At 43.3% G+C, this 144179-nt stretch overlaps 6 protein-coding genes across 7 annotated transcripts; 4 read left to right on the top strand and 2 right to left on the bottom strand.

Moving 5' to 3' along the window:
* Nucleotides 1-14748: 14748 nt before the first annotated feature.
* LOC310965038 (uridylate-specific endoribonuclease-like) lies at nucleotides 14749-18636 on the bottom strand (the record flags this gene model as incomplete). Its single annotated transcript, XM_083938422.1, has 9 exons — nucleotides 14749-14863; nucleotides 14955-15097; nucleotides 15196-15302; nucleotides 15387-15500; nucleotides 16611-16816; nucleotides 16922-17108; nucleotides 18155-18277; nucleotides 18364-18486; nucleotides 18579-18636. 9 exons carry the CDS (start codon nucleotides 18634-18636, stop codon nucleotides 14749-14751), a joined length of 1176 nt encoding a protein of 391 aa, XP_083794548.1.
* Nucleotides 18637-46878: 28242 nt separating this feature from the next.
* On the bottom strand, nucleotides 46879-51947 carry tsfm (Ts translation elongation factor, mitochondrial). Its single transcript, XM_083939021.1, has 6 exons — nucleotides 51816-51947; nucleotides 51425-51577; nucleotides 51172-51300; nucleotides 50924-51046; nucleotides 49605-49686; nucleotides 46879-47533 (listed from the first exon to the last, which is right to left on the bottom strand). The coding sequence occupies exons 1-6, from the start codon at nucleotides 51861-51863 to the stop codon at nucleotides 47139-47141; spliced, it is 930 nt and encodes a 309-aa protein (XP_083795147.1). The 5' UTR covers nucleotides 51864-51947; the 3' UTR covers nucleotides 46879-47138.
* Nucleotides 51948-53896: 1949 nt separating this feature from the next.
* LOC310965837 (uridylate-specific endoribonuclease-like) lies at nucleotides 53897-57288 on the top strand (the record flags this gene model as incomplete). Its single annotated transcript, XM_083939590.1, has 8 exons — nucleotides 53897-53900; nucleotides 55282-55477; nucleotides 55583-55687; nucleotides 55888-55904; nucleotides 56538-56651; nucleotides 56736-56842; nucleotides 56941-57083; nucleotides 57174-57288. 8 exons carry the CDS (start codon nucleotides 53897-53899, stop codon nucleotides 57286-57288), a joined length of 801 nt encoding a protein of 266 aa, XP_083795716.1.
* A 7058-nt stretch (nucleotides 57289-64346) lies between these two features.
* LOC310966062 (neurogenic differentiation factor 4-like) lies at nucleotides 64347-65345 on the top strand (the record flags this gene model as incomplete). Its single annotated transcript, XM_083939861.1, has 1 exon — nucleotides 64347-65345. The coding sequence occupies one exon, from the start codon at nucleotides 64347-64349 to the stop codon at nucleotides 65343-65345; it is 999 nt and encodes a 332-aa protein (XP_083795987.1).
* Nucleotides 65346-74988: 9643 nt separating this feature from the next.
* LOC310965243 (zinc finger protein 385A-like) lies at nucleotides 74989-104376 on the top strand. Of its 2 annotated transcripts, none has more exons than XM_083938742.1 (8): nucleotides 74989-75125; nucleotides 90886-91031; nucleotides 95896-96006; nucleotides 101435-101609; nucleotides 102113-102430; nucleotides 103091-103278; nucleotides 103380-103466; nucleotides 103591-104376. In XM_083938742.1, the coding sequence occupies exons 1-8, from the start codon at nucleotides 75113-75115 to the stop codon at nucleotides 103816-103818; spliced, it is 1266 nt and encodes a 421-aa protein (XP_083794868.1). In that variant the 5' UTR covers nucleotides 74989-75112; the 3' UTR covers nucleotides 103819-104376. The 2 variants fall into 2 exon arrangements, with proteins under 2 accessions (XP_083794868.1, XP_083794869.1); XM_083938743.1 differs by lacking the exon at nucleotides 74989-75125 and adding an exon at nucleotides 79413-79635.
* A 1936-nt stretch (nucleotides 104377-106312) lies between these two features.
* Nucleotides 106313-107557, top strand: LOC310965836 (G-protein coupled receptor 84-like; the record flags this gene model as incomplete). The annotated part of the gene is made up of 1 exon (XM_083939589.1): nucleotides 106313-107557. The coding sequence occupies one exon, from the start codon at nucleotides 106313-106315 to the stop codon at nucleotides 107555-107557; it is 1245 nt and encodes a 414-aa protein (XP_083795715.1).
* Nucleotides 107558-144179: the final 36622 nt, after the last annotated feature.

The raw sequence follows: 144179 nt of genomic DNA, 5'->3' as shown, positions 1-144179 counted from the left end.
GCAGCCAACATGCAAACACTCAATGAGACTGACAAGCAGCATGCTTGCAGCATTATCTGTGACGATTGCCGGCATTTTCTCCACTAACCCCCATTTGTTTATTGCCTCCTTCAACAGGTTCACTATATTGCTCCCGGTGTGGCTTTCGTGCAGGGCTCTAGTCTGAAGGACATTTGACACTAATGCCCACTCGTTAGAAATTAAGTGAGAGTAGGAGTCCGTCGCTCTCGACGTCCAACCATCACATGTAAGAGCCACTCTCTCTGTCAATTTCAACAACTCCAAAACCACGGACTTTTTCTCTTCGTACAGCTTCGGGATGGCGACTTCTGTCATGTGTTTGCGTGTTGGTATGGCGTATCGTGGTTCGAGCGTGTGTACCATCTTCTTAAAACCCTCGTTTACAGCTGCAGGTCCTTGCATATGAAGACAGCCACCAACTCTGTTTATCTTCTGTGCCCGGACAGAACCACATAAGGGATCTGTCGAGTTGCGTTTGTTTTGAATCCGCGGATTTAGCCATTGGTTGCTGCAGAACGTCTGCATGATGACGGCTTGGGTGGTTTCACAGGTTTTATTGTGGCTACAGTATTTAAGAACCGCCTGGCAAAGTTTGCACAACACCTTACTTTTATCTCTTTTCCTGTGTTCCAGGTTTAAATGGGAATACAAAATGAATCCACACGTCTGCTCCAACATCTTCATTAGGTGTAAAGTGAGTGCCACCGGTCAGAAGTCATTCAGCTCGCTGGGGCTGATCTTCTTGGGAACCGGAACAATGCAGGATGTCTTCCAGAGAGTAAGCACTCTCCCTAGCTGCAGGCTAAGGTTGAAGATCCATTGTAGTGGTTCCCCCAGTTCTGCAGCACAGGTCTTCAGTAGTCTCGGACACACTTTATCCGGGCCTGCTGCCTGGTCTGTGGTGATGTGAGGTGGGGATTGTGTTGAGGTTGAGGAGGAGGAGTGGGGTGTTGTCGTGTCAGGGGGGAGCTGTGTAGAGGGAAGAAGGAGAGATGGCTGCAGTGAGGGTGGGGCTGGGGCGGACAAAGGCTGGTTAAACCTGTTAAAGGAGTCATTCAGCTCGTTCGCCCTCTCCATTGTCCCCCCTATAGCTCTGGTCTTTGTGTTGTGACCTGTGATGGTCCTCACACCTTGCCAGACATCCCTTGTGTTGTTCTCCCTCAGCTTCTGCTCCACCTTTCTCCTGTAGCTGTTCTTAGCTTCCCTCATAGCAGGAGGAGTTTCACCCCCTGCTGTGCTGCCTTCACAGCCTCCCTGTCCTTGCTCCTGAAGGCAGCCTTCTTCTTGAGGACAGCCTTAACTTCCTGCGTCGTTACCCTTGGCTTGTTATTAGGGTAACAGCGGACAGTCTTGAAAGTCTGTAAACCTGTTGCTTTAAAAAAATAGAAAAAAAGAAAAAAAGAAATTATATATATATATCAGGGAGAGGGATTTGAGAAGTGACGTAGATTCCACTAAAAAAAGAAGCCATTAGGGCTGAGAACCTAAAAACCTTTGGTTATGATACATTAATACACATACATTAATATATTTTATATGCAATGGGTGTAATGAAAATGTGGCGAGCGTAGGGAGGACACAAGACACAGTAATATCAAATGCCTGTGTTCAAAGGTTAGGACTGCAACAACGCCACCATGGGACTTTCTCCCAAAGATTTAACTCCGTCAATTGATCTCAGGACACGCAAGTAAGGTCACTCATTAGGGATGAGACGTGGTTCACAATCAAATGCATCTTTATTATTAAATATTAAAACAATGCAGCGCCCGCAAATAATAAAATAAACTATTCAGCCTGAGGCTCGCTGGTGGGTGGAAACTAGTGAGGGAAGGGGTCCAAACAAAATATCATAAATCACCGGGCGACGTGACAATAACACACACATATACACACTATGTGAATAACCAAAAATCCCAGGGAAGCACAGCACACAGAGAAGGAAGAGACACCACCACCCCGGTCACCAGCACCACCACCATCACCGGCCTCTGCAAAGAACCACATAGTGGAACAAAACTAGTATAAAAATAGAAACTGGGAGGCTTCCGGTCGGAACACCGTCGTGATGGCAGCATAGTGAGGGAGCTCCTGGTTGAACCAGAGCAATTCGAGAAATACCCCCATATAAACCAAACAAACAATTTCGCAAAAATAGTGACTGACTATAAGTAGTGGTTGAGATCAACTATTGGTTCACTTGGGGCCAACTTTTTCACCTTGGACTTTCTTTTTTTCTTTCCGACATGCGGCTGTTGCAGGTAAGGGCCTCTTCCTCCGGGTTGAGGAGGGAGACTGTTTCCTTCGAGCCACCTCGGAAGGCTCAACAGGGTGTTTAACGTGTTAGTTGTTTATTCCCTGCTGGTTCTCACAGGGAGGGGGAAGCGCACCGGGTTTTTGAGTGGGAGAGAGGGGGAAATCACATAGATGCAAAACAGGTCTTTAAAAATAGCGTCATTTAATATAAATGGAGTACTCAATCCAGTTTAAAGGTGGAAAATCTTATCAAAATTAAAGAAAGATAAAACCCAAATACCTCTCTTTTAGGAGACAAACCTCGACGACTACGAACATGCTAAATTGAATAAATTATTAATTAATTAATTAATTTTGATATCCAGTGCAGTAAATTATGAACACATATCAGAACATAAGGACAAGGAAGGCAGATTTGTTATGGTCACAGGTAAGATAGAAGGTATTTTGATAAGTCTCCTTAGCGTGTATGTGCCGCCGGGCAGTGACTGGTCCTTCTATAAACATATGGTTGATTTAATGACAACAAAGAGTCAAGGGATCTTAAAATTGGGCGGAGACTTTAACATCCGATTAAATCCCAGAATTGACTCATCAAACGGGAAATCTGACGCAAAAAATATCAGCAACAGATTAGATACTTGTAAATACTAATTAAATTACTCGTACGCTCACAGTGTCTACTCACGCATCAACTACTTTTTTATGCTTAAAGGAGACCTCTTCAGGGTAGGCAATTGTGAAATAGGACCTAGCACTATTTCAGATCACGGTCCCATCTATATGTCAATCCATCTGAATAATAACAAGAAATCCACTCTCTGGAGACTGAACTCAAACCTTCTAAATAACCCAGTAATTAAAGATAAATTGAGAAGCGAAATTACCCCCATAGTGACCCCACCCATTCTCTGGGATGCATTAAAAGCAGTGTTGAGGGGCAAAATAATAGCCATCTCCTCATATGAGAAGGACATTAAAGAGCAAAAACTCAAAAAATTAGAAGAGGATTTGAAGAGACTACAGAAAGAACATGCAAAGTCTCACAAAGATGACGACAAAGGTAGGATCAAAGAATTAAAAAGGAATGGATGAAATAAATACTCAGGAAATTCAGAAGAAGCTCCTTTTTACAAAGCAACAATACTATGAGACTGGTGGGAAATCACTGAAACTCCTTATCGTATAGGTTGAGAAAACAACAAACGGATAGAACTTTGTATAAAATAAGAAACTCTGAAAAGAATGTAATAGAAACAAGCCTGGAGAACATACAACAATGCTTCCAAGAATACTATAGAATATTATATACACAACCACAGATAAGCAATGGCAACCAGATTGATGCCTTCCTGGTCCAGGTAAATCTCCCAAAGATCACTGATGAACAAAATGAGAAATTAATATCCAAAATAACAAAGGAAGAAATCCTAACAGCAATTAGGAGAATGAAAGGGGGGAAGTCTCCAGGGACGGATGGTTTTTCCACAGAATGGTACAAAACAATGCAGGATCAACTAATTCCAATATTATTAAAAACATTTAACTGGGTTTTGGAGAACAAAAATACCCCCCCCTAATGGAGGGAGGCAATGATTTCGATCATACCTAAGGAGGGGAAAGATAAATTGGAGTGTGGAAATTACCGTCCTGTAAGTCTTCTAAATAAAGACTATAAACTGTTCACCTCCATATTATCCAAACGAATAGAGTTGTTATTACCATTATTAATACACAAGGACCAGACTGGCTTTGTCAGACAAAGACAGACCCAAGATAACATCAGGAAAACACTGCACGTTATGAGACAAGTCACACATCAAAAACTGGAGACACTGATAATAAGTTTGGACGCCGAAAAAGCATTTGACTCAGTCAGGTGGTCATTCTTATACAAAGTACTTTCGAAATTTGGCTTCCATGCAACTATAATTGACTTGTTTGCAGCACTATATAACAAACCAACAGCTAGAATCAAAATCAATGGAAACTTAACCAATTCATTCACTTTAGAAAGAGGAACGAGTCAGGGATGCTGTGCGTCGCCGCTCCTCTTCACCTTGTTTAGAACTCATGAGTCAACTAATTAGGCAGAGGAATGATATAAAGGGGGTAACAATGACTTCTGGGGAACAAAGACTGGCCCTATTCGCCAACGATTTGTATAAGTATAACACAACCGACTCAGACACTCCCAAAACTAATGAAATTGTTGGAGGAATTTGGTTTAGTTTCTGGTTACAAAATTAATATTAATAAAACTCAAGCATTAACATTTAATTATGACCCTCCACCTTCAATTAGGACCATGTACAATTGGAAATGGGATGCAGAGTCCATTAAATATTTGGGTGTCTCACTACCTAGGGACTTCACAAGACTGTATAACATAAATTATGGCCCACTAAATTCAAAGATAAAAACTGATATACAAAGATGGAACGTTATTCCCTTTTTAGGTTTAAGCTCCCAGATAGAATCAATCAGGATGAATATTCTTCCACGGATGTTGTACCTTTTTCAATGTTTACCAATTGAAATACCATCTAAACAATTCTTAGAGTGGGACAGAGTAATAGCAAGGTATCTGTGGCAAGGGAAAAGGGCCAGAATCAAATTTAAAACACTGCAATTTAGAAAAGACAAAGGGGGAATGGGCCTTCCCCGCTTACAGGATTACTACCACGCAGCTCAGTTGAGGCCTTTAATCTGCCTGTGCCCACCTACATACACTGCAATATGGAAGGAAATTGAAGGAACGACGATAAAGGGAGCTCCAATAACAGCTTTATTAAGTGACAATAAATTACAAGCAGAACAGGAGATCCCAGAGGACTCTTTAACATACAGCTTCCTGAAGTCCTGGCAGGAAATAGTCAAAATTTGCAGATTAAAAGACACATCTAAGATTATGAGGTGGTGTGCCTATGATTCAGACTTTACCCCAAATAAAACCGAAGGCCGATTTAAGACATGGATCACAATAGGTTTAACTGCCTATTATTCATTCGTCCACAAGGGGGCATTTCAGAGTTTTGAGTCCCTACAGAAGGATCATGGTCTAGGGAGAGACGATTTCTTTAGGTACTTGCAAGTGAGAGACTACTATAACAAAAATATTAAAGAGGTGTTAAGAAAAGACGAGTCAGGGTTCATGGAGGTATTCTTATCATTAACTAAGTCCAGATCCTGTAACAAAATTATCTCCAAATTATATAATGCATACAAATATCCAAACCAGAGAATACAGAATACATAAAGAGGAAATGGGAAACGGAAATAAGTATAATTTTTACACAGGAGAGTTGGGGGAAAATATGTCAATTACAATGGATCTCATCCGGGTCAAACACTTGGACGGAGTTCTGTTGGAAAAGTATAGCAAAGTTTTTTTTATCACACCCATCCAGAGGCGTCATCAGGGTAACGGGGATGCTCGTTGGAGACTGTGGGTCTAATGGAGCCAACCACTTCCACATATTTTGGGACTGTGAAATAATAAAATCCTACTGGGAAGAGATCCACAAACATATTAAAAATATATTTAATGTGAACATTCCATTAAAATGTGAAACTCTGTTCCTGGGCAACATAACGTTTGAAACATGGAACATAAAAGACAAGAAACTGCTGACCATACTGTTGGCAGCTAGTAAGAAATGTGTCACTAGAAAACTGGTAAAAGTGGAACCTCCCACCATCGACGAATGGATCAACATTGTTTATGAGATTTATGTTATGGAGAAGATTTCTTTTATAGGATCTGGACCAAATGAGTATGTAAAACCAATCAGAACTGACTTTATCTGACTGTACTTGTGCTTTGTGTGAACCCACCCCCTTTTATTATGTATGATGTAATGATTACATGTAGGTGTGGCTCCCGGGTTTTGTTGCTTTTGTGTTAATGCTTCCACCTGGAACGGTTCGGGTCCGTGGGAGAAAGCTCCAGAAGGGCAGTTTGTACAACATCATTGTATCTTTGACTAACTGAGTCAATGTATGTGAGAAGTGATGTATGTGGTGGAGGTCTGCCTTTCTTAATAAAAAGAGAATATCAAAAAAAATAAAATAAATGGAAACTGGGCAAATTATGAATAAACAAAACAAAATATCTCTTGACCAGAAAAAAACAAGAAAAGAAAGCAAATAGCACCAATTGGATGCAAACAAAACTAAACACCACCAGCCCTAAACAAAGGAATTGCACTAGGTAATTAAATCAAATTAACCAAATAATATCAAAAGTCAAGACAGGTGGGATAAAGAAAACAAATTAACAAAAAACTTCCGGACCGGAAGTGACGCGTCAGACAGGAGCCCAAAGAGAAAGCACCGCGGAGAGCTGCCCTATTATACTCCGTTCCGCCTACCACGGGTGGCTACCATTGGCCCTCAATTAATGACCAGATATACAGTTATGTTCATAATAATAGCAGTGAATTTAAAAAGGTGAGTAAACCTCAAAATTCTTCAAATAAATCGTATTTTAATGAACACAAATGCATAGGGGACACTGCACATTCTATTTCAAAGCCAGAAAAGTGGAAAAAAGTAATTGAATATGATAATATTTGACAGAAAGTATATATAAATCAAAAAAGTAGAAATCAAAAAAATAGCAGTGTTGACATCTTTCTTCACAAAACTCAAAAATGTACTGCATAAACTAAGAAAGGCTTGAAGATTAAACTTTCCTGAGATTCATAAACTAATATTTAGTTGCATAACCATGGTTTGTGATAACTGCTTCACATCTGTGGCACATGGAGTCGACCAACTTCTGGCACCGGTCAACAGGTATTGCAGCCAAGGACAATTGTACTACGTTCCACAATTCCTCTGTATTTCTTTCTAGGCCAGTCAATGTGTTCTTTGGCAAATTGTAACCGCTTCTGTACATGTCTTTTTTTTAACAATGGGACTTTGCGGGGGCTTCTTGCTGGTAGCTTGGCTTCACACAGATGTCGTCTGATTGTTACAGTACTCACAGTCTAGCTCTTCTTTGATCCTCCTGGAGCTGATCATTGGCTGAGCCTTTACCATTTTGGTTATTCTCCGATCCATTCGCATAGTCATTTTTCTTTTTCTTCCTCGCCTCTCTGGTTTTGGCTGCCATTTTAAAGCATTTGCTATCATTTTAGCTGAACAGCCTATACTTTTCTGCACTTCTTTGTATGATTTCCCCTCTTTTATTAATTTTTTTATCAAAGAACGCTCTTCTCCTGAACAGTGTCTTGAACAACCCATTCTGCTCTGTTTTTCAAGGACAAATGCACAGCCAGCATATATGCAGTCAGTTGCCTTGATCCTTAAATAAGGGCCACCTGTTTCAACACCTTTTTTTTTAACATAATTAATGACCTCACTAATTGAACTCAGCACTGCTATTTCTTTGAACCCCCCCCCCCCCCCCCCTTCAGTAAATGATTCAGTTTCACAGAATCAGTAGCATGTACGTCATGCCTGTTGGGTCTGTTGGTTTTCTATACCTTTACTGAAGCTTCTAGAAACTTACTTGCAGTGTAGAAGTTGAAATTCTAACAAAAACAGTCATTTATCTTGCTAGTGATGTGGGACTGCTATTATTTTGAACACAACTGTAAAAGCATCCTGCTCCTACATAAAGTCAAATCATATCAAGTTATATATATATTGTTAATTGTTTATTATGCTGCTATAGGCCTAGTCTGCTCGGAATAATACTGTTCCTGATACTTTGAGCTTCTATCCTCTCTATCTGTAGCATTCATGTCTCATCAATGCATGTTACTACTTCAACTTGTTCCCCGGAGTTGTTTGTGCTTTGTCGCCTTGCCGGGGTCCGTTTCATAAAGCAGGTTTAGTGAAAACTCTGAGTCTGTTAACCCTGAAATGAGGGAAACTCTGAGTTTTCCGTTTGACAAAGGAAGGCTTAAATCAAAGTAGAGACAGAGGGGTAACTCTAGCCTGTTTCACAAAGAGAGGTAACTTAACCTCTCGGTCAGCTACCATGTTAACATGCTCTCTGAAACTAACCTGGTCGGGACCAGGATTTTCTCAACAAACCTTGAGTTTCTCTCCGTCTCCGCCCTCTTTCAGCCACACACGGTATTTGATTTCCAAATTCATTCAGTCAGCGGGCGAGTTTTGGCGTAGTAAAGTTCTGCTTTAGTTCCGTCTGTTCTCTGAGAAAATCATTGCAAAAATCAGTCAGTAGGCCGACATTAGAAGTTATATTAGGTGGCGACTATATTCACTACCATGGCGTGTCCTTTTGTTAATGATCCCGTGATGAAGGTGCAGCATTAGTGCGCAGAGAATTAAATATTCATTGGGAGATGATTATCAGACCGAGCATAGATGTTCTTGCATTTCCAGACAATTATCTTTTTGAGCGGTACCGTTTCATGTCAGTCCATCATTTATATACACAACCTAATCCATCCTTACATTTCCAACTTTAACTACCGAAGTCATGCTCTCACATCCCAGCAGATATTGTGTGTTGCGCTGCGTTATTTTGAGTTTTTTGTACAACGTCGGAGATGCAGAGCACTTGAGTAAGGCAACCGTATGCAAAGCAGTTAGAAAAGTGTGCCTCACCCTGAAACGGCTACTATCCACCTTTATCATTTTCCCTGGACATAAACCTGTCAAAGCCATCAAGGAGGAGTTCCACAGGATTGCAGGTGAATGATGTAGAGATCCATTAAATGAATATTAAATAATATTCTGTTGAGCCCCTGAATGTTCTCATTTGTCCAGGTCATCGTTATCCCCAAAGCAATTTCAGTCAAAAGCAACTGGACTTGATTTTTTTTGTCTAGGAAGACGTTTCACCTTTTATCCAAGAGGCTTATCGGGACTGGTCCAACGACCTGAGCAACAGACTGCAACGTGGTAAGCAGCCTAAACATTTGCACAATACTGTATGATTCACTTGTCTCCCTCCTTTTCATCTACTCTAATGTTTCCACTACATTACAGGAGAGATTGATGGCCATCTGCTGGTTGACAGGGGTTACCCATGCCAACCCAGCCTGGTCAGATGCGTACATGAACTGATGAAGCTTCTTGGATGAGAGTTGAAACGTCTTCCTAGACAAATAACCAAGTTTAGTTGCTTTTGACTGAAATTGCTTTGGGGATAAACATACTCTGTTCCAATGACACTGTGCTGTAACTTCAGACTTGGATTATTAATTTAATTTCTTTCAGGATTTCCCAGTGTGACTGGCTGCATAGATGGCACACACATCCCCATCACGGCTCCATCACATAATGAAGCAGATGATGTGAATAGGACGTCCATTCAAATCATAAATGTGCAGTTACATGTGGATTGACTATTGTTTCAAAATGTTAAAGACTACATCATAGTTCAACATCTGTTATTCTCTGCACTGTCAAGATCGTATATGCTGCTTACATGATTTCAAATGTGGAGGCCAAATAGCCTGTGTCTGTTCATGACTCAAGGATTTATCGGGAGTCTAACTTGACCAACAGACTGCCACGTGGTAAGCAGCCTAAACATTTGCACAATACTGTATGATTCACTTGTCTCCCTCCTTTTCATATACTCTAATGTATCCACTATACATTACAGGAGAGTTTGATGGCCATCTGCTGGTTGACAGGGGTTACCCATGCCAACCTAGGCTGCTGACCCCTTACCCTAATACGGCTCTCACTAGTCTTTCTCCATTTAAAAAGTGGTTCACCTGTATTGATCTGGCCAACGCTTTCTTTTGTCTCCCCCCACATCCAGATTTGTGAGACATCTTCTCTTTTACCTTTAGAGGTGGACGGTAGTGATATTTTCGTCTACCACAGAGGTTTGCCCTCTCAACAGGCATATTCAACCAGGTGTTAAAAAAGGCATTACCAACTGTCCCCTCCCTAGTGGCACACCTCTCATCCAATATGTGGATGACCTACTAATTGCAGCAGAATCAGCAGCTGATTGTTTGACAGCCACTGAAACAGTTCTCAGGTGGCTAGCACAGCAGGGTTTCAAGGTTAGCCGTTCTAAACTCCAAGTGTGTAGACAACAGGTTTCATTCTTAGGTAGGACCCTCCTTGGCCGGGGCTACGGCTTGTCACCTGCCTATAGATCCGCAGTCTTACATCACCCAAAACCGCAGACAGTGAAGGACATACTTTCATTTTTGGGGTAAACTGGCTACAGTAGAAACAACATTCCTGGCTATTCTCTCCTTACGGTTCCCTTAAGGGCTCTGGTTAACAGCGGATTGGTTGCGTAACTTGTCCGGTTGGACATTTGTTGCAGAACAGGCGTTTATTAAGCTAAAACAAGAATTATCCTCGGCAGCTGATCTCACCTGACTATTCGAAGCCTACTTATCTGGATGTTTCTGAAACAGATTGGGCGACAAATGAAGTTCTGTTTCAGAAAAAAAGGGGGATGGTAGGAGACAAGTAATACTATATCTAAGTGCTCCCCTAGACAACATGGAAAAACAATATCATGATTGTACCAGACACGCAGCAGACATGGGTAGACTGATTCAAAAGACGGCACACATTGTGATGGGACACCCACTGCACGTACTCATTAGCATATGTGAACTCAAAAACATTCACCATGACGTCACTCAGACAAAGACGACTTAGCAAATAACTCAAGGCTCCTGACCAACTTTTCACACATGAAGGCATTAACATGGCAGACCACATGACTACAGAAGAACCTCACCAATGTGAACACAAAGCAACACAGGAAGACAAAGCAAAACCTGACCTGGAAGCCGAACCCCTGTCAGACCCAGACTAGACTTTATATACTGATGGAAGCTGTTTCAGACATGACACCAAAGGGGTACAGTCAGGATATGCAGTTGTTCGGAAAGTGGAAGGAGAAGATTTTGGGGTTGAGGAATTGCCCCCCCCTGGAGGGAGCCCAATCAGCACAAAGGGCATACATTGTGGCATTATTCATAGCTTTGCAGCTGAGTGAGGGAAAGAAAGTCAACATCTACACAGATCGTATGCAGCAGGAGCAGTGCATGTGAAACTAGGACAGTGGATGAGAGCAGGGTTTTTGACAGAAGATAACAAACCCATCAACCACGAGGAAGAAACGAAAGAGCTAGTGGTAGCTTTATCCCTTCCCAAGCAGGTAGCTATCATAATGTGCAAGGGACATGAAAATGGTAATGATGAAGTTGCTAGAGGTAACCATATGGCTGACATGGTGGCAAAAAGTGCGGCTGGTTATGAGTCAAAACTTATGATGAACTGTCACGTTTCTTTGCCATGCCGCTCCATTCTTTTAACATAACAATATGTATCTCTTAAAGGAAATAAGAAAATAAAACATTTATAAAAAAAAAGAAACGAGTGCTTTTCTTTTAGGTGCCCATAGGGTTACACATGCAAGCTAGAAGCACTATGGTTTGAGTGGGACATCATCTCCAAAGACCTTGTTGATGTCTTGGCAGAAAAGGAATCAGATGAAGATGACTTGACTGATGAAATCCATATGAATATAGTTGAAGATAGGAAGAGGAGGTAAATGATGATTGAGAGTTCATATTCTACTCCAATACTATACACTAACATAGCCAGTTGTCAAATTACAGCATGGATGAGCAACAAAAATATCTAAGTTCCAAATAAATGTTATCTATTTCATGTTTGAGCTTTATTTTTGTTTCACCATTTGGTTGTAAAGAACGTTTACTCTATTGAAGGTTGGCTTTTTGATAACAGACTGCACACTAGAGTAATCTGTAGTCCTTTCTGTTGCAAGGACTTTGTAGTGTTTGGGGATTTTTTTGACGTTTTTAATTTATATTCATAATCTTTATTAGGTCAGACGTGAATCCTGAATCTCCTGTGTAGACCTTATCCCATGACAAAATAGATTGCCCTGTTTGTATATGGTCTGCCACATGACAAGAGATAATCCCAGAGCACACTGAGACATTTTTGACCTGTATATCCTGTTCCTGTAAAATCTTGTGGTGACGAGTCTGAGAGAATGCTTTGTCTGAAGATGTCACCCAGCTGAGTCTTTGCCATGTGACCTTATCTGTACGTTGGATTCCTCCTCAAAAGGAGGATGGCTACTAAACTCAGGGTCACTCTGCAGAGAGAAATACTAAAAGCTGATCCTGTTTGTTGATCTTTATTGAAGAGATTAATTTCCACATCAGTGGTCTTTTATATATCTCACATTTGGTTAATTGATTTTGTGTGAGTGTACCCTATGTTGCATCCTGATCCCAGTCCACCTAGGGGCACAACATTACCCACTCTTCATGCAATTCACTTAGCATTTGATCACCACATCCTGCCTTCCTTGGTTGTCAACTGTTCATGGGGTTACAATTGAAATGGTCACATCTTATAAAGAGAGATTGTCATGGCCCTTGTCTTAGACCAAGTTTTTTGGATTTACAGCCTATCCAACAGGAACCCTAACTATCAAATCTCCACATATCCTATCACATATAAAATCTGTTTATTATCATTGTTTATTATAACCCAGATCTGTTAGGGTTTTGTTTTTATTTCATTTTATTTCAGATTTTCATTGTACAAATCTTTCCTGGCCTTTTGGAAACAAGTGGAGCCAACCGCAAATGCAAAATTTGTCATCTTCTCAGACAATGCTGCCTTAGATATCACCCCACACCAAGCTAAAAAACTGCTACTCGTCAATGAATTGCTGCTATTTCTGATGTATCTTTCTGTGTACCTGTCTCAGGGATCCAGCCAATTGTTTTTCTATTCACCGGACCGCCATCAGCAGGATTATAACACCATGGACTCACTTCTTGTATCCACTGCTGGGTTCCATTCACCACTAGAAAGATGTCAAAGCACCTGAACTTGTTGCATTTCCTGACACACAAGGTATCCTGGACTGTTATCCTGTCAGACCCCCTCCCCTCTGCATCCGCATAGTGAGGTTTATTCTTTGTCTTTATTAATTGGACTGTTTTCTAACATTTGATATAACTTTCAATAAATTATCAGAGGTTCACTTGATGTTTACCATTTACTTGATATTGTATTGCCTCTTACACAATGGCTGGGTCACAAATACATCAAACATTTTTATAAACAAATAGTTGCATCTTTAAATGAGCTACTCCCAACAGTAACATTATGCACCATGTATAGGTTTGTAGTAATAACAAGTGGTGTCAGGACGGCACAAATCCGTTGACTTAATTGCAGGCATCTACTGTCAAAACAACTTGTGCAGCGGTATCAGCTGTTATATACAAATAACTTTGTTCAATAAATATACACTTTTTTCTTGTCTACAGCATTTGTGAGCAATGTTTATTAATGTGCTGTACATCTGAACCTGAGTCTTACCTCTGTCTCCATATCAGAGTTTAAGAAGGCCTTCCTTTTGTTTGATCAGACCAGACAGGGGAAGATCGCCTACAGCCAGTGTGGTGAAGTCATGCGGGCACTCGGACAGAATCCTGTCAATCCTTTTTGGCTTGTTTGTGAGCGTGCAGAACATTTATTTCTCTTATAAAAGCCTTGTAAATTCACTCCCTAAATAAATCCTATTTTCATGAAGTCCATAGATGTGTATGGAGGTGTGTGCAAAAGTGGTTTTGTATATTTTAAACCATGTTGTGATACACATTAATAAATGAACATTTAGCCTTAAGTTCAGATATTGTGAAAACTGCATTTGTGCTTGTATTGTTTGCCTATGTTGGGATTACGCGAGGCCCTCAAAATCCTGTGTAAGGTTGCTGACATCAATACGTGTGTCCTTTTCATGACAGTTCTGGATGTGTTAAAGTACAAAACTTTTGTTTTAATTCACCTGCAGAGATAAACTATGAGACGTTGGACGTTCCTGCCCCTGCTTCAGGCCATTGCTAAGAGCAAGGACCAGGGCTCCTTTGAGGAGATTAAGGGTCTTTGACACAGAGAGAAAGGGCACACTGATGGGAGCTGAGCTGCGTCAAGTTCTCACTACACTAGGTAAGTCGACGGAAACCTACAAACACAAAGAACAAACACACACAGACAGACACACACACACACACACACACACACACACACACACACTTCACAGGGAGTTACACACACAGCTTTATGGACAGCTGATAAGAACAGGCCCATTTTTTGCCCTATTAGGCACAGTTTGATCATGCCCCTGGGGGAATACCACATTCTCTCAGTCTAAGACCATTGACGAGAGGTTACACTGCAGATTAATTGACTGTCTGGTTTATTGTTTTATTTATGCAAGTGGATATGCATGTTTAAGAGAAGGCCTTTTCTGAGAAGAAGAATGTTATTCCTGCTTAACAGAAACATTTTGGGAGACAATAAGATTGCGATACATGCTCAAGTTTTATTCAATTTCTGAGACGTGCTTCTGTCGGTAATATTATTATTCACAGCATTAACATCATGAGTGTAATGAAACACCAGCAGGCTCGTCTGTGAGTTGCTTATTATTTAGCAGATTGCAGCTTCAGTTTATGGGGATGCAGGAAAGGCAGAGCCGATGTACTTCTTCCCATCACCGTAGAAAGATTTCTCCCAGGTGTAAGTTTGGATAATCAGCGGCTTCCCTCCAAGGCTCAGACGACACCTGCGGATAAAGCACAGTTAAAAAAAATAAATGAATCGGGAAAAAAGATTTGCATGCAAGAAAACATCACAGGACATGTAGGTTTACTCACTGTTTCCCGGGACGAGCGATGTAGCAGAGGCTGTATAAGGCAAAGTCAAATTCAGGGCTGCAGCCGATGATTGCAGAACCGACCTGCTTGTAGTAGCCTTCCCACATAAACTGCATCCCCAAGACATCAGGGTATGTAGTCCACTGAGAGCGGGTGAAAGAAAGAAACAGGAATGAAGGAATGCCAACGCATGTCACAGTTTACATCAACATATTGAGGTATGTGTTGCGGATGCTTATACAGGTCCGTTGAAGCTGTGGCTGTAGTAGTTCAGCTGTCCTCTTTTCTCAAGAAGATAAAACTGGATCCAGTTGTGGAAACCAGACACCTTTCCTCCCTTGACTTCTCCTAATACAGAATGTCATTTTTAATTAATCAAAAAGAAAAAATATCTGCAAAACAAACCCCTCTGTGTTTAAAAGAAATCTGAACCTGCAAAGATGTGTTCAAAGCCACTGGAGTCCATCATGTTGTTGTTGCGGGAGTACAGACCAAACCACATCATCTTCAGGTCCTGAAGGAATGCCTCCTCTGATGCATAGACACCTTAAAATACAGAAAAACACGTTATAACAGAAGTTTATACTGTGAGGGACAAGAAGCAATCAAGGTGCTTTAAATCCCTTACTGCCCATTTGAGTCACTCCTTCTCTGAGTCATAACTTGGTCGAATCTGAACACACAGCTGTGATATACATATTTTTATGTTCAGTGTGAGTTTGACTTAATGGGGATGTCATTATATCCTACGTACATCGCAAAATAAATAGCATAAAAGACTCTTCTTATAACTGTGACCAGTGATAGTCGTCTATACGTCTGTGTGAATGCTGCTAACAGTAACAGCTAATAGCTAATTCTTTATACTTTCACCGGTGCAATTGGGCAAAGTGTAAACAGATATAGGCTAAACACAAAACTGGCACTGACTCCATGGCAACATTATACATTTCCTTTACATCTGTCAAAGCATTAGGGGAACTCTAAAAACTAAACATTAAAATTCTCCATGTAGAAGTAAGATGAAATACAGAGTGTAGCTGCTAGAAAACCAATGAGAAAGAAATGGCTTAAGCCAGACAACACATCCACAGAGAACTGGTGTGATGTTGTCTATGAAATATGTGTAATGGGGATAATCACCTCCTCCATGGGGTGTCAGAAAACTACATTTGAGGAAACTTAGAAGAAGTGGAAAACACCCTTCCTTTAATTTTGTTCTGTAATTATTGTATTATTATTATTATTATGGTAAATGGTAAATTGACTTAAGTCTTCTGACTACTCAAGGCACTTTCACACTACTTGTCACACTATAATTTTTTCATCATCTCAAATGTAAAACGTAGTTTTCTGTTCTAGTCTTGTGTTCCACAGTTATATTGTAAAAAGCTGAAAATATTCTGTAAAAGTATTCAGTGATGACTATATGACCTGCTGCTGTTACTGTAAGTGATCCCAAATAAACAAAAGAAGATGAAGCAGATGAAGAATAATAAGAGCAGCGACAAAACCCATTCATTTTAACTTTAAGTCTTGGGGGCCCACAGCGTCAGACTTTAAAATCTGCTCCACTAGAGCGCTTTGACCAGACCTCTATGTGAGTCGTGCTCAACTAGTAACAGGATGTACTATTACATGTGGACCTAAAGTTACCCTTGGTGTAGAGGAAAGCAAACAGCTCTCTGCCCAGCTCAGTGTTGGACATGGTCTCATTGACGAAGGCTTCCTGCTCAGCCAGCTGCTGAGGACTGAAGTCCTCTGTCTGTCCAGTCATCCTGTTGTAGTTGTCCAGCACCGCCAGGAAAGCAGCGTAGGTGGGTCTGGAGAACAGAGCCTCCTCATTCAGGTGTTGGAACAAACTGGAAGCACAAAGACAAAAAAACAACAACCTTGTAACTACTGATCATCGAGATCAAGGAAAAGAGGAGCCCACGGGTGCTCTGCTCATAAGATCGTCTTCTCACGATTTAGGGGAGAGATCGTCCTTGGAGCTCGTCTCAGAATCGGGCACCAGAGCCTGAGGGTCAATGATCAGCTCTGAGGCTGAAGCCTTGTTAGAATCCAGAACATAGAGCGTCTCAGAGAGAGCCTTGATCTCAGCGTCAGAGATCACAGCACCTCCTCCTCCTCCTCCTCCTCCTCCTCCGTCACCTGCAGAACATCAAACACACACAGAAAGTGTCTTTATTATATTAGTGTTGTTAACCTAGAGTTGTGATTTATGCATTTAAGTAGCACATGTGGTGAAAAGGTTAGCGTATAGACTAGTTAGACCTACTCTACAACATTTCGTAGGAAAATACAGTATTTTTTACCCCACTACACTATTATTATTTAACAGACTGTATAATCAGTATATACATTTAACATGAAATACTATTAGAGGATATAATGGATTAAACATCCCTGCAGTATATAAATAAGTCATAGAGTGTGGTCTTTACCTACTCTGTAAAGTGTCGTGAGATAACTTTTATTATGATATATTATGTTTTGTAGCACAGCAGTGACACCCGCTGGTCAAATACTGAAAGATTACCAAGAGAGCAGGAAGAAGTGTTAAGATCCTTTACATGCGTAAAAGTACTGATACAACAATGTAAAAATACTCCATTATGAGTAAAAGAATACTCAACTTAAAGTATCATCAACCAAATGTACTCAAAGTATCAAGAGTAAAATTCTTCTGAAAATATTGATTATTATAAACTGTGGCTTATTTTAACTACTAAACATACATTTAGGTAGTTTAATCCCCTGGTTCCAAACATAGGAGTCAGATCACAAGATGCATCTGAGGGGTCATGAGATGATTATTAGGAAACAAAACAAAGTTTTGATACACAATTTGTATTTATTTGGGACTTTTCTTTAATTTTAGTTTTTTTGTGAAATATTGGATAATTTGACCTTGTTATTAACATGAAATGGTCTGAAATATTTCCTGAATATTTCCTGCACGAGTCAATTTTGAGGTGGAACAAGATATCTGATTGACAGACCGGTCTTCAGTTCAGTAACTTGGCTGATTGTACGACTGCTCGCTACTTAGATTCGGTTTCCACCGTGGGAAAGTGACCAGGTTTCATAAGTAGCTGCTCAAGAAACACAAACAGGTTGAAACTAGCTGAGTGATAAACTGTGTGGCACGTGAGATGGGGACGGCTACAGTATAGGTGACACGTGGCTGGTCTTACTGTCACAGAGGTCTGCGTAGTCGCTGCAGCAGTTGTTGTGTTGGCTGCACTTGGAGTTGCAGTGGCACTCATTCTGAGAGTTGTATTTCTCACCACATCTACCTTTACAAGATGTGGCTCCAGCTGGTAAAAAAGAAACAAACTTGTGATATTTTTATTCTTTCTCTAAGTTTTAATGATTTGTTATAAAATAACCTTTTGTCATTCACCTTTACATATTTCAGCATAGTCAGAACAACAGTCTCTGTAGTGCTCGCAGGACGGGTTACACTGACAGGAGAAACTATTGTCTGTACCATAACCACACCGGCCCTGACATGAGTCTAGTGTATCTGAAAATCAACAGGACAGATTAGGATCTTAATTGCATTGCATGGTTATACATAAACCTGTAATAATAATACAACAGAAAAAAATCTCTTACTGCTGTATCCGTGGTGGAACAGGGTCACCCAAAGTGCAAGGACAGCAATAACCTTCATCTTGGCTATGCTGCAACCTGAAAACAAGGTGAAGTGACTGTTATCATGGTCCCCCTTTTATAGCAAGTTTCATGTGACTAATCCAAACAGTTGCGTTAACCCAGCCCATAAATCAGGATATCAGTCACTTCATCTTAACCATGTCTCTTGAATAAAATGTGTCATCAGGTGTGACATTTTAACTTCTTAATTGTAATGAGCATATGTAAAGGATTATGTGACTGATAAGTTGTTGTGATAAGTTATAGAACACAACCTCTTGACAATATATATATATATATATATATTTATATATATATTTAAAAGTTTAGACAAACTATATCTCTCTTCTCTGTGAAACTACAAACCTGCTTAGCACACAGGCGGTGCTTTAATGTATTAAAAAATAAAACCATATCAAGATCTTAGATGTTACAGATGTTATATTTTTGACAATGAATGTAAGTTCTTTTTAATTTGAAACTAGGAAGTCAAATGTCTCTTTTAGTCTATTGCATGTCCAGGCTATTTTGTTAAATACAATCTTATTAAAAATTAATTTTTACAAGAGGAGCCTTTCTTTTTTCTCCTGCCAGGTTGACCAGATGCTGTAATTCACAGGGTTTATGCAAGTTAGCTCAGAATAGCTCACCTGCTTCAATGTCCCTGGCCATGTTGGGGGTCACATGCTCCCACTGCAAATACTAAACAGCAAAGATGCATGTAGGTCTTTTAAGTTTTGCTGACTATACAATACAATGTGTATTTATATTAACCATGCAAGATACAGTCATTGAACTTAAAGGTTTGTAGTTGCGTTCAAAATGAATGTCAAGTTTGAAGATGGGTTGAAAGGGCTTTTATGCGGCAGGCCGAATTTGGTGTGATGATCTAGTGTGATCCCATTGGTCTTACTTTAAAGCTGAAGTCAGTAACTTTCCATAGAATACTCAGAGCCATTCAGTCTCTGACGCAGTGTCGAAGACTGCTCATGACCTCCAATCAAACTGTAAAACAAGGCAGCGCTGATCAAATATGAATCAAGAGTCTGTTACTGTATTGCCTATTTTTTTGCATAAAATGTTTTCAGAAACACATGTTAGTGTACTGTTGAGCTGTAAAATGACAAAACCAAGCCCTGCCCACCAGCCGACAGGAACAGAAGGTGAGGTAGACCTACATTACCTTTTCTGAGTCTCTTTGTGCTGTAAGGATATAGTGACAGTTTTAGCAAATATGAAAAGAAACATATTTTTCTTATTGGCCACCCTAGGTGCCGTAAACATCAGTGTATCAATGTCAGAGGAGCAGGAGAATATCGATCACAATCACATATCTCTTCAATCGAGGCCTGACACAGGCGGAAACAGCTTTATGCCTGTCTATTACAGATAATGTGTCACGAATGGTACAGAAATAACATACAAAAAATGGCTGACCCAATGCAGATACGGACACGAAGTAAAAGTACAAACAAACATTTTATGATAATAACTAACACAAAAACACTACAGGGTAAATAGGTAACACAAATGACAAGACGGTCAAGGGAAAAACAGGAACGAGGAGACGACGGAAGAATCAGGGAGACGGACGGGAAACAGGAACACGGAGAGAGAGAAACAACAAACACGATTAGTACATACTTAACTTAACGACGGGGAGCGTGATAACCACAACGAGAAAGGGGATGCCAATCCGGGGGGAATAGTTTTACCAGTTAAGGGTCTACAACGGTCCTGCGCTGCATGCCTGTCAGCTCAAGGTATTTGTAGTAATACAGGTGATCAGCATAACAGGCTGCAGCTTGGGGGGGAACGCCTACTGGACCTAGACAAACAGGAACACACATACAAAAGGAAGGGATAGACAGACAGAGGGAGAGAAACTCACACAAAAGGGAAGAGAGGAGGATACTGACAGAACGAGTCTTGACAGTAACCCCCCCCCCCCCCCAAGGCGCGCCTCCAGGTGCTCCACCGGGCCTCGCTGGGTGGGTCCGGTAGAACTCCCGGATCAGAGACGGATCCAGAATAAGGGATCTGGAGACCCCACTCCTCTCCTCTGGGCCATAGCCCTCCCAGTCCACCAGGTATTGGTATCCTCATCCACGGCGCCGCACGTCCAGAATGGAGCTCACAGTGAACACCAGATGGCCGTCAACGGTACGGGGGGATGGAGGGGCGACGGCAGGCGGGCACAACATGCTGGTGGTAACTGGCTTTACCTGGGAAACATGGAAGGTCGGGTGAATCCTGAGGGACGCAGGGAGCTTCAGGCGGACGGCACTGGGATTAACAATGTGTAACCGGATGGTTTATATTCTGTTTGCAGTTCAGTTATCTGGTGTCCCTCAGTCTGTTTATTTTACAGCCGGCATGGCGATCGCGGCAGGTGTGCGACACGCCCCGTACCGGCACCTGTAGTGCAGCTGTGTCCTCACCCGCCAATGTGGGGGGTTTATATACCCGCCCTGGTCGCTTAGTCTTTCTCTTTCCTCTGCCGAAGCAAGTGCGGCCAGCTTGCAGCTCTGCCGCGCCGTAGCGTCCGAGGGTGTATGCGCTGTGTGCGTCCTGCGGGTTTACGCATCGGGCCAGGGTGGTGTATGTGTGCCGTGTGCATCCTACAGGTATGTAGTGTAGTCTCATGATGTGAAGAGGTAATACGATGCTGTGCTGACGGTCCTCTGTTGTAGGTTGAAGCTTCAGGCCGGGGTGATGTGTATGTGCCGTGTGCGTCCTCATCTGGTTAGCTGCTGTTGCCGCCGTAGGAACCTGTGCATGGGTGGTTTTTTGGAAACCCTCAGAGAAATTAAAGTTAAGGGAGTATACTCATTAGGTGCAAGTCCTAACGTGGCGTTGTCGGTGTATTGATTCTCTAGATCTGCCACTCGTAGTTCCACTGGTATATCGCCCCCAGCCGTCACAAATGGCTTCGATCGAACAAAACGAGGGCCGAGCTTCTTTGAAGCGACACTCAGGGGAATGTCGCCGGAGTTAAGCCAAACATTCTGTCCAGGTTTGTATCTTGGCACAGGGATGCAATGGTGATCCGCCATCCTACAGTTTTGCTCCGCTGTCCTCCTGAGCAAGGCCCCTCGGGTCTCCCTCGAAATCCGACGTACTCTCCGGAGATGGGGTTGGACGGATGGGACCGCTATCTCAGCTTCCTGGGCCAGAAACAGAGGAGGTAAGTAGCCCAATGAAGCCTCGAAGGGGGACATAACTGTAGCGGTGCTGGTTAGGGAATTATGAGAGTATTCGACCCAGGAAAGCTGCGATGACCACGATGAAGGATTGCGGGCACAGATGCAGCGAAGCACGGTCTCCAAGTCCTGATTCGACCTCTCCGTTTGACCATTAGACTGGGGATGGAACCCCGAGGATAAACTGACCTTAGCTCCTAAGGCCTGGCAGAAAGCCTTCCAGACACGGGAGGTGAATTGAGGACCACGGTCTGAGACGATGTCCGCTGGTATCCCGTGGAGGCGAAAAACATGGTCCACTAGGATTTGTGCCGTCTCCATGGCCGACAGCAGCTTGGGTAGCGGGACAAAATGGACCATTTTAGAAAAGCGGTCAACAATGGTGACAATAGTATCTTTACCTTGGGATACGGGAAGTCCAGTAACGAAATCCAAGGCGATATGGGACCATGGTCGACCGGGTACCGGGAGAGGACGGAGAAGACCTGATGGAGGGTGATGAGAAGTCTTTTCTTGAGCACAGACGGTGCAGGCCAGGACAAACTCCCGGGTATCAGTACCCATAGTCTTCCACCAGAAGTGACGATGAAGCAGAGACAAGGTCCTGGTTATTCCGGGATGACAGGAGAGACGAGAAGAGTGACCTCACTTGAGCACCTGGGAGCGAACGCCGGCAGGAACAAACATACGCCCTGGTGGACCACCACCAGGGTCGGGGTAAGCGCGTTGAGCTCTTCTGACGATGGTCTCAATCTCCCAGGTCAATGCTGCCATCACACATGAAGCGGGAACGATGTTGTCCACTCCGGATTCTTCCTCCTCGGCTGGTCCAAACTGCCAAGAGAGGGCATCTAGCTTGATGTTCTTACTGCCAGGGATATAAGTCAATGTGAAATTAAAACGCCCAAAAAACAAAGCCCACCGGGCTTGACAGGAATTCAGTCTTTTGGCGGTCTGAATATACGCCAAGTTCTTGTGGTCAGTCCAGACCAAAATGGAACTTCCGCCCCCTCAAGCCAATGTCGCCACTCCTCCAATGCGAACTTAACCGCTAGTAACTCGCGGTTTCCGACAATAAACTGAAGGGCAGTATCAGGTTGGACGAAGGTCAGAAACACGTTGTTGGCGGCAGGAGACCAGTCAAACGGAGTAGAGGGGGATGTTAACCTGGTCATCGGTGAAACTACTTGGCTGTAGTTACGAATAAAACGGCGATAGAAATTAGCGAAACCCAAAAATCACTGAAGCTGCTCCCTGGAGGTGGGTGTTGGCCATTCGGTCACAGCAGTGACTTTAGCAGGATCAGCCCTAACCTGTCCACTCTCCACGATGTCACCCAAAAATGTCACTGAGGAGACGTGAAATTTGCATTTCTCGGCCTTGAAAAAGAGACGATTGTCCTGGAGACGCTGAAGAACCTGACGAACATGCACCACATGCTCGTTCAAGTCTTTAGAGAAGATCAGGATGTCGTCAGGGTAAACAAAAATGGAACGATTAAGCATATCACAGAGCATGTCATTAACTAAGGCCTGAAAAACAGCTGGGGCATTAGTTAACCTGAAAGGCATGACCAGATACTCAAAATGTCCAAGTGGCGTGTTGAAGGCTTTCTTCCACTCGTCCCCCTCCCTCACCCTCACGAGATGATATGCGTTGCGGAGGTCGAGCTTGGAAAAGATGGTCGCGCCATGCAGCGGCGCAAACGCGGAGTTGATCAACGGGAGGGGGTACTTGTTTTTAATTGTGATATTATTGAGACCACGGTAATCTATTCCCACGACTAGTGGGAAATGTTGACCCGGGCAACAACTCAATGGGACAATCGTAAGGACGGTGAGGGGGTAAGGATAGCGCCTTAGCCTTGCTAAACACCTCGGCGATATCGTGATATACGGGAGGCACAGAAGACAAGTCGGGAGGATCAGGTTGAGAGGAACTGGGAGCATTAGGGCATCTAGGAGGAGCTGAGCGAAGACAGGAGGAATGGCAATTGCTACTCCAACTCACTACTCTACCTGTTAACCAATCAATAACCGGGTTGTGAGTGATAAGCCAGGGCAGACCAAGAACGACTGGAGCATTAGTGGAAGGCATAACGTGAAAGGCAATAGACTCAGAGTGATTACCAGCAAGAATCATGGTTAAAGGTAAGGTCTCTGCGGAGATCTGAGCGAGATCTTAACATTTAAGGGAGTTTCTAGCTGGTTCACGGGCCTGCGACTAGTAGTTAAGTTTTTCAAAACAGTCTTTTAATAAACTCTGTGTTCAGATACTATGTTGTTGGGGCTTCGGTTAATGTGTAGGGACTCTTATCATGCTACTGCAGAGGTTTGGTGTTTTTTGGAGCAGTATTAGTTGTTAAAAAAGACGTTTTAATGCGTTCAACTCGCTGCCCCGAGCTTATCCATGTTAGCCGAGGCAGGCTGTTAGCGACTCTCCGGAAAATCTACGTTAATAGTTCATACATGAAAAAATTGTCTCAATGGCTTATTTGGTGACCCAATTAGAGTAAAAAGACCCTGGGATGATTTTACACCGGAATTTCACTTTAATACACCTTCTTCGAGTGGTGCAAGCCCTTTGCTGGGCCCACAGGGTTAGGTAAGGGCAGTGCTTCCGGTGTGACGTACCCTCCTTGCATGAAAACGCAGAGCAAGACTACACTGCTCGTCTGATATCCTATGACTTTCTCATACGTCACAGTCATGGTGATACGTAATCCTGCAAAACTCATATATTTTCTCCATTTGCTTTCATGTATGTTTATTTGGTTTCAGTAATGATACTTTGGACTTGACCTGTTTTCTAAATCTCACCAGGATGTCAATCGTGGCCTGCATAAATGAAAACATTTTAGTTCAGGACAACATAGGAAAAAATAAACAAGGAAGAGGACATATTACCAGCTTTATTAATGTTAACTTAACAAATGTAATTATATTTATGAATGATCGAGTAATAGTCGATAGTACCACTCATACATCTACGACTAATAATAATAATCATCTAATCATTGTTATTATGATTTCTAATAATAATAGTGATCAATAACATTGGATAGACAAACGATTATGGCTTCTCACATTTAGGCCAATCTGCTAAGAGAGAGAAATGGGAAAAGGTGTATTAAAAATGAATTCAAAAAAAAAAAACCCACACTCGTAAATCAATCAACTGGCCCAAACAACAGAACAGGTCAGAGAGGAGGTGGTCAGGACCAGTCATTTTAGTGCCCTTTGTTCCAGTAAGAAGCTGGTCATGACCGCTGTGCCACTGGTCGAGACTAGTGTCTTGGTGACCACAGGTCCGTGCCAGAGACCACTGGTCCTGAGCACATGGATCTTCATAAACAATACTAATAACAATATTTAATCATAATATATCTGATATAATATGGAAGCCCTAAAAGGTCATACATTACATACATTTTATTTCCTCTGTTTTCTCGTTATAACGAGATAATTAATTTGAGAGATAACGAATGAAACATGATAGGCCTGAGATTTCCATCACACCTGACATGTCATGCCTTGTAAAGACTTCTCATATCTTGAATAACACTAAAGAAAACTGTAATCTGTATATTTATGTTCACCTTGTAGCTCCTCACTGTATGTTGTTATAGTATAATATTGTTGAAAATAAGACAAAACAAAACTATGTAGTTAATGAGGACATCAGGCTCACTCACGCCTCTGATAATAATAATAACTTTATTTATGATTGAAGAGATATGTGATTGTGATCGATATCCTCCTGCTCCTCTGACATTGACACACTGAATGATGTTTGCTGCAATGACTTAATAGACTTGACTATTGTATCTTCTCCAGATCTCAAATTAATCATTTCGTTATCACGGGAAAACGGATCAAAATTATCTTGTTATCACATGAAAAAAAGAGGAAATACAATGTGTGTAATGTATAACCCTTCAGCGCTTCCGTAGATATAGCGCATTCTATTGACAAAATATTATGATCTCTGACATGTGTCTAGCTAACAGTGCTGCCAAATCGACCGGAAAGGGGAGGAAATACTAAAGCCGCTTCACAGACCACAGGGACAAGAGCTCAGACGACTGATGACTCCAGCGCCCCTAGTAGCAGTAACCACTGGTCCCCACTGGTCCCTGGCCAGACCAAAGAATCGGTTACAACCCCCGCTGGCACATACACTAGATGTTAATCTAGAGCACCGGGAGGATTTGGGCCTTGAGGGTCACTGTTTTATAGTCTATGGGCATTGTACTGTGTTGAATATCAGTTTAAATCATATATCATAAATGCGGGCTACCTGCACTTCACTTCCGGAGCTGGGGTCTGTTTCACAAAGCCGGTTCATCAAACTCTGAACTCTGAGTTGATCTACTCTGAGATAGAAAACTCTGAGTTTTTGGTTCCAGAACAGCTGATTTGAGTTAGTTTGATAAACTCAGAGTACCGTATTTTTTCGGATTAAATGTCGCTCCGGAGTATAAATCTCACCAGCTGAAAATGCATAATAAAGAAGGAAAAAAACATCTATAAGTCGCATTTTTTGGGGAAATTTATTTGATAAAATCCAACACCAGGAATAGACATTTCATCTTGAAAGGCAATTTAAAATAAAAATAGAATAGAGAACAACAGGCTGAATAAGTGTACGTTATATGACACATAAACAACGAACTGAGAACGTGCCTGGTATGTTAACGTAACATAATACGGTAAGAGTTATTCAAATAACTAAAACATATAGAACATGCTCTACGTTTACCAAACAATCTGTCACTCCTAATCACTAAATCCAATGAACTCTTCTTCCTCGGTGTCACTTCTGAACAACTCCGCCAACTCCAAGTAGCAGGTAGCATCTTTTTTTTCACAATGCACTTCTGCCATGACCCGCCCCGCCCAATTTTGATTGGTTGACGTGTGTGTGTGACAATTGCTGATATACGCCTAGTCTCTTACGTGACTGAGATCAGTAATAGCCCGGCCTATTTGATATTTTACGGTAATGTGTTAATAATTTCACACATAAATCGCTCCAGAGTATAAGTCGCACCCCCGGCCAAACTATGAAAAAAACTGCGACTTATAATCCGAAAAATAAGGTAGTTTCACCTGGAGTTAAATGCGTGCACCACAAGCATAAAAAGACAACATCAATGTAGCCCAGATTCAACAAGTCACCATGGCAACGGGGAAGAGGAGGGCTACGTTTTTCACACCACTGGAATAGGAAATATTAATGCACTCATACGGAAAGTTTGAGCATGTTCGACTAGTGTAACACCGCTGCAGCAGCAAAAGAGAGGGAGATGGCATTGGAGAACATTGCTGCTGGGATCAGTGCGTATGTTTAAATGTAGTAATTTGCAATCACAATGATATTACAGGGGGAACTGCTTGAGTGGGAGCCTATTCATTTATTTCATTTAGGTGCATTCCGGCGGGGGAGAAGCGCACTTGGCAGCAGCTTAAGATGAAACATAAAAACATTATTCAAACAGGTAAGACCTCGGCACAGTCTCATGGTGATACCTCATTTTGATCATGTTTTACATTGTAAAGTAAATATTAAGTGGCTGTTTGACTGTACAGTTGTTTTATCCCCAACATAATGCTGTATTCACACACATGAAAGTCTTCTCATCTATATCATGTTCTGTTAATTAATTTAGCCTATTTAAACTAAGACAGAATTCTACTCAGCCAACAGAAAGAAAGCAGACGCCTGTAAAACGGGTGGTGGCCCAGCACCGCCACCTCTAACGAAGGCAGAGGAGTTGGCCCTAAGCCAGAATTAGGAAGGCCAGTGGCTCACTTTTTTTTACTTTTGTCCCAACATATTCTGATGGTGCTATCTGCCTGGTGCACCCCCTCACGCCACAACAGACCTACTAACTGTAAGTAGGCAAAACTGAAAAAAATACTGAAACATATCGCTCATCTAGGATGAAGATGAAACTGTACCTGCTGCCTTTACAGAGGGGGGTCAAGAAAAGCCTACAGAGGTAACATCTCAATATGTTACTGATCCATGTTTCCATTTACATTTCATTCTGGTGGAATAGTGACATTTAGCCTACACTGAAGTATTAACACATTCTCATCCTTTTTTTAACAGAGCATGGCTGGGCCGCAGAGGGAGGGTCCGTTAACTTCCACTGCACGGATTGAAACACCGGAGTAGTAAAACACGGAAGTAGTGACGCCGAATCTCACTAGCGAGGCGCCAATTTTTAAAGAACTTCTTTAACACAGTGGGATCTAAAAGCAACTGATGACATGGACTTCCTGCCCAGGAGTGAAGAAGGTTTCCCTGGACATTTGGCTCCAGGGCCGGAATTAAATTCACCTCCCTGTGATGGTCCTGTGTCCCGGGGTGACGGATCCCCAGCACAAACTACAACATGATGGCCGTGGGTGAGTCCTGTCTCCCCACCCTCTCAAAACTGAGGGAGAACGTCTCTGACCTCAAGGCTGACCTCAGGGAGAGGGACAAAATCCTGGATCTCTCCACCGTGGCCACGACCCATCTCAGGGCTTCCGGCGCTGGTCACCGGACCATGACGGCCGCCGAAAACACCACCTGCCATGGGATGGCTCCATCACCACCGGATCTCCGGCACAAGCACTCACCGAGCCCCGCTGGTGCCACCAGGGAGCCTAGCCCAAGTCTTCTGCACCCCTCACCTCCTGCCTTCGCCTCGCTAAGTGGCAGTGCTCTATCAGGGAGGATGGAGAGGTGGCACCGGTTCTGATGAGCTCAACTCCACTCAAGCTGAGTGAACCCTGGTCAGTGGTGAACAGGGACACTGGGGCTTGCCCATCTCTCCCTCCTCCGCCTCCAGATCTACCACTGGATAACAGGTATAACGTCCTAAGCCTGCAGGATTTCCCTTTGCTGGATGTGCACTCCAGCTCGTCCCCGGGATCCGTCCATCCAGCGAGTCGTGGCTCTTGCCGACCCAGGAGCTGGGGTCCGCTCGCCCAACCTGATACCTCCCCTCCGTCTTGGTTAGGAGCAGCCGTGGGCCGGCGCACCTCCAGGCAGCCCGTGGAACAGCGCATTCCCTCCGTGCTGGTTGTCGGGACCTCGATGGTCAGGCATGTGAGGGTACACGGCGGCCAGACCTTCTGCCGCCCTGGAACCCATGTCAGGGAGGTTGAGTCCTCCGCCCTCCAGCTGTGTTCACAGCACAACTCGGCCTCCATGCTGGTCCTGCAGGCCGGTACCAACGATATAAAGAACTGCCAGTCTGAGGTCCTGTGGTGTTTCCACCTGAACACTAGAGGCGCTATGAGTAGAGTAGACAGAGCAGAAGTAGAGAAGAGAGGGAGTAAAGAAGAATGGCTGAAACTACCTGCAATGCTACCTTTGAATGCTACATACGATGTTCTCCCGGTTTATTATGTTTAACTAATAAAAGTGAGTAAAGAAAAGTCACGTCTGCTTCTCATTAAGATACCATATATTGCAGACGAGGATGGCAGTCCTGAACCTGAGCCAGCCTACGCCCTTTCTGCAAAACATTGGAGAACCGCCGGTCCCATTCAAGGCATGGATCTGGGCTTTTGAAAACTACCTGCTAGCGATGTCAGAGTCGGATCTGCCGGAAGTAGGTAAGCAAGCGCTGCTCATTCATTGCTTGGGTGCAGAAGGTCAAAGACTTTTTTACACATTGACGGTGGCTGATAACAAGTACGCCAGGTTGCAGGCTCTTACAGACTTTTTCACACCAAAAGTGAACGTGGTTGTGGAACGTTACCGTTTCAGGCAACAGAGCCAAAGCCCAGGTGAGACGGCAGACCAGTTTGTTGCTGCTTTGAAGGAGCTTGTAAGTCAGGTGGAAGCTGTCCTAGAAGTGACTAAGTCCAGGGTCAGTGGTTCAGGATATTGAGCTAATGCTCAGCAGTGTCCAGGGGCCGAACGGCGTGAGCCGACACCGGGACCTGAGGGGCCGAACGCCGTGAGCCGACACCGGGACCTGAGGATGTAGCAATTCAGGGTTTTAATATTTTCCATTCTGATCGTCCTAATAAGGCCGGTGGAGTGGCAATATATGTCAGATCCAGTCTTGCTGCACAAATCTTGCTTGCCAAATCAATTTGTAAACAGTTTGAAATCTTAGCTTTAAGTTATGCTTTGTCTGGTGGTCAACACCTAACTATTGTTGGTTGCTATAAGCCCCCCTCTGCCACTGCAGAGACATTATCCTCTTTAATGCAGCTGTTATCTGAACTAAAATTCAAAGAAATTGTTCTGGTGGGTGATTTTGGGACTGGTTTTCACCAGTGTCTGATCCTTTTAAGGCCTAAATGCCCAACCAAATCTTCTCTTATTGATCTTTTAGTTACCAACATGCCACATAGATATTCTGCTACTGGTTTTCGCCAATGATATGAGTGACCATTGTGTGATCGGTGCTGTTAGGGACATTAAAATCCCTCGCACTAAGCCTCGTATTGTTCTTAAAAGAAGTCTGAAGAACTTTTTAGAACAAGCTTTTCTTCATGATCTTTACCATTTTAACTGGGATTGTATTTTACTAATTGATGATTTAAATCTTGCAGGGGAATATTTTTATGCCAGTTTTAGTTATTTTATTGACAAACATGCTTCTCTTCGTCGGTTCAGGGTGAAGGGACGAGAGAGCCCCTGGTTCACTGCTGAACTTACGGGTCTCTTACACAAGAGAAATTAGCTCTTGGCCAATGCAAGGAAGTCGGGGCTTGAGGCGGACTGGCTACTTTTTCGGCAAGCACGTAACAGCTGCACCAGCGCTATTAGGGTCGCTAAACGAGAGTACTATTTATCACAGACCACACACAAATTAAACGACCCCAGGAAATTTTGGCATACCATAAAATCTCTTTCAGCCAATACCTGCTCTTCAGAGCTGCCTCACACTATTGTTGTTGACTCCATCCCTATATCTGACAAATCTGAGCTAAACGGTTTTAACAAACATTTCAGTTCCAGCTCCTTGTTTGATTCCTCTTGTGATGTTGACCCACCTACTCAGTCCCTCGCTAGCCCTGCCACAGGTAGCCAGGATTTCTGTTTCTCCCCCTTCTCTGTTAAAGAGGTTCTTATGGCCTTAAAAGACCTAGACCCTCAAAAATCAGCAGGTCCAGATAACCTTCCCCCTTACTTCTTAGGTTTGTCTGCGCACATTATAGCTCAACAGGTATCTCACATTTTTAATCTTTCTATCCAGAGCAACATTATTCCTGAAGGGTGGAAAACCTCCTATGTGCTCCCTCTCCTGAAAGGGGGTGACCGCACTTTATTGTATAATTACAGACCCATCTCTAAGCTCTCTATTTTAGAAAAAGTGCTTGAAAGGCTGGTGAATGACCAGGTCAAGGATTACCTGAGCCTGAACAATATTTTATCCCTTTTTCATCCTGGCTATAGGAAGCCGCATAGTACTGCAACTGCTGCCATTAAGGTGATAAATTATACTCAGGCGCAATTATTTCAACTAAGGCTAGTTCTGAATGCAGGAAAAACCAAGATGATGTTCTTTTCTAATAAAAGGAAGGTACCTGCTGTTCTACCCAGTATTATGTCTGCTTAGGGTATCCCCATTGAGTCTGTGGCCACTTACAAATATCTAGGCATCACAGTGGATGATAGCCTTTCTTTTAAATGTCATGTTGACAAGTTACTGAAGAAATTGAGGTAAAAGCTGGTAAAGCCAGAAAACGTTTTGTTGCGGCCTCTTTCTTGCCACTCCTGGATTATGGGGATGTTGTATATATAAATGCCTCTGCTCACTCCCTGCAACTGCTGGATGCCGCATATCACGGGCCTTGAGATTCATGTGATGACCCTGGGGTTGGTCCTGCTCGGTTCTCTTGTTGGCTGTTTGTTTGCTTTGTTTCAGGAGATTGGTGGGAGGAGCTATGCCATCAGAGATGCAGCACACCTGAGCAGGCTGGGCTCAGGTGGCTATAAAGCAGACCTGCAGGATCCTCTCGCTCTCTCTCCTGGCCTGCCTGACTGACCGACATTATTTGTTTTGATATTGTTTCCACATACATACACTTACACTCTCACACACACAAACACTGCATACATACTGACAACTGATACTGAATTATATTACTTATTTCCTTTGATTAATTAAAACATTTTGAATTATTTACAGACTGTGCGGTCCCCCCATTTTTGTCACATACTGTTGAGCCAGATTGTGACATTCATTACTGGCTATAAACCCCTCACACATCACTGTACATTGTACTCTCTCACAAACTGGTCTTCACTTTCCATGCCCAGAACCACTCACTGGTATCTATTTATCTATAAATCCATTATCGGACTGCTCCCCTCTTATTTGTCAATGTATCTGGTACGGAAACAGTCCGATCCCAGCCTCCGGTCCCTGGACTTCATCTCGTTTGCCATCCCGTCAGTCCAGCAGAGGCTGAAGCTGTCTAGCTTTATTTCTTTCAAACTGCTTGTAAGAAGGCTGTTGAGACAGTCTGTGGGGGTCTGCACTTGTACATAACTTAACTTGTACTTAACTTGTTCTTTGCCCTTTGCAGTTTGTACTGTATTATTTTACTGTTTGTGTTCTGTGTTGTGTCTCCTGTATGTTCAGTTAGTCTGTAACTTTGTGTTTTGCTGCTGCCTACCTGAACAGGTCTCTCTTGCAAATGAGACCCTGGGTCTCAATGAGGTTTTACCTGTATAAATAAAGGTTAATAAAATAAAAAATTCTTCTCACTACAGATGCAAGTGTGAGACGGTCACATCACTGCAGTTACTTGTAACCAGTCAAAAGTTTCTGTAGCAAGTATTACAGGGGACAAATTACGATGTGCTAAAGGATTTGTCCATAGAGTTAATGTACATTCAGGTGTCAAGCCAGTACAACAGAAACTGAGTAGATTACCTTTCTCAGTCAGAGAAGCAGTGTCTAAGGAGTTAAAGAAACTCGTAGAGCAAGATGTTATAGAGCCGGTAGAGTCATCTGAATGACCATAGTAGTCACTAAAAGAAAAGACAGACCAGAACCAAGACTCTGTGTAGATCTAAGAGAGCCTAACAAGTCAGTTGTAATAGACGGCTTTCCAGTACCTCACATGGAGGAAATGTTCACAGAGTTGAAGAGAGGAGAAACACTGTTTTCCACTTTAGACCTCCAGAGTGCTTATCACCAGATGTCGCTACATGAGGACAACGGCAACTTGACTACCTTCATTACCCATGATGGCTTGTTTCGCTTCAAGCGGGTGCCATTCGGACTGGCATCAGCGCCCAGCTGTTTCCAGCGGATGATGTCAACAATCCACAAAGGTTTGCCGGGGGTTCAGTGTTACCTAGATGACATCGTTGTCTCTGGTGCAACAGCTGAGGAGCGTATACATGATGCAGGGCTGAAGCTGAATCACTCAAAATGCAACTTCAGACCAACAGAACTGTCTTTCTTGGGGCATACAGTATCAGGTAAAGGACTGCAACCTGATGCCTCACATGTGACTGCTGTTTCTCAAGCACCTCCACCTACAGACCTGCCCAAATTGAGGTAATTTTTAGGGCTCACATCATGGTATTCCAAATTCATACCAGACTATGCTGCTGTTGTTGAGCCCCTGAGAGCACTTTTGTGTTGAGCGGAGATGTTCACATGGACATCTGAGGCTCAAAGGAGCTTTGAGACTGATAAAAGACTTATAGTGAACAGCCCTGCACTCTATCTGATCAATCCAGAGCTGCCTACTGTTGTCACGACGGACGCGTGTGACTATGGACTAGGAGCAGTCCTCACTCAGATACATCAAGATGGTTCTGGAAAAGCTGTTGCTTTTGCATCACGCACTCTCACCCAGGCAGAGAGAAAGTACTCCACTGTTGAAAATGAGGCCCTAGGGTGTGTATGAGCAACAGAAAGGTAGAGAACATACTTGTGGGGGAGACATTTCACATTATGCACTGACCACAGCCCTCTCAACACCCTGCTGGCCTCAAAAGGCCAAGGAGGAGCAGGTATGCAAATAGCCAGGTGGTCATCTAGACTGTTATCATTCAACTATGATATTCAGTACAAACCAGGTCGAGAGAATGTAACTGCGGACTGATTGTCTCAACTTCCACTGCCAAGCTCAGAGCCTAGCTTAGAGGATGATACAGAGGTGCCACTTACCTCTACACTTACTACCATCAATAAAATTGACTTTAAAGCTGCCCGTGCTCATGTCCTGTACAGACTCAACTACGGGAACTGCTCACTTCAAGATGGCCAAAAGGTTGTTGCCTAACTTACAGCCATTTTTCAAACTTTGGCACAAGCTCTCTCTACAAGATGACTTAGTGGTATGTGGCACACAAAGACTCTTGGCAGCAGACAGTCTCCAACCAAAACTGCAAACTAAAATAGAGGAGGAACTAAAAGAGCAGGGAGTTGGCCTTGACGATAGGGTCTCCCTGGTTAAAATCTGCTGGAATAAGGCACATAGGTGTGAGGTTGAGGCTGAGAAAAAGGCACAGGAAACGAATGTGTTTGCAAAAAGGAAATTTAAAGCAGGTGCAAAACAGCCGAGAATGAAAGAAAAAAAGTGGACACAGTTGGCGCTGTATGAGTAGGCTACAGAGCATTGTATGAAGATACCAAAACAGGAGGCATCTCCTCCCCCGTATGACCAGGGAGGGGAAGAGCAGAAGAAGGAGTCTGTGCCATCCGCTCCAACTCCTCCTGCTTTGCACTGTCCAACATTCCATGTCCTCAGGGGCATGCTGACCCAAATGCAAGGTGACGTAGTACTGTATGAGGCAACAGGGGGAGGAAGTAGCTCAGGTTGGAGTCACCAACACCGACAGAAAAAGATAGAGGATTTGGGGGACAGACTGGACAGAATAGCTCTGCAGCAAGACGAATTACAGGGCCACAGGTATGATACCCGACTTAAGGCTAACAAACTAAACGGACGGAAGAAACAACATGACCCAGTAGACCCAGACGATACATCAGGTGTAGAGGATGTAGGAGGCTGTATTCCGTTGCTGGAAACTTCACAGGGCCGTGAATACAAGCCTTTGGGAGATTGGAGAGCTATTTTTGCATGTTGTGTGAGTAATTACGACGAGAGGAAATTGAACACAGGGCAGGAATAGGCACCCGTTCAGATAATATGCCCATGTCCACAGTCATTACAGCAATCAGAGATGCTTTGAGGGACAAATATTCACTCCCACCATCTAGCCAAGTTCCGTCCCTGCCATAGACAGCTACAGTCTCGCCCCGTGAGCATTTTGAAAAGTGCAAGGCCGCGTGGGTTAAACACACAGGTCATTATCCAGAAAAGGAGGGTGTGCAGAGAGAATGTTTTCGTCAGGCTGTCTTAGAAGAAGGCCCCGGGGAGGTCAAAGCCAAATGCTAGATAATCCTGACTTGGTGAGCAGTGAGGCATCTGTGTGGGAAAAACATTTGCTACATCATTTGCAAGCGGCAATTGATGAAGCCCAAAAAGAGGAGACTGAACTGAAACAATTACAGGCACAGTTGCTGAAACTGCTAAACAAATATAAAATGGCCAACGATTGAATTTGTTTTTTTGTTCATAAATTAATGTAGAATGGTCGGAGCAAAGTGGGGAACTGTGGATCTCTCCAATGATCGCTCCGCATTTATCCAATGAACGAATGGGGATGAATGAGCGGCTGTCAGATGGAGAGAAAGAGCCAAGGTTGAAGTAGTGGATTTTCTTACAGTCGAAAAGGAATTGGATTTGCGTGTTTGATTTGCTCAGTTACACCTGATGGAGGGCAAGAAGTGAAAGGAGAAAGGAGGGGCTGAAAAGGCCTGAATGAAGAAGAAGCAGATGCTGGAGGAGAGTGCGTCAAAATGGTAAAAAATTACGGATTTATTCAGAAACAACCAGCCGTCAACTAGTGATGCAGGTGACTTGACAGGAAAACGGTTAGCTCAAGCTTTTACATTGTTGCGAATTAGCAAAACATTTGAGCTGAGTTCTTCATAGTTCCTCCTCAGTGGGGGTGGTGTCGTCATATCACAGTCTGCAGCGCAAGTTTTACACACACACAAACACACACACACACACACACACCCTGTCCTGGTGGAGATGATGGGTTGAGCCTGTTGTGGGCCGGTGCAGTCAGAATTGTCTGGGTGGATTTTTGTGTCCCACTCCGCCCCTGATTGCAATAGTCACCGGAATATTATATTGGTTTAACGAACTGCTGGGACAGTACAGGCCTACGATTTCCGATCACAAAAACAAGAGAAGTGTAGTGTCCTCAGATGATTGTCTAACAAAATATGGTGGGCTAGAACTTAATTACACCAAGGGCGCAGTCACTGGGTTTCAGTTTGACCTCTGTTCCGTCATTAAGTGCGGTAAGTATCAAAGCAGCTGGCGAGGATATGATGTGTATGCATGTGTCCACCTAAATGACGCACCCTTTCAAACACCATGCACGAACACTCGGGTGTATATAACCCATTCGAAGATTGGATGACGGGTATGTTTGGTAAATGGAAAACAACTGTTATGTCTCTGTTGATCTCAGTGGCCACCTTTTTAGCCATCGTGGTAGGATGTGGTTGTTGTTTCGTCCCGTGCGCCCGGTGACTGTGTGTCAGGTTGATCACCTCCCCCATAGAAAGGCAGGAATCCCCTAAAATGATGATGCCTCTCCTTGCCCAGGATCCCATGTCATTAGAGCGCCTCTAGGGTTATCTCTTTCAGAGATCTAAAGGGGGAATGTTGAAGGATATATGTATATAGGCTGATTGTTATAGTGGTTAAAGAGTAGTGGTTAAAAGTATCACATTAGGTGTTATACATTATATACTCTGTGATCATTGCAAAACAGACAATAGGTGCTTGTTTCTCAGCCTTGAAACCACTGTGAGAGTGTGTGCAGAGGAGAGATAAAAAAAAGGAGTTTTTGTAGCAGTCAGTAGATAGGGCAACAACAAGTGAAAGAGCACTGAAGCCTTCAAGGACACTGTCTGTGGGTGTGTGATATATGCTTATACCTATAAAGGAGAAGTGTACTCTGTATCGGCAGGGCTTGCAGCCTGAACAGATGTGACTTTCTGTGGTGAAAGATCTTTGTATTAATAAATATTGAATAAAGCTTGTTTATATGTGTACAAACTGATCACTTCTTATCAACAGCTTCACTGCCTCAGCAATACACCACCATATTCACCACAACTAGAGACATCCACACCACAGGCTAGACCAGTCAGGCTTAAAAGAGTGTCTGAGAAGACTAAAGACTTTGTGTGTTGAATGAAGTCTGGAAACATCTAAATGCTCTTGATAATGTTCTGATTTCAATGAGTATAAATGTAAAGGTTTTAACTAATCCTTTGTTACATACACACTGCTAATTGTGTGTGTAACTGAGTGTAAAGTAAGTCAGAATATAATGAAAGAAAAGTTCTTTATGAAGATAATTTTACAGATAGTGTTATACATGTCACGTTACAAGTCAGAATAGCAAGGAAACATTTTCATTTGAAAAGTGAAAGCCATTGTTCAAATACAGCGTTTGCTCATTAAGGGGGATGTGTGGTGTTTCCCCCTGAACGCTAGAGGCGCTATGAGTAGAGTAGACAGAGCAGGAGTAGAGAAGAGAGGGAGAAGAATGGCTGGAACTACATGCAATGCTACCCGTGAATGCTACATACAACGTTCTCCCGGTTTATTATGTTTAACTAATAACAGTGAGTAAAGTAAAGTCACGTTTGCTTCTCATTACGATACCACAGGTCCTCAAGCAGGTCCTTCAGGTCCATGGTGGACCGCCTGCTAGACACGGGGAAGCGACTGATTATTTCCGGCCCGCTTCCCCCGCCGCGTTTTGGTGATGTCATGTACAGCCGCCTCCGCCAGCTGCACCTGTGGCTTAAAAGATACTGCCTGGGGAAAAGTATTTCATTCGTGGACAACTTTACAACTTTTTTTAACAGATCCAGGCTTTTTAAACAAGACCGCCTGCACTCTAACCAGGAGGCGTTAAGACTTTTATCTGCCAACATTAACCTGACTGTCCAGTCCTGCACCGCCACCACCTCCTGACAGCAACCCAGTGTTGGGATCAGGATGCAGAGTCACAGTTTAACACACCTCTCTGCGCTGCCCTTACCACAGACGCACAGGAAGCAGAGTTGCAGTCTTACACACCTCTCCGTGGAGCACTTTACAGCTCAGTATCCTATACAAACGCTGTGTGCCTCACGATCATCTACATTAATAAAATCAAAAATGAACAGAAGTGGAGCTTCAGAGCAAAACTTGTTACAAACCAACACCAAATCTGCAATAATGCAACAAAATCAGAAAAAAATGTGGACTTTTAAACATCAGATCTCTGTCATCTTAAGCTGTATTAGTAAATGATCTGATATCAGATAACCATGTTGATTTACTCTGTCTGACTGAAACCTGGTTGTATCATGAAGAATATGTTAGCCTAAGTGAATCCACTCCTCCCAGTCATATTAATACTCATATTCCTCGGGGAGAAGGCGTTGCAGCTATTTATGACTCAGGCCTATTAATCAGCCCTAAACCTAAATTATAATTCATTTGAAAGTCTTGTTCTTTATCTTTCACATTCAACCTGGAAAACTGTGCAGCCAATTATACTTGTTATAGTGTACCGTGCTCCTGGTCGGTACTCTGAATTTCTATCTGAATTCTCAGAGTTTCTGTCAAATTTAGTCCTTAAATCTGATAAAGTAATCAAGTTATTGTACTTGGCCCCGAAGGCCTCCAAAACTCAATAGCTAAAGATATTATTACTCTGAATTGTCCTCCAGTACCACAGTAAGAAATCTGGGTATTATTTTTGATCAGTATATGTCCTTCGATTCACACACAAAACGACAAGGACTGCATATTTTCACCTGCGTAATATTGTGAAAATTAGGAACATTGTGTCTCAGAAAGATGCAGAAAAACTAGTCCATGCATTTGTTACTTCTAGGCTGGACTACTGCAACTCCTTATTATCAGACTGCTCCAATAAGTCTGTTAAGAGTTTCCAGTTGGTCCAAAATGCGAGAGAGAGAACATATTTCTACTGTATTAGCGTCTTTGCACTGGCTACCTGTAAAACCCAGAATATAATTTAAAATCCTTCTCCTTACCTACAAAGCTCTTATTGGTCAGGCTCCGTCATATCTTAAAGAGCTCATAGTACCATATTACCCGACTAGATCGCTGCGCTCTGAGAATGCAGGGCTACTTGTCGTTCCTAGAGTCTCGAATGGAGAATGGGAGGCAGAGCCTTCAGCTACCAAGCTCCTCTCCTCTGGAACCAACTCCCCAGTGTTATTCGGGAGGCCTGTTATAGGGAAGGTTTTCGTTGCCGCTGTAATTCTACGGGGGAATTGTTGGGTCTATGTAAATCTTAAATAAGTCATAGAGTGTGGTCTATATCTGCTCTGTAAAGTGTCCTGAGATAACCTTTGTTATGATTTGGCACTATAAATAAAATTGAATTGAATTTAATTGGTCACAGGTAAATTATGTACATTTTGTTAACTATTGGAACATTAACTTAACAAGCTTTTGTATTTGCAGGAAATAAAGAAGACCAAATGAAATGTGTATTATGTCTTTATTTGATTGCTGTGGTGGTAGTGGTGGTAATGATGGTGGTGACTCAATCACTAAAGTGATGATGGCATATGCTTTCTCTGACTGCTCTGCCGTCCAGCATAGCTGACAGGTGGATGGGGTCATCATCAGGGTTTTTTTAATTTGTAGGGCAGGGTGCTGCTCTCCTTTAACAGTGGCAATATTTTGAAGAACAACACATGCCACAATAATATCACAGGGGTCACCCTGAGGCGATGTAGGCACTGGAAACGAACTATCAGCAGGCCTATGGTCATCTCAACCCGGGTTCTTGTCCTGCAGTGAGCCTGGTTGAAGTTCTGTTGGGGGCCTGGTTCAGGGCCAGGGTAAGGGGTCAGCAGCCTAGGTTGGCATGGGTAAGCCCTGTCACCCAGCAGATGGCCATCAAACTGTCCTGTAATGTAGTGGATACATTAGATTATATTAAAAGGAGGGAGACAAGTGAATTATACAGTATTGTGCAAATCTTTAGGCTGCTTACCACGCTGCAGTCTGTTGCTCAGGTTAAACTCACACACTGGGAAATCCTGATAGAAATGAAATTTAATAATCCCAGTCTAAGGTTGCATCACAGAGCCATTGGACATTGTCAACAGAATATTATTTAATATTAATGTAATGGATCTCTACATCATTCACCTGCAATCCTGTGGAACTCCTCCTTGATGGCTTTGACAGGTTTATGTCCAGGGAAAATGATAAAGATGGGTAGTAGCCGTTTCAGGACAAGGCACACAGTGACGTACATCTATATTCCCCAAATTCCCCCATTGAAGCCAGTCCTCCTGTGGTCGTGCGCAGCTGAACTCCAGTGGGCTCCAGCTGAGCCCACCCAGAACACACGTCTGGCCTGAGCGCTGTCACTGACGACCGTGTATCTACAAGGGCCAAGCACATTACTCCTTCCACAGCTACAGCGAGTTAGCAGGAGTCTCGGTATGAATAAAACAATACATTTATGACTATATTAAAACTGAATCTGGGTTATTTTTTGTACTATTTTACAAGTAGTACATCATCACTACCCACTTTTTAATATTAATATCATTAACTGTAGATATTGTCCCCCTGTAACCAGGCATTATTATTACACAGCTAAGATACAGGTCGTCTGCTCGGCCTGTGGCCGGTACATAAAGCCCTTACCTTCACGATTCCAGAAGGAGGAGGAATTAAATTATATTTTCAACAAAGTGGTATGAGATAAAAAAAACTGGCTAGCAGGCACTGAAGTTAACGCCGTCTTCTGCTACCCCTCCCTTCTCTTCCACCCTGACACCTGCACGACAGACTGCACTGCTTGGGTATCGACTGGTGTGACGGATGCACCATCTCAATATGTGTAATAACCCATACTGTATAGGAATCCTTTTTATTCACTCTAATTACCCATTGACTCTTTATAGATACATGTATGAAGCAGCAGAACTATGCACCTTAACCCACCCACCCCAACACTATTTATTTTTTAGATTTTCTATATTATTTTTACATCTTTATGCAAGACTGCACTGGGTAGGAGCTGCATCCTTTAAAAAACAGTGTTTAACACTAACATTATGCATCCCTGCCCATTTTAAGTTATGTGACATCTTTGCACTGGTTAAAGTGTGAATATGTGCATCACAGACTACAGTACTGTACACTGCCTAACAAACACATTATTGGTTTGTTTGCATTTAGGGACTCTGACCAGCTGCAAGAGCCATCAGGAACCGACAGGCCAAGGACGGCTTTGACCAGGTGCGTTGCTAGCTATTAAAACATCCGGGGCTGTAGCTCAGAACAGGGCCAGGGTGTGTAATCGAGAGATTCCCCCCGTAAATGAAGCCTGTGCTGTCAGGATTCCTGTGTCTGCCAGTCTTTTCCTTTCCTTTTGTGCTTGTGTTTGTCTCCCTCTGTCTGTTGTTCCCTGCATGTGTCTCTCCTCTTGGTGTGTATCTGTCTGAAGCTGGTAGGTGTGGTTCCACCCAGCTGTATCCAGTTCCACCGATGACCTGCTGCTGCATAAAAGGCCGGATGTGGGACACATTTGGCGCCAGACCGTTTTCCTCATTTGCGTGGTAACTTCTCGTCTGTTGGCTCCCGTACTTTGCTTCTTTGAACCTTCGCTCTTCGTAGTTTATTTGTTAAACATTGTTTCTTTGTTCCCTTTTGTTAAAGTTTCCTGTGATCGTCGACCGTCTCGTCACGTTTTGTTTGTTTGTTGACCCTGTTTTTGGATTCCCTTGTTTATGTATAATTAAATATTCGTTTAAACCGTTCTTTGCGTCCTTGTCTGCATTTGGGTCTGATTTATCGTGTTATTCGTTCATGACATGTGTTTTCCAAATAGTTTTACCGCTAAATAGCTACAGACAGCCGATGTCAGTATACGTGTCAGTGAATATGATTCAAGATTCAAGAAGCTTTATTTATCCCGAGGGAAATTATTTTGCAACAGTTTCAATACAAAGGCGGAAAAGGAAAAGGAAAAGGTAGGAAATGGTAGGTAGGAAGAGGCCAGGATGGGCAAAAAAAGAGAACAGCTTAATATAAAACCTGTCTGTTTGAATACATAACGTTTACAGAGGGTCGCGTTTTACCTACTGTATATGATCAGCCAGCTGCCAGAAATGTAAATGAGGCTCGTTACAAGGCTTTCTGTATGGCATCATCAGCCTTACCAGAATTATGCATTCCCCCTACTACTGATGCCCTCCACCAGCAATGCAAAAGGGTAAACTACCAGGCTGCAATAATGAGGTCCTCTCTCAAAAAGATATAAGTGCTCCATCGCCTGCTGGATATGCTGGAAATCCGGCCCCTGACAGTGTTTTGCATGTGTTACACTGCAGCTGTAAAGAAAGTGCCTGTGAGGCCGGCAGATGTTCCTGTTTCTCTGCAGGACTGTGTTGCACAGACTAATGTCGCTGTAAACATTTTGCCAATAAAAAAGAAGAAGAGGAAAGGTGTTGAAGGATATATGTAAATATGCTGGTTGTTATAGTGGTTAAAGAGTAGTGGTAAAAGTAGCACATTAGGTGTTATACATTTATATTGTGTGTTCATTGTAATTTTCATGTATTATGCAGACAGTGGGTGCTTGTTTCTCAGCCTTGAAACCACTGGGAGAGTGTGCGCAGAGGAGGGACAAGGGAGTTTGAGTAGCAGTCAGTAGATAGGGCAACTACGGGTGAGGGAGCACTGAGGCCTTCAAGGACACTGTCAGTGGGTGTGTGATATATGCTTATACCTATAAAGGAGAAGTGTACTCTGTATCAGCAGATCTCACCGGGCTTGCAGCCTGAACAGATGTGATTCTCTGTGGTTACATCTCCAAAGATATTTGTATTAATAAATATTTTAAAGTTGTTGTATGTGTCCAAACTGATCACTTCTCATCAAAAGATCCGGGTAGGCTTGTTCACTACCTCAACAAAGGGAAGATGACAACTGTCCTGACACTGACATTGAGGAAGAGAAGTGCCCTTACTTCAACAGTGACATCAAAAGGATTCTGGTGTACACTGCTATATTTGCCTAATCCCCTAATTCTATTTTGTAGTTTTTTTATTCCATATTTAGCTAGGGTAGCCATAACACCAAAAAGGAGGACAGTATGCGGCATATCGCGAGGCAAGAAACATTACTATGGTGTAAATAGAACTCTGTTATACTCTCATTTATAATACGATTTTGCATAGTTTATAGATGTTTGTGTAGCTGAATAGGAAAAGAATATTAATGACAAGTCAAAAGGTGTTTGTTTACAATATTTGTATTAATTCAACACATTGTGGTGTTCACAAACTGAGCACTGATACAGGTGTGGACTTAAATATAAATAACAAATCACAGGTAACATACACATTACGTTTTATGGAAACAAAAAAAGATTGTAAAAAAAAACATTTACATTCAACTGCTCAGAAAATAAAGCATTTCTAAAGTGCTTCAGTCTTTTGGGGACTTGTCTTCAGTGTCTTCATCTGTATATTTTGTGTGTGTGTGTGTGTGTGTGTGTGTGTGTTTGTGTGTGTGCAGCAGTCCATCTGTATTTAAGAAAACTCCCCCTTCACCCTCTGTAGCAGCACAGGAGACAACAGCACCTCTGTCATAACGGCTTCCAAGCCCCCACTGCCCCTGGACATGTTTATCTCCTGCAGGGAGTGGTACAAATAACAACATAGCAACAATATTTCTGGTAGCCGCATGTGTCTCTCCCTCTCTCACCGCCTTGTGTGTGTATTCGATCCGGCCAAAAGACATAAGAAAAGTCACGATCAGCTGACCGCTGCTGCTTTGTCTCCATCTTTGCCGCTGCTTTGTCTGCTGCTTTGCCGCTGCTTTGCCGCTGCTTTGCCGCTGCTTTGCCGCAGCTTTGCCGGCTGCTGTGTTGCAGCCTTGCGGCTGTTCGCGGCCAGGTCACTGTTAGCATGTGTGCCTTCATGGATGTGTTTAGCTTCATTTTGACTCCTTAACTTTTTTTTTTTTGTTAATTTGTTTTCTTCATCCCACCTGTCTTGACTTTGATATCCTTTTGGTTAATTTGATTTAAATAACTAGTGCAATTCCTTTGTGTAGGGCAGGTGGTGTTTAGTTTTGTTTGCATTTAATCGGTGCTATTTGCTTCCTATTCTTGGTTTATTCCGGGCAATAGATATTTTGTTTGGTTTAATCATAATTTGCCCAGTTTCCATTTTTATACTAGTTTTGTTCCACTATGTGTGTGTTTTTTTGTTATTCACAAAGTGTGTGTGAGTGTGTGATTGTCACGTCCCCCGGTTACTTATATTTAGTTTGGACCCCTTCCCTCACTAGTTTCCCCACACCAGCGGGCCTCAGGCGGAATAGTTTCTTTTATCATTTGCGGACGCTGCATTGTTTTAATATTTAACAATAAAGATGTATTTGATTGTGAACCACGTCTCATCCCTAATGAGTGACCTTACTTGCGTGTCCTGAGATCAATTGACAGAGTTAAATCTTTGGGTGAAAGTCCCATGGTGGCGTTGTTGCAGTCCTACCCTTTGCACACAGGCAATTTGATATTACTGTGTTAGCAACTATTTGTTATGTGAGTGAAGAAAAAGACGAAGTAGTATAAGAAGAGGGATAAATAAGAAGAAAAACGAACGGGAAAGCAAGTGAAAAAGTTTATGTTTATTGTCGCTACGTGTACTCAACAGCGGGTCATCCCTATGTTCCCCTTTTTAATGTGTTTTATGGTTGGGCCATGTAGCCCCAGGTTTGATTTGAGGCTGAACTGGAGGATGTTGGTCAGTTAGCCGTCAGTTGTTTGCACTCAGATGTGTTTTCCTTCCAGACTCTTAGTACCTGTTGTTGTCATGTTTGCTCCCGGTGGCTAGTCTTTTATTTGCAGCAGGGTTTTTTATTAGCAGTGTTTCTTTTATTGAGATTACCGGTAATCATGTTATCTACTTCTGTTTGACATAAATTTTGGGTTGGTTTCTCTTCCCTGTGATGGCTTAATTATGCCTCTATTTGACATTCTCGATCCTGGTGTGCGTGTGCCACCCTCAAGAAATTGGTAGTTCCTGTTTGAATGCTGGTGTAACTAAGGTAGTTAATGTTTCAATCACAGACATTTCTCTGTGTGTTTTATTCCATTATAATGATAATTATAAAGAATAATAATTGTAAAAATTGTAGCACTTTACATTGAGTGAGCAATCTCAAAGTGCCGATCCCAGCTGACATCGGGCGTGAGGCGGGGTACACCCTGGACAGGACGCCAGTCTATCACAGTTATTTATTTTAATTTACTTATACCGTGTATTGCAGTATTGCAGTAATACCCCGAGCTGAAACATGATTCCAGAGCAAAAGCGGTTTTGCCGAAAGGTAGCCGATCTAAGCAGGCTAATGACTAGCTAGTCTGTGAGGCATAAAGCGGCTTTATGCATCGGTAGAGATATGCCACATAGACTAGGTACTCCTTAGCCATGCTTGGACAGGCTACTATTCTGCAAAAAAATAGTTTTGCTCTCGGGCCAAATTTCAACTCGGGATAATATTGCAGTACACCCAAAGGTGATGTAACTCCAAAAATGTCCATTAAGATTTTCTCTTCTTCTCATGTTTTTTTGTTTTGTTTTGTTTTTTTACAAAATACTCATGATCATAGTCTGCATTGAAACTGAAATTTGTATTGTTGGTTGCCCTTGTGTTATTTCTCCTTTTTAATTTCTGTCTAGGTCATCAGAGGGCGAGGCTAACCATCCTTTTCAGTGTCAGGCTAAGAGTGAGTAGAAATAGATTACGTAGGTGACTAGTTAAAAAGGACCATGATGTTCCACTGTAAATTGGTTGGATGTGAGTATGTGTCTGAGAATGTGTATAACTTTGTGCACACATTTGCTGTATGTTGAAAATTATTCATTTGTTGGGCTAACATTGACTTTACCTCAGAGTTGTTTGTTGGGGGGCAATAAATTCACAGTAAATGGAAACTGCATCAGCATTACTTTCACTGTAAATAACTGGCTAATTTAAGCATGACTTACACAGTATACATTGTAAATTCACAGTAAATTACTGTCAATGTTTACATTACTTTCACGGTACACTATAAAAGTACAGGGTCTTGTTCCAATTATGTACAGCAAAAGGTTGTAATTCCCCAGTAATGCACTGTAATATCACAGTAACTGCTTTGCCATTGAAGCTGTAAAGTTACAGTATACAGTTGTGCTTTTACAACAATGCATTGTAATATCACAGATGTGTAATTACTAATTACAGTAAAATTCTGTGAGTATATTTCACAGTATATTGCTGTAATCCTGAATCTGAAAGTCATGCAAAACCTATCCAATTTTTTATTATAAATCCCGCTCGAAAAAATGTGCAGTGTACAGTGAAGCATGGTTATGTTTTGAGCTTGTTTCTCCTCAGCAGGGACTGGGCAGTTGTTCAGGATTGAAGGGAAAATGGATGCTGCCAAGTCCACCCAAAGTATTTAGGAAAAACTGCAGCCCTCTGTTAGACACTTGAACATGGGCAGGTGGTTCACCTTCCAGCATGACAACGACCCAAAACACACCTCCATTGAAATAACACAGTGGCAAAAGGACAGGAAGGTGACTTCATGTCTTCGATTTCAATTTGATTTTAACGTCTTTATTTTATTCTTATATACATAGTTGTATGACTGTTGTATCACTGTTGTAAGGAGCCTGAGAACTAACAGTTTTACTGCAAACGGCTGCTTCGCTGTAATTGCTCTGCACATGATAATAAAGAACTATACTCAACACATTCCCTTGTTTATTCCCCGATAGGTCGGGCGGTTCGCTTTTCAATATTTACCAGTCCATCCTTCCTGTTAAAAATGAACAAATCATCTACTGTGTAACTGTAACAGTTTGATACCCTACATGGCTATTTACTGAGCATGTAGGGTACCAAACCAAAGAATGTTCACATGGATCTTATAATTCAAAACAGCGAGTAGCATAAACAAATTAACATGGACTAAGATTTCCAGGGGAAGAAAAAAAACACATTTCATTGTTGGATTGGTAATTTAATCAGGAACTAGTGCTGGTAGACGTATATATTCTGCTTTCAGATTCATGATAACAATGTGTGACTGTCTGAATCTGCAAGAATAAATGGGTAGTTGCATTTCATCTTCATGTTAAATAAAGACACATGACGCATTCTTTAAAAAAATGATTTTCGTCACCTCATTTTGCTTCTTCGCTGACTGTCTCGCCACAATGAAATCTGACAAAGTCCAGTACTCGAGCCTCTTGACCCCTGAGGAACTGTGCCACAGTCCTGCTGGGGTCTCCCAAAAAGGTTTGAGGCAGCAGGCGAGTCTCACTTTCACCGCAAGGCAGGTCATCCATGTTGCCCAGGGACACGGGGGCCTCGCCCACTATATGCTGTCCCAGCTTACGTCCTAGAACTTCCCGTTCTCCCTCCTTTCCACCTTGAAACACAACCAGGGCGCCATACCGACCCATGGCCACCTCAGTCTGGCCGCTCACACCACCGTGTACATACAAACCGATGTGCCACTCAGCAGGGACACCTACTGTCACCGCACGCCTCACTGACATGTTCTCACCGAGGCGACCTGAGAGGAAAGAGGGAAACATGGTGAACTTAGTATCTCAGTGTACATGTGACTATATAAACACTTATAGTAGAAACACATTGGCCCTCATTTATCAAACGGACGTACGGCAGAAAAACGTGCGTACGACCATTTCCTGGCAAACTTCGGCATTTATCAATTTGGACATAAGCGGGAGCTACGATCAAATCTCACGTCTGGTCTGAGACGTCCAGCCCCCCGCGACCCCCACAGGGACATGCGGTTGAAGATGAATATATGAATGAATGTGTTGGCGCGCAGCTGCAGCAAGACGCACTGCAGAGCCAAACTCATCTCCTCGGTAAGTGGCTACCCTCGATAAATTGCATTAAATCAAACAAGGTATCAGATGATTAACATCTTGATATGGTTCTTCCAGGTGACAAAGGTATCCTCTTACGGAATACCTAATAACCCCGCTGGCAAACCCTGCTACAGAGCAAGAGCGCCGGTGTTGTGCTGTATTCAGCACCCCTGCCGTGAAATGCACCCCCTCGCATTATAGGTGATATTCTGGATCAGAAGGCTGTTGTTTCCACCTATAGGAGTAGCTTATATACAGCTAACCCACAACGGTCAGACCATTGGTTACTTACAGTCTTTAAACTATTTTAAAGAGTTTAAAATCACAAACTTGGATAATAGCGAACACAAAACAACACGTTTTTGTATGTTCTGTGGAAATATACTGCAGCCATGATTACAAAATGAATGAAATGGATCTTTTGAGCAAGTTGAATGTATTTGACTCAGCGTTTCCTAAATATTATCCAAGCTTTTCTTGCAATTCATAGGTTCCAAAGTGTGCTTTTAATGTGGTTACCTGTATATAAACTACTCATGTAGGTGGAAACAACAGCCTTCTGATCCAGAATATCACCTATAATGCGAGGGGGTGCATTTCACGGCAGGGGTGCTGAATACAGCACAACACCTGTCCAACAGTGCGCACACGCGCACACGGGTCTCAATGGAGCGCTGCTTCGGGTTGACTGCCTCCTTTATTCTTTTCCATACAGCGTTTTAATGGGATCCTTTTATTCCACTCTTAAGACTGACAAAAAGCACATCTTTATTTTGCTCCATGTCGGATGTCAGGATGCCGATCTCTGTGTCGGAAAAGTTTCTTATCTTACACGTGTCTCGTCTCTCCGTGTTTGACCTCAGTGGGCGAGGCCTCCGAACCAGGAATATTTAAGGGCGTAACATGTTAATGACGATCGAATTCAGCCGCTGCATTTATCAAGACACGCTCATTCGTATGCTGAGAATGGTCAGATACGAATGTTTCATAAATCATACGTGGGTCCTTTCCTACGACCAATTCTGCGCTCAGATCTGCGCCCGTTTTCACGCAACATTGATAAATGAGGGCCATTATGTGGAATTACCAGTCCACCCGTACACAGGATAATTTACAACCTGATGCATCATATGTTTGTTTGTTACACAGAATCATCTGAGAAGCCGTCATTGGAGACTATTTAGAAAAGGGCAGTCACTTTCAAAAAAATACCTTGGATTGGATGAATCATCTGTCTATGAACCTCATGCTGAAGCCGGAGTAAAAACATATTTTCCATTGAGAAAAGCCTCCAGTGCTGTTCGCATCACTCAGTAATACTCAGAAATACTCTCCAGACTCCAGCTGCCATACAAGTTAAGGTATTTTATTCCCTTGAGTCATAAAGACATTACTTCTAGTATATTAATAAAATGTTGGAGTAAAATCCTTGCTCAACAGAAGACCTGATTTAACAATAACTAACTTTACAAATGCTTGTCTATAAATCTGTCACACTCTTTATGCTCCTCGTTCTGTTATATTAACATGTCCCCAAGTTTCTGTCAAGTTGTTTCAAAATAAAAGCATGCATGCAAACGAATCCGTTAGAAATCGGTGTTACGCTGCTATCATCGCTGGTGAAAACCCCAAATGAAAAAAAATCTTGGTAATTGGAGTGTAGGAGGGGAAAGTGTTTGAAAGCAGAACCATGTTTTAAACTGAGTAGTGTCACTTTAGGGAAAAAAAAAACATTTTCTTACTGACCTATTGTGAGAGCCACTCGGTCAGAAAGTAAAGCTCCTTCATTCACATGGAGTTTGTTTAACTCATCACCTGCCAGGACACTCTGAAAACAAAAGTATTATGTAAGCAGAAATCAGAGCATATCATTTTCCTAAAAGCAATGACCTCCAGAAGTCTTACATACAGTAAAACACTTGTATTTTTAGTCAACAATTATAACTTCTCCCTTAAAAACATATTTTCTAGCAAAGCTATCGATTTCTAAGATTGATTTTAGACTTTTTTGTGATCCCTCAACATCTGAAGGATATTTCACACAGGAGAGAAGGCCAGAGGATGACTGAAAAACGACACTCCTGTTCGGTTCACTGAATTAAGTTGTCCAGCTCGGGCTAATAAAGTCAGGTTTGTATGTGCACATCCCATGATTTAGAAGCAGGTTCAATAGAATGATGCAAATCAATGATGGGCGGCTGTGACTCAGAGGGGGTCGTCTTTCATTCGAGTGATCGGCAGTACCCCGGCTCCTCCAGTCCGCATGTCAAAGTTTTTTTGGGCAAGACACTGAACCCCAAACTGTTCACCGTGCTGCACATGTGTGTGTAAATGTGGTGTGAATGGTTAAATTAGATGGTATGTAGGTGTCCACTGGCATCAGTGTGAATGTGTGAATGTGACAAGTGGTGTGACAGCACCTTGAGTAGTCAGAAGACTAAAAAGACACTATATAAGTACAAGTCTATTTACCATTTACCACTGATGACAGCAACAAAATAAGCTCTGATGATGTAGTTTTACGACCATTGCATCTATGTCATAAAAAAAAAAAAATTAAAGGTACACCTTAATTAACAGACGGGCAGTTAAGTCTGCATCTGTTAAAAAGATCAATAGGATTTTTCACAGCACACATTTTGACTCATTGTATTCTAAAGCATGACAGCATGAAAACTACCAGGACCCTGAAACTGGAGCATCAGTCATTTTATTATATGTGCTTTACCTACTGTCACATGACAAATTGTTTTTGTTTAAAAGGCCTATATAAGAGGCGCCCAGTGGTTAGACCAGATACCCCATGTACAGAGGCTAAAAGTCTTCGCCGTCACTCTCCAGCTGTACTGTCCAAATAAAGGTCCAAAAAAACCTTTTAAATGACCTAAATAATAATAATAATAATAATAATAATAATAATAAAAATAATAATATAAAGCCACATATGTATAGCCTGCCTCTTTATGTGTCGATTTACATATTTAAAGAAAATTACATGCAATCAAATTATTGGAACAGTTGAGTTTCCTCCAGTACGTCTGCAATGGTCAGTCCTGTGGGTTTACCTTCACATATCCTGCCTGGCTTTGGGTTTTATTCTGGTGGTGAGCCAAGGTGGCAAACGCCACCTCTCTGACCAGCTCTTGGAACTTCTCATTACGGGCAACAAAGTCCGTCTCACAGTTAACCTGCATCACACAGACAAGAAGAAGAAAGACAACAGATGCCGCTGAATGCCCTCATGTCCAACAAATGGGAAGGGATCAACTAAAGTAACAGTGATGGTAATCGACCCCTGGACCACTGGCCTTACCTCCACCATAACTGCAGCTTTATCTCCTATAAACATGCCAATCAGACCCTCTTTGGCTCTGCGACCCTCCAGCTTGTTTGCTTTCATCCAGCCCTCCTTCTGGGCCTGCTCGTGTAGCCAGGACTCTGCCTGAGGGATTGGTAAATTACATCAATAACACAGCCACACAAATAGTTGTTTCAACTCTCCATATACAGTATGTCATTGCACCACCCCTGTAGTGTGAGGGCACACAGAGTTTGAGAGTGTGTACCTCGTCGACGTCATTATCAAACTTCTCCAGTGCTTTCTTGCAGTTAATGAAAGTGTAGCCGGTGTTTTTCCGCAGTTTCATCAGGAGGGCTTTCTCAGCTGCCAGAAGATGAGAACTTGTGTGTATGTACTGTGCATGCTGGCAAACGCTGACCTGAGGATGACAAGATAGGAGAAGGTGTAAAAGCCCAGTGGTCTACTGTAGGACCACTAATGTGTTACAACAACTGCTATTTCTGAAGTGAAATATTCTACAGAGACACCCAGGGTCAATAAGTAACGTTGAGCTGGCGAATTATAAAGTGAGGAAGGACCAGCTAAAGACAGCTCAAGCTCCAGGTGTAACACGTTAATAACATGACCTGAGTGTGAAGCATAAAGTACACGCTCACCTTGGCAACGTCCTTTGTAATTGTTCTGAATAAAAAGCTTAAAGACATCTTTACACCCCGGGAAGTGGACTGACTTATGAAAGCTCAGAATGTCATTGAAATCCACCTAACACAGCCGTTCATGGATCCACGCTGTGTAAGGAAGCCGCGGAGGGACAAATGTACTCTGCGCAATTCCTTTTTGCTACGCTGCGCCCCCTGCAGTGCAGGAGTGCATGTGCGTTTTCGAGGCTGCTGTTAATCCCGACAACTGCCTTGATCCCACAATACTCACATGCAGTGGTGGAAGAAGCACTCAGCGCCATGGGTACACATCCAATTTCTCAAAAACATGAAATTCATATCAATTAATCATGCATAAAGTAGTCCCAACACTGGGAGAAAACGAAGATGGTGAGAAGACATTATTGACCCTTCAAATTATGATGAATGATACGGCAAGCCTCTACGTAGTTGGGATTTATGGTGGCATGGTTTGAGTTGCATACGCCCCCCCCCATCAGATCTGCAACCCTGCTCAGAGCCTCTTTACTTGAGTAAAAGTGCAAAGTAAAATACTCTGTTACAAGTTAAAATACAAAGGTATTAGCATCCTACATGCATCTTTGCTGTTTAGTATTTGCAGTGGGAGCATGTGACCCCCAACATTGCAGGGACACTCGCTGCAAAAAAGCCAACTACACCAAAAGCCTAAATCGGTAATTTAAGTTGGTTAAACTTAAAAATAATAATAATAATAAGTTATTGACTTTTAGGCAATAATGTTAGTTAGCACAACAAAGCATGCCGGTTGTTTGCTCCAAAACAATTTGGTTGGTTGGAAATACTTCTTTCTTTAAGTTGAAGTTCAATACAAGCGACAAAAGTCTGCAAACTTTTGATTCTTTGTTGTGAAATTGTACCCGCGACCTCGTTCTTTCGGTCCTGACCCAGCTTTCATGACCATAGGTGAGGGTAGGAACGAAGACTGACCGGTAGATCAAGAGCTTTGCCTTCTGGCTCAGCTCTCTTTTCGTCACAACGGTGCTTTAGAGCGACTGCAACACCGCCCCCGCTGCTCTGATTCTTCGGCCAAACTCATGCTCCATCGTCCCCTCACTTGTGAACATGATCCCGAGGTACTTGAACTCCTTCACTTGGGGTAAGGACTCATTCCCTAACTGGAGTAAGCAATCCACCGGTTTCCTGCTGAGAGCCATGACCTCAGATTTAGAGGTGCTGATCCTTTCGTTTCACACTCCGCTTTGAACCGATCCAGTGAGTGCTGAAGTTCATATTCAGAGTTTCAGACAATATATTCAAGGTTCATTCAATATATATTGGTAAGAGGTTGTGTTCTACAACTTATCAGTCACGGAAACCTTTGCATATATTCATTACAATTAAGAAGTTAAAACGTCACACCTGACAACTAGAGGCAGATTAATGCACAGGCTGGCCTTGGCTGCAGCCCAGGGGCCCCGGATTGGCCAGACTATTTTAATTTTTTTTTAAATTGACCTCACTATGGAAAAAACCTGCATCCTAGAAACATTTTTTTAAAATCAAGTCACTGACTGGACAGATATGGGACACATTTACCCAACCAGCTGCCATCATGTGGATCGGTTCATAAGGTCGGTTTTGTTGTCCATTAATACATCACTCACTGTTACTACACAGTACAGCAGCGAAATATCAGAAAGTAAATGTGATAGTGGACCACGAAAAAGAAAAGCCCAACGACTGAAAGAACAACAGGACCAAGATCTACTAAAGAAAATTCCTATTTTTTAAGGTTGTGGACTTTTCTTCTGTTCTAGTGTTTTTTTCTGATAAAGCATGATTAGTATCCCCAAAGCAATCTCAGTCAAAAGCAACTGGACTTGGTTATTTTTCTAGGAAGACGTTTCACCTCTCATCCAAGAGGCTTCATCAGTTCATGTACGCATCTGACCAGACTGGGACTGGTCCAACTAACTGGTGTGAGATCCAGGTAGTTAACCTTTAACAAGGCCGATGATGTCACTGGAACCCTTTCAGCCTCTGGGATGAGAGGTGAAACTTCTTCCTTGACAAGCATCTGACCAGGCTAGGTTGGCATGGGTAACCCCTGTCAACCACCAGATGGCCATCAAACTCTCCTGTAATGTATAGTGGATACATTAGAGTAGATGAAAAGGAGGGAGAGAAGTGAATCATACAGTATTGTGCAAATGTTTAGGTTGCTTACCACGTTGCAGTCTGTTGCTCAGGTCGTTGGACCAGTCCCATGAAGCCTCTTGGATGAGAGGTGAAACGTCTTCCTAGACAAATAACCAAGTCCAGTTGCTTTTGACTGAAATTGCTTTGGGGATAACGATGACCTGGACAAATGAGAACATTCACGAGCATGATTAATAATGTGGGGGGCTCAAACAAACAGTAGCCCAGGGGTCTTTCATGTTAATAACAAGGTCAAATTATCCAATATTTCACAAAAAAACTAAAATTAAAGAAAAGTCCCAAATAAATACAAATTGTGTATCAAAACATTGTTTTGTTTCCTAATAATCATCTCATGACCCCTCAGATGCATCTTGTGATCTGACTCCTATGTTGGGAACCAGGGGATTAAACTACCTAAATGTATGTTAAGTAGTTAAAATAAGCCACAGTTTATAATAATCAATATTTTCAGAAGAATTTTACTCTTGATACTTTGAGTACATTTGGTTGATGATACTTTTACTTGAGTATTCTTTTACTCATAATGGAGTATTTTTACATTGTTGTATCAGTACTTTTACGCATGTAAAGGATCTTAACACTTCTTCCAGCGGGTGTCACTGCTGTGCTACAAAACATATTAAAAGCAAAGAAAGCGCACTTCCTTCTACAGAAACAATACCCACTGATGACAGAAGTATTCAGATCAATAACTTCAATAACAGAAGCAACTTTCTTTTCAGATTTTACTCAAGTAAACGCAAAAGGACTATTATCAACAGAATGTACTTAAAGTAAAATTACTCATTATTTAGAATAAACCCTTTTCCAAGTGTAATTGTATTATCATCACTGATGTAAACAGCTTTTTAATATTGTAGGTGGATGGCAAACTTTTATTTTATATAATTCAATTAAATTTGATTCAATTTTATTCACAGTGCCAAATCATAATAAAAGTTATCTCAGGACACTTTACAGAGTAGGTATAGACCACACTCTATGACTTATTTATATACTGCAGGGATGTTTAATCCATTATATCCTCTAATAGTATTTCACGTCAAATGTATATACTGATTATACAGTCTGTTAAATAATAATAGTGTAGTGGGGTAAAAAATACTGTATTTTCCTACGAAATGTTGTAGAGTAGGTCTAACTAGTCTATACGCTAACCTTTTCACCACATGTGCTACTTAAATGCATAAATCACAACTCTAGGTTAACAACACTAATATAATAAAGACACTTTCTGTGTGTGTTTGATGTTCTGCAGGTGACGGAGGAGGAGGAGGAGGAGGAGGAGGAGGAGGAGAAGGTGCTGTGATCTCTGACGCTGAGATCAAGGCTCTCTCTGAGACGCTCTATGTTCTGGATTCTAACAAGGCTTCAGCCTCAGAGCTGATCATTGACCCTCAGGCTCTGGTGCCCGATTCTGAGACGAGCTCCAAGGACGATCTCTCCCCTAAATCGTGAGAAGACGATCTTATGAGCAGAGCACCCGTGGGCTCCTCTTTTCCTTGATCTCGATGATCAGTAGTTACAAGGTTGTTGTTTTTTTGTCTTTGTGCTTCCAGTTTGTTCCAACACCCGAATGAGGAGGCTCTGTTCTCCAGACCCACCTACCCCGCTTTCCTGGCGGTGCTGGACAACTACAACAGGATGACTGGACCTTACCCCAAGTGAAGGAGTTCAAGTACCTCGGGATCATGTTCACGAGTGAGGGGACGATGGCGCGTGAGTTTGGCCGGAGAATCGGAGCAGTTGCTCTAAAGCACCGTTGTGACGAAAAGAGAGCTGAGCCGGAAGGCAAAGCTCTCGATCTACCGGTCAATCTTCGTTCCTACCCTCACCTATGGTCATGAAAGCTGGGTCATGACAGAAAGAACGAGGTCGCAGGTACAACGGCCGAAAGGGGTTTTCTCAGGAGGGTGGCTGGAGTCTCACTTAGAGATAGGGTGAGAATTTCAGCCATCCGTGAGGAACTCGGAGTAGAGCCGCTGCTCCTTTGCGTTGAAAGGAGCCAGTTGAGGTGGTTCAGGCATCTGGTAAGGATGCCCCCTGGGCGCCTCCCTAGGGAGGTGTTCCAGGCATGTCCAGCTGGGAGGAGGCCTCGGGGAAGACCCAGGACTAGATGGAGAGATTATATCTCCACGCTGGCCTGGGAACACCTTGGGATCCCCAGTTAGAGCTGGTTAATGTGGCCCGGGAAAGGGAAGTTTGGGGTCCCCTGCTAAAGCTGCTGCCCCCGCGACCCAACCCCGGATAAGCGGATGAAGGTGAGATGAGATGAGATCTTACTGTTAGCAGCATGCACACAGACGTATAGACGTATATAATGACATCCCCATTAAGTCAAACTCACACTGAACATAAAAATATGTATATCACGGCTGTGTGTTCAGATTCGACCAAGTTATGAATCAGAGAAGGAGTGACTCAAATGGGCAGTAAGGGATTTAAAGCACCTTGATTGCTTCTTGTCCCTCACAGTATAAACTTCTGTTATAACATGTTATTCTGTATTTTAAGGTGTCTATGCATCAGAGGAGGCATTCATTCAGGACCTGAAGATGATGTGGTTTGGTCTGTACTCCCGCAACAACAACATGATGGACTCCAGTGGCTTTGAACACATCTTTGCAGGTTCAGACTTCTTTCAAACACAGAGGGGTTTGTTTTGCAGATATTTTTTCTTTTTGATTAATTAAAAATGACATTCTGTATTAGGAGAAGTCAAGGGAGGAAAGGTGTCTGGTTTCCACAACTGGATCCAGTTTTATCTTCTTGAGAAAAGAGGACAGCTGAACTACTACAGCCACAGCTTCAACGGACCTGTATAAGCATCCGCAACACATACCTCAATATGTTGATGTAAACTGTGACATGCGTTGGCATTCCTTCATTCCTGTTTCTTTCTTTCACCCGCTCTCAGTGGACTACATACCCTGATGTCTTGGGGATGCAGTTTATGTGGGAAGGCTACTACAAGCAGGTCGGTTCTGCAATCATCGGCTGCAGCCCTGAATTTGACTTTGCCTTATACAGCCTCTGCTACATCGCTCGTCCCGGGAAACAGTGAGTAAACCTACATGTCCTGTGATGTTTTCTTGCATGCAAATCTTTTTTCCCGATTAATTTATTTTTTTAACTGTGCTTTATCCGCAGGTGTCGTCTGAGCCTTGGAGGGAAGCCGCTGATTATCCAAACTTACACCTGGGAGAAATCTTTCTACGGTGATGGGAAGAAGTACATCGGCTCTGCCTTTCCTGCATCCCCATAAACTGAAGCTGCAATCTGCTAAATAATAAGCAACTCACAGACGAGCCTGCTGGTGTTTCATTACACTCATGATGTTAATGCTTTGAATAATAATATTACCGACAGAAGCACGTCTCAGAAATTGAATAAAACTTGAGCATGTATCGCAATCTTATTGTCTCCCAAAATGTTTCTGTTAAGCAGGAATAACATTCTTCTTCTCAGAAAAGGCCTTCTCTTAAACATGCATATCCACTTGCATAAATAAAACAATAAACCAGACAGTCAATTAATCTGCAGTGTAACCTCTCGTGAACGGTCTTAGACTGAGAGAATGTGGTATTCCCCCAGGGGCATGATCAAACTGTGCCTAATGGGGCAAAAAATGGGCGTTTACACACCCTGAACGGGCACAATACTGACACCAACCCTTCAGTAGTAAGAGCATGTGTGCATCTGACACACAATTGCTTATTGTTTTATAAAACAGCAAAACAAAAAACAAAATGCAGTCTTTGCAGTATGAACTATAGAAACAAAAAGACATTAACAGATCCTGTTCTGCTTGACCTGCTTCAAACAGTAGCCACCAGCTAAACCTGCTCTTATCAGCTGTCCATAAAGCTGTGTGTGTGTAACTCCCCGGCGTGGGGTTAAGTGTGTGTGTGTGTGTGTGTGTGTGTGTGTGTGTGTGTGTGTGTGTGTGTGTGTGTGTGTGTGTGTGTGTGTGTGTGTGTGTGTGTGTGTGTGTGTGTGTGTGTGTGTGTGTGTGTGTGTGTGTGTGTGTGTGTGTGTGTGTGTGTGTGTGTGTGTGTGTGTGTGTCCAGCTGGGATGGGGGTTGATTTTATTCTTTCACTCATCTAGGGTGACTAACAGGATAAATTCTGGTCTGCCGACAGAACAGGGAGACACACTTGCAGCCCTGTTTGAAGAAAGTATTACAGGAGATGGATCTGCCACTGATCCCATTGTCCACCAGTCTGTGTGCATTCATGCAAAACAAGAGCACAAGACTAGTCAGTTCGCAGAAAAAAACGTCGGCCTTCAGCGATTTGGGCCTCACATGCAGTCAAAGTGTTTTAACAATAAAGCTAGCCTAGGAAAGAATTTCTCTGGCTGTTTTGTCAGAGCATATTACATTTTCTGAGCTGGAGGCTCTAGAAATTAGAAGAGTAAATCTTTTCTCTTTTCACACTGCCTTCTTTTTAAAACCCCGGTGGAATCAAATTAAACCACAGTGGGGCAAATAAAAGAAAAAAACAGATTCAATTGTTTCTTTTGTCACTCACACAACTTCATAATCGAATTATAGCTGGCCACCCGCCAGCGTGTCCTCGCATCTCCCCCAAATGGGCTCCTCCTGGCAGAGCTTGTGAGCCACCTGACTTTTGTTTTGTAATTATATTATCCCGCTCTCCCTTTAGCGTGTTGTGGCTAATGGCTGCGCGGGTTAGCCCAGCTGCACATGCAGAAACAAAGCTGCTTATGGAGCCAGACAATGGACCCGTGGAAAAGGGACGCCTGAAGGCGGTCAGCCAATGAGCACGCACAACAGGGGGCCAACAGAGGGTTTAGGGAAGGGTTAAGGGGGTTTAGGGGTTCAGGCAGAGGGGGGTGTCTATTTTACCCAGTAGTAGGCTCCTTCAGTGAGATGGTTAGTAGGAGGACACACGGTCAACATCACCCCTGTCTCCCCAGGGTCGGCGCTGGGCTGCAGGGAGGTTCAAGTTTGGCTTAGATGCCGGCCATTCAAAAGTTGATGGGGGACCGTGAAATACAGAGCAACGTTCATTCTCTTGGTCTTTTTGTGGGCTTTCCGAACAATTTGATGACCGTATTGTCATTCGAAGTGGATACAGACAGATGCAGAGTGAAAGATACAATCTTGATCCATTGAACTGACCTTGTTATAGCGTCACTGAGGTAGAAACATATCCAAGAGTGCTGATATTTTAGGAGGAAAAAGGTTTTGGTTGTGGCATATGCAATCCATCCACTTCCCTAAACTATTACACACACACTAACATGCACACACTCATGCTGTGGCATCTCTCGGAGGACTTCCAGTATGACAGATGGACAAAGCCCACTTTCCCCCACTGTCACAAACAGATACACCAGGGAATCATGGGAAGGTCATGTTTGTGTGTGTACTGGAGTGAAGTTTTATCTGTATTTCATATTTTCATTATAATAAATTAAATTCCCATCTCACAAACATACCTAGAAAAGGTGAGGCGGTGTCCTCTGAGCAATGTGAACATGCTGAGTGAGCTGAGTAGCCAGTGGAGAATAGATGAGCATCTGAGCCACAGACTGTTAAAATAAGAGCTATGTTTAAGAGAAGGCCATCTGCAGCAGGACTTCATCATGTGTGGCCAGCTCTGAGGGACCTGGGGACATTATGGCACACATACAGTATATGAGCACCACTTGTAGAACATGAGGGCTGGTTGAAATACAGTAAGTGGGTCAAACTAAAAAGAAAAATGATATAAGTAAAGAAGAGCTGTTTTGTCATGGCAGACGTTGTATTAAGCATGTTGGCATGCAACTCATACCCCTTAAATACAATAAAAGACAACTTCTTATGTATTCTAGTACCATCAACAGTGTTATGAGCATATGCAATGGGGAGTCAAGGCCTCAGCTATCATATTCCCCTGTTAGTCCCCCTCTGGGGATGCAAGAGGCCCCGGTTTTGCTATTCCCATTTCAGGATGCAGGTGTGGAATAGGAAAGATAGAGACCCACGGGGAGGAGAAGAGGCGGAAGATGGTCGACCTGGGAATGAACAGGGAATGACAAGCGCGTAGTTTGGGCGTGCATATTAACTCATAACCTACCTCAAGCCTCTCTGTTAGAGCATGTGGTGCTCTGTTTCTAGATCATGTTAATTCGCTGCCTCTCTGTTTGCCGATCAGTGATGACGTCATCTAGACATCATGTTGTCACAGAACATTTGTGTGGTTCAGTGACAAATTTTAACAAAAAATATAACTTACTATTTAATTCATACATACACCTGAATTAGTGTGCGTACATGCAAATATACAACTTGTATTATTGTCATAATCCATAAGATTAGAGATGCCTTGTTTTGTAGCGGTCTGAGGTGAGGTTCTTTCAGAGCCTCCATCTTGTCACGTTTACGATCACTATGTGTGTTGACATGTTTTATTTTTTTATTTTGTAAACTTTATTGGCACACATTCACCTCTCTACCTCTGGACTGTCCCCTATATGTTACCCTTTTCAATCCACACACACACACACACACACACACACACACACACACACACACACACACACACACACACACACACACACACACACACACACACACACACACACACACACACACACACACACACACACACACACACACACACACACACACACACACACACACACACACACACATGTTCCTATTACACTTCTGCCCTTACTACAAGCCTGACTCAAGTTGGAAGTTACGATTACACTGAAACGCAGAGTAACTGACAGTGACGAGCTCCACCGGCAGACCAACTGCTGTCAGCAGCACTAACATGGCGGTGCTTTTGTATTGAGGGAGGCAATATCACCGCAGACACACAAATAGAAATACTCTGCAAAGAGGCAAGTAGAAGTGCTTTCAGTAGTGGGTCATATTATCACCACCATTGATTTAACTCACTCTTTCATAGTTAGTAATTTAACAGACATTTAACTAGATGAAAATCTTATGCATTATAACTTTAAATTGATCATTTTAACTATTGAATTAGATGGTATTGTAATGAATCCCAGTTGAATTGTTCAAACGCTGGCACAAGCCTTTTGGCTGGCTTCAGCTGTAAGATGAGAAAGTTTGAGACCCAGGCACCATGTTGAAAACAGTCGAGCCAAAACCAAGCACCACCTCTCCGGAGAAAAGCTTTACAGCCAAACACTATAATAATTTTCTGGACACATTTGAGGCGTGGAATTTGTAATGCAGAAACAGAATCTTGGTTTATAATCAATCAGCGCTGCCTAGTTTCAGAGCGGGCGCACTTGAGACTTCCGCCGGTTGGGCTGGCTACTTCCTGTTTAGCGCTTTGGCTAACTTGTATGGGGATTCAATTATTTAATCCTGCAGCTCTTCTACGTAGGCTTGCTAAATGTTTTCGTTACAAATTAATCAAATTCTGATATAAGCACAAGTCTTTTGGCGGAGGGTGTATCCAAATCTTTTTACGCCATGTACATCAACAAAAGGCTTTTGGGCCCCATGACATTGGGTGACCAATGCCGAAGTTGGCCACTATGTCAAATTGCCATCAAAGTATGAAATTAAAAGTCAATGTTAACATATTTTAATGTAAGTTAACTTCTAAATGATGTGCGTAACTATGTCATGCACAAATTTTAACCCAAACCACAATCTTTTCCTTAACCTAACCAATTAGTTTTGTAGCTTAAATCTAAACAAGACTGCAACCATTTGACAACGTTAACCACATGTTTAAAACTGTGACAATTATGGTTAGATATGTGGACGTGTTGATCTGCTGCCACCGGTGGGGTCAGTCATTTTGGAAATGCTCCTGTAGGTGGTATGAGAGTTTAGGATTAAACAACTTACAGTATGTGCTCATATGAGTTGGAGGACTCGAAAAAACTGAATGCCGAACCTCTTTTTGAAAAGGAGTATATTTTGTATTGTGGTGTCTCAAATTTTAAAGGTAAAGGATGTGAGCACTACAAGTCCTCCTAGAGCATTAAATATGGGTTATGTTGGTTTAAGCTGCAGAAGGCATGGACCTACATACTCCCGAGAGAAGAGTCCATTAATGAGTCCCATTGGTACTGATGCTGTAACTGCATACCTCATGTGACCAAACTTACCCCGTCTGGTCAGAGCTGCCTTTTGGGTGAAATGAACTTGTTCAACAGCCGGGCTCCACAGCATGGAGGGCTAGATGAGGGGATGGAGCAAACACCTGCTCACACACAACTTCAAGCTGTCACATACAGTTAGGCTCAGCCGACTGAGCGCGTCTCTCCTCCGTTCAATGGAAACTTGCTGCGGATTTGGTGGCCGCCCTCACGACCCAACAAAGGCCTGGGCCTCTCCTGTTTGTCTGGAGAGTTTCAGTGAGCTTATGCACATCTCCCTGACCCTCCACACACACACACACACACACACACACACACACACACACACACACACACACACACACACACACACACATACACACGCAAGTAGAGCTCCAGGGGCTCAAGCCACGGGCCGGCCACGCGCAAGCTCTAGCGCGTCAACAGGAATTGGATGGGAGTGGGAGGAGGAGCTTCAATGGGGAGGTTAAAACCCAGAGCCCCCACAGAGTGACCCATACTGAAACTCTGCTCTGCACAGGGAGACAACATAGACAGACACTTCACTGCTGTTTGACAGAGAGACAAAACTGTGAACAAAAAGTACCATCTGCCAAACTTCCTGAGGAGGTCCCAGGACACATCAGCACGGGTATGTTTCAAAGAGCATTTCAAAAGATATTTGAGCAGTTTATGTAGCCTTGAAGAGTTGGTAGAAGTAATTTTTGTGTGTATTTTCAATCATGTTATTTTTCTTTCTTTGACAAACATTTTGGCACAAAAAACTAAAGTCAATAAAAAATATGTGGAAAAGGCTTAATCTTATATGCTTCAGTCGACATTAAGCAAATAGCAACTCAAGCACGCGGTTTGTGGCGAGGCATTAATATTTCTGCGATTGGAAATGTCTGATTTCAATTCAATCTGAGTCGTCTGTCACTGATCTGGGGAAGTCGATCTTTCATTTAATCCCATGGTCGTCGCTTTATCCACAGAGAAAATCCTGCGATGCCCCAGATTGAAGTCCTGTCAGTGACTTTATCTCGCTGGGGGCATTACCAGTTCACAAGTCGACCGGGATTACCTTGAGAGAGGGGAGAAACGGAATAAAAATAGAAAATGCATGTATTAAATTTTAAATCACTTACCACAGAGGTATCGTTTAGGTTATCTCTTCCCTGTGCATTATTATGTTGTTCAGTCAGTCGACACCAACACCTGTGGCGGAGGAGCGAGCGACAGGAGGGAACTGTCCGGTGCTGAAACAGTTTGAGGAGTGCTGAGAGTCACAATTACAAATAGTTATTATTATTATTATTGGTGAAAGAAAACTTTTACTCACTGGCTCCAGGTTATATCCTTAACAGAGCCGCAGCCAGGATTTTAGAAAAACCAAAGTCATGATAACCCCTTGATGTCCCTCTTAACCTCCTTAGAAAAATAAAAGTAATCAGAAGAAGAATTTTAAATGTTCTTGTTATTTAGATTTTTATTAGTTTGTATTACATACAGAAAACATACATGAATACAGAATCTTATATTTGTTTTACTGGCATCTATAACCTACAACATAACAACTATATGAATGTTTTTAATTGTAATAATTGAAGTTGGTCACAAAAAAAAAAAATCCCAGCTCCCTACCCCAGTAGTCTGGTAATAATTATCACTAGCAACTTGGCGGAAAAAACTATTCAGTCAACTGGTTTATGCACAGCTACGAGTACTACAAATCTTTGAGCCTGGGGTAAACCTGACATGGTTATGCAAGAGTTTACCACGTAATGTTAGTATCATCGATGGGTAGAGCAGCATCAAGAGACTGCAGGAGTCGAAAGAAAGGCTGTCAGGTGTTCTTCAGATGTGGAAAAAGCATTCAGATTCTTTATTTAAGTAAACACAAAAATGGAATATTTTAATGCTTCATTATTTTGATGTAGCTGGTTGAGTCTGGACTGTACATAAATACATACTTTTGTATTTAAAATCTAAATATATGTGAATCATTTAAATATATGTAGTGGAGAAATAAAAGAACAATATTCCCCATTAAGTAGTGGAGTCGCATAAAAAATAATTTATTTTAAAATAAAGTAGGCTACAAATACCTCAAAGATGTACTTTTACTTAGCATTACTTTCAGTAAATAGTTACTTTTAGCCACTGCCATTCTTCTGCCATGGTTGCAAGTGTAGTAATAACTGAATACTAAGTTGTTTTCTTGTTTCTAGAGTACCATGATGATTAAGCCATATGTGAGACAAGGCGAGGGAGAGGACGTCATCAGCCCTCTGCAGTGGATGGATGGAGATATGAGCTCACCTGATGGAGATGCATCAGTCTCATCACACCACTACAGAGCAGGTGGCATGAACCAAGAGGAAGGGGAGATGGGAAGTGAAGATGCACAGGAAGACGAGGAAGATGAGGAGGAGGGACAGGAGGATGAAAACGAGTCCAAACGACGCGGGCCCAAGAAAAAGCGGATGACAAAGGCCCGGCAAGAGCGATTCCGTGCGAGGCGTGTAAAGGCAAATGCCAGGGAGCGTTCACGTATGCACGGTCTAAATGATGCACTGGAGAACCTGCGCACCATCATGCCATGCCACTCCAAAACACAAAAACTGTCCAAGATCGAGACACTACGGCTGGCCCGCAACTACATCTGCGCTCTGTCCGAGGCACTTGAGGGGGGCCTGTCCACGGAGAGCAGGGCTTTCATGGAGACGCTGTGCAAGGGACTCTCACAGCCCACCAGCAACCTGGTGGCTGGCTGTTTGCAGCTGGGACCAGTTTCTGGTGCTGGGATGAGGCCTGAGGACAGACACAGAGTTCGGGCAGCACCTGCTCCTCTCGGTAGCGTGGTGAGCTACTCCTCTCCAGGTCTGCCAAGTCCACCATATGGCACTTTTGACTCTGCTCACCTGCTTCACCTGAGGGCGATGAAAGGAGGAGTGTACGAGAATCACTCACCAAATGAGTATAACGCCGGCGGCGTGGGCACCCCTCCGTACGACGGCCCCCCTACACCACCTCTGAGCATCAGCAATAACCTGGCACCCAAACAGGAGCCTTCACCCCACTACCCACCCCCACACCACTACTCCGCCTCACCTGTGGACAAGGCCCTGTATCAGACTCAGACCAGCTATGAGATACACTTAGAGGGGCCATATGACTCCTACCATCCACAGCACATGCCCCCCCGACAGATAACTTCCGTCTACAGAGACTAAAACGGATCAGGATGTTCGATTCTGCTTCAGCCACAAAACAACCTGACTGATCGTCTGACTGACACTGACTGACACTGACTGATGGATCAGACTCTCTGACAGTCTGCTAGTAGATAAACTGTAGAATAAAAATGGTTTGGTGACTAGCACTGCTGAACATTGTTAAAATTAGAAAATATTTCACTTAAACCAATTACTTTTCTTAAAACACAAATTACCAAATAACTGGGTCCTAACAGGAGATGTTGCTTTGGCCATTTTGACCAAATGTCCTGTTACCGTGATACAAGCACTTCTCATTTACCTTTGGTAACATCAGATATTCTACATAAATTTAAAGTATTTTTATTTATTATCTAATTTAATACAGTGTATATGGATTTGTTCTGATGTGCAGAGTGTGTGTCTGGTTTTCCTTTTGTACATATTTGTGGTCAAGGCTTTGTTTGCTACTTAGACTGATAGTTCATCTCTCATATTACTTTTGTGTAATTTTCTTTGTTGTTTATTATTTCATGCCTTGCACACGAAATGGTAGATTTCCTTGCATGATTAAGCTGATCTTTGGAAGCTGTTGTCTACAGCAGGAAGATGTTTTGATTAAATGTGGATCACGGTGAAGAACCAAAAATGTCATTCTCAGGTTAATATGATGAAAATTTATGTCTAATTTCCAACAAATTTGCATTGGATAGCTTGTATTTTTTCTTTGTTGTTTTCATTTCTGTTGTCTTGAAAAATTTGATGTTATTAAAATATTCAAAAAAAACAATTATTCCATGAATTTTGCGCATACTTTTTGTTAGATAGATAGATAGATAGATAGATAGATAGATAGATAGATAGATAGATAGATAGATAGAAAGATAGATAGATAGATAGATAGATAGATAGATAGATAGATAGATAGATAGATAGATAGATAGATAGATAGATAGATGGATAGAAAGATAGAAAGATAGATAGATAGATAGATAGATAGATAGATAGATAGATAGATAGATAGAAAGATAGATAGATAGATAGAAAGATAGAAAGATAGATAGATAGATAGATAGATAGATAGATAGATAGATAGATAGATGGATAGAAAGATAGAAAGATAGATAGATAGATAGATAGATAGATAGATAGATAGATAGATAGATAGATAGATAGATAGATAGATAGATAGATAGATAGATAGAAAGATAGAAAGATAGATAGATAGATAGATAGATATATAGATAGATAGATAGATAGATAGATAGATAGATAGATAGATAGATAGATAGAAAGATAGATAGATAGATAGATAGATAGATAGATAGAAAGATAGATAGATAGATAGATAGATAGATAGATAGATAGATAGATAGATAGATAGATAGATAGATAGATAGATAGATAGATAGATAGATAGATAGATAGATTCAGCATTACCATCAGCAGAGCGAGGGATCCTGTTTTCACGACTTTGTTTCTCATTTTTCTCCTCCAGATCTCAGTGGTTTAGCTTCACTAATCTTTTGGCTTTTTTTTAATGAAAGGGCGGCTCTGGGAGGCGGATTGCAAGATAAAGATTTATGATTAACATGACTGCCTGGCCGACTTTCTCCTTCACTGACACTGGGATGGCATAATCCCGCCCTGACATTCACTCAGACCACAACTTAACACTCACATATGTAATAAACACATGTCCGAACATTTATACTGTTGACCTTTCATATGTACTGTACAGGAACACACACATTTATATTATCTAAATTAAAAATAAGGTTTGGATATACTAGACTTTCCTTTTTTATGGAGAAGCAAAACTGTATCTGATGATTGAAAAGTAATGGAGAAGCATAAAATGACAAAATATAACAAAAAGAGCAACTGACCGAGTACAAAAACACCGGTCTGGAAATGTCCCGTCAAAGTGGAGGACAATGAAACAAATAACAGAGATCTGATCTAAGAGCAGCCACTTGTGTTGATTCATGGTCCGGGCTGGTCAGTGTGAGGGCCACCCACTGAGAGGTCAGTTAGAGGGGGTCACAAGGTCACATGGGTCATGGCTCACTGGTGGGAATGGTCTGAAAGAGTCATGGTCGCCAGTCGATTCATCTCTTTGCTGGTCAGCTCATCTTCCTGTATATTTCTGCACAATGTTGCACCACTTCAGCTTTGTGTTTAGAACAGTGAGTGTTTGGTAAGAATAATGTTAGAGGTTATATTATGGATGAAATGCTCATAATCCTGATAAACATGCTGATGAACATCCCGCGCTTGACCTGCGCTGGGAGAAATATATCACTTTGTTTTCACAAGGATTAGTATAAGCTTTTGTGTGTGTGTGTGTGTGTGTGTGTGTGTGTGTGTGTGTGTGTGTGTGTGTGTGTGTACTTACCAGGGGAACCAGGGACTAACTTTGATGGGGCAGCATGAATAACAAAAACAGGGCATCTCTTTGCTCTTTGGGGGGACAGACTATTCTCAGACAGATGTCTGACGCTGGACATGTGGGATGTTCCTTATTTATCCACATGATAGATGATAGACTGTTGAAAAATTGATGTTTTAGCGGGGGGAAAGAAATTGCCATTTGAAAAGGCCACTTTTTCACCCAAGACAAACAAATGGCTGAATTCGCCCTTTGTGACCCTTGATTGCTCTGGCTGTGACTCTAGATGATCTAAATAACAGAAGAAGAATTCCTTTATTAATCCCACAAGGGGAAATTACATTTTTTCACTCTGTTATTATTATTATTCAGGTTACACACACACAGGCCCGGAATACACACACATGCACAAACAGGACCTATATACATGCAATTAATGGAGAGATGTCAGAGCGAGGGGGCTGCCAAATGGATCGGCGCCCCCTGACCTACTGCCACCCCAAGAAAGAAACGTGTTTCTGCCCGGTTTCAAGCCGGGACCCTTCGCGTGTAAGGCGAATAAGCCCATGATGGCAGCGGAGATGTCTCGTGTGCTACGATCCCAGCAGTGACGCTTCTGTAAAAGAAATGTTTTATCTCAGTGAGGCACATTCCTGGTTAAATCAACATTTTGGTAATGTCTCATTTTACTCATCTGTCCATTTTGAACAGTTTCCTAAAAAGTTCTAAGTAGTTTCCTGTTAATTTGGTACAAATCAAAGGGAAAAAAGTGCTCAATTATTACAATTCTAAATAATTTAATGCAGTTTAACCAAGTGTTTTAGTCAGTACACAGATCAGCTACATATTTCACATTGACAGTTCTTTCAAGTAAAGTCATATTTTCCCAATAAGCTTTATCTGCCTAGGTCTGGGAAATGTTCTAGAAAGCTATTGGAAAATACGAACACATAAAAGAAAGCATATATACATTTTTTATTCATATTGCAGCTTCCTACTGTCTGATTGTATCTGCAAGTCAACTACACATTACATATGAAGTGTGTATGTCTGTTTTAGTGTGTATATAGATGTGCAGTATTTGTCTGTGAACCACACAGCACACATCCTGCGTGCATGGTTGTGTTATATGGGATAAAACAGTATTAAGCAGCTGATGGGAGCTCAGTGTCTGAATGGTTGCATTAACTCGGTAATCCTGAGGGGAGAGGGGCAGTCGGGGCAGCCGCTCTCATCTCCTCTGCTGCACAACAGCATAAAGCAGTGTTTTGTGTGTTTTGAGTCCACAACAAAGCATCCTATGGTGCTAAGGAGTCAGTCCGTTAGACCGTCACCACAAGAAGTATCTTTATTCAAGTCCAGGAAAAAGTAGTAACCTGTGCTGTTTATGCCCACCTCGGCTATCATGAAGTGCATTTGTTAGTACTGACTCTATAAATGAGGGGAGTAGAATTGCACTGCCACCAAGTGGTGAAAGTTTTTTTCTGAAATAAAATCAGTTGGATGAGAGATGAGTTTTTGGCCACAAGGTGTTCCCATTAGACAACCTGCAGCCACTGTGAAGTCTGACTGAGACCGTCTGTAAGTACTGTAGTGGAAAAAGAGAGACATGATTCTTCACTGCTTGGCTTTTCTGCAATTGATGAGTGATTTGTCATCTGTTAAACACAGTCTGCCTTTTAGTATATGCAAATTAAACATTGAACAGCAAGTTGCACAAGGTAGAGATTGAATAAAAAAGGCAACATTTTGGTGCGATCTCATCTGTTAAACACATCGTGCCAGAAGAGTAAGTGAGGAGTGGGAATAGATTAACCTATTTCCATGTAAACTGGTTGATGGAGTGTGTTTGGATCAGAATAATCAGGCTAATGAAGGTACCTGGGGACTCGGCTCTATCAGAAATCTGCATGCTGTCCTCTCTATCCTGCTAGCGATTGCATCAAACTCTGTAATTATTTACCGTGAAAGGATATGAAAAATGATTAATCAAGGAAATCTGACTGATTAAATCTTCAAAGGCGGCACTGAAAGAGCAAGAGCTAACGTGTGAGCTGATGTGGCCCGTGCTTTTATCCTTGAGGTGGAAAAAAATTAAGAAAAAAAACAAGACAGTGCTCCCCAGGACTGCTGGCACCCAGGGCAGAAAAGGAGCCAAAGACATTGTAGGAAAACAACACAACTGGCACCAGTTGAAGTAAAACTCTTATTTGAGTTCAATAGTATTGTTTGGTAAATTTCACTAAAGCCTTTACAGATAATCAAACAGTTGATTCTGATGGTGGGCCGTTATACAAATGTGTATTAGTTGCATTATAAAAGAACTTGTTGAATTCCGCACAAAATTAAATATATGTACAGCGGAGCCACAGGCTACCAGTTAAAATGGAGTCAACAACCTCCTACGTAAGTTTAACTGTCAACTAACGTCCCTACAAGAGAAAAAAATTATTGCAGTACCCATTTTCAAAAAAAAAAAAATGTGGGCAATGCCAGTGGTGGATGTTTAATCATGTAGCCTTCTGTATTCCAGTTAACAGTACATTTGCGGTACTTTTTACACTTACCTATACTTATCTGACTAGCTACTAGTTACTCAATTATTTTGGAGAAGACCGTCAAGTGATGCATTAATTACAGTGTCCAACAGTTGGCCTTGTTCGACCTCTTGAGGACCGAAATCCCCGGCCTCAATGTATAAAGTGTCCTATTACTCAGGGACTGATAATGATCTGAGACAAACGCCAAACCAAGCAAAGAAAGTATGTGAAGAGAGAGCCATAAAAATGTAACTGCATCGTTGCGGCTAACAGTAGTTCTAATTAGCCGGTTGAATGAGTTGTAGCGTCAGTCCAAACAGCTCCACGTTGAGGGGAATGGAGCCATACATAAACACTGATGAGCCATTTGTAGATCAGAGAAAGAGGAACGCAACATCCTGCATTTCTCTGCTGGATGTTATGGTGAGTGTTCTTGTTGAAATTTTATTGCAGAGAGAGAGAGACACAGAAAAGAGAGAGAAGAGCAATCCTGAGGACAAGGAATCAGCGTGTGTGTGTGTGTGTGTGTGTGTGTGTGTGTGTGTGTGTGTGTGTGTGTGTTACTGTATCCCCCTGGTGAAATGTGCTTACTGCTCCAGTTTGCTGTCCTTCCCCACTGTCTCTTAACCTGACCCCTACGTGGAATGTCACCAGAAGGCGTGTGTGTGTGTGTGTGTGTGTGTGTGTGTGTGTGTGTGTGTGTGTGTGTGTGTGTGTGTGTGTGTGTGTCTGTGTGTGTGCGTGTGCGTGTGCGTGTGCGTGTGCGTGTGTGTGTGTGTGAGTGTGTGTGTGTGTGCGTGTGCGTGTGCGTGTGCGTGTGCGTGTGCGTGTGCGTGTGTGTGTGTGTGTCCGTGTGTGTGTGTGTGTGTGTGTGTGTGTGTGTGTGTGTGTGTGTGTGTGTGTGTCCATATTTATGCAGATTAAATAAAATTGTAGGTGTCTGCCTCAAATTACATCGGGATATGAGTTTACATCTCTCTCACAGTGGGACTGTGCCAAGCATAACGGGACGGTGCCATTACTGCTTTTAGTGCTAGTGCTTTTTTTCTAAAACAGCCTCTCTCATTTACTCAAGAGCACTTCACATGCTGAATGCCATTAAACTGTTCATATAGCTTAGAGGCTGTGCTTAACCCCACATTTATCCATAGTCTGTAGGGTGAGTTGTAAAATGCACAAGGGAGAGTAGAGGTTCGTCAAAGGCCTTTTAGCATATCAGAATTAGACTGACATTTACTCGACATTGCGCCATGCGTCAGTCTCACCTCAGGCTTCTCCTCCTGCTCCTCCACCTAATACTCTCCTGCGTCCCTGAAACAACACCTGCAAGCACATTTTTGATATCCAATCTGAATTTACACTTACTAACCGTCAGCGGAGTGGGATCGACACGCTGGCAAACAGGAGCCCGACAGTATCATGTTTGTAAATTTCATGTGACTGTGTTCATCTCACAGCCATCTACATTTGAATTTCATCATCCCAGCTATTCCAGCACTTCATTTTCAGTGTTTCATTGGATGACAGATTGAACTGTGTAATGAGTAACTGAGAGGCTGAGGCTGTTTTGGACTTGCAGTGGATCAGCGTTTTGAAGAAGGCCACCTACTGTAAAAAAGCTACCTCCTGATGTTTGATGCTTTTCATTTTGGTTTCAACCGCAGTGTGAGGCTGATGAAGAGTCAGAGAAATATGAATGAGTGCATTTACTGTAATCAGATTAAAGCGCTCAATAAAAGAGTTTCCAATTAACCTCAGTGTAAAAATCTGCTTGATCGCCTGGTTGCCTAGAGGAAACAGCAACAGAAAAAGGAAAATGTAACATTAAAGGGCTTTATGATGGTCTATAAAGAGCGGGCAGTATTTATAATATCCTCCATCATATGTTATTTAAAGCTGCACTAACCAATATTTTTGTTTTAACCATGGATCCAATGACTTTGTGTAATGCAAGAGGGGTCACTCATAGTGGAAAATCCTTGGATAATTATCACCCAAGTCTGCAGAGAGTTTTATGTTACAAGTGACCTGAATCTGTATATTTCACTCATATGTGACCCATATCTGATTTGGTTTTGACAGTGTGGACAGCACAAGTCACATTCAATCTGACATTTTCAAACCAGAATAAGGCCACTTTTAAATGTGGTGCTGAATCAGATACGTATCAGATTGTTTTTTAATATGACCACAATCTGAACAGCCAGGTCTCATTTAATGCGACTTTGACGTCATTCTGACTCTGCACTGTTTTGTTAATGAATGACAAATAAAGTTGATTGAAAAAAAAGTGTGTTGCCGTGTTCGCTTCCGTAAACACCGTTATGGCGTGATGTCCTCAATGATCAACTGCGCATGCGGGTCACTTCAGGAGCGTGAGCTGTTCACACAGCATCCGTAGACTGGCAACATTTAAAGATGTAACGTGAACAGCAAAACAAAATGTCGGAACTTAGCAATAAATCGGAATTGTGCATTAAGACCTGCAGTGTGAACGTAACCTTTGTGTCTTTCAGCTCACTGTTTTGATGGTACGGCGTCAAAATTGTATGCTTTCATTGCCTCTCACCAGGCCAATGTTTTTAGTTGAAAAAATTATAAAAGCTATAATAAACCTAGTGTACATTACTCACCGGGAACAAAACAGCAGAAAGACACAGTTAGTGAATGGCTGGTGAACATAGTGGTGGAGCGGTTAGCAACTAAAGAGCCAAATATTTCCCACAGGAGATTGTCAAGAACAAATACGGAGCTAATAGAAAGTGAACATTGGACTTCAAATGAATGCTAATGTTGCTCAGATGTGTAAATGTGTTCAACTGTAGATAGACTGTATGACTGTTGACACACTTTCAACAACAACTTCATAATGTAATAAGTCGTCGTAAGGGGCCACATCAGGCATTGGTGTAAGGTGAACTGGTAACACTAGACCTAGAATTTCCCCGGATAGGAAGTTTTTTCTCGTTCAGACAGTCCGAGAGCAGAGGCTGCGATGTGCCTGTTGGACAGGGCGACGGTGTAAAACCCTCCAAGGCTTCGCACATTTGTTCCACCAAAAGCTGGATTTCCTTATCAATGACTGAGAAGGAGATGTTGTTGTTCCTGACTCCCTTTTATACACGGTATCATCATAATATTATCCTTATAAAGGTTGGTGGACTGTGAAAACACTAGAGACAATGATGCAGATAACTCCAGGACATTATTGTTATATCCCTGACAAAGTGTGGTATTTAATACATTAATCAAAATGTTCCCAATAAACCAAAACCAAAAAAATCATGTTATCCAAACCTAATTTCTAATGTGCTTCTGCATTGGTGACTTTCTAGAACACCTTAATCAGGGTATCTGCTGTTTTCAGAAAGTCAAATTTAAGACGTATTAAGACCTTTTTAATGCCACCTTGACTGAAATTTTTAGACCGAAAGCACTATAAATATAGTATATGGTTTTGGGATTCCGCTATCTGACAATGTTTTGCACACAATGCATCTGGCGTCATCTATGTTGCGAGCCAACTTCGAAAACGGACGTCGTGCAGCCAACTCTCAATAAATTTGACTGACCCATAATCGCAGACTATCTAGCAAGCATGCATATAACTATTTATATCAGCAGCTAGTAAGAAAGTAGCTCTACACCTACTTCTCGGAAAGTCCCACGAGAAAGAGAAACATTTTATATAATTTAAGACCTTTGAGTAATGTAATGAAGACCAGCATATAACATTTTAATTAATTTAAGACATTTTAAGGCCTTCATTTTAGATATATGAATTTAAGTCTTTTCAAGACTTTTTTAAGGACACCTGGTTAATAACTCAAGTTCTGCTACCTGTATCATGAAATAACTTTGCTGTCTCCTGCATCCCCCGCTGCTACTTTTTATCCTCTTCACTTTATGATCTGACACATTTGCAGAATCAAAACACCAGATGGTAGGCCAAGATATGATTCCCCCCTCAGATTTAAAGCAGTTTTACGCCATAGTTTGGGTGTTTGTGTGACTAAGGCACATTTAGTCTATTATTTATAAGAGCCGTTTAACATATTGGAGAAAGAAACTGGTGGGCAGAGCAATTGATGTGGGAACCCATTTCCAATCAATAAAAGAAACAGCATATCTGTCTGCAGGACATCTGTTTCCTCCGCCACTCATATTTCCCCTTGCTTCACCGTGTCAACATTTTCTTCCTCTCCTTCATCATGTCCCTCAAGTTTCAACGGCTTGCCACCCTCCTCCTTCTCCCCACAACAACACACACTCCAGTCCTTGTTTCGTCTGATCTGCCATCCGTCGCTTGGTCCCCCTCCTCTCTGTCCTGCCCCTCCTGTTCCTCACACACTCTCTCTCTGCCTGTATCGCCCTCCTTCCACAGTTGTCCTCACATATTAGGTTCCCCCCGTCCTAAGAGGCAGAATTAGCCTCTGGAATCTCATGCACTTGTTTCCTTCACTCCGGGGAAAGAGGTGAGAGGTGTAACCCCCCCCCCCCCCCCCCCCCCCAAAAAAAAAAAAAAACCCAGAGAATATACAGAGAAACACAGAGAGGGATTAAAAGGAATCTGAAAAGAGGAAGACACTGTAAGGAAGATGAAGAAGCCTGCTGTTTGATGCAGCTACACTGTGGGCACGCGGCTGTCTGTGCCGAGCATTTTCCTCTCCACTCTCCAGCTGACTGGTGCTGGGACTGCGCTCATGTCACTCAGTGCTACTCCCTTCACAGTAATTTGAGCTTATTTATTCCACCAAAAGAGGACCTCTGTCTGTATTACTTTATACTTGCTGACACACTGACCTTTGGACTCTCTACCGGACGAAGGATCAGAATCAGAACAGAGGCGACCAATGTGGGGCTCAGGTAAGATCATCTACTGAGCAATGCAAAACCACCCATAACTCTTAGCATTCCTCCTTTGATCACGTTAAAATGTGCCGAGAGGTGGAAAAGCCAGGATCCCCTCATTATTGCAATATTCTGAGCAGAAATGAAGAGCGAGTGACATGAGGCTTTAAAGGTTTTTCTCTTTGATGAAAGGTAGTAGACAGTCTCTCACAAACGTTAGCATACACAGTCAGACAAGAGTTTAGACCTGGTCTGACCCCCGACCTTTCACGTATACATAATCGGTATGATGCAGGGGAGGAATGATGGAGGGAGGGAGGGAGAAGGAGGGAAAGGAGAGTGAGCTTAGGCTTAAATAAAGAGGGCACTCTGTGCACTTCATCAGCATCACAGCAGGATGGAAGAGTTTGGCTGACGCAGGAGAAATTATTATTATCAATATGTGATAAAGTGCAAGAAGTTTCCTGTTTTATAAGCTAAAGCTAGTCGTGTGCGTATCCACAAAACATCAGAGTGATAGGTGACATAGCCATACAAAACCAAAGCCAAACAAGACCGCAAGGACCAATTTTGCCCGAAGAAGAGTTGGTTTACAGATCGCTAATAATATTAAAGGGAGTTGTGATTTCGGTGTGTGGATACTCCTGATTGCAAGATTCAAACAATTAACAAGTGTGATCTTAAATTGTTTTGACACCATTTTGTGTTTCTGCATGTTGATTAGTTAAAGGTCCTTTGACTAAAGTACACTGAACCTTCACCAGGTCATGTGGAAATGTGTCTGGACTTAAAAAGGAAGCAAATTAAGTAGAATTAAAGGAAAGCATTGGATGTCAAGATTAGATCTACTAATTATCAGAGGCAGTCGCATATGGTAAAGTGATTGTAACCCTGATTGTAATCTGAATAAAAAAGATTTTTTTCCAAGGTCAAGAGTAAACGCTGATTTTTCATATCACTTTAAACTCATGGATGTATTAAGAGTATACAGCGTTCGAGGTGGAGCCCCATTCATTCCTATGAAAGCTGCTCAGTGGCGCATGAAGCCAAAAAAGATCAATACAATAATGATCAGTGCTATTTCTGTTAACTTGAATGGGGATTAAATTATTTAATCGTGTGGCTCTTCTAGACTTTCCAAATGTTATCGGACCAAATTAATCAAAGTCTGATATTAACACGAGTCATCTCACAGGGGTTGCGGCGCTAAAAAATAAAAAAGTATCCACGGATTTACAGAAACTCGTTTGCCAAGTAAGTCAATGGGAAGTCTTTTTGGAGCCAATGGCATCACGTGACCGACACAGAAGTTGCACGCCCACCGTTAGGTCACTATATCAAATTGAATTCAAAGTTAAATAGTTTTTTAATTTGTAATCAAGAAGAGTGTATGTTGTTCATGATATGCAGCTGAGCTCATACGGTTTTTATTCAAAGTTTATTTTGTCATGACAAATTGACAACAATATTTACAAATGTTCAGGAACATAAAGTGTGTTTTTAAAGAGTTTTAGCTGCATACTAAGCCGTGACCAACAAAACACGTTGTTATGTACGTGTGCCAGTGAACACAATTTGACTCCGTAGTGCATTATTAAGTGTTACTTGTGCATGCAGGATGGAAAATGGCAGAAAGTTATTTGAAAAAATTTGAAACATTGCTGTCATCACTTCATTTTTGTCTGTTTGGACACTTCAACTTAAAGTGGCTGATTTAACACAGTACTTTAGGTTGTTTAATCAGTGTTACACATGAAATTAAGACTTCATTAAATGTTGGCAGGCCTCCTCAGGACTCACCGCTAACGATCAAGGCTAAAATTAGAGTTCAACAAGCCTGTCGACACATTTATGGCCTCCTGGGCCAGAATGCGAGAATAATAGGATGGTTGAGGTCAGACACACTCACACACACACAATCCTTCTGGCTGCCCTGCACACTACTTACAACCCTGATGCAAACTTCATTATATCTATACTTTTCTTTGCAAAAGAAAAGTACAGTTTTGTGTGATAAGAAAAATGAACTGTATATACTCTACCAGAGATGTTTGGACATCCCAGAAAAGTTGACAGAAAAGGTCTAGTGTCAAGGGCTAGTAAGTCGGCATGAAGGAAATATTTTTTGTCACACTACTATTACTACAAAACCTTTAAATGATTTTCTATAAATCTACGGCAATATAAATAAAAGACTAATTTAAATCCTAATAAAAACCTTGTATTATCCAATACTAGCCAATGCCCCCACATCCAAAGAGGCATGCAAAGTAACTCGACTGTGTGATTACTACAATCACATTTTTGACCAATTAACATTATTACAAAAGTGTTATACTAAATGAAATAAAGTTCCCTATTTTGTGTGTCTAGGACTTTTTTTTGTTTTACCTAGTGAGTATTGTTTTTTATACTAGTATTGTATTTCTAGTATTGTACATTCTTGTAACCGACAATTTTTCTTCACAACACCTGTACACGACTGCCAGTTGGCTACCCACTGAGCAATGCTAAGAATAACTTTGAATGGCTGAACCTGACTCCTGCAATAAAGGCTTTTTACCATAACTTTGACAAGGCTCCTGCCCCGACGCATAATGACATGAAGTTTCCCATATATTTGAATGGTAAAAGCTTAAATTAAGCGTTCCCTATTCTATCAATCTGGCATCTTTCGAACCTAACAGAGTTTTTTTTCTCTCTCTGAGAACCAGAAAAGTGTTTTAAAGCTACAACACACAGGCAGGATGGTGTGTCACCCGAGTCCTGTGGTCCGGTTTCAGTTTCCAATGGTGACATCCATTAAAGTCATGCTGTAACTGCCCCTTCATCCTCAGACAGCCACATTAGCACCTGGCCCATTGGTCACAACAATACACCTACCTGCATTATTCAGTCTGACTCTACTAATGAGGAAACCTTATCTATCTCTCTCTCTCTCTCTCTCGCACACACACACACACACACACACACACACACACACACACACACACACACACACACACACACACACACACACACACACACACATACACACAGGCTGAAACTCAGCACTGTTCGTATTTATTTGTTATAAATTATGTAGAAATGGATCACTTCATGTTGTTTAAAGCTGGAGGTCAGCTTATCTTGTGGTAAATAGTTTGAAGTCTTGAATCTACATCAGCTTTGAATACATTGAGTAAAGTCCTAAGTACTAACTAGGCAAGCTTAGTATTGAGTTAATTCAGCACTCTCTGCCTGTCAAACAGCTGTTTGCAAGCTCCTTCATCCTCCTGCTCTATCACATCTTCCACATTTCGTCACCTTACACTTTCCTCCTCAGTCAGTCTGTGTTAACCTCAATCTCCCCCCACCTCCCATGCTTCATCGAGTCTCACGAGCCGTCTGTCTCCCTTGCACCTCTGTGTCTGCTTTTCTTTTCACTCTGTTCAAACAGTAGCGAGCAGCTACAGTGTGAACTTGGTCAGCATTTTCAAAATCTATCACCAAACACGCCAACAAACAGGTAGAAAGGGAGACCAGAGCAGATAGATGGAGAGGATGTTGTGAGGGCAGACATGTTTCAGATGCCATCGGTGTGAGTATGGAGTGAGACAAGGAGAGACAGACAGAGAGAGAGAGAGAAAGAAGAGAGAGAGACAGAGAGCGAGAGAGAGAGAGAGAGAGAGAGAGAGAGAGAGAGAGAGAGAGAGAGAGAGAGAGAGAGAGAGAGAGAGAGAGAGAGAGAGAGAGATCGTCAATTGTAAACAACAGAAAAAGGGTGACAGTGGGAGAGGGAGAGCAGAATCGACAGCAGCATTATCACTCTGCCTCCTCATTCAAACACCCCAAGAAAATGCTCAGCACCGACTGCCCTCATTGGCCAAGCCTCCGGCCAATCACGGCTCAGGAATGCAAGGTGCCTTTAGGTTATACCCAACCCCAAAATATGAGAGTGTAAGAGAGGGAGAGGGAGAGAGAGAGAGGGAGAGAGAGAGAGAGAGAGAGAGAGAGAGAGAGAGAGAGAGAGAGAGAGAGAGAGAGAGAGAGAGAGAAGAGAGAGAGAGAGAGAGAGAGAGAGAGAGAGAGAGAGAGAGTCACGCTGTGGTGCAGAGGTTCCTCTAGTGAGGCAGGGCTCCATCTCAGCTGTATTCTCTGGTGTTCCTGCTGTTGGAGTGAATATATAACAGTGAATAAATTACAGGCTTCCTTGCAGTAGACTGAGTGCGTGTTGGGTTGCAGTCGGGCTGCTGCTGTGCTCTTTTTCTGGCAACAGCTGGCTGAACAAGAGACGTGCGCACAGATCTGAGGAAAAAGCATCTCATGTGGACAAGGGGGATGCAGGAGACACAGCGCAGGGATGCAAAGTGAGAGTTGTGGTGTTGGGACGTCTTTTTTTGTCTCGCATTGAGTTTTGAGAGCCAGAGAGGTGGACACTTAAGGTTTAAGTCAAGTTAGCGTCTGATCAAAGGAGACAGGAGTCGAGCGAGAAGATAACGTGGGAGCGAGAAGTTGACAGTGGACTTGTACAGGATGATCTTGGGTAAGCATCATCAAAAAAGCTTTTCTCTCTATTTGCTCCTTTTAACCTGATTGATTTGTTGTGTTGCAGTTATATTCTCTGCCAAGTAGATCACTCATCTGAGGAACAAACTTTTGGCTGCGTGTGCTGCTGCCTTCAACTTTCAATGCTTCTTAGATGATGTGTTAACTTTGTCATTATTAGAAAAAGAAAAAGGCCAGTCTGTGATGGAAGGATTGTCCTCTTTGGAAAATCCGTAGGATGGTGTGAGCAGGGATCCTTGTTGTTCCTGTTCTTGTGACGTTCCCAACAAAACTTCATTCTCATTCATTTGTGTGTATATGAATCCTGTTATAATCTCGGTTATTCATATACACATATGCACATGGCTGTCTTTAGACTGTCCGTCACGTTTGCACATCCACAAAATGGCCTTGAAATAAATATAAAAAAAGACAAAAAAGGTGAAAAGGTCACATGCTTGTATAGTGGAGCTTCCCTGAAAATAACTTTAAGAGGTTCAGCGCACTGACCCAAACCTGTTAGTTCAAATATATTAAAATAAATGATGTAACAACATTCACCTTGACTTGACTTCAGAGTACTCAGAGATTATTTTACATATATAGTTTGTGAAAAAGCATTTCTTTTCTTTAGTTTTTTTGTGTTGCTGTTAATCACTGCAGAATATTACAAAAGTAGCTGATCAATGTGTTCAGATGAATTAAATGAAATACATAAAGGGACATCATTTCAGAAGTTGCCCAATAACATGCACAGTACTGTACTGAAAACTGAAATGCAGAGTCTTTATATAAATTAGTTTTATATAAGTGACAGAGACATAAACTGTAGACTTTAGACATTTACATTTTCAGTTTCGACATTTTATCTTGTCAGTTCATCAATATTAATGCTTGCTTCTAGTCTTTGCTTCTAAATTGATTAACTACAATGCCCTTGTTCCTTGTACGTGTGTGTGTTAACTAAATATTTGACTACTTTATTTTCTTTGCTTGCTCTTACTCCTGCTTGAGTCTTCCTGTGATCTGAGCGAGCTCATGGTAATCCCTCCCCCGAGCTGAAGTTTTAAATCTGTATGCCTTAGACGCTTAACACACTGACACAAGATCACAACAACATGGGGCAATTGAGTTTTATGAACTGTATTAGTTTTCTTTCACTGAGATAGAGATGTAAGTCCAGAGACCGAAAATAGTGTCAGTGAAAGGCGATGACAGCGACAGTGTTGACCACTACGTCTACTGCCAGCACTATCTAATTACTGTATTTCTTTAATGAAAGGTGAAATTCAAACATGTCGACACAATCAGCAGAAATGTGTGTGAAATGTGCTAAAGCAGGCTCATCTCCCTCAATGCAGAGCAGCGTGGAAGGCAGTTTTGTAACTTAGAGATTTTCATGTTGAATATTTCAGACTCAGAGGTTTGAGGTCTTTATTTATTTAAAATGGGCCAAGGCTTCCTCCAGTCTGACGCAAAGACCTCACTCAGCACTCTCAAAAAGTGTTCGCAGCTTGCATCACTGTTCACTCAAACAACATGAAGTAATCCACACACACAAAATCTCCCCAGTCATCAATGTCCTCCGAAAGAATCTTCCCTGATAAATTACATGACCCTTGAATGAAGGCAGTGCAGTGAGGGGTGAAGAAGAGTATTGACATTAAACATTAAACAAACGGGCTGGATGAAATCTTCTATCCTGATATAGATAATTTCATATCTCAATAACAATATATATATAAATATGAATATGAAAATATTAATTTAATATGTAACAAATAAAAAATATATTTTCAATTTTTTTTTTAAGAACTTTGAACTTACGAAATAATTACATCCACCACATTTTCTGAAAATGTGGACTTAGTACCTGCTGGTTATTAACCATTTAGATGTCATTGTGTATCACAATATGGCTAGGATTTCATCACTATACGATTCCATCGAAAGACGATATTTTATTACCATATCAAATTATCAGTCTGTATGTTTGACTGTTATATGTCATATGGTCAAATAACTAAGATCTCTAGTTACAGTACTTATACCATATATACTTTCATTCAAGATTCAATATTCAAGAAATCTTGCATGAAAGTCTTTGTCATTTTTTCAAATGAAATAAAACAACTTTAGCCCAGTAGCCCACCGGGTGAAGCAGGCACCCCATAAACAGAGGCTAAGTCCTCGCTGCAGCAGCCAGGGTTCAACTGTGACCTGTTGCCCTTTGCTGCATGTCTCTTTCTCGCTCTCTCCCCCGATTCCTGTCAACCTTCAGCTGTACTAAGAGATAAAGCCATAAAAGGTAAAAAGAATAAAATAAAACAACCTGTTTAACTTTTATCTGACATGACCTCAAGTGACCATCTGACTCCTTTGATGATTGTAGAGGAGCAAGACATATGCCTTGTATTAGCAACCCATGACCTCTTATGGAAGAGCTTGGGGTAGATGCATGGGCAAACAAGGCATGTTGGACAAAGGACACATTTTCCATTTACTACCGACAGTCAACATAAACCGTGACCACAATATTTTCCTGACCTTACACTGGGATCAGACTATGTGATATAAGCCTGATGATCATCCAATCAAACAGATGTGGACCGTAAGGAACAAAAGTGAGTCTTGAGCAGTAAGACAGTTGCTTCTTTGTCATAGTAAAGACAACCAATGGAGCATCCGGGGCACCTCATGATGTCACAACATTTTTTTCTAACTTAGTTTGGCAATTTCTACTAAGTGTCCTATGATCTCCACTGCGCACAAATGTAAACACAAGTAAAAGATAGATATTGGTGGATCATTAAAGTTACTACAATTCATCCTATGCAAACTATACAAACTACAAAAGTCAAACTGATGGCGGCAAAAAGTCATGGAACCACAAATGTATGTAAAAGATTTTGTGGCAATCCACCCAGAAGATTTTTTTGTTATTAGGATTCGGCCATTCTAATATTTTAACTGTTTCATGGCAATTCAGTAGCTGCTGAGATATTTAACTTCAATCCAAAACTCTCTGCCTGCTTTTTACTCTGGATAAAAAAAGTTAGGGGATCACCACAATCGCCAAAAAATGTCATGACGATCTTTTGGTTGAGATATTGTAGTCTAAACTAAAGCGCAGGACACTTGAGTCATCCCAACTTTAACCAATTAGCTTTTTGTGCCTGAACCTAATTAAACCTTAGCCATAGCGGTGACAGATCAGCAAACAACCAAACTAATCAAATGTAACAGACAGTACCGTACGTAACGTAATATAAGGCAAACTATCTTCTCCTACCGATATGGGAGTCAGATCAGAATATGTTCATATTTGTTGTTTTGGAAGGCAATTACAAAGACATATTTGTCCTACAGTTAGGAGGACATCATGACCATAATTATAAACATAGAAGGCCTTGAAACATGCGGCACAAAAGACGTACATCTGTAATTTACTGGTTTCAAGGATGCCAAAAATGGCAAGAGGGCACAAGGTCGTACATTAAGTCTCTTTGTTGTTTATTGTCCTGAAGGTATGCAGACCAAAGCTGGGCCACCAGCCAGTTTCTTACCCTGCATAACCCAAGACCACGCTATAGCATAAAACCACACGCTGGCCATAAGACTAGAATCTGCTCCCAAAATACAGCCGGTAATTGCTGCTTCTGCATAAAAAAAAAACCCAATATACTATATCTAGATCAGCTGCATACATCTTCTTTTGGTTCCATTTAGATGTTTATGTCTATTGAAGATGAAGTATTCATGGCCGTTGTGTGCTCTTTATTGTTTAAAATCCTAAGGACGTGCACCTGGCTTCAGTACGTCTGATGCCATTGTTGTTAATGTGTGTTCACCCTTTTGCACATGTGCCTTTGTGTGTTTGCTTGTGTACTTTATATGCTCAGGTTTCTGTAGATCTGTATCAGCAGTCGTGTGTCCTGCCAGCTCCCAGCAGGTGTGTAAATGGTTTGACACACAAAATGATGATGTGGGGCAGAGCTGCAGGTTATGTTGACATGGTGGATCTCTTAATATCCTTACTTTGCTCTGTATGGTTTCATACGGTAGGCCTCTCTGTTTGCCTCAAACCGTGCTACATCAACTGCCCAGACCTCAAAGGCACAGATGGATTTTATCAATATGTGTCAGAAATATAAGATTAAAACCCAATTTACCATTTTTTCTGTAGATTCCTGCATGTGTCAGCATAGGTGTTGACCTTCATATTTGTGTCTTTTGTAACTGCTGGTTATGATATTTTACTCACCAACTTTACTCCAGATATTTAGGAAACACATACTCTTGAGTGATGTGGATAGGGACACGATGAGCTAGCTTGACATCGCCAGACTAATTTGCAAATGCGTATTAGTCTGTCTCTAGATGTAAGAAGATAGACCTTCAACCAATCAGATCAATGAAATGATGCAGCACTGAGAGTCACATGCAAGTTGAGATAGTGCTTGGTGCGTTTTTTAAGCAGGAAAAAAATTGGCGACCGGTTCACAATCTTTCTCAAATTACAGCTAAACAGTAAACTTTGTTTCTGAAAACATTTGAGGAGAGAAATAGCCAATACAGTAATATAAAAATAATATTAATTAATATTTGATCAGTGCTGCCTAGCCTGGTAAGTTGCGCTGGACGGAGAATCCCGGTAACGTTCATTAACTACATTTTAGTATGACGCTTCTCTATCAGTCATCGTCTTAAAGTCGCCCCACATGAGATAAACGGTTGTGATTGGTCTGCACAAGGTTAAGTTAGTTGGAAATATGTCTGAACAGGAGGATGGACAGATGTATCTGCTGGAGCAAATTAAACACAAGCTTATCAAATTTGTTTGATTTCAAGGTGGGAGCTTGTCTCCTATAGCTTTGCAAAAATAAAAACTTAACTAACCTGAACACTTGTCTTGGTGGTATTGGTAAATGGTGAATAGACGCTAAGTCTTGTTATACGATTACGTCTTTCACAAAGCGAGGAAGAGACAACTTTTGCATACATTAAAATATATTCAACTTGAACCTCCGAATTAAAATACATATTTCGTTGTTTGTCCATGCCGTCCAGAACAGCACATAGCAGCCTTTTCTGATCCGTTGCCCCTTACTACTTTATTAAGGTTTAGGGGCCTTTGTCGTTATGGTTACAATAATAAACACAGGGCTAAGGTTATTGAAAGGTTGTGGTCACTTTAATAAAAAAAACATCTGACAGTTGGAAAAGGGAAACTGTGTTCAATGTTTTGTTGCACCTTAACTTCCTTCATACGTGGGTGTTTTCGCTCTATAACAAAGTCACCTGATTCACTTTAGTGTTCCCATCATAATTACTATGGCCTCTAGAGGGCTTTGTTACTTTATGGTGAACAGATGGTGTTTGGAGGGACTTGCTGAAACAACTGATGCTGTCATTCCTCCTGAAAGAATAGAATTAAAAAAGTTTCAACCTGAACAAAATGTTTGTGCTGATCCTTAGTCTTTATGGATCAACTTCATAAATGTACAGAGATGAGAGGAAAAAAGTGAGACACGAGGTCCCGCTACATTCTGAGATCAGTCTGAGTTGAACACACACGCACACGCACATGCATATACACGGTTGGTGTGTACGTTGTTTCAACTAATGTCCACGCAAGTGCCACATTGGCTGTTTGGTGCACATAAAAAACGACTGTAAAAATGCCATGGCAGTACAATACAGGTGAATAATGCAACAGAAATAATACCATAACTTCTGTCTGAACACACCTCAAGTCCAAATCCAGTCTACCAAGAAATACCGCTACGTTTGTTTCTATTGACCCCAGGGAGAAAAGATTGTGGATATGTGGATAAGAGGAGGAGGGAAAGAGAGGGGGGTGGGGACTATACGGTTAATGTAATTGTTTAAATCATGTGTCGGGTAAAAACAGAACTATACATGACCCGTCTTCCAAACTCCATATTTGAGAATTTGTGTATGTGCTTAAAACAAGACATGACATGTAGACAACCTACGGGGAGGGCAGCAAAATAACCCAAAATTGTTCATGCACATCTGACATTTTGCATGTGACAGCCAAAGGTTAACCCTTACAAGCAGCTGTGCGGAATGGACTGCTTTCTCCACTGTGTAACCATGAAATTTCTAACATATGACCAGCACAGTATGTAGTTTAGCTGAGGACTTAACAGATGGCATTTTTTCTGTACATTAACCTGCAGGTTAACATGGCTCTTTATCTCCTGTGGTCACCTTGGACTCACCTCAAAACATGCGGCTCCCTCCCCCTCAATGCTTCCTTCTCCCCCCCCCCCTCGTCCAGACCTCTTTTCCTCGCTCAATCGACTCGATCCACTCAGCCCCACTGCCATCATTTCCTTCCAAGCTCCTCTTTTGCTCGTTGTCTCCCCACTTCCTTGCCAATCAGGGATTTGTGATGTTTCATAATCCGACACTACAGAAAGACAGACAGAATTTTTCATGAGAAATTGTTAGCAGGGAAAAGTCCAAACACGGCAATGTACGACCATCATTACATAATGATTTTAATTTTAATGAGAGCGGTGAAAAAAAATCTGCGGGGGAAAACATTAATTGCAAATACTGCATGAAATCAGAGAGTGGAGCTGCATAAGGACTGGATGATCTCAAGAGCACTGCATAAAAACAGACACACACATATTTCCAGCAAAAGAGGACTTCTGAGAGTTCTCCGGGACGTGGCATTTAAGCCTGGCCGCTGGGGCGCAGAGCATCCATCATTAAAACAAAGTGCAGACTGAAATCAACTGTGTTCTCCTCCACCAGCACTCAGCTCTCCTCTTCATCATATCCTCTCCTCACTGTCCAGATCTCACAGAGACAAACACAACATTAATCAGCGTTGGGCCTATAAGCTACTCCTTTTAGAGCATCATTCATTCCGACCACAAAGGTTTGTGTGTGTGTGTGTGTGTGTGTGTGTGTGTGTGTGTGTGTGTGTGTGTGTGTGTGTGTGTGTGTGTGTGTGTGTGTGTGTGTGTGTGTGTGTGTGTGTATGTGTATGTATGTATATTGTTGCCTGTCCCCGGCTTAGGTTGAAATAGCTGCCTTTGACTTGAGGGTAAGCTGAGCTGCAGTAAATTGGATTTCATGCTCAGTCCTTCACAGCAGCAGTATGCGACACTAAGACAGAGCCATCTTCCCCTTGCGATCACAACAAAGTTAGCACTATGTTTCTTCAAAGGTTAGACCCTCTAACGCAGTTGCATTAGATTTACACCACACGGGAGAGAGCTGATGTAATAAATCATTTCAAGTGTTAATTTTGCAGACAACCGTTTATAATGTCACCTGATGCCAAAATGCGCGTGGGTCATAAATCATTTGAACAGATGATGATCGTCAATGGTGTCGTCTGCTACAGGATGTTTGGATCGACTCTTTTATTCACATTTGCCTTGTGTGCCAAACCTGGGTCAAAGACAAACAAGAACACAGTGGATGCAGTGTTTTTTTGGGTTAACAGACCCGCTTCAACCACAGAGTTGTCTCTGCTGCACTGACAGCGAAATGGTTTTGTCTGGGGGAGGCTGGCTAATCTGCCACAGGAGCTCATTTCAGAGTCTTCTGTGCACAGCAGTCCATTTAGATGCAGATGTGAGGAGGCTCGCACGGTGTGCCAAGCCAGCCCTCTTGGGTGTGGAACTAGAAGTAAAGGTAGCCTGAATTTCTTTTTTCTTATTATTTATATTTTTTTCCATGGGAGCCTGCAGTTCTTCTGCCTATTGTAAGACTTCATTTTGTTAGAAGGCATGTGACCCAGTCTCCTGGCCCATCATGGAGCACAAAGATGGAGGCAGGCGGGGAATACAGAGAGGCTTCAGCAACGTCATTGACATTGACATTACCTCTGTGATCATTAAACCTAAATTGGCTTAATGAATTGCCAATTTGAGAGGCCTTAGTCACAGCATATTGGTGTGTGCATGCCTATGTGTGCGCACGTCGAGGTTTGTGAAATCTACTGTGACGACAGGATTCTGTGTCTGGTTGTGTTTTCTTTTTTGCCCCCCCCCCTTCTCCGCGCCTCTTCATTTTCAACTACCTCTCTCACGATCTACACAAAAATTCAATAAGCCATTACACAGGCATTGATCTTTTTCTCGCCCAAACATTTGCATTAGAAAAAAAAAAGTCAGTAAGATGAGGGGCTGGGTGAGACAATGCTGTCTGTTCATTTTAGTGGAGAGAAGGAGCAATAGACGATGAGGCCTGGATTTATAGAGTTTGGCAGCACTTTAACACTTTAACGCTCCCTAGAATGTGTCCAATCAATGCACGCACCCTGCCTGCATGGTCACTGTTGAAAAGTCGTGGCATTCGCTCATCTGATGTCATTGTAAATCACTCAGGAGGAGGGTAGGTGAGGGGATGCTGCTGCTACTACACTCACACCGCATCGAGCTGCTGTGGGATGGTGCAGAATATGACCCTGAAAATACTGTGTGCCAACGTTAAATACATCACTCCATTGTGGAGTGTCTGCGCAGCAAATGCAGATTTATAAGTAACAGCAGACACGCTTTGACCTTTAAATTGTAATGTGGCGTAAAATGAGCTGTGGCTCTACCAGAAGCGTGCCAGGAATACGCTTCACTAACCAAAGAGGAAGCACAGTGATGATACATAGGAGTCGATCCATAAAGCTGAAACGTTATTGTCCCGTTATATGCTTTGTTAACCACACATTTAATTGCCTCTAAGACATTTTCTATGAATGTCATCAGTACCCTTGAATGTTAACATTATTAAAGAATAGGTCTGGTGATATTCTGTATTTTCCTCCAACAAATCCGATTGAAAGACCAGAACAATCAATATATATAAGTTAAAGCCTGATAAATCTTATTCCTCTGTGTGTTGGAGCTCCATTGTTGTCCAAAAACAATGAGCCACACTATTGCAGTGAGTGACAAGTTCCTTCGCTACCATGAATGTGGGCACAATAATGTTTAGCTTGAGTCAATCCCACATACACCCTGCTAAAAAATAGCTCACCAAAAGAGCATTAATTAGAGGCTGAAAATTGTCCCAGTGATTTACTCATGTTTGACTAATGTTCTTTTTTTAAAACAAACTAAATTGCCCAGCTGAAAAGTCTGTAACATTATTTTAGATTAAAGTTTTTATCTGTGACACATTTTAAAAGATTTACATCTTCAGTAGAACAAATGGGCTTGGGGGTGTGGGGCCACAGGCTGGGGAAGTCAGGACGTTTTAAAAAAAGATGGACAAACACATAAGCTTCGGTCTTTTCATGGTATTTTTTGTCTTCAAATATAGAATATCACAATCCTTACCCTTTATTATTAACATTTATAAACACAGGAATAAAAATACGTCTAACGTTCTATGATAATTTAGTAGTGAGTAGTCCTAGACTTGTTTTTGTCTTGCTTTTATTACTTCGTGATATCTGGTGTTGAGTGTTGACCCATTCCTTCATGTTCATTGGTTGGTGTTAACTACTGTAAGGTGTGTTATTACCACTGGTTTTTCACTCAGCACAAACCTCGCTGCGGTTGGTTTAGAGGTGATAATGGCCACCATGTGAGCCGTGGGGGTTCATGGCATGTCTGAAGGTCATTCAAACCGTGACCTCTACTTTCATATCTTATTTCCCTTCCTACCTTCTGAGCTCCCTACTTCTAGCATACGTGAAAGCCGCCACACACAAATGACAATAGCTACAGCTGAGCTTCAGCTGCCACAGCTGCCGAAGGAGTGAGGCGGTCTGAAGAGGGATGCCAGAAGGAGAGACTTTCCCCTCCATCTATTTCTGATCCTGACAGCACATTCTTCACGTCTCCCTGCTGTCAGTGAAAGGAGCCTCCTCTGCTGTTACCAAAATAGCCTTTTCTTTCCCTCATTTCTGACAAGTGACCAGATTTTCTTTTCAAATGTAACAAAACTGTTAAGTAGTCATCACAAAGCAGTGGCAATAGAGGATGACTATTGCAGCTAATCTCAGGAAAAAAGATTAAACAAATTCTCTCTGCATAGTCAGATTGGGCCTGGAGCACCCTGCTGGTTTTATTCACGTTAAATAGAAGAACAACAGCGGGAAGCAGAAGTGGAGAGAGGAGAGCAAAACAGAAAGAGGATGAGGAAAAAGGAGGAACAAATCAGAACCAGAAGTACTGGTGCTGGAGTGAGAAGTACAGATGAGGGATACAGAGGCAGGCAGACAGTATAAGGGACCATGAAATAGGGATAGAAAACTAGCTTGAGAGAGAGAGACAGAGGGAGAAGTGGAGAAAAAGGGGGATATCTGCAGCACCCGAGCTGCGAGGCTTAAGGAGCTTAGCCCTCCTGCCCATCACAGAAGACTCCTCAAGTGTTAGCCATTCACCGCTGCTGAGTTACTACTGAGAGAAAAGTGAGCAACAGAAGCAGGGAGAGGAGAGGTGTGGGTTGGAAGCAGCTCAACGTGAGAAATGACACAGAAGATGAGGGATCAGATTCAGAAAAGGGGGAGCATTAGATATTTAAACAGTGTTACAGTTAAAGCCTCTTCTACAGTAGGCACTTGTTCTGAGATAATGCTTGGCTTTAAAGAAACAGTTTAACATTTAGGGAAATACTCTCGGTTTCTTGGCTGGTTTACAGCTAGCCTGGCTCTGTGCTGCAGGAGGTTGCTGCTCCTGGACAAGAAATAATCAAGAACAAAACACCCTGTAGCCAAAACATATCTGTTACCTTTCCCCGTGAGCAGAGTCATATGTTTACCCATTTCCATCAAGCAGCATACACATACTCATACATGGAGTATATTCTATATGTCGTCCACCTTTTGCCTTGTGTGCCAAACCCATAGGGTTCGTACGGGTGCTTGAAATCCTTGAAAGTTTTCAAGGTTTGAAAATTGGCTTGACCTGTGAAAATGAAAATGTGAAATAATCATTTTGAGGATTTATGTATTCATAGAAAAATGTGATTTTACCACTGCTGTAAAATGCTGGATAAGCTTTAAATTGGACCTTGAAAGTGCATGAAAAGTGCTTGAATATGACCATGGAAAAGATCAAAGTTTCCAGTAATGAGAGCTGTATGTGACTCTAAGCAGCAAAGTGTGTGTATTTCAAGAAAAGGGTGTTGATCCATTCTTTTAAGAAAGTTTAAATCAAAAAGTATCTGAAAAAAATTGTGGATTTCAGTTTGTGATCCTTGTGGTTATTTTTTATTTTTTTATTATCTCCAATATCCCCGCTTGTGCATCCAGGAAGTGTAAACCGACCGGGGCCGGTCCCTGCCTTCCTCAGGAGCCCATCTGTCATCCCAACCCCGCTGGACATGAAGCCCTTCCTCCAGTTCCCCCTGGAGGCGCCTCACCCGGCCAGCATCGGCCTCTTCCACAACTTTAACACGGTGAGTGCTCACACGTGCGCACGTATTGCATCAAGGATTTCTTTTTTTTACAGTCTTGTTTCACAGAAGACCGAGCTGGTATTCTGGTTTTGGATCATTTCCTCCTGAGTGAAGTGATCAAATGCTGAGGATGTATACTGTATAATCCAAACTGATAAGGGGACAGCTGTTTACATTTTATTCAGCAGAGTGAGTTTCAGCATAATTGAGAAAATGCCCAGGCGAGTGTTTTACCGCAATAAAATGAGTTACAGCTAATCAATTGTATAAGAGGTACAGGGCTGGATTCTCCACAGTCAGCATTTTCTGTGCCTCCTTCTCATTTCTAGATTGGGTTGTGTGAAGGTCAGCGTGGGGACAAACAGGGATGCACATGCACTACACACACACACACACACACACACACACACACACACACACACCCATGCACACACACACACACACACACACACACAGACGCATACACACACACACACACACACACACACACACACACACACACACACACACACACACACACACACACACACACACACACACACACACGCACGCACACATTATCATTGGGCTTCTCTTCATGCGCTCAGACAAAATGACCCTTCCACAGGTCAATTATTCATCCTGCTTCACTGAGGACATTGAGTGTGGCCACTAATGCCAGAGCACCTCGATCCAAATCCCAGTCAAACTGAAACAAGTCTAAAACACTGCTGTCATCCAGTGATAGAAGGCTGCAGCTCAGTGAGTCTTTAAAGAGGGACGATCAGCTCGTCTTTGGAGACTGAAGGGACACAGCGAAGGGCAAACTGACAAAAACAATCAATTACTGTATTTATTGTTTCAAACACAGTTAAGCTCCAGTTCGGCTTGACACTTTTTGTGTGGAGTCCTGTGAGTTATCTAGAGAGCTTTGATCAGATCCTCACCAGGGTTACAGGTTATTTGCACAAACTTAAAGGGTGAGAGATGCCTTGTCATATTTTCTTGTGTAGTGGTGTAGATTCATCGTCTGCTTTATGTTTACCTGGCAGCCCTTTAACAAACCACGCCTCCCTTTTTATAGCTTTATCAGTTTAACATGTTATTTATGTCTTTGTCAGTTATTCAGTTTGGGAAATAAATATTACTTTAAAGTTGTAATTCTTAATGTGTTCATGACATTGAACAATGTCTTTTCATATCTACCTAGCCTATTTGTCTTTCACTGTTACTGTCCAACCTTCACATTACATAATGTGATAACAATACTTGTGATTAAAAAACAGACGTTAAAGCGTGCTTGGTTCTAGTTTTCTGCTGCGTTCAGTATACTGCTAAAATACAACAAATTGCTTGTTGAACAAAAAATCTTAAAGGAAATTATTTCCAACGTTGTTCTCATAAAGCAAATTGAAGTGAGCACAAAAGGCACCATCAAACAGCATGATCTAGTATTTTGTGATGAGTTTTTATGTGTACGAGTTCATAATGCAAAGATGATTTAAAAAATGATTTATTGTGAAGCCCTAATACACTTATTTTAGGACTGGACGATTTTTCAGTAGAAATCATATATCGGTATATTATGAACTCTGGGCTGTTTTCTGGGGATGTCAGTTTCCTTGATTCAGTAGCGAGCAACGTATCTGTCCCACTTTGAAAAAACTGACCTTTTGGTATAGTGGTATATGTATTAAATTAATCTAAGTAATTTATACATACAGTAGTAAAATAGGATATTTTAAGTAAACGTTTTAATATTTAGACATTTTATTCATGTAATAAATTCACTGAAGAGGAAAAATACATTTTTACATATATTTCCAAACACAGTTTAAATGATTTATAGTCATTGCACATTAACTTTAAATTACTATTTAAATGTTACTCTTTTTATCATGGACGACTAATTTCTAGTAAATGTAACCTTTCTTTCTCATATTTGTGATAACTGTGACTTATCTCGGGAACAGAAGGTCAAAGACACTCAGCGGTGGCACCGTTGGAAAAATATTCAAAGGATCAACTTCCTTCTCTCTACGACCTTCTGTTACCGAGATACGGCAGAAACAGCCTAACCGGAAACTACCTTGATGCATTGCAGGATATATTTTATCAATAAAAATGCATTTTTCTCACCAATTACGCATGAAAGAAAAACAAGTGTTGTATATCGCTGTGTTAGTCTTGATATCAGCTACCAGAATGATATATATAATTACACATTTCTAATTAAGAATTTCCGACCAGGACACAGTCTTTTTGACAACACTGTATCAAATCGGAAGGTCTCAAAGTGCGCGACACTTCGAAGCACTAACAGACGCCCCTGTGCTGTCTTTAGACAGCGATGCACTGGCTGTGATGAAAATACTAATCTTAAGCAATGCAAGAAACAGGAGTATGTTAGTTAGTACCCATACAACTAATTAATTAAACAAAATTAAATAAAAACACTAAAATCTACTTATTAAAAGCAATTACCTTTCTATGACAGCACGTTATAGACTTAACTTAATTCCTTCAGATAAATATAACTTAAGTTGAAGTTGAACAGAGTTAAGTAACATTTAATCCATGCACAATTGTTACGCTTAAAGGCAAGTACATTACACATAGTTGAGTGACTTGTATTTGATATTCAGCCGTAAAATTTACTTGAAAAAATTGACTGAAAATCGATTTTATTAAATCCTACAAGTTATTTTTTTCAGTGCAGGGAGCTGTCAACAATTTTCATGTTAAGTGACGTTTTTGTTGATTAAACAGTTTAAATTGACTAACAACGGCCTGTGGATCTCATCCAAAGTTGTCACCATTGTCGTGGCTCTGTTTCAGCTATCGTCCTCAATCTTAATCCTGCCTACAAAGCTCTGATTGGCTCGGTTGTTTCTTTTACCGGGCGAATAGCCATCAAAGAGCACAACACCAGATTTACAGATCCAGAACCAGGCTAACTGTCGTCTTTAGTCTTCTTTATTAAACAACTTGAAGCGATGAATCCTCTCAGCACACAGTTTAAGTGCACAGATAAATGTGTTTCCCGGCCTCTGAGTAGTCTGCTGCCGCCAGTGGTCAATAACTATTGGACACGTAGCACTAAAACACATTTGTGTAAGGATTTTTACTTAAGATTGGATGTTTAAGAATGAAGCTGTAAATAAACACATATCCATAAAACACAGTGTACATTTCTGGTGCAAGGAAGAGTGAAAGAGGAGACCGAGACGGAAAAAGGAATAGGTTAATGAGGTTATGACAGTAGGGATGCACGTATATGTAGAGATCATGACGAGAACAGGTGGTAAAATAATGGCAGCGAAAGACACAGATAAGGGAGACACAGGAAAAGATCCACAGCCACCAATAAGAGATTAACAATGAGAAAAGAGGTTTTGTTTTTATCAGCCTTGATGGCACACATCTGTACACACAATAACAATAACAATACAATAATTCACTGGAGGTGTTAACAGGTCTTCCAATGAAAAACACAAAACAAGAGAGAGGTGAACTGGAGACACGCGTTAGAGACAGGAGGCTAAAGTCTATAAATATCCCTGACAATGCTTTCAAAAGAGGGTTTAAGTTTTCAGACCAATTATATCATTTCCCCTGGTGCTCGAAGCTTGAGAGTGTAAACAGTCTTTCGTTTGGCAGCAGACGTTCACAGTCTAAGCAGAAGATGAGAGGTTGAGTAAAACCACAGTGTACTTCTGGCTGCCTAATGAGGGCAACACCCAGCGCTGTAGTTGTTGAACCCTGCCAAAGGGTCAGAGAGCTCACACGAGTCCATTCGAGCCACAAATGAGGTTGTAAACATTTCATGAGAGAGTGACGTGGCTCATATATATGTTTGAGCTGAGGATGGCAAGCTTGGTTGGTATTTTGAAAATTTAAAAAATGTGTTGTTTTATTTGAGATATTTCCATTTCCATGACTTTATAGTATTTTAAGTATAATACTTTATTTATTAAACCTTTTAATTACTGTTTGTTTCAAAATATATACTTCTTTATTGTTTTAATCAATATTATTATTATTATTATTATTATTATTATTATTATTATTATTATTATTATTATTATTATTATTATTTGATGCCCCTTGAGCTGCATATTTTTGATGACAAAAATGTAATTATACCTCTGTTAAATAATTATTTCTACCCACAGTTTATTGTATGTGTAATCCCAAATCAGTCTATAAATGTTAGGAATCCAATCCTCAATTGTTGTTTTTTTAATGACCAAACCACATTTGTCCATATTTTATTTGGTTTATTCATTGTTTTATGATTTCAGTCAATTTCATGTCTGTAGATTTATTAATCAGTGTACAGACTATTTTCCTGCAGACGCATTTGAGTGCTTTTCTCACAACAAGGCACTCATGGTCCTGATAATCTAGATACATGTATCTCTATTCAAGGTAATTCAAAGAAAACACCTATGTTTTGTGTACAGTAATATTCTGGTATTATTTTTGGAAAAGCGGAGGTTCTGTAGCACACACACACACACAAAGTACAAACTTTTGCAGATAGGGGTCTGTAATTAGGCCCTTCTAACCCCAGCATGAATTAAAGCGTTTGAACGGCACCCAAGAACTCAGGCACAGACAGCGGCACCAGCTGCTACGGAGAAAACACACACACCCTCCTGTCCACATCAATCACTGCTTCATCTTCAAGTTCACTCTTCCCCGCTCTTTTTTATCTCCCAGCTTTCTCCCCTTTCAGCGGCTCCCCTGTCATTCACCTGCACCTTTCCTTTAACATTTTTCTCTCTCATCCACAATCACTGCACTGCCGTTGGGAGAAACGCATAACGCTGCCCTTTAAGCTGCTAAATCTTTGATCTGACCTCTGTTTTTCTGTCCTCAGATGGACCCCGTCCAGAAGGCTGTGATGACACATACCTTCGGGCCACCTATGGTGAAGACAAAGCGGCCAATCATCTCCTGCAATGTCTGTCAAATACGCTTCAACTCAGAGGTATGAAACCTTAAATACTTCAAATAAAGGATTTGCTTTTAGCAGCTGGCACAGCAGGCCTGTCAAGCTTTGGATTTCTAAAAAATGCCAAAGCTGTGTGGGGCGGCTGGAAGAGTGATACTTGGCATTTAAAGAATTTGGAGGGTGTTGTCTCTTATATGTCAGTGTAACACATGGATTAAACAGTGTATCTTCATTGTCAAATGTTAGCTGGGAATGTTAGCATGTCTGGCTAACTAGCATAATATTGAGAGTGGCCACAGCGACGTCAGTGATGAACTACCAATTTTCCAAATGTTACTGGACCAAACAGATACAGTTCTTGTAATAAAAAGAGTAATTTCTGTGTCTTTTTAATGCTCCTTTCCCAATGATTGTGTATGAGGTACATGCTTTTGGCACCAGTGTGCAGCACATGATTAAAGCGGAACTTGCAGTACCTCGTGCAGCCACTATTCCAAATTCGCTTTAAAGCCCAGCGCCAATCCTGAGGGCTTGGCCAGTTGTCATTTCAGCTGCCAAAATCAACTGCTGCTGGCTGAAAATGATAATGAGAAACGACTGAGCATTTTAAATGCTATGTCTGCTGCTTTTCTCATTGTAAACTGCATATAGGAACATAAAGCTGGACAAGCGTAGCAACCTTAACTAAAAGGGGCAGAGCTTAGAAAACAGTCAAACCTGCACTCTTGACACATTAAATCATGAGCTAAAAAGTTAGTTGGCTGGAGTGGAGGTTAGCTGGTGATAGACTGTACAGCTGGAGCAGGTGAGAACTTAGTTCACAGTTTCTCAGCTCCAATTTTAGCCTGTCCAGAAAGGAGAGTTGGGCGGAGGAAGACCGAGAAAATCCTGCCTGCTTAGTTTATTCTGTGACTAGAATAAAGAGTATCATTTTGATGTCTTCCTTCTGCACTCCAATACCAAAGGCTAAAGGGGATGTTGTTCCCGAAAAGTAAATAGAAGGACAGCAAGCAAGTCTGAGAAAGTTTGCAGAACCTTTTAGTGTACTGAGATTTTGCTGGGCTGGACTGTGTGTTAGGTTTGGAAGCATATTTCACGTGTGGAGTATAGTAGTGGTTAAGTCCACTCTGATAAGGTTTTAATGGAAGATGTGTGAGATGTGTGAGGGTGAACCACAAACTTATCCTCAAAGCTACCTTGAAGCTGATGGAGCACATTTTCTGCATTTCACTCTTGACAGATGGCTCTTTGCCAAAATGAGGTAGAGGGACTGAAATAAAAGAGGCCAGAAGTGATGAAACTCTAGAGGAATCGTTTGAGTGTCCCTGTTAAAGAGGCAGTAGTGTTAACGGAAGTTGAAACGCAAATAGCTCATAATGTGGACATCCATAACCCGGCTACTGGTATGACATGACTGATGTGTTAAGAGCCAAGTACTGGGCCTTTTACAGTGTGTATGTGTTTGTAAGTACACATGTGCAGTGGAAATATTTTGATGGTCTAAGACTCTTTGCATGGAAGAATAAATAGTTAGATGGCACATGTTCTGGTGGGCCGCAACATTTTTTATCACGCTGCCAGAAAAATATAAGTGAACTCTTCAATTATTCCACAGGATAGCAATTTGCAATCATTTCTACAGTTAATCTATTAGAAGTGTACAAGACTAATGATTCCTAAAACAACATATAATATGATAATATTTATTGTTGTGCATTGGAACTACTCATAAAAATTGTGGATTGGTTTAAAATTAATAAACAATTCAGCATTCTAACTCTGTCCTTGACAAAACGACAAAATATTTGGTTAACTTGAAAAAAGTCAATGTTGACTTTGGACACAAATACCGTTTGGTGAAAGTCCAGTACTTTCTTTGGCTGAGCCATCATCCTGACCTTATTCATGTTCTTATACTATTATCACCTGACTTCCTGCTTTGCTCTCGCCATAATCACTACAGTCGACAACAAACAAAAATATGGGTCGTAACAAGATTCTTGATCAATCAACCAATAAGGTTGTTTTTTTTGGTGAGGACGGTCTGAAGCATCTGAGTTTGAGTAATGTGTGTTCATCATTATTGAAAGGGGTTTTAGGAATGGAAAAATAATTGTATTCATGACCTACACTGTAACCTGTAACCTTAACAAGAGTAGAAACCAAACAAAAGCCTGACATACAAGCCTGGCTAAAAATAAAAACGCATTCCAGAGATGAAGCGCTAAATACTTGTACCCCAAATGCAGTGGTGTGTAAAGGACATACAGACAGAGAGGCAGTCATCTGAAACTCTTGTAACACTGTCTGTTCTCTCTGCGAGGGGCTGCTTAATTATATCTCCCCTGCTCAGACCTGCATGTTCTCACATGGTCTACATGAGCATGAGTGGGGGCTGCTTACAGCACATTCATATTTACATACTGTATCTATTTAAATATGACTGTGCAGGTATATGTGAATGTGTGTGTGTCTCTAACTTGTGTCACATCTGTAAGATAGGGTGGGATGTCCGATACTGAGCCACCTGTTTGTCCGGCCTGCTGTTTTACTTTGCGAGCCGCGATGTGCATCTGCTCCATTGCAGCTCTACAGCACTTTCCACGGTAACCTGAGAGACTGGGAGCTTAAAGCACGCTGGACATTCTTTAATAATGAAGGAATACTCTGCTTACAGTACAGTTCTTGGCTTACTCACGCTGTCTTGGCTCAGCTGCAGTTCAAAGGCAGACAAACTCATTATTTTTCATCAAGTCTTCTTCAGGTCATACACTGCCGAAGTACATTAATAATACCAACATTTGTCTTTCATGTTTATGTCTGGGGAAGGCAGGGGTTAAATTGGAGTTCTCCAGTATTTACACAAAGTGAAAGAGGCAGATTGATTGATAGTGGCCATTCAGAAGCAGGTGCTTCACGCTGCCACTATGCTGTAGCCACACATGTTGTAATTATAACTATGCAATTCATTTCAGGCCACAGAGGACAGATTACCCTGCCAGTGTTTATCTCAGCTCTGCCGCAAGGCTGACGTCACACCATGCTGCATTAGCCATCGTCACCACTGCAGTACCATACTGGACACCACTCTCTCTTTCTCTGTCTCGTTTTATTCTTCTCAGACCTACACCAAACCTTGTTTCATTCTTATCCACCGGTCTGTTCAGTGATTGAGTTTGCTCACCATTTTCCTCATCAGTTTTCATGTTTCTGCCCCCCCTCCTTCCACTTTGGGGTATACTGTATCATCTGTCCCCTCTCCTCCTCTCCACCTCTCCAGCTTCTTCCAACCCCCTCTTCCTGTCACTGCTGTACAGTAGATTTGCTAGACCCACTCTCTCAGCTTTCTGTGCCTTTGTCGCTTTATAGATAAAACATCAAAGCACATCCTGCTTAGAGAGAAAAAGGATTTCAGGGACATTCACTTGCTCTCATTTTCTCCCTCTTAAAATCCCATCTGTGTTTCTTCATTCATCTTAATCTCCATTTCCATAGGCTCTTTTACAGCTTCTCTCAGTGCGTTTCACCTACTGTGCCGAACTTCATTTATATTTTATCATTATTCACTTTTCCTCCAAAGATTGGCTGCGTTAGTCTCTTTTACATCCTATTGTTTCTGCTGCATCCCACCCCCACCTTTGAGACTGTCAAGCTTTTTATGCTTGAATTGACGGCACAACTTCATTGATTTCTTAAGACCTGACACTGAAGGTCAAGCGGAGAGTGAGAGTATCAAAGCTGAAGCATAAAGAAAACAGTTGCAGAAAGGGAAAGAAAAATAAGGATGTGTGAACCAAAAAGAGAAGACGGAGCTATATGTGTTTCTGCTGTTCAAGCTCTCCGCTGTCGTTTGTTTGTGGAGTTGTAGGCCTTCATCTCCTTGTCTAATTGCAGAGCTTTGGGTTGCAACAGCCAGAGGAGTTGGGTTACACAGGCAGAGCTATATCTGCCTTTCTGTCATCACCAATCAGGATGAGGGCTACATGGGTAACTATCGTTGGCAGTTAATACCTCAGGCTTATGGAGGCATCCCGGACACGTCCCAATGGTCCCTCTGCTTATGTGAAGCATCAGAGTCCAAAACATGTACCCTAGCAGCATTATGCATGTCCCTCAGCCTTGCTATTGATATAATGACACCTATCTAATCCCTAGCAGGCCTCTGCTTGTGCCTACACATGCACATACAGTCACAGACACAATATTGTATCACTGTATTAGTGAGGAGCTTACAGGAACTATATTTGTGCCCTAACACCTCACTCTTTCCTTTGATTTCATCTGATGCTAACATGCACATCTATATCTGAACTTGGAGGGTAACACGGATTTTCCAACCTAGTATCTTGAGGAATTATTTCCATATTAGACGTTTCTGCACATTGCAATTTACGTACAATGACATTGTTATGAGTCAGTGCATGAAGGAGTGAGTCCTTTGTGAAGCGAGTCTGAAAGTAAGGGCGTGGAGGTAAGGGTGTGTATAGGGGGTAGTGAAAACTCAACTCAAACCTTAACCCCGTGTTTTAGTAGCCTAATCCTAACCATTACCTAACCTCAACTAAGATCTCTCCTTAACCATGTTATAGTTAGCGAAGCTTTGTCTATTACTTTTGATGCATATTTGATGATCGCAGATTAGCGCTAGGCAGATATATTGCATTTCCTGTGACTGCTTCACAAGAAAAGCCACACTGTGTTTGAATCCATTGTTCAGTTTGAATCCAGCAGCTATATCCAGCCCTAACAATGTAATTACAGATTGTAAATACACTAATAGGCTGTTACTGAAAAAGGCCGACCATAAATAGTATCCAAAAAAAAGACGATCTGCTATTACATTAACTCTACAAGCGTAATGAGGACTTACTGAAATGTCCACTCTTCATATTTCCTGAGGTTAAAATGATCCTCTTAAGTGCAATCACACAAAGACATGCAGGCAGACACACACTCATGGACACAAACTCTTCTTGATTTGCTCCATTTTTTCTCTCAGTAGCTGACTGTCAACTGTCACTGGTCGCCCACTGCCCTCCATCCCATTAAAGATAATCCCAGCACTCAATAATCATCATCAGCTCAGCAGGCCAGTTCAGTGATTACACCAGTAGTGAAGGATGATGAGAATATTCTGGAGGCTAATCTTCCCTGACAGCCTCATCAGCACATCAGACCCGTAAACCATCAGCTCAGCAACCATTTACCGTGATTCACCAGAATAACAGAGTGCCAGGATACACTGGAGATCAAAATTACAGAACAAATTATAAATACTTGATTTATTCTGAAATGTTATTTTTTTATTGTTCAGAATTTGATGGAATATTTGCTGTGGCACTACCACTGCTGTACTAGCATGTTTTTTTTTTTAAATAACCAAGGCACTTGGAAAAAAACAGTGAGCAAATTAGAGAACACATTCAGGATTTTAATGTCCCCTTCCAATATGTTCTTCTGCCAGAGCCAGGCAGAGGCCCACTACAAGGGAAACCGGCATGCTCGGAGGGTGAAGGGGATCGAAACATCCAAGACAGCTCGTCTCCAAGACGGCGACAAGCAGCACCCTCCCCCTACTGCTTCACCCTCCCCACCAGGCCCCTCGCCATCTAGCCCTGAACCTGATCCAAATAAGCAGGGTGAGCCTCACCTGTGACATATGACGTTACACACACACATACACAGAAATCTGTTGCAAAATGGCACAGATGCACAACACAGCTGTTGTGTGAAATGATAGGATAGAAACTGACCAGAGATGAGTCTTGGTGCCCTGGTTTCTACTAAGAAATATAGTAATGATGTGATTTTATTAGAGCTTGTGGTTCAACCTGCAAATCTGATCAACAGAAAAGAATAAAACATTTGTTTTAACTGCATACAGTGATCTGTACTGATCCAAAGATTAAAGATTCCATCGTACAGTTTCACACTGAGTTGAACTATGATAATAAAAAAAATACATAGTAGTGATGTAAAAGGTACACAGGGGTGTATTCGACCTCAGAGAGAAAGAGTTTCAAGCACAGCCATTATTTTTACTTATAAACTGCATATATATTGCATATATATATATATATATATATATATATTGACTTAACGCTATTTATTTACAGACTTGAAAACTTTGTGCTTTTTACAGATGACACCCAATCCTGTCCCAACTCTAACAAGTCACTTTTGATCCCTGGCCGCCTTCCAACACCCACACTGAGCTCTGCAGATGCAGATTGTCTCCTCTTGCCTTCTGTCAGCACACATTTGCCATCCTCTCCCTCCCCCTCCGCGGCCCTCAGTACCCCTCCTGCAGATCCAGCGTCTGGTCTTCCTGACACCCCATCTCCAGCACCCAGCCCTTCTTCAGGAGAGTCAGAGGAAGAAAAAGCCAAGAAGCTTCTCTACTGTTCCCTGTGCAAAGTAGCTGTTAATTCTCTCTCACAACTGGAGGCACATAACAAAGGTAACTCTAGCACGGCTTTGTCGAAGTGCACATATTCAGTGGTGCATCATGCCACAGAGTATGCACAATCTTGAGAGAAATAAACCTTGATTAATAACAGCATTATGTGTTATGCACTCTTAGAAGCTGCTTCAGAAACCCTGAAACGTGGCTTTTTAAAAGCAATTCTGCACTTATTCTGCATTTGATGTTTGAAGAACTAAAGCTTGTGCATTAGTGCCACTTAGTGGTAAAAAATAAAAGATGGGTGGTGATAAAAGACCTCACTTCTTACCACCTACAAGCGAGTAAATGCAATTACAGGAATAGCCTATCTCTAGTGGATATGTTTAATAACATTAACATTCTAATTTGTCTGCACTTTTAAACAACAATGCACCAGTTGAGCAAATAATCTCACCACAAGGTCCATTTAGCAGCTGTTGTGATTTGTGTCTCAGAGTTTTCCTAGTTGTCATGAAATTTCAGAAGTTCAAATCTTGATTTTTTTTAAAGCACTTTAAGGACTCCTTGTCCACATTTGCTTAAAAGATGAGGTTCTATTCAGTCTTGATCTAGAAAATAGCAGTTGAGAACATAATCTCACAATCTCACCACAAGGTCAATTTAGTCGTAACAAGGTCTAAATTTCCATCATGCATTATATCTTTTTGTTTCCAGGTACCAAACACAAAACCATTCTGGAGGCCCGAAGTGGACTGGGACCCATTAAAGCGTACCCACGTCTTGGTCCTAAACCCACTCCAGAGCAAGGAGGGGAGCTGTCTTCTGACCCCAACACTCAGGAACGCACCTTCCACTGTGAGATCTGCAACGTCAGAGTCAACTCAGAGCTGCAGCTTAAACAGGTGAGAAAGCCCCCACAAGGATTAAAATATGCTGAGTGATCCTAGCTTTCAAGAAATCTCAATATCAAATGCTTCTCGTTCCTTGTCATTTTATGTTTCAGCATATATCTAGCCGGAGGCATCGGGATGGAGTTGCGGGGAAACCCAACCCTCTTCTCAGTCGGCACAAGAAGCGCACAGACTTTATGGTAGAAACTCAGTTTTCTTGCAGCGTACATATTCCTCACTTCTCCACCATAAAAATACAATAATATGTAGGTTTTAGGAAAACCCTCACACGCATCAATAAATCTGTTTTTCATTTTTTCAAAGGAACTTCCAAAAGCTCTGGGGGCCGGACTACTACCAAATCCTCTAGCTGTTGCTGCAGCGATGGCAGCCGCAGCCTCTTCCAATCAGCTGGCACTACGTCCTCCTTGCCCGACCTCCCACCCTCATCCCCATCACCACCTCCTACAGGGAACACCCCTCAGCCTGCTGAGGCCCGCCCCAGGTCCCATCCGCACTACGCATGGGCCAATCCTCTTCACTCCCTACTGACGGTGAGAGAACGAGGAGGAATCAGGAAGAAGCACACTGTGAAGTGGAGGCCTGCAACCATGTGCCACTAAGAGCCCAATCACCTGGTGTGGCTGTTTAATCATAATAAAAACAGTGAACATTAGATATGACTCTTCATGGCGCATGCTGTGGTTGCAGACCGCTGCTGTTATGATAACAGGGAGAACCAGAGATAACAGATGAATCTCAAACATTTCAAAAGAGACTGTATGTTTCCATCCACCCCAATTCCCCTTCATCACTCAACTATCTTCCTGTCATCAAGCAGACTCTGCAGATAGTTTGAAGAGGAACTTAAAAACAAGTTTCTACCAAGCATGGATTTCTTTGAGCATCCTCCAACTGACTGAATATCGTCATCTAACATAACATATGATATCCACTGTATCTGACTCAAAACCCTACCTCTCTTGTGTTTATAATGTTCATCTCTGCAAGGATTCATTACTTATCCAAAGCATCAATGTTAACAAGAAAAAACATGCTGGGTTAAAAATAGTAGTTGCCTCTGATGTTAGCTGGTATCATAATGTAGCTGTCACAGTAAAGTGGATTATACCACTGTAAAGTTGTGTTTTTTGGCCTATAAAGAGAAAAGGGTACCAACAACATATTGTGTCCCTCTGTCTATATTTACCTCTGTGTGACAGAAACAGGAAGTCAAAGAGGAACAGCTAAAGAATAGAACTTTAACTATATCTTAAAACTGTACTGGTGTGTACGTCAACCAGTTACAGTTACACAAAAATTAGACTTGTTGTGAAGAAGTCATTTCAATTGGCACACTATGCAGCTATACAAGTTTTTGTTGGGAGTTTGGAGAAAGTTTGGAGACGATAAGAATATAACGAGAGGGGAAACCCATGCTGTTAGTTTCTTTCGTGAAGGTCAAGATACTGTATAACCGTCTCCAGTTAAATAGTTCTCTGATCATTCCCCAAATTCTCCCCAAAGGGCCACTGACAACAACCATGAGCGTAAGTCTCACAAAGCACAGCAGTAAAAGTCTGCTGTGAGGAATCTCCATATTAAAGGCTTAAACACATTTAAAATGATGATCTATATTTTTTTTTATTTTCACCTTACTGCGCAACACAGACAGGTTTCAGTGTCTTAATGAAATAGTTTCAACACTGTGAGCACAGCAGGACAATTACATTTCATTTAGCTAAAGCGACTTCCATTCACACATGCACAGCACAGGGAGTAATTTGGGGGTTCAGTGTATTGCCCAAGGACACTTCGACATGTGGCCCAGAGGAGCCGGGGGAGCCGGGGATCGAACAGGTGACCATCTTTGGTATGGGGAACACCCACTCTTCCCCCTGAGCCACAACCACCCCCATAATAGTTGATTTCTGAATTTAGTCCATAGCCCATACAAGGAGTGTGGAAAACAGTGGGATGAAAGACACCAGCAATATGTTACAGAAGGAAAAAGGACCACATACAGTACACTGATACAAAAAAAAAAAGAAGAAAAAACAGAACATTTTTGGTAGTATTATAGGCTAGTAGTGGGATAGAAAAATGTTTAGTTTGTCTGCTCCGCCTCATGTGCTCCGACCCTTCATGACCACGAACTATCCCTGTGAAACTTTAATGATGGCTTTTGAAACATTAGAGGGAAGCTTTAGTAAACAGAAACTGTAGCAATACTTTAAGCACTCCTGCTAACTTTTCTTGTTAATTGCAATAAAAAGAAAATGTCTACAAATGTATGAATTGTTATTTAGGAGAAGTGTATTGAAACATTACTGTATATGTAGATTATTTAAAAAATGAGAAAAGGTACATGTCGGGGCTTCCTAATTGTTAAATTAAATCAAAATTATACATAAAATCATTAAACTGAGTTTATGGTTGTAAGAAATGTTTAATTGTTTTTTTCTCTCTCTTTTTCAAATGTAATGAAGTATGACAATAACAATAAATCACAAATGCACTTGAATACACAAGTAGTTTACTAATGTGATATTGTGAGTTATTCTTTCATTTGACAAATAACCATAACCGATATACTCGGAAAGAGTAAGAGTAAGAGTACAGCAGAATGCCATTATTGACCAAACAGAATATTCAACAACGCCGTGTTATAAGAATACAGAGTTTGTACAGGTAACTCAAAAAAAGAGGATGCACATTACAATATTATAATAGAAAGCCTGACAATTAGAGGAAGAGATCACTACAGAGAATGACATGCTACACAAAAAAACTGGTGAAAGTTATCAACCTCAAGGTGAGAAACTGAACACTTCTGTATGCTTATACTTAATGATTAATCAATGTCTTTATTTAAAAGAGAATTAATTAATAAATATATATATTTTCAGCTCTTGTCTGTGCAGTATAAAACCTCCTTTCACGCTGAAAGGGAAAGTCTGACATTTGAGGTGGCGGCAGATACTCGCTCGTCTGAAAGCCCTATTACAAGTGTTGACAAGTTTTCTGATTCCCTTTAGTTGACAGAATGCTGATGAACCACACAAACCAAACAGAGGATGAGCTCTTCTCCTGCTACAGTCCTTCGGTCGTGGGCTACCGGTACTTTGCTGTGCTGTGGGGATGTGCTGTGACCATCACTGGCACGGTGGGGAACCTGATGACCATTCTGGCCTTCGCCTTAGACCCGCGTCTGAGGACTCACTTCAATGTCCTCATCGTCAACTTGGCTGTAGCTGATCTGCTGTACTGCACCATACTGCAGCCCTTTACAGTTGACTCCTATCTTCACCTCCGATGGCGCAGTGGTCAGCTCTGGTGCAGCATCTTCGGTCTGCTCATCTTCCTCTCTAACTCAGTCTCTATTATCACCATCTGCATGGTAGCAGTGAGCCGCTATCTGCTGGTCACAAAAAGGGCTGTGTTTGACCGTGTCTTCTCCCGCGGTGGTCTTGTTTTGCTCCTCATTTCAGCGTGGGCACTGGGCCTCACCAGCTTTGGCCCCCTCTGGCCCCATTACGTGTTTGTGCCACAGGTGTGCACATGCAGCTTCCATCGCACCAGGGGCCGTCCCTATAGCACCATCCTACTCTTTTTCTACTTTTTTGTCGGTTTAGGCTCCGTTGGTGTATTCTACCTCCTCATTTACAGACGTGTCAGGATCGCCTCAAAAGCTCTGCTCCGCTACAGGTTCAGCCGCCGGTCCTCCAGAAAGAAACCAGTTTCTTCAGCCCAAGGGACCAATGACAGTAGTGTAGAGAGTGGGGCAACAAAGACATGTAGCTGTGAGCTGAGCAGCCAGTTGGATCTAGTCAAAAATACAAATGAGATCACCTATGAAAAATCCCCTAAACCTGCTCAGAGCACTGCTAAAGCCCTAAATTCATCCCCAACCAAATATCCACTCTATGTTGTCCCAACACCACCTTCAATAACACCAGCTTCCGTAATTGAAACATCCTCGGTTCAGTCCACAGCCTCAAGAGATGATAAGGAAATAAAGCATGTGACACACATGTGTTCAACAGTGTTTCTGTGCTTTGTATTCTGCTTCCTCCCGTTCGTGTTGCTCAACGTAGCGGACAAACAGAACCACGCCCCACGGGTAGTGTACATGTTCTGTGGAAACCTCGCCTGGCTCAACAGCTGTATCAACCCTGTGCTCTATGCTGTCATGAACCAACAGTTTCGACAGGCCTACCATGTGCTGCTCACCAGGGCTGCTGCACCTTTCACCTGCCTCTGGACCCGGTGGTCACTACCGAGATCCTAAACTCCTGGAGCTTAAAATGATGTTTCTTTTCATGCATTTAGTATGATATTCTATTAAAATAATCTAGTACAACTACAATGCTGTAAAATTCCCTGTTTTCTTTCCTATTACATTTGTGAATTTATCCACATATATTAGTACATAGTTTTGTACGTATTACGTATTAACCCGTCTATATTGAGATATGGTTTATGTCATTTTAAGTATTTTTTTGCTCTTACTTTTACTTATGTAAATAACATTTATGATCCCATGAATGGTACCTGACACATCGCTTGAACTACAATTGCGCTGTACTTTGAGAATCTGTTAATTAAAACAAATCTTTGCAAAAAAGAAAATGTGGTACAACTCACATTCAGTCACTATCAACTCTTCAGTTGTTTGTCTGGTCCGTTAATCCAGGGGGAAGGAACTCGCATTAAAAATAATTTGAGGAATTAATAGACTGTAAACACAATGAGTGTGAATATGAACTCTTGTTCAAGTCTTGTTTGGAAGTAGAACATAAAGTTAGCACGGTAGTATATGTTAATTAATTTAGATAATTGTCATACTGTCACATACATGGATGAATTTGAGGGAAGTGGTCACAACAAATACAGCAAATACCAGTTTTACACTGTAAGGACAATGATGTTATGATATTCACTTGGATGTAATGTATCATATAAATAATGATACTAAAGAACACGATCATGTTCAAACACGTGACGGTGGGATTATTTCTTAAACAAGCGTTCACACCTTATGTGCACAATCACAAGCAGTTTCAGACAGCCTGAACTATAGTGAGGCTCTTATGATTTCTATACTTAAATAGTAAATGAAACTGGAGTAGGTGCATTACTGCCCCTCGGTGATGAGAATGACAGGTTAACTTCATGGAATGAGTAGATGTAGATTTATAATGAGCATAAATCACACCAAACATTGTGTTAATCATGCATTTCTAACACCAACAGAACACAGTAATATGACCCAAATTTCTACGAGTACAAAGTCTTCACTGTGAATAAAACTTTGTGTTTACGGATACAAATAGAAAAATGCTGAAATGACGTCACTGAGGTCACAGTCAGGTCGCAGGGGAAAGTGAAAGGGGGGGACGGTAGAGAGAGAACCGAGAACTTGGACTGTAGCAGACATGGAGGCAAGGAATATTGCTTTCATGTAGGAAGGAAGCGAAGCGGGGAGTATTGCCGACGGCGACGCCTCAGAAGATTTAGAGAAGCAAGACATACATAACGTTACAGGTAAGGTGTTATTTCTGTTGTAATCATTAGCTTTTTGAGGGTTTTTTTCATTCTGTTTTCAATGTTAGTTTAGCCGAGCGTTAGGGGTTCGCCTATACTGTAGTGATATAAAAACAATAAACGGGACAGGAGACGGGATAGCATGTCCAGCGATGCAACTCTGCTCCACTTTATTTTTCAGACAGAGACACACAACACTAGCGGTAAAAACCACAAAACTTCGGCCTTTTGGCAACTCAGAGGGACACACCTCCTTTCCACACATAAACACAGAACAGTTACATACCCCCCCCCCCCCCCCCCCCCCCCCCGTGCAACTGCATGCGCCTTCTGATTCGGTAAAGCATACAGGGCAACAAACTTAGTAAAGTAGTCCTCCACAACTAAAATGTACCTGTTCCCCTGATCAGTCATGGTCAGCTCCAGGATGTCTGCAGCCCCCCTCTGCAGAGGAATGCCAACTTGGGAGCCCCCCATGGAAGCCCTCAGCCCTGGGACTGGGCTCCTGCAAGTCTGACAGGCCCTGCATGGCTCACACCACTGTCTTATGTCTCTCAACATGAAGGGCCAGTAGCAGGTTTGCCTGGCCTTTTCCCACACACGTTCAGCGGAAAAGTGTGCAGCAGCTGGCCCCCCATGTAACTGCAGAAGAAGCTCACTTCTCCCCTTTGGTTTCAGGCTACGCCATGCGGCACAGCGGCCCCTCGATGAAAGAGAGACGATGAAACTCAGTCCATAACTTCCTCAAGCTGGCAGAGGAATCCCTGGGGAGTCTACGAGACTGCCACACCATGCCCTGCTCCAACCAAGTCAACACAGTGCTAATGTCAGGGTCTTCACGCTGTATTGACAGCAATTCAGCTCCACTACCACAAAGTGATTAGACAGGATCCTGCTCCGTTTGTGCCCCGTCTGCAAGCAGAGAGGGGTCAGGTGCCTCCACTGAGGCCACGGTGTACAGTCCAACTGAGGGAGCATTTGGCTCGACTGGGTGAGGGGACACGGGCCAGCGGGACAGAGCGTCAGCATTTTTGTGACGGGACCCGTCTTTGTGGACCATGACCCAGTCAAACGGGTCCAACTACAGCACCCACCTACTCCTCTGTCCAGTAGGGTCATTATCAATAGCCATGCACCTGAGACCCAGCAGAGGATGATGGTCGGTGATGATGTGAATGTAGATAGTCCCACATTGTGTTTGAACTCACGCACTGCCCACACCACAGCCCATAATTCCCTGTCAAAAGTGAACCATCTCTTCTGTATGTACGTGAGGGCCTGGCTGGCATAAGCTATCACCTTCTCACAAACCTCTTCATCCTGCGCCAGCACTGCCCCAACAGAATCCTTAGAGGCGTCGGTGTTCACCTGGAAAGAATGTGCAAAGTTGGGTAGCGTAACCACCGGAGAGGATGTAAGCACTTGCTTGAGGTAGGTGAACGCCACCTCACACTCAGGTAACCACTCAAAGGACACGTTCTTCCCTGCCAACTGGTTTATTGGGGCAGCGTGTTGGGAGAAATCACCCACATGGCCCAGGAACACGACATGGTCCCTGGCAAAGTGGTATTTCCTGGGATTCAACTTCAGGCCCACCAGCTGGATCCTGGAAAGGACTTTATCCAAATGAAGAAGGTGGTCTGTGAATGTACGGCTGTAAATCAGTATATCATCCAAATATACCATACAAATGTGCCATGATAGTCCCCTCAAGATGAGCTCTATAATGCGTTGAAACATGGCTGGAGAATTTGTCAGATCAGATAGCAGCATAGCGCTCCACTGATACAGGCCCCTGCCGGTTGTGAAAGCTGTCTTCTCGCGATCCTTCTCAGCCACTTCTACCTGCCAGTAACCTTTCGAAAAGTAAAGGGTGCTGAACCAGGCAGAACCAGCTAAGGCATCCAGGCTATCATCTAGTAGCGGAAGGGGGTGTGAGTCTTTAATGGTCACTGCATTCAGACGACGATAATCAATGCAGAACCTCCACTGTCCCCCTTGCTTCTTCACAAGTACCTCTGGGGATGCCGAGGGGCTACAACTCTCCTCCACAACTGCACGATAACCATGCTGCTTCATGGGGGGTGGCCCCCACTCCTTATATGGTGTTTGATCAGTGTGCACCTGCCAATGTTTCTGTCGCACAGGTTAAAAACATCAGTGAACCTCCGCAGTAGATCAGCTAGCCCGACCCTCTGCTCAGCTGTCACAGGAGAGTCCTTCAAGGAGACAGGGCCTGCGGCAGCCGGCGGCCCAGCTGGATAACTGTCGGCAACACAAGGCGGCACTAAATGTCTTCCTTTTCGACTGGGTAAAACTCACCCAGATGTAGTCCCCGCTTGAGTTCAACTGCTTCCCCTGTGTGATTGAGGATGCGGGCTGTGGTCACACCATTCCTCACACTGTTCACCGTATGAGCAACCACCAGTCTTGTTGTTTCTGAAATGTTAGGAAGTCTGCAGCAGGCTGACCAGCTCTAGCAGGAGTGAGAATATTCACCAGCACCAGAGCCTCACTCAGCGGGGGAATGGTCATGACGTCAGCGAGGGACGCGTTACAACAACGTGGGACCAACTCTCCACACTGCCTCAGGTCCGACAATGCATGATTTTTAGCCAGAAAGTCCAGTCCGAGCAGCACACACTGGGTGGATTCTCTTAGTACATAGAAAGTGTGCTGCCAGCAGGCCAGGCCCAGGCCGAAGGTGATCTCACTGGTACCAAGTGTGTCTAACATTTTTCCTTTAACTGCCCGAGAGTCAATATAGTTATTTTTCAGGGGCCTGTTCCGCAGGGCAGGGACCGCCATATGGATGTCCGCACTTATCAGTGACACAGAGGTCCCTGAGTCCACCAACATGGGAACCTCGGCACCTTCAACCTGATGAAAGAAGTTGGGTGGCCAGTATAAGCCATATTAACGTCACCAGAGAAATCATGGCTCACGTGGCCCTCCATAGGAGTGGCTGGCGTTTGGGCCTCAATACCAGCTACCAGCCGTTTCCCTGATGGTTGTGGCCGGCATCCTGCTGTCGTGGCAGGAAATGCACGCTGCGTAGCCTGGGCTCATCCTCACGTCGGGCACGCCAGCTTGGGCTAGGGCTTCTACCCCCAGGCGGCTTAGAGGTGGAGCGCACCCCAGAAGGATCTGAACTATAACCACAAGAACTGCCCAGGGTCAGGGGAGCAGCCACGGTGTTCCGGTGTTCCAGCTTCTGAACAGCTCTCTGGAGACCCCCAGAGACCCAGACTATACAGATGGGGTCCCACCACCGTAGGCAGCAGCAGCAGTACTCACACAGTCTCTCTGTAGGGCCACTCTGGCATTTTCACATCGCTCCGTCACGCGCAAAGCCTCCTCCAGGTCAGCGGCGCCCAGCTCCAGACACTTGGCTTTTAACGCGGTGTCAAGATCAGCCAGGAAGCGCCAAAACTTCTCCTCCCTCTGTGCAACATCACCATAATCAGGAAATGTCTCTGTGACCAGCTGGCTCACATCGGCAGCATACACCTCCAGGCTGTCACCCGAAGCACGCACACGGGCCGACAGGCTGGCTCTGAATCGGTCCATTAACTGTCTTTGTCTGAATGCTGATCCTAGTCTCTCTTTAATTGCTGCATAATTTGACTTGCTTGCATCAGGGAGGCTGTCCCACAGCAGAAAAGCGGACTTGCCATGACGAGTAGGACGAATCCTCACCAGCTCCTCCGTACAGCCGCGACCACGCCCTGGCGTGGCACCGACGGCCACCTCCAACTGCCTCGCCCAGCTGAGGAAATTCTGGCTCCCATCACCGGTGAAAGGAGCAGGCAGGTCGATTTTAGCATCTCCGTCCGGTGAGTATTTGCCCAGCATGCTCGAACCGGGTTTAAAAGGGTCCTCGTCTGCACGCCGCATGTCGACAATGTAGCGCACCGTCTTCAAAGCACCGCGCAAGGTTAGCCAGCTAGCTATACTGGGACAGCTAAGGTAATAAACACGGACATGGCGCCGCAACTGATGGAACACACCAATAAACACAAACAGCGGTTTACAGAAGAACCGCTACCACCAATGTAGCCGAGCGTTAGGGGTTCGCCTATACTGTAGTGATATAAAAACAATAAGTGGGACAGAAGACGGGATAGCATGTCCAGCGATTCAACTCTGCTCCACTTTATTTTTCAGACCGAGAGACTAACAATACCAGCGGTAAAAACCCTGCAAAACTTCTGCTGTACAGCAACTCAAAGGGACACACCTCCTTTCCACACATAAACACAGAACAGTCTGTTACATAAGCAATGCTGTGTGTACACATGTTTTGATAGTATAAAGTTAACACTAGCTCTTGGTCTAAAAAACAAAGCAAGGCAGTAACCCTCAATTTACTGCTGTGCAACGTTACTTTTCAGGGCTATCTGCCATAAAGGGGTTGGGGTTGAATTGTAGCTGGGGTTAAAGTAAATACATTCATTTTCTGTCTCAAAAAGGCTTTTATGCTGGTAGCCCTGAAGGCTAATGTTGCCTGTGGGGGTAATTTCCAGAGCTGAGGGAACAAAGGCAATCCACTTTGAATGCATTCATTGCCTTTTGTGCTTGATCCCGTTAGATATGTGTGTTTTGTGGTCACGGTTCAATACGTTTTCAGTACAGAGAAAAAAAAACATAGAAAAAGAATTGATCTTTTGTTATTGAGAGTGTAAACATCCAATATGGCTTACTGGTCATAGTTATTACTGATTAAAGTTTGGTTGTGCTGCTGTGGAAAAAGAAAAGAACCTATAGTATTCAGAGTACCAAAACTGTTGACAGTTATCCAGACATTCATGCATTACCTCTAGTCAGTTCAATCTTGATTATTCTGTCTTTTTTCATTTAACAAACTGCTTAAAGGATATATTGTGTTTCATTAACGGCATTTTACTTTTACTTTGAAAGTACATTTCAGACCCTGTACTTTCTTACTTTTACTTGAGTAAAGGAGTTGAATCAATGCTCCTACTTTTACCAGAGTACTTTATTTTTACACATGTACTTCTACTTAAGTACAGAATATCAGTACTTTTGCCACCTCTGCCCCAGAGACAAACATGGAGGGGAACAGCCAACCGGAGAAACATCACAGGTGAAGTCAATAAAATATATATCCATTATTTATTTCATAAAATCATACTTTTTAATAATATCATTCATTCATCTTCAACCGCTTGTCCCTGTGGGGGTCAGGGGGGCTGGAGCCGATCCCAACTGACATCAGGTGTGAGGCGGGGTATACCCTATGCATTTACTTATTTTAAGAAAAATGCCCTTCGTAGTTTCGCTTGAACTTCTCCTCTGTGCTACTCTGATCAGAGCAGAATGGTAAGCAAGTAGCAAGCTTTGTTTTAGTGTTAAAAGCAGCTCCTCAATCTGTGAAAAGTTAGAAGTAGTCAAGAGGACTCGTAAGGCACTGAGAGCAAATCAAAATCAATCCTAAAATGGCTGCTGCCGGCAATCCACCTCGTAATCGCGTCAACATTTTTCATATTCAATTCATACTTTGTATGACACAAAATTATATGATGTAAGGTTTTCTGAAATTCACAGAGTACTTTCCATCATATTATAATGGTATATAATAAATAGTGCTTAGTGATGTGAAAGAATTACCATTAATGAATTAAGGTCTAATCCGTTCCGGATTCACACTCTAGCTCACCACTTAAACTCAGGTACAGTCCAGAATAAACGGGGCGAGAGGCTAATGGCTCCAAAAATATAACAAAGTCTATTATAAATAAAATCAATGATAAACACAGTTTTTATATTATAATTAAAATAGTATGGAGCTACACAGTAGCTAAATACACCGCCAGGCAATTAGTTAGTTAAGACAATCAGTTGCACAGTCAGTCGAACACTAGTGCAATTGCATTGGCTATAGTTAAGACAATAAGCTAGGCAGATAGTTAAACACTAATGCAATTAGTGTATGTAGCACTGGTGTAACAAAAGGTCAAGGGCTGCTTTTGTATTTTTTATATTTAAAAAAGACTAACTGTGCTTTCACACCAATAGCTATGAAAGCGTAAAGCTGCCATTCAAAATCAATGTAAAGAGACGCGAGAGACACGGGATGTCGCTTTGGGCGACACATTCCGAGCGATAAAAGCGATGCAATGAAGTGATGAAGCATCCATCACGTCTATTGAACTTTTCAAGGGACATCGTGTTAAGTTGTGCCCCGACAGCCAAACAGCGTTGGGATTGAAGTAAGCGTCAACAAAGTTCTCCGTGAAACATCCAAGGGCTCACCAAAGCCGCCATTGTTCCAGTCCTTCGGGGAAACTAGACTGTTCCTTTGGATATTATATAATTGATATAACTATGGACTGTGGATGGCAGCAATGTGCCTTTAGACATCTAGACTGCCGGAAATCCAGAAGAAGAAGAAGAAGAAAGTCGTCAGTGGAGAGTGAAGCGTATACCGGTCTGATCTACCGGGGCCAGGCAGCACCTGTGCGGCTACAGAGGTTAAATCACTGACGGCCTGATCTCACTACAACACAACGGCTTTTTAAAGAGCCACACACTTCCTCTGAGAGCTCATTTCTGTTCTTTTTAAAGCATTAAGACCCCTGGTTAGCACTAGCCTAACATAGCTTAGGCTAGTTAGCTAGCTTAGGTTAGCTTCAGTTAGCCAGCCACCTTGGCTGCTACCTGTGATAGACGCGAATGAAGCGACGATCAAAAATGTGACAAATATGAGCAAACAAAGCGATACTCGTGTTCCGGTTGATTTAATCGCCTCCCTCGCTTTTGGTGTGAATGCACAGTTAGACCCCAAAGAGCAAAATATATCACCGCACACAAACAAATCACAGCACACCATCGGATTCCCTGCCAGACTCTCCTGTTGTATTTGGACAATATTATTGTCTTGAGCCGAATGGATGTTGTGCTGAGCCGTCTGGGCCAGGAAGGGCTCAAAGTGAAGAGGAGAACCTGGAGAAATGTAGGTTCTTCAGGAAGGAGGTGCAATAACTGGACCACCTCATCTCTTGAGAGGGAGTGTCCACCGAACCCAGTAAGGTCATTGAGCTGAGGTGGTTCATCGGCTTTGCAAGTTATTATCGACGATTTATCGAGGGTTTTGCTAAGCTTGCTGCCCCGCTGCACAGACTGGTTGCTGATGTGGCGGCTGGGGGCGATACCAGTGGAACTACGAGTGGCAGATCTAGAGAATCAATACACCGACAACACCACCTTAGGACTTGCACCTAAAGAGTATACTCCTTTAACTTTAATTTCTCTGAGGGTTTCCCAAAAAAAAACCATACACAGGTCCCTACACAAATGAATACAGGCACGATGTAAAATAATTTAACAACCTTTATTAGAAACAATAAAACAATTTCATTTATCAAGTTCTGTCTAAAACATTTATATCATTATTTATTTTAATCTTTAACACCAGTGATGTTCCGCCTACACCAATACAGTCAGCCGGTCCGGAAGTGAAAGGCAGTACACCACAGCTAGCTCTGGCAGAGGTCCCTGCACTCAAATAATTCAAAAAAAGGAAGAACAATATATTGATAAACAAATCACTGCAACTAAAAAAACGGAAGGGGCAAAACCATACAAGAAAAGGTATAAACGTGGCAGGTCCTCAACTATAGCTGCTGCGGTAACCCCTCCCACCTCCACTGACGTCTCGCTATGGGATATGGGATCGTATTACCTCTTCGCATCATGAGACTACACTACATACCTGTAGGATGCACACGGCACACACACCCCCCTGGCCCGATGCGTCAACCCGCAGGACGCAAAGCGCATACACCCTTGGACGCTACGGCGTGGCGGAGCTGCGAGCTGGCTGCACTTGCTTCGGCGGAAGAAAGAGAAATGACTGGGGGGGGGGGGGGGGTATATAAACCCCCCCACATTAGCGGGTGAGGACACAGCTGCACTACAGGTGCCAGTACGGGGCGTGTTGCACACCTGCCGCGATCGCCTTGCCGGCTGTAAATGCACCGATGTTGGCCTTTGCTAATTTCTCCCTGCCTTTTATTTTAGAAGTCGACGCCAGTCACATTGAGTTGGGAGCTGTCCTGTCACAGGAGCAGGAGGGACGAGTGAGGCCAGTTGCCTACGCCAGCCACAGCCTGCACCCAGCTGAGAAGAACTATAGCTCCATGAAACTGGAGTTCCTCGCCATGAAATGGGCGATGATGGAGAAGATCAAAGAGTATCTGTGCGGTCACAAATGTGTTGTGTGGACTGATAATAACCCCCTGAGCCATCTAGAGACAGCTAAACTAGGCGCTACAGAGCAGAGCTGGGTGGCAGAGCTATCGGCATTTGACTATTGTGTCCGGTACCGACCAGGCCGCACTAACAAACAAAGAACGCAGATGCCCTCTCCAGGCAGCCAGCCGCTGGGGTCCAGATCTTTGAACAGATGCTGCCTGGCACCGCTGTACCACCCGATATCTAGGGGGGGCACTGGAGAGCATCAGCATATAGGTATGGAGGCAGCGGTCGTTGCCCTCCCCTCGCGGTCTCCAGCTGATCTCCAGGCACTCCAATCAGGCGATGCAGCTATTGGGGCCTTCCACCATATCTGGAGTGACAAGTGGGTGCCGAGTCGCACAGAAAAAGAACATCTAAGCCCTCAGGTGCGTGGTCTGGTGCGGCAGTGGGACTATATTGTGCAAAGAGATGGCTTGCTGTATCGCTGGCTCGTCCGTCATGACGTTGGGGAAGTGATCCTACAGCTTCTTCCTCCTGAGTGTCTGAAAGAGGAGATTCTCAAACAGCTTCATCAAAATCATTGGCAACAGGGGATTGAGTGGACATCACAGCTGGTGAGGCAGCGGTGTTACTGGCTGAGGATGGATCAAGACATGGAACTGGTCCAGGCCTGGCTCCTATGGGTCATCTATTAGCCGCAGAGCCCAACCAGGTCCTTGCCATTTACTTCACTCTGCTGGAACCGGCCCAGGATGGACGGGAACTCGTTATGGTGATGAAAGTTCACCCAAGCTGTGCCAACCCGAGACCATAGAGGCTACTACTGTAGGTATTGGTGAAAGAGTGGTTCCATCGCATTGGAGTTCCATCATGCCTCCACTCTGACCAGGGAAAGAGCTTTGAAATTGCTTTGGTTCAACAGCTGTGTGAACTGTATGGAATACAGAAGACCCGGACCACCCCATACAATCCCCAGGGCAACGGACAGTGTGAGAGATTTAACCAGACCCGACTTGCCTCTGACCTTCGCCTCTCGTCCAAGCCTGTTTTCTGTTCCTCCTCTGCCTGTGGCTGGTTGGTGCCTGGCCTGTTTCTGCTCTCCCCTGGTCAGCCGTGTACCTGCTTTTACCTGCTGAATAAAGACTGTTTTAAAACGAATACATGGTTGATCTGTGCCGCAATTGGGTTCACTCCACACCCGTTACACAATGTGAAGAAATCCAAGCCGATAACTTCATGTAGTTTTGAGGCTCACAGACTCCCCCTGAATGTACAGACTTTTGGTTGGACTGCTTTGGCCAGTGTACACCGGTTACACTCTTTACAATATCGTTAAATGTCACGTGTCATGAATGGCCAAAAACATCTCTGCCTCACCAGGCTTGTAGTTCTTTCAATGCCTTGATGGTCATGATCATCCTGGAGGCTTTTAAGGACCTCTCCCTGCATGCACTGGAGCAACAACAGTTGAAACAACACTTGAGCCTCTCCCGGGACCTGCATCTGGTGATATAGGATGCCATCTCTTGATCTTATTCGGGCCCACTGCTGCACCAATTTCTTTACTTATTTACAAGTGCTGGCCAGTTCTTGTTTTGTTGGAGGCTTTCCTCTTCGCCAGTACTGTGAAAATGCATAAATCACTGGGTTTCCTGCCTGTAGAGCCATTAAGTCAGCTTTGAGCCATGATGGGAAGACAGCAATAGTTTATTGTTTGCTCCTGGACTTCATTTGACACAGACAAGCCAAGAAATAAAGAAGATAGGCTCAGAGAGTGCAACTGGCGTGACAGAGCGTCTGCGTTACGATTTGCTGGTCCTGGTTGGTACTTTATCTCAAAATCTTTGACTGCCAGCTCTGATGCCCACGGTTGCTCCACTGCTCCCAGTTTTGCAGATTGCAGATAGCTGAGAGGGTTATCAGTGAACACTACAAATGTATTTCCTAGCAGATACTCCTGAAATTTTTGAGTCACTGCCCATTGAAGTTTGACATATTCCTTTCTGTGGGTTGAAGTGTTTGCCAAAGCAATTGGCTGTCTTTTTTCCTCCCAGTCCTGGGATAACACAGCTCCAAGTCCAGTATGACTGGCATGGCAAATGGTTTCATGAAATCAGCATATCCAAGAACTGGTGCACTCACAAGTAGCCCCTTGAGTGTTTGAAATGCACTTTTACACTCGCCGCTCCAACCATCGCCTATGACACTTTTACCACAGGATCTATTTTTCTTCTTGGTGACCTCCATAAAATACAGCGTATTTTGCAAATCCCTCCACAAAAGGGTGATAATAAGAAGCAAACCCCAGGAAGGATTGTAGCTCAGTGCATGTAGTAGGTCGTACCCATTCAGCCACTGTACTGATCTTGGAGGGGTTGGTGGCAACGCCAGCTGCTGAAATCACATGGCCCAAGTATTTAACTTCTGATTGGAAAAAGTGACATTTTTGAAGTTTCAATTTCAGATTGCGTTCTTGAATGCGAGCCAGAACCAGGTCAAGACATTGAAGGTGCTGGTCAAACGATGACGAAAAAATTACAACGTCATCAAGGTACAGCAGTTAAGACTAAAAGCTCTGGTCTCCAAATATTCACTCCATTAACATTTGAAATGGTTGGGGGCCTTACATGTCAAACGGCATTTGATTGAAGCTGTGTTTTTGTAAGCTGCTGGAAATTCAATTTCCTTGCGGCAGTCATCCCAAAGGATCAATATAGAGACGTTTAAGTCTAAGTCTAAGAATAAACTGGACAAGAGGCTGATGGCTCCAAAAATATAACACATTTTATTTTCAATAAAATCACAGTTTTTTATATTCTAATTAAAATAGTATAGAGCTACACAGTAGCTAACTACACCACCAGGCACCTATGAGTTAAGACAATAGGTTGGACAGTCAGTCAAACAGTAGTGCAATTGCATGGGCTTTAGTTAAGACAATAAGCTAGGTAGTTAGTTAAACACTAATGCAATGAGTGTATGTAGCACTGGTGTAACAGGAGGCCAAAGGCCGCTATTGTATTTCGGACCCAACTCACATGGGGCAAAAAACAAATAAGATCCCAAAGGGCAAATATATCACCGCACAGCAAACAAATCACAGCACACTATATGCAGATTTCCACACACTGCCACCAAGCTATGAGCGCACAAAAAGGCCCCACTAAAATAACAGTGAGCTTATAATTCTCAATCAACCAAGCTACAGTTTAGGTTTACACGCTACACGATGTATTGCACATGCTCAACCTAAATTAATGCCATAAAGGAAAACAAACAAACAAACAACCAAAATAACGAAACAAATTAAACCAATAAAACAAAAAGGCCCAGTGCTCTTAATCACTTAGTGGGGGAAAAAACAGTGACACTCAAAATAATACGCAGTCCTATAAAACACAATACATACCAGTGACGGATGCTCCAAGACAGCAAGGGAAGCTCAGTTTCCCCTAAATGTCACCAAAAAATAAAAGAAAAATAGGTGAAATGCTGTATGTACATTTCATTGACTAAATACGCGCTAGAAAGCCTTCATCTTTTGTTCAGAATCACCTTCTTATCACAGGTAACCGGTGCAACTTCCTTCTCATTCATCGCCACAGCTCCGCAGCATTTTATACAGTCAGACGCTCAGCTTTTACTGACTTCAGTGGGGAAGCATAGAGCGGATTGTTGCCCACTGCAGCGAAACTAGACGATCATTGGATAAATGCTGGGCTCATCGGACAGTCAGCATCTCTGGGGGTCTATGGGACAGTGGGCTGGCCTGGACGCTCGGCTTCTGCATAATGATGAGCGCCTTTACAGCGACCACTCTGACCAACCTCGGACTGGGCTCTACGGGAACACATGGAAATTATATAAATAACATTTCCCACACACTCTTAAGTTACACTTAAGGGACAATTCAGTGATATAATTCAGAACATACAGCAAACAATTCCCTGCCATCTGTCACGCTGCATCCATTGCTTCCACGTCGTGCCAGTAGTTAAGAGGGAGAGAATGTATCCAGCTTCTGTTTTCCCTTGAAACCCTCCCGACCGAAAAAAAAAAAAGAGAAAAGGCTTCATTCTTGCCACACTGTCAAGCATTTAGAACTTGTGAAGTTGTCACATGCACAGATCACTCTAAAGACAAGATGGCTGCCGCTAAGACAAGCTGGATTGTTCCGCTCTGACAATCCACTAGCTATCAACCAGAAAACTTCCCATCAAAGCTTAAAATTAAGTTTTGTGAGTTATTAAGCATTTCTATTCTCCAATTTGGGGAGTATTTTGGCATAAAGGTTATCTGGGAGCCTTCTCTAGGGCATCTTTGGACAGCCGTCTAGGCCTGGACTCTGACCTGTTTATCTCAACAACACAAGCTGAAAAAATACAGAATAATGGCAAAGAAGATGACAGACAATATGGAGGAGGTGAAAAAATCACTAAACTTCATGACTGAAGAACTAATTCTGTAGTCAAGCAAAAAGACTTGCTGAAGTTAATTGATGAAGTGCGGCAACTAAAGGACACAATCAAAAAAAAGGACAAGAAGATCGAAGAACTACAAAAGAGCTGATTTGGAGCAATATACAAGGACGGATGACCTGGTGATAACAGGATTGGTGACAAAGCACCGCACCTATGCCAGATGGTGCTCTTGAACAGCAAGTCATTCACTTCTTTAACAGCAAAGACATTCCTCTAGAAGGTAGGAACATCTCTGCATGCCACAAAATCCCTCAGAAACAAGGGACCATCCCAAAGATTATTTTGAGATTTGCTAACCACAAACACAAAGTTGAAGTCAACAAGACAACTCCGGGGCACAGGTGTTTATGTAAATGAACACCACACAAGAAAAAATGCAGAGCTTGCACGACAGGCAAGAGTGCTGAAAAAACGAAACAAGATCCAGGGTACATGGACAAGGAATTTCAAAGTAATGATCAAACTTAATGGGTCTACAGAACAAACCAAGATAATAATAATAATACGAGAAAGTGAAGACTTGGACAGATTCAGATAAATGGTTTGCTAATGGATTGGGAAATTACCAGTGTAGCAGGACGCAGTCATTTGGCCTGTGACATCACGCAGGAGGCGGCCCCAGCCAATTGCGGTGGGTGAAGGCCGCATAAAAGGGGGTGGAGAGTACCTGTCTTCCTCTTGCTTGCCTGGGGCCAGGCCACGTCATTTCCTGGTGTCCGTCACTTCCGCCCCTCTGTTAGCAGAGGCTAGCTCGGGTGTTGCTGCTGGCTGCATGCTGCTCACCGCTTCGTACCGCTCCGTACGCTGCCCGCTGCTGGTAGGTGAGCTTTCTGCCTCCCGTGTCTTCCCCTGTAGCATTGCACGTGTGGCAACCTGTGTGTTTGTTTACAGGTTGTTTTCGTGTAGCGCCGAACTCTCCCTGCGCTGCGTTGGCCGCGACTTCCTGACCGGTATGTAGTAGAGTGACAGTAGCTTCCTCCTTCAGCCACGTTTCTCATGTTTGTTTATTATTGTAGGCTAAAGATGTCTATGTAGCGGCTTAGCGCCGGCTAATCTGACCACTAAACCACTGCTGCTTTGCCTGGCTTGAGCTGTGTGCCTGGCTGGAGCTGCTTGCATCGCTGGAGCTGCTTTGCCTTGCTGGCGTTTAGACACCGCTTATTGCTGCAGATCGATCGCTTGCTGTACCACCTTTTGCTGCTGTGCTTGAGCTCCCATTGCCGCCTCGGCCGTCTCGGCCCCCGCCTGCTCTGTTAGGCTTTGACTGTTGGGCTGGCTGGGTGTCTTCGGTGCTGCCCGTCGCTGCCTGGGCGTACCTGTGGTTCAGCAACGCTGTCGCTTCATTTATTCTGCCACGTCTTAATGTATGTGTGTGTGTGTGTGTGTGTGCGTGCATGAGAGAACAGTGTGGGAATGTTTATGGTGGTTTCTGTTATCTTGTGTTTGTTTCGTAGTTGTTTGCTGTATGTTCATTATTATAATTTTCTTTTCTTTTGCAACCCATAGATTTGGTTAGTCATTATTTCCTTTTGAGGGTTGTGATTTTGTATATTTTGGGTAAGCAATTTGATTTGCTATTGTGCCTAATTATTGTGTGTATATATTGTAAATCCAAGTTTATTCATTTCTTTTCTTAATAGCTATTATATTGTTTTCTTTGTCCCTAAACTGTTTCTCTGGTGCCCCCCCCCCCCCCCCTTTCAGGTGCTGAGCCTACGGTGGTGGATTGGTGTCTGGTGGTGGTGCCCTTCCCTTTTTTTGTGTTGTCTTCACTGGTTGAGTATTCACTTTATCCTTATTTTGCTGCACGTGTGGTGTTCCTGGTATCCCCGTTTTGTTGACCTAATCTTTCACTAGTAGGTCTCAGCCCTGATTGGTTTAATTTAATTTCCCCATAGTGAATGATTTCGTTTAACCCTTTTTAAATAACAGAATAATAATAAAATAATATTTTTGTATCAGTGAACTACTGTCTCTGCCTCATTTTGTTACGGACCTGAATGCCTTCCCATTTCAAGTTAGTTCACTTAAAGTCCCTGGGTGAAACTCCCAGGGTGGCGTTGTCTGGCAACAATTATTTGACGTTCTAAACACCTTACTGTAAACTAAAAATCATCTCCTCGCGCCGCCACAATCTGGCGTCGTCGGCAGGATTACAATTTGAGAGCAGAGACGTGTGTTCTGTTTTGGTTTTTCTCTTTTCTGAAAAATATACATGTCGTGGCTGTGTTATTTCTGTTGTGTCTGACCTGTTTCTTCTTTCTTCCGAGGCAAAGCAGCAGCTGGTTTTGTGGACCTGTAGCAAACCCACTTCCCTTTTTCCTGGTCTCATCCTCACGGTAGGCACAGTCATAGCTGTTGAGGCTTAGCGATGGAGGCAGAAATGCAAGAACTCAGGGACTTAGTTGCTCAGCTAAGAGCAGATAACGATATGCTGAGACAGGAACAGGTTGCGGCCGTGCCTGGCCCTAGTACAGCCCCCTCAGTATCACTTCCTCCCGCTGCGTCCTCCACTGTCAGTACTCCTTCAACGGAGAGGCTGATTTTTGTGCCCCGAGACAGAAAATGTCCCACATTTAGGGGGAAGTCAGGTATAGGGTTGGCCGAGTGGCTGGAGGAGGTGCAAGCTTGTATAAGAGCACGCCACTTGTCTACATCCGATCAGGCATTCTTTTTATTTGACCACCTAGAGGGGGAGACACGTGAGGAAATTAAGTACCGCCCCAGTGAGGAACGTTTAGACCCAGAAAAGATCATTGAGGTACTACAGGAGCTATATGGGTGTGCAGAGTCATATGTAGCTTTACAAGAGGCCTTTTTCTCCCGGCGGCAGCATGAGGGAGAGACTCTGCTAGAGTTTTCACTGGCGTTGATGGGCCTCATGACATCTGTGAAGCAGCGTGCACCCAGTGGCATACCCAATGCAGAGGTTTTGCTACGCGACCAGTTTGTGGAGCACGTGCTGGATGGGTCACTTCGTCGTGAGCTGAAGCAGTTTGTGCGCAGGCAGCCCACTGCTACCTTACTGGAGGCTAGGAGTGAAGCGATCAGGTGGGAACGAGAGGGCTTACCTGGAGGTAGCAGGGGTCGTAGTCATTCTGTCCCTTCTGTCTTCGGTGCTCAGTGTGTGGTCCAGGGCAGTCGTCAGGTAAATGTTGGTCCCCCGCAATCCTCTGAGCTGCGGGAGATGAGGGAAATGTTGAGGTTGCAGCAGGAACAGTTGAACCAACTGACCCAGAGCATTTCTCGTCTGCAGGGCCCTCAGCAACCTAGCCGAACAGCTTTTCGTGGTCCCATTATCTGTATGAGATGTCAGCAACCAGGTCACATCGCCAGGGAGTGTGATGGAGTCTGCGTCCCTGGCCGCACTCAGCCTTCTTTGCCAGCCTCGCATTCAAGTAGGCCGGCCCACTCCACCCAGTTGCCGGGAAACTAGCACCCGCCGGACTGCAGAGCCACAGTTCGGAGGGGGCAGTTCCTGGCTCGGGTTCAGGTCCAGGTGACGTGGAAGTGTCCAAGCTCATGTCATCTTGTCCTCATTTAAGTGTGACCATGGGAGGGGTCGTGGTCTCTTGCCTGGTAGATACCGGGTCTATGGTGTCGACCATCACCGAGTCTCTTTTCCGCCAGCAGTTTGAGCCCTGGGGCCAAGAGCGGCTCAAATCTTGTCACTGGTTGCAGCTCAGAGCAGCTAATGGTCTTGCCATTCCTTATATTGGCTACCTGGAGTTGGATGTGGAGCTCTGTGGAAAGTTGTTGCCAGCCTGTGGGGTTTTGGTGGTCAAGGACCCCCCTGGTGGTGTATCGTCACAGGTCCCTGGTGTTCTGGGGATGAATATTATCCGCAGGTGCTATGGGGAACTCTTCGGGCAGCATGGCTTGGCCTTGTTTGACCTGCCAGTGGTATCTGAGGCCCCCAAGCTTGTCACGCAGGCCCTCCAGAAGTGCCATGAAGCCAGTGTTTCAGTTAATCAGGGAGCTGGGAAAGTCAAATTACGTGGTAAAAAGGCTTGTCATATCCCAGGTGGTGTGATGAAGATCATTGCAGCCACATGCTCAGAGCAGTACGCTGGCACAACTGCACTGTTTGAGCCGCCAGAGTCTGCCGGTCTGCTTGCCTCGCCTGCCTTGGTGTCAGTGGTACGGGGGACCGCCTATATTCCCATCATAAATGTAGGTTCTTCAAATGTGTTGCTTTATCCCCATGCCATTGTTGGGACTTTGGACGAGGTACGTGTTGTTAGTTTGCCTGCTGGTGTCACAGAGGTGCCACCTGTGGTGGCTACCGTGTCTTCTCAGTCTGTTTCAGTGCCAGTGCAGGATTCGATAGCAGCTTTGGAGTTGGGTCATTTGCCTGCAGAAGCCCAGGGTAAGGTGAGAGCTCTTTTGGGTCAGTTCAGGTCCATCTTCTCAGCCCATGAGGGGGATTTAGGTTGTACTGACCTGATCTCCCACGAGATCCCGCTCTTGGATGACGTCCCTGTGAGGCAGCGCTACCGCCGAATTCCTCCATCTGAGTATGAGGTCGTTAAAGACCACATTCATCAGTTGCTTGGTGCTCAGGTCATTAGAGAGAGCAGCAGTCCATATGCCTCTCCAATTGTCCTGGTCAAAAAGAAGGACGGCAGTATTCGGATGTGTGTTGACTATCGGCTCCTGAATAGTAAAACCAGGAAGGATGCTTTTCCATTGCCTCGCATTGACGAGTCGTTAGATGCCCTAACCGGCGCTCGTTGGTTTTCGACCATGGACCTGGCTAGCGGGTACAACCAGGTCCCTGTGACAGAGTCTGATCGTTCCAAGACAGCCTTTTGTACCCCCTTTGGTCTGTTTGAGTGGAACCGCATGCCCTTCGGGCTTTGCAACGCTCCCAGCACCTTCCAGCAGTTGATGCAGCGGATTTTTGGTGACCAGCAGTGCCAATCCCTGCTGCTCTACCTGGACGACATCGTGGTTTTCTCTTCTACCATCGAGCAACATCTGGAGAGGTTGGGGGTGGTGTTGGGGCGTTTGCAGCACGAAGGGCTAAAGGTGAAACTAAGTAAGTGTGCCTTTTTCCAACAGGAAGTGCGCTACTTGGGGCATGTCATTTCCGATCAAGGTGTCTCCACCGACCCCAGCAAGGTCGAGGCAGTTTCCAGCTGGCCTTCTCCTGCCACTCTCGCAGAGCTGCGCTCCTTCCTCGGTTTCGCCAGCTACTACCGCCGCTTTGTGGAGGGGTTTCCGAAGCTGGCTGCACCCCTGCACAGGCTGGTGGCAGAGCTGGCAGGTCTGAAGTCTAAGCGGGTAGATCAGTCAATCAGTGGTCGCTGGACCGATGAGTGTCGCTGTAGCTTCGAATCATTGAAAGCTAGTCTTGTCTCTGCACCTGTGCTGGCGTACGCTGACTTCACTCTTCCTTTCATTCTGGAGGTGGACGCTAGCTATGGAGGTCTTGGAGCGGTGCTGTCGCAGGAACAGGAGGGAAAGGTTCGTCCCATAGCTTACGCGAGCCGTGGTTTGAGGCCCCCTGAGCGCAACATGCGTAATTACAGCTCCATGAAGTTGGAGTTTTTGGCGCTCAAGTGGGCGATGACTGAAAAGTTTAGGGAGTACCTGTTGGGTCACAAATGTGTTGTTTACACCGACAACAACCCATTGAGTCACCTGTCATCGGCCAAGCTTGGGGCCACCGAACAGCGTTGGGCTGCCCAGCTTGCGTCCTTTGATTTTGACTTAAAGTATCGTTCAGGTCGAAGCAATGGAAATGCTGATGCCCTGTCTCGTCAACACCCTCCTGAGGCACCAGACATGCAGGCCATGGCTCGCGGTACATTGCTTCCTAAACCCTTGCAGCAGGTCCTGCAGGTCGACCAGGTAGAGGCGACACAAGCCACTGTTGCAGCCTTGCCCCATCACCCTCCATCTGACATCGCCATGCTCCAGCACACCGACCCAGTCATCCAGGAAATCATGGTCTTCTGGACACATAACCAGCGTCCCAACCAAGAGGAGCGGAAACGGATGTCCAAGTCGGCCTTGGTGTTGCTCCAGCAGTGGGACCGGTTGGTTGAAAGGAATGGTGTGTTGTATCGCCAGGTTTTCCGGCCAGATGGAGCTGAGCTTGTGTTTCAGTTGTTGTTGCCTGCTGCATTGAAAACGGATGTGTTGACTGAGGTTCACCAGGGGCATGGTCATCAGGGGGTCGAGAGGACCTTGGAGCTCCTACGCCAGCGGTGTTATTGGCCAGGTATGTCTGCTGAGGTGGCACAGTGGTGCCAGGAGTGTGAAAGGTGCCAGGTGGCGAAGGTGAGTCAACCAGCTGCCCGCAGCTTCATGGGACATCTGTTGGCTTCTCGGCCTAACGAGATCCTCGCTATTGATTTTACTGTTCTGGAGCCCAGCCGTAATGGGGTTGAAGACGTCCTTGTAATGACTGATGTCTTCAGTAAATATACGTGGGCAGTCCCTACCCGTGATCAGCGAGCTACCACTGTGGCTCAGGTTTTGGTGGCTGAGTGGTTTTCAAGATTTGGTGTCCCAGCCAGGATTCACTCAGACCAGGGGCGGAGCTTTGAGAGCTCTCTCATTCAGCAGTTGTGCATTTTGTATGGGATAGAGAAGTCTCGCACTACACCATACCATCCGTCAGGGAACGGGCAATGTGAGCGTTTCAATAGAACACTTCATGATCTGTTGCGTACATTGCCTGTGTCCCGAAAGCGTGACTGGAGTTCTTGTCTCCCCCAGGTCCTGTATGCCTATAACACCACCCCGCATCAGGCAACCGGCGAATCTCCTTTTCTTTTGATGTTTGGCCAGGAGCCAAGACTTCCAGTTGATTTCCTCCTGGGCCAAGTTCAGGATCCTGTTGGTGGCAGTGTCCATGAATGGGTCCTGGAACACCAAACCCGCTTACAGATGGCTTTCGAGGGAGCTCGTGACCGGTTGAAGGCTGCTGCAGAGCGGCGTAAGCGAAATCATGACCAACATGTCCGTGATGTTCCTCTAAAGGAGGGCCAGTTGGTATGGTTGCGAGACCTTGGTCTTCGGGGACGCCACAAGACACAGGATCAGTGGGCCTCTGTATTGTATTATGTCTTGAGGGCACCAAGCGAAGGGGGATCGGTCTACACCATTGCCCGAAGAGATGATCCGACCAGAGCCAGACAGGTGCATCGCTCGTTGCTGAAGGCTGTGGTAGGGGTCCATCCTCCAGGTCCCGCTGCTGCTTCTTCCCCACCACCTCCTCCTGAGCAGTCTCAGCCAGAGGATGAGCTGTCAGAGGATGGTGATTGGATGATCTTGAGGTCTGGAGACCCGTTGCCTACTTCTGTCCGGGCCGAAGCTGTGATCCAGACCCCTCCTCAATTTCTGGTTCCATCTCTTGATTCAGTCCCCTCTGTGCCATCTTCATTGGTGGTTCCTGCTCCGGTTGTCACAGGTGCTTCTTCTCTCCCTGTTGTTGAACGAGATGCTGTCCGGCGGACAGCTAGACCAACTGCAGGTCACCACTCCAATGTCCACCGCCTCCCACGGTCGGCAGGGGGCGCTGAACAAGGAGGTGGAAATCCTTCTGTCCCTGTGTCTAATGCTGTTGCAGCACTATTTAGGCCATGGAGTTAAGTTTGTTTACTTTTGGTTATTCCATCGTCGGGACGACGATTCAATTGCAGGGGGTGGATTGTAGCAGGACGCAGTCATTTGGCCTGTGACATCACGCAGGAGGCGGCCCCAGCCAACTGCGGTGGGTGAAGGCCGCATCAAAGGGGGTGGAGAGTGCCTGTCTTCCTCTTGCTTGCCTGGGGCCAGAACAGTGTGGGAATGTTTATGGTGGTTTCTGTTATCTTGTGTTTGTTTAGTAGTTGTTTGCTGTATGTTCATTATTATAATTTTCTTTTCTTTTGCAACCCATAGATTTGGTTAGTCATTATTTCTTTTTGATGGTTGTGATTTTGTATATTTTGGGTAAGCAATTTGATTTGCTATTGTGCCTAATTATTGTGTGTATATATTGTAAATCCAAGTTTATTCATTTCTTTTCTTAATAGCTATTATATTGTTTTCTTTGTCCCTAAACTGTTTCTCTGGTGTCCCCCCCCCCCTTTCAGGTGCTGAGCCTACGGTGGTGGATTGGTGTCTGGTGGTGGTGCCCTTCCCTTTTTTTGTGTTGTCTTCACTGGCTGAGTATTCACTTTATCCTTATTTTGCTGCACGTGTGGTGTTCCTGGTATCCCCGTTTTGTTGACCTAATCTTTCACTAGTAGGTCTCAGCCCTGATTGGTTTAATTTAATTTCCCCATAGTGATTGATTTCGTTTAACCCTTTTTAAATAACAGAATAATAATAAAATAATATTTTTGTATCAGTGAACTACTGTCTCTGCCTCATTTTGTTACGGACCTGAATGCCTTCCCATTTCAAGTTAGTTCACTTAAAGTCCCTGGGTGAAACTCCCAGGGTGGCGTTGTCTGGCAACAATTATTTGACGTTCTAAACACCTTACTGTAAACTAAAAATCATCTCCTCGCGCCGCCACACCAGCATGGTATCAACCTTGTAGGATGATAATATTAAATCAACAACATGGAGGAACAAACAGACTTCAAGACTTTTGAGTACCAGGAATATAAATCATACGATCTAGAAACAGACATTGATCCTGATGGCTATTTGTTGGAAAAACTAAAACTCGACTGTGGATATTACTCGGAAAACGAAATTCACCTCCTCAGCTGGGCGGGTGGAGGGGGTCTTGAGGAGGGTTGAGGTTCAACATCCTGAACAGGCAGGGGGAGGTGCAGGTCCCTGGACGAGCTGACTCATTGGCTGGCTGGTCGGGGTGTTGCAGATGAAAATTGGTCATGAGGGTGGGGTCTACAATATGGTGAGCAGGAACCCAGGACCTTTCCTCTGGACCATATCCCTCCCAGTCCACAAGGTACTAGTGACCTCTACCCCACAGACGAGAGCAAATCAGGCGCCGCACTGTGTACACCGGACCACCATCGACGATACGTCGAGGGGGAGGTGGTGGTGCCTGAGGGACCAAGGAACTGTTGTGAGCTTCAAACGGACTGCCACTGGACTGACGACTCTTAGGATCGTAAAAGGCCCGATGTGGCCCCCAGCAGACTGCAGAATTCCCTCAAAAACACAGACGAAAACTGGGGACCACTATCCGAACAACATTCACGGGAAGGCCGTGCATGCGGAATACATGGAGCAGGACCAACTGAGCAGTCTCTTTAGCAGTGGGGAGCTTGGAAAGAGGTACAAAGTGGACCATCTTGCTGAAGCGGTCTACGATGGTCAGGATGACAGTGTGGCCGTCAGAGGTGGGAAGACAAGAAACAAAGTCCAAAGATATGTGGGACCATGGGTGATGAGGAACAGGAAAAGGTTGAAGCAGCCCAGCCGGTGGCCGGCAGAATTTCTGTTGATTGCAAGTGGTACAGGCTTTGACGAATTCCTGGATGTCCTCCTGCAAGGTGGACCACCAGAAATGTTGGAGAAGGGCATGTCGTGTCCGTTGTACCCCAGAGTGGCAGATGAGCTTGGAGGAGTGGGCCCATAGTAGCACATCTGACCTCAAGGCTGGAGGGACAAGAAGGCAGTTAGATGGGCAGGAGCTGGGACCCAGCTGTCCTTCTGTGGCTGCTCTCACTCTCTCCTCTATGCCCCAGGTCAATGTGGCAACAAGGAAAGACGTAGGTAGGATGGACTCAGGTTTCTCAACAGAATCCTCTGTCCTCTGAAACTGGCGGGAAAGGGCATCAGGCTTAACATTGCGGGACCCTGGACGGTAAGAGATGGTGAAGTTGAAATGGGCAAAAAACAGGGATCAGCGGGCCCGGCGAGAATTTAGTCTTTTAGCGGAGCGTATGTACTCCAAATTCTTGTGATCTGTCCATACAAGAAAAGGATCCTTGGCGCCCTCCAACCAGTGTCGCCACTCTTCTAGAGCCATCTTCACTGCCAATGGAATGGAGCTTATGGTCAGGCGCCAACCAGCCACAGGCAGACGAGGAACAGAAAAAAGGCAGGCAATACTCTTGGTCAGGGACAGAAGGCTGGTGGATTTACCGGGGCTTAGACGAGAGGCGAAGGTCAGAGGCAAGTCGGGTCCGGTTAAATCTCTCACACTGTCTGTTGCCCTGGGGATGGTATGGGGTGGTCCAGGTCTTCTGTATTCCATACAGTTCACACAGCTGTTGAACCAAAGCACTTTCAAAGCTCCTCCCCTGGTCAGAGTGGAGGCGCGCTGGAACTCCAATGCGATGGAACCACTGCCTCACCAATACCTACGGTAGTAGCCTTCTGGTCTCGGGTTGGCACAGCTTGGGTGAACTATCATCACCATAACGAGTTCCCGTCCATCCTGGGCCGGTTCCAGCAGAGTGAAGTAAATGGCAAGGACCTGGTTGGGCTCTGCGGCTAATAGATGACCCATAGGAGCCCGGGTCTGGGGCTGTGTGCACTTGGCCAGGATACAGCGCTCACACTGTTGACACCAGTTCCATGTCTTGATCCATCCTCAGCCAGTAACACTGCTGCCTCACCAGCTGTGATGTCCACTCAATCCCCTGTTGCCAATGATTTTGATGAAGCTGTTGGAGTATCTCCTCATTCAGAAACTCAGGAAGAAGAAGCTGGAGGATCTCTTCCCCAACATCAGGACGGAAGAGCCGGCGATACAGCAAGCCATCTCTCTGCACAATATGGTCCCACTGCCGCACCAGACCACGCACCTGAGGGCTTAGATGTTCTTATTCTGTGCGACTCGGCACCCACTTGTCACTCCAGATATGGTGGAAGGCCCCAATAGCTGCATCGCCTGATTGGAGTGCCTGGAGATCAGCTGGAGACCGTGAGGGGAGGGCAATGACCGCTGCCTGCATACTTATATGCTGATGCTCTCCAGCGGCCCCCTGGATATCGGGTGGTACAGCGGTGCCAGGCAGCATCTGTTCAAAGATCTGGACCCCAGCGGCTGGCTGCCAGGAGAGGGCATCGACGTACTTGTTAGTGCGACCTGGTCGGTACCGGACACAATAGTCAAATGCCCATAGCTCGGCCACCCAGCTCTGCTCTGTAGCGCCTAGTTTAGCTGTATCTAGATGGCTCAGGGGGTTATTATCAGTCCACACAACACATTTGTGACCGCACAGATATTCCTTGAACTTCTCCACCATCGCCCATTTCATGGCAAGGAACTCCAGTTTCATGGAGCTATAGTTCTTCTCAGCTGGGTGCAGGCTGTGGCTGGCGTAGGCAACTGGCCTCACTCGTCCCTCCTGCTCCTGTGACAGGACAGCTCCCAACCCAATGTGACTGGCGTTGACTTCTAAAATAAACGGCAGGGAGAAATTAGCAAAGGCCAAGATGGGCGCATTTACTAGGCGCGCCTTTAACTCCCTCTCAAGAGATGAGATGGCCCAGTTATTGCACCTCCTTCTTGAAGTACCTACATTTCTCCAGTTTCACTTTGAGCCCTTCCTCGCCCAGACGGCTCAGCACAACCTCCATTCGGCTCAGGTGCTCCTCTATAGAGGAAGAGAAGACAATAATATAGTCCAAATACAACAGGAGAGTCTGACAGTGCTGTGCCCCAAAGATTCACTCCATGAGACGTTGGAATGTCCCAGGGGAATTACATAATCCAAAAGGTATATGATTAAACTCAAACAACCCGAAAGGTGCGCAAAATGCAGTCTTGAACTTGTCTTTCTCGACCACAGGTACCTGGTTATAACCACAAGCAAGATCCATTGTGGAAAACCACTTGGCTCCAGACAATGCATCCAAAGATTCCTCAATGTGGGGAAGGGGGAAAGCATCCTTCCTTGTTTTCTTGTTAAGCAGGCGATAATCATCACAGAGCCGCAGGCTGCCATCTTTCTTCTTCACCAAAACGATGGGTGAGGAATAGGGGCTACTGCTCTCCCTAATTACCTGGGTTTCTAGAAGCTGATGTATGTATCCCGATTACCACCTCATACTCAGAAGGAGGGATACGCCTGTACCGCTGCCGCACAGGTGTGCCGTCTCCAAGAGGAATGTCATGACATATTAAAGTGGTACAACCAAGGTCACCTTCAAATGCAGAGAACACTGGTTCATGTTTTAATAACAATGCTCTAACCCTGCACTGCTCTGTCTCCGGGAGTACAGATGGATCAAGGTACCTGATCTCCTTCTGGACTGAGCTTACCCCTGCAGTCTGAGACATTATGGTTGCAGTAACACACCCTTCCTCGCCCTGTACCTCACTCAGCCCTGGAAGAAGACTCACCACTTCTGCTGACGCCAACAAGCCTAAGGGACAGCGGGGCTTAAGGCTAACTGCAGTCACTCCCACATTAACTACTGGTATGTATGCAGTGCCTCGAACAACACGTACCAGGGCAGAAGACACCAACAGGCCAGCAGGCAGACAATAGTCAGGACTTAATGGCTCAACCAAAATGGACCTCGGGGTACCAAACACAGCAGAACAGGTAGCAGCTACAAACCTAGTGGAGCCTGCAGGTATACAAACCAACTTTCTACCCCTCAACCTGGCTAAACAAGAGCGTGAAGGAGAAGACCGAACCTCTGCTTGCTGACAGAACTGAAAAGCCGGCAGCCAGGGCCCGGATGGCTCCACCACCGCAGAGAGGTCAAACTGCTCAGGGCCACACTGACGGATGAGCCCCTGCTAACATCCCTTTATAATGTTCATACCCAAGATGCCTGGCACTTCAGGGGGGGTTACTTGTGCAGGTGGATCTTTAGCCACCAAAACACCACGCCTGGGGATTAGACAGCCGAGCACCTCAACATCTGGTTCCAAATAACCCAAATATGGAATTTCCGACCCGTTAGCAGTTTTGAGCTCTAACCAGGGACAGGACTTTAACTTATCCTGAAAATTCTGTCTGAAGAAGCTCTCTGAGATGGTGGAAACCGTGGACCCCGTATCAAGAATACATTTAACATTCACACCTGCCAACCTAATAACTACCTGGGGAGAGGGAGCAATCAGGCGCTCTTTTACTACAGCATTAATTACACTCTGGTCTGAGCCTTGCGTGTCCCCACCTTATGTCTGGCTCTGCACATTAGGGGGCGCTAGTTTTCCATCTGTAGGGGGCTAGTTGATGCTACCTGAGAAGCGCTGACGCTGGAAGTTGGACAAGGGTGAACAAGCTCATTTTAACAGTCTATAGCATAATGGCCTGGACGCTGACATCGTCTGCAGACAACACTATTTAGGCGGCTGGTCTGGGGTGATGGAGGTTTCTGCATGGCTGCTAGTGTCTGGGTGATCTGGTTTAGCTCCTCCTGCTGCTTGTGTACTAAAGCTGTTAAAGCTGCTAGTTGTGAAGTAATGGCGCTAACCTGTGAACAGTCAAATTTAGGCTGCAGGCTGGTGGTCTGCGTGGCACAGAAAGCAGACATAGGGTGACCATTACCCCTACTAACTGGCCCTCCCTCCCGTTCCCACCTAATAGCTTCTGACCTAATGTCCAGCAAGGTTCGGTCAGGGTCATTACGGACCAGTCTCTTCAACTCTCTACACAGGTCAGAGTTATTGACATGTTCTACAAAGTGGTCACGTAACAGAAAATCAGAATTATGAACTCTAGTGGGAGAGCTTGCAACAACTTTTGCCATTAAACATTGCAACGAATGAGAAAATTCTTGATGTGATTCACCTGCCAACTGTTTCCTGGAGAAAAAGTCTTAGGACACCCATACAATTCTTTAAGATCGCAAAGACATTCAGGATTTTCCCATTCGGCACGGGGCTGGTATTTTATTTCATCCCGAGCTTCACTCTCTAAAGGATCATATATGAAACATGCTTGGTCGCTGGGTCCCAAATGTCTGGCCCTCATGCTGAATTGGACTTCTTCGATCCACTCATCGTTATTAATACCATGACTGCCCCTGAAAACAGTACATTGTCGCTCACGTGGGAGATGCACAACACGCTCGGTGGTGGCAGAGTTCACAGACAGTCCTCTTGAACTTGGTCCCGCCTGGGCTGCATCCCGATCCCGTCGTAGGCGATCATTTTCAGCCTGGAGCTGCTCCACCTGAGCCTGGAGGTCCTGTGGCTCCTGAGTCATCCTGGGGCCCCTCCGATGTCGTCTCAGTGGGTAGCCAGAAGGGGGCAATCCGTAGCCCGAGCCACTGCCTTGCCTCAAAAAGAAAAAGAAGAAAAAGCCTTGCCCCACAATACACCAGCTCTGCTTTGCTAAACTACAGTTCCAACAATAAAATTACAAACGTGCCTGATTGTGAATATCCTGCCGACAACGCCAAGATTGACTGTGGCGATACCACTTGAACTGCGAGTGGCAGATCTAGAGAATCAATATAACACCGACAACGCCACCTTAGGTCTTGCACCTAAAGAGTATACTCCTTTAACTTTAATTTCTCTGAGGGTTTCCCAAAAACCACCCATGCACAGGTTCCTACACAAATGAATACAGGCAGGATGTAAAATATTTTAACAACCTTTATTACTCACAATAAAACAATTTCATTTATCAAGTTATGTCTCTAAAACATTTATATCATTATTTTCTTTAATCTCTATCAAGTGATGTTCGGCCTACACCAGTACAGTGCTTCAGTCTGGAAGTGAAAGGCAGTACACCACGGCTGGCTCTGGCAGAGGTCCCTGCACTCAAATAATTCAAAAATGAGAAACAAAACAATATATTAATACACAAATTACTGCAACTCGAAACGGAAGGGGGCAAAACCATACAAAAAGGTATAAATGTGGCAGGTCCTCCACTATAGCTGCTACAGTAACCCCTCCCACCCCCACTGACGTCTCAAAATCGGATTGGGCCGGAGCACAAGTGAACTCACTACACTTTAGAGATTAAGAGAGTGTCAATACAAAGACGGAACAACTGTTTCCTAATTAGCAAGGCAAGGCAAACAAGAAAAACAAATAGAGAAGTTAGAGGAAAGTTAGTGACAACATCTAACCACACTAGAAGACAATAGCATTTAACTTATAGCACTGGTTACCTGGGTCCTGCACACATCAGTGTTTGTAGCTGCTTGCGGCTACGGCGGCAACAGCCGCTTACCGGATGGGGACACACATACACACCACCCCAGCCCGACGCCTCAACCTGTAGGACAGACGGCGCATAAGCGCTCAGACACTATGGCTAGGCTGAGCTGCAAGCCGGCCGCACTTGATTCGGCACTCGCTTCGGCAGAGGAAAGAGAAAGAGGTATATAAACACTCCTGCATTAGCGGGTGAGGACACGGCTGCACTACCCGTGCCGGTAGGGGGCTTGTTGCACACCTGCCGCGATCGCCATGCCTGCTGTAAAATCAGCAGACTGAGGGACACCAGATAACTAAAATGCATTCAGAATATAAACCATCTGGTCACATTCGCACAACTTGCTGCGCACCCTCCCCCTGGACAAGAAAAGAAAATTGCCACAATACTTACTTTGTGTGCTTTTCGCCTATAACACCACAGAACACCAGTCTACGGGCTATTGACCCTATGAACTCATGTTTGGTCAGAAAGCCCAACTGCCAGTGGATTTTTTGCTAGGTGTGTCAAATGAGGAACCCACTTCCAGGTCAACACAAGAATGGGTAGATGAATATAAACATCATCTGAGTTCAGTCTATCTTCATGTAAAGGAGCAGTTTCAGCGCTCAGCAGAACGGAGAAATAGACACTCTTGTTTACCGGATGAGCCACCCCACAAGACGTCACAAAATTCAGGATGCCTGGAACCCAGTCGTCTAGAGATGGAGCTTCCCCAGAGAAGAACCTTAACAGATCAGAGCTCCAACTGTTGCCAACTGCCACCATCTGCATGCCTATGACACAAAATCAAAATCCTGACAGGGGATCCACCTCAGCAGTCATATTCCAACCGAGTGGACGAAGATGGTGGTTCAGATGGCGTCCCATACACCACGGAACCAGAATGGCAGAGAGCTCAGGCCCTCCTCCCCTATTGCACCTGCCTCGGCTATTCAACCCATAAGCCCAGAATCCCATTGCCCTGGTACTGCATCCATTTTAGATCAAGTACAGAAAACAACCCCAGCAGTGAGGTAAATATCATAGCAACAGGGGAGCCGAACATTACCCAAAGGCAGTCTCAAAGAAGCATAGAAGGCCATCATAGTAACCTCTTTAACCTTCCAAAGTCAATTCAATTCAATTCAATTTTATTTATAGTGCCAAAACACTTTACAGACTAAGTATAGACACTCTATGCCTTATTTATGATTTATATAGACCCAACAACTCCCCCGTAGAGTACGGTGGCAACGAAAACCTTCCCTATAACAGGCAGGAACGTCAGACAGACCCATCTCTGTGGAGGACGGACATCTGTCTTGACTGGTTGGGGAGGAAGAAAAGGAGAGAGAAAGAGAGAAAAGACAGACAGATGGACAGAGAGAGACAAAGACAGACACAGAGACAGAGACACTTCCAGTAACAATAATAATATCTATAGTAATGTGAATATGACTTATATGTTATGGCAGTTAATACAGCAGAATAGTAGAAACAAGCACAGCTAAGGTTATAGATTATAATAGTAGCAGGAAGCGTCATGCAGGACCACAGCAACATGCAACACCACGATCAGCAGAGACCTGCGAAACAACAAAGCACAAACAACTCCGGGGAAGAAGTTGAATTAGTAACATGCATTGACGAAACATGAATGATACACACAGAGAGGAGAGAAGCTCAGAGTATCAGGACAGTTAACCTAATGGTTTGCTAATCCAGTAAGTGACCCACAGGTGCCCCATGCTGTAAACAACCAAGCAGTAACTGTGTTTAGACCTTGGCTGTAAATTGTCACTGGAACAGTAACCTTCTAAAATAGGGGTAATTATAGTGGGGAGGGCTGACTATGTCAGAACCACCATTACTCACGCGCACTTCTTCCAGTCAGGAGGGTATTTAGGGACAATGGAAGCTGGGTACATTCTCTCCCTCTTTACTACCGGCACAATGCGGAAGCGTTGGATGCAGCATGACAGATGGCAGGGAATTGTTCGCAGTATATTCTGAATTCTATCACTGAATTGTCACTTAAGTGTAACTTAAGTGTAACTTAAGAGTGCGTGGGAAATGTTATTTATATCATTTCCATGTGTTCCCGTAGAGCCCAGTCCGAGGTTGGTCAGAGTGGTCGCTGTAAAGGCGCTCTGTTACTTCATCTCATCACTGTGCATAGTTTGAGCAGAGTTTATGACTAAAAGTCATGCATTAAGATTTACTGAGAGGTTGTGACACAATTAATGCAGCTGTGGTTTTCACTATATTTTCTTATTCCTCTTGTAGAAGGTGTCATCACAGCATTAAGCAGGTAACCGGCCCGGTGAAACCTGGATGAACTTAAGGTACAGCATTTTGTGTACTTTTTTAAACATAGTGTTAAAATATGCCTTAAGGTAACCTAATATGTATATATTGTGTTTTATAGGACTGTGTATTATTTTGACTGTTGCTGTTTTTTCCCCCACTAAGTGATTAAGTGTAATGGGCCTTTTTGTCTTATTGGTTTAATTTGTTTCATTATTTTGGTTGTTTGTTTGTTTGTTTTCCTTTATGGCATTAATTTAGGTTGAGCATGTGCAATACATCGTGTAGCGTGTAAACCTAAACTGTAGCTTGGTTGATTGAGAATTATAAGCTCACTGTTATTTTAGTGGGGCCTTTTTGTGCGCTCATAGCTTGGTGGCAGTGTGTGGAAATCTGCATATAGTGTGCTGTGATTTGTTTGTGTGCGGTGATATATTTGCCCTTTGGGATCTTATTTGTTTTTTTGCCACATGTGAGTTGGGTCCGAAATACAATAGCGGCCTTTGGCCTCCTGTTACACCAGTGCTACATACACTCATTGCATTAGTGTTTAACTAACTACCTAGCTTATTGTCTTAACTAGCCCATGCAATTGCACTACTGTTCGACTGACTGTTCAACTGATTGCCTTAACTTATAAGTGCCTGTTGGTGTAGTTAGCTACTGTGTCGCTCTATACCATTTTAATTAGAATATAAAAAACTGTGATTTTATCAGTGATTTATTGGAAATAAAATGTGTTATATTATTGGAGCCATCAGCCTCTCATCCCGTTTATTCTGGACTGTACCTGTGTTTAAGTGGTGAGCTAGAGTGTGAATTCATAACGGATCAGACCTTAATGCACTTTCACATCACTACATTAATTTTCAGAAATTTTGGGAAAAAAAGTTCACTTGAATGTTGTAAGGCAAAATGTGTAAATCACGCTGGAAAAATATATTTTTTATATATTATTTTTTATGTAATACCATTTCATGGTGTAAAACAAAAAAAGGGACTATTTCAAAAAGGTATCATGACTTTCTATAGGTACTGTATCTCCTGCAGTTGGTATGACAGGGACAGCCCAAGACCAAGACAAATAGCCAATCACAGTTTAAATGAAACATGACATTATCCAGAGCAGCAGGGTCAACCCTACCCTTTCTTTCAGCTTAAGGCTTCTCCCAGTTTCTAAGTAAAAGCTGGTCTCAGCATTCTGGTGAAGAGGTTTTAAAAGGACACTCTTCAATGGGAACTTTTAGTGCTAGGAACTAGTCCTCCCAGTGGTGAGATAAAATGTGTTGGGGGTACGGGGGCCAAGAAGGGTCACAGCACATGCAAACGCCAAAACATATGCAAACTCATAAAACACCTGCATTAGTTCTACAACACATGCCCTGCAAATGCCAAAACACATGCATATAAAGTTTGAGTGTTCTCCTAACGTTGTTAGCCAAAAGTTTGCTGGCAAGCTCTAGCATTACTACTTCAATCGCTACCCACTTAGCGTGACCTCTGGTCTCTGGCTCCAAGAAAATTGTTTCAGGATTTCTTATGTGCATAGAATAGCCTAGGTCCGTGGTTATCAAACTTATTTTGTGATTCCCCACTTTGGTCAATCGGATGAGGTCAAGCCTCACCTGAACCCCATCACCTCAACATAACAATGTTAAAGCATGTTCATACCATTAATCCATTTTAAATTTCCCTCCAAGAACCTTAATCTGGTCTGATTATTTTGAACCCATCAATGCAGGCCTGTTGATGATGTCGTTATATGTGGCAATTATGTTTTTAGTTAAAAAAATTAAAAAAATTCTAATGCTTGACATGCCCCAGCTATCAGGTCTCTATTCTTCATTAGTGGGTTCCACCGCACAGTTTAACTGGCAAGTGCAATGGCCCAGGTGCATAGCCCTAACTGTAATTTTTACATTTTATCCATGAAATTGTGCCTGAGCACAGTACAAATGCTGTCTGAGTGCACGCTAAGATTTTCTTTAGTCGAGGACAGCTCTAAACTTCAGCAATTGTTCTGCATTTACATTAGGTCTAGATTTTCACACTATGGTCTATATTTACCCATGTGACAGAGTCAGGAGGCTTAGGTGCAGCAGTAAAGGTGTCAAATGGACTTCCGGTTTGGCTGAGATGGAGTAGACACGGGTCAATTCTTGCTCCAGCGACTTTTGATAATTATTACGTTTCAGGCCCCCGAAAGTCACAACAATATTAACATTCGTCTCGTTTAATGGATACACCACCTAAATATGCAGACACATCCGACCAGACAGACTTTCAAAGACCAGGGGGCAAAGGCTAGCTCTGCAGAAGAGGCAGGTGGCGAGATTAGCATGGCGGCCATTACTAATCTCTTTGAGCAACACCATGCAGCCCTCTCCGTCGAGAACAAAGCCCTCTCTGCTGAGTTCAAAGCTTCCATTTAAACGCTCAAAGCAAAGCCAGACCACGTCCACACCACAGTGTCCGACCACGCTCAGAAGATAGGCTCCCTCGAGGTAAATGCAAATTTACAGGACGAGCGTCTGCTAATGCTGGAGGCCTCCTGTGCCGTGCTAACAGAGAGCAACACTAAGCTGCTAGCTAAAGTCAGCAACCTGGAGTCCCGGAGTCAGCGCAATAACATCAGAGTGATTGGATTACCAGAATCTGTTGAAGGTCGACAGAACACTAGCTGAGAAACTGAGACCACGGGCAGTCATCATCAGGATGCACAGGTACCAGGTGAAGGAATATATCATACGCGAAGCCCGCGCCAGGAGAGGCCAGCTACAATACAGAGGGTCTCCCATCGCCATCTACGAGGACTACGCTCCGGGGGTGGTGGAGCAGCGCCAGCAATTCAGAGAGGTGATGTCAGAGCTTTACAACCTGGGCTTCAGACCCCCGCTGCTGTTCCCCGCAAGGCTGATTATCACATTGAAGGACGGAGGCAGTAAAGGCTCTCTACGGTCACCGAGGCGAAAAGCCTTCATAACATCCACCAGCAAAGAGGAGCCCCCGAGGACTGCGGGAGAGCTGTTGGATTTCACCGCAGACGAGCCGCTGTCATGTTGTCTAGATAACCATGAGTTGGTGTGGTGCTGACTGTGTCGCTATAGCAGCGACTGACTGGAGATTAATATATTTTATATTATTTTTAGACAGCCTCGCTAACAGTTAAAGTCCTGACAGGCTGCCGACTTTCTGTCTGTTAAAGTTTTGAACAGGACTCGCTAAGTGGTCATTTTAACGCATGTTGACTGGAGGTCTGGTGTTTTCTGATGCTTTTAAAATTCCCGTTTCTTTATCCTGTTTTTGTGCCTGCTCCCACTGTTATGTGAATTTAGTTTGTCTTTGGTCGGCCGTCGTGCCAAGCACTGGAAGCTCGTCTGCATGTGGATTTTAGTTTGTTATTATATATTTCTTTCACAGCTTTATTTTATTTTATTTAAACTTTTTTTCACCCACCGGCATAGTGTTATCTGAAGTATTCTGATCTGTGTTTGGTCAAAGGGCTTCATTGAAGCCTGAGACTTTTTATAGTCTGATGTGCAGAGGTGACCTGTATCGATACAGCGTGCATTCTAACGCAGGGTGGGTTTTATAAATGCATCCTATTCATCTGAGCTGAGGTAGAAAAATGCCCTCATGGCCTGTCTGCCCCATGGCATCTTGGCACCCTCTGCTGACTAATTTAATGTTTGTTATGGCATAATTATTAATATTATTTCTATTTCTATTTCTTTTTTTTTACCCTCCCTCCCCACTCTCTTCCTCCACTACTACAGATTATTTTAAGGTCATGCAGTGCCATTCTAACTTATTATTATTGTTACTATGGCTAATGCTGTAAAAACAGGTACTGGAGTGTGTCTGATCTCCTGAAATACTAAGGGAATGAACAAAGCAATCAAAATAGGTAAGGTAACAGTTTTTTACAAGGCTATTATCCAAAATCCCAAACGCTGACAGTCATCACATTATCATAGGCAGAGACTTCAACCTGGTGCAGGATTTGACTCTTGACAGATCTTCTCCTACACAGGTTACACTATCCAAATCAGCACACAAAGCAAAAACATATACATCACTGTTGGGAATTTCTGATCCCTGGAGGTTTAGAAACCCCCATGGGAAAGCTTTCGCATTTTTCCCCCATGTACTCCACAATTTCTCACAAATTGATCAATAATAACCTCCTCGACTACGTGAATGCATTTGAATATCACCCAATAATCATTTCTGACCACGCTTCTACCACAGTTGACATTAGTTTTCCACAAGATACAATTCCACGTTAACCGTGGAGGTACAGCTAACACTTATGTCGGATAGTAAAGATTTTGTTGTGACTCAAATTCGCTCTTACATAGAGTTTAATGACACCCCTGATGTCAGCAGCGGCACTGTATGGGAGGCACTTAAAGCTACTGTTCGAGGACAAGAAATATCTTCTATTTACCAAATTAGAAGGGCGGAACGGGCTAGGCTTGTGGAAATTGCAGAGGAACTAGTAAAACTTGATGGTACTTACTCCGGCTACTATTTCATTCAGAACACAGCCTCTTAATGACACAGGTAGTGGAGAGACAGCTACGACAATCCAAACAAAGCTTTTTTTGAGCAGGGAGATAAGGCAGGGAGACTCCTGGCGCAGCAGGCCGTGCAGCTAGTGCTTCCAGACTAATCTCTAAAGTTCAACTACCACACGGTAGCCACACTTCTGGTCTTTTTTTTATTTTTACACCACATTATATACTCCTATATACTTGAATGCAACCCAATTACAACAGCGACCCCCAACCCCTTAGACTGCTTAACGTACCCTCAGAATGATATAAACATCGCTAGAGAGCTCGGTAGACCCATCGCTCTGTTGGAGGTGCATGAAGTGATCAAGTCTATGCGAAACAGGAAATCTCCTGGTCCCAATGGTGTTGCAGTCGAGTTCTTAAAGGCGTACTCAACACTATTAGCTCCCATCTTTGTGAGACTGTTTAACGACTCCTTTACTGAAGGCAGACTGCCAGCGACCTTGTATGAGGCATCTATTTCATTGCTCCTGAAGAAAGACAGGGATCCTACGACCGGTCTCACTTTTAAACATAGATTGTAAGATTCTTGCTAAGGTACTCACCCTCTGCCTCCAAAGTGTGATGTCATCAATAATTTTGCTAGACCAGACAGGCTTCATTAGGGAGACAGCCATTCTTCAACACTAGAAGGCTGCTCAACATCATTGTGAGCCTCCCTGCTCACAGGACAGACGGAAATGAGAGACACAGCGTTTGTCAGCGGTTAACCGTTTATTGTCCGCTTCTTC

Source organism: Echiichthys vipera (genome assembly GCF_963691815.1).
Source record: "Echiichthys vipera genome assembly, chromosome: X".
Classification (NCBI taxonomy): Eukaryota; Metazoa; Chordata; class Actinopteri; order Perciformes; family Trachinidae; genus Echiichthys; species Echiichthys vipera.
The sequence above is the reverse complement of the archived record's forward strand: the minus strand, read 5'-3'. Positions and strand labels throughout refer to the sequence as shown.

Excerpts from the sequence above, each read along its gene's own strand:
- tsfm (XM_083939021.1), bottom strand. The coding sequence starts at position 51,863 with ATGTCTTTAAGCTTTTTATTCAGAACAATTACAAAGGACGTTGCCAAG. Across the intron at positions 51,578-51,815 it reads TTACAAAGGACGTTGCCAAG|GTCAGCGTTTGCCAGCATGC; the intron begins GTGAGCGTGTAC and ends TGTCATCCTCAG. Across the intron at positions 47,534-49,604 it reads CCGAGTGGCTCTCACAATAG|GTCGCCTCGGTGAGAACATG; the intron begins GTCAGTAAGAAA and ends CTTTCCTCTCAG.
- LOC310965243 (XM_083938742.1), top strand. Across the intron at positions 96,007-101,434 it reads AAATACGCTTCAACTCAGAG|AGCCAGGCAGAGGCCCACTA; the intron begins GTATGAAACCTT and ends TTCTTCTGCCAG. Across the intron at positions 101,610-102,112 it reads ACCTGATCCAAATAAGCAGG|ATGACACCCAATCCTGTCCC; the intron begins GTGAGCCTCACC and ends TGCTTTTTACAG.